This window comes from Chlamydotis macqueenii, chromosome 19, assembly GCF_036417535.1.
Source record: "Chlamydotis macqueenii isolate bChlMac1 chromosome 19, bChlMac1.mat, whole genome shotgun sequence".
Classification (NCBI taxonomy): Eukaryota; Metazoa; Chordata; class Aves; order Otidiformes; family Otididae; genus Chlamydotis; species Chlamydotis macqueenii.
In genome coordinates, this window is record NC_141574.1 from 6705099 (window position 1) to 6812336 (window position 107238).

The 107238-nt window shown below is 43.1% G+C and overlaps 4 protein-coding genes across 14 annotated transcripts; all 4 read right to left on the bottom strand.

Moving 5' to 3' along the window:
- Positions 1-269: 269 nt before the first annotated feature.
- TMEM248 (transmembrane protein 248) lies at positions 270-15034 on the bottom strand. 4 transcript variants are annotated; one of them, XM_086762962.1, is made up of 7 exons: positions 14798-15034; positions 5564-5738; positions 4576-4861; positions 3259-3409; positions 2278-2461; positions 1671-1814; positions 270-842 (listed from the first exon to the last, which is right to left on the bottom strand). In XM_086762962.1, the coding sequence occupies exons 2-7, from the start codon at positions 5720-5722 to the stop codon at positions 822-824; spliced, it is 945 nt and encodes a 314-aa protein (XP_086619088.1). In that variant the 5' UTR covers positions 5723-5738; positions 14798-15034; the 3' UTR covers positions 270-821. The 4 variants fall into 4 exon arrangements, with proteins under 4 accessions (XP_086619088.1, XP_086619086.1, XP_086619089.1 ...); XM_086762960.1 differs by having other exon boundaries at positions 14803-15033; XM_086762963.1 differs by lacking the exon at positions 14798-15034 and adding an exon at positions 11476-11733.
- Positions 15035-17327: 2293 nt separating this feature from the next.
- Positions 17328-39319, bottom strand: RABGEF1 (RAB guanine nucleotide exchange factor 1). Of its 4 annotated transcripts, none has more exons than XM_086762986.1 (10): positions 39227-39319; positions 30640-30825; positions 28571-28737; positions 27451-27570; positions 24229-24395; positions 22526-22607; positions 21605-21737; positions 21111-21202; positions 20487-20743; positions 17328-19506 (listed from the first exon to the last, which is right to left on the bottom strand). In XM_086762986.1, the coding sequence occupies exons 2-10, from the start codon at positions 30816-30818 to the stop codon at positions 19108-19110; spliced, it is 1596 nt and encodes a 531-aa protein (XP_086619112.1). In that variant the 5' UTR covers positions 30819-30825; positions 39227-39319; the 3' UTR covers positions 17328-19107. The 4 variants fall into 4 exon arrangements, with proteins under 4 accessions (XP_086619112.1, XP_086619111.1, XP_086619114.1 ...); XM_086762985.1 differs by having other exon boundaries at positions 24229-24398; XM_086762988.1 differs by lacking the exon at positions 27451-27570.
- A 4803-nt stretch (positions 39320-44122) lies between these two features.
- On the bottom strand, positions 44123-55236 carry KCTD7 (potassium channel tetramerization domain containing 7). The gene is made up of 6 exons (XM_086763051.1): positions 55062-55236; positions 53200-53318; positions 50685-50877; positions 49705-49874; positions 47863-48041; positions 44123-47347 (listed from the first exon to the last, which is right to left on the bottom strand). Exons 3-6 carry the CDS (start codon positions 50826-50828, stop codon positions 46971-46973), a joined length of 870 nt encoding a protein of 289 aa, XP_086619177.1. The 5' UTR covers positions 50829-50877; positions 53200-53318; positions 55062-55236; the 3' UTR covers positions 44123-46970.
- A 1120-nt stretch (positions 55237-56356) lies between these two features.
- Positions 56357-88181, bottom strand: TPST1 (tyrosylprotein sulfotransferase 1). Of its 5 annotated transcripts, none has more exons than XM_086763002.1 (7): positions 88008-88181; positions 78560-79503; positions 71698-71896; positions 61816-61866; positions 59390-59444; positions 58332-58379; positions 56357-56896 (listed from the first exon to the last, which is right to left on the bottom strand). In XM_086763002.1, the coding sequence occupies exons 2-5, from the start codon at positions 79402-79404 to the stop codon at positions 59400-59402; spliced, it is 1140 nt and encodes a 379-aa protein (XP_086619128.1). In that variant the 5' UTR covers positions 79405-79503; positions 88008-88181; the 3' UTR covers positions 56357-56896; positions 58332-58379; positions 59390-59399. The 5 variants fall into 5 exon arrangements, with proteins under 5 accessions (XP_086619128.1, XP_086619127.1, XP_086619125.1 ...); XM_086763001.1 differs by having other exon boundaries at positions 59374-59444; XM_086762999.1 differs by having other exon boundaries at positions 59369-59444.
- Positions 88182-107238: the final 19057 nt, after the last annotated feature.

Genomic DNA, 107238 nt, shown 5'->3' on the forward strand with positions numbered 1-107238 from the left:
GCTGCTCTGCAGCAGAGACGCACAATCCTGGTTTGAGGGCTGCGGATGGGAGGCCAGGTGGAAAGCTTTCCAGATAGTCTCTATGCTGACTGATTCTCTGGCATTCAGCAAGCCAAATGGAGGGGGGGGGAAAAATAATCAAACCTAGCACTTTTCAATAAGAAACATTTTAAAATGGGACTTCACTTCTTAATTTTTTTACTATGAATAAAAGCACAACTTTCTCCTAAATACAGCACTATTAAAATGTGAATATGTATTTCTTTAAAAAAAAAAAAATCTAAAATGTTGATATCTTTTCTTGCAAGCAAGGAGCAAATGGAAGAAAGTATTAGGCCACACAAATACACATTTAATTCATGTAGTAGATTGGTGGCTTTGGAAATGCAGTATTATATCAAAGGTGCATACTGTTTCAAACACACTGTACATATCATTGGGCAAAAAACAAAGATCTGTTGGTTTGTTTGAGACACTTGCAAAGGCATTTTAACCTGCCCAGATGCAGCTAGACAAAAATATCTTGCTCTGACTATATGGAGCCATATCACTAAACATATCTACACAAACATTCGGCTATGTCCACAGGTAAAGACTGAAAGTTTCCAGCCGCACTACAATGCAGAACAAGTGCATCATCTGACCTATTCTGAATATACTTTTATAAATATGTACAAATCAATTACAGGCACTTGAAATGTCTTTGGTTGGAATAAACCAACATTGCAAGATAATGTATTCACAGAGTGTTAAGACCCATTCTGGGTTCAGCAGGCAATGATTACGGTTCTCAGTCATTCTCAGTAAAAGGAGAGGATGGATTATGCTTCTGACAAAGCAACCTAAACAAAAGAAAAAGAAAATATTTAATTAAAGTCAAATTCTTAATCCCGTAACAGTGATATTACTTATCTCTGTGCAGCTGGCATGTCTGTCTCTCCCTTTTCGAAGAACCTTGAAAAGTCTAACTTGGGAAGGAGATCAAAGTAAGTCTGGAGATGTTTTGTACTTAGCATAATCAATTTAAGGGGAAAAAAAAAAAAAAAAACCAACCAAAAAAACCCAACAAACCCCACAACAAAAAAAGCCTCACAAAAAACAAGACCCAATACAGCTCATACTACAAAATACCATTAAGATCTAGAGGTACCATCATTAGCTTTCTAGTTCACAATTAGATACATTCATATTTAATCCTTCAAGCAAAGTGCAGGTCTCCGGTGCAGTGTTAAATAATGACTGTTTCAACAGCTTTGACAGTGTTTTCATTTAATTCTGACTAACGACAATTAGAATTACATATCATGTTTTATTCAAAGTTTTCAGTTTGCTGTGATAAAAGATAAATAGAACTACTCAGTGCCATCTATTCAATGCTTCATACAAAACGGTGCAATAAGAATTATGGCAGAAGAGCTGCATTACAGCACTTGCTGAACTGCAATAATCCACTTCTGTAGGAGAGAAATCTGACTCTGAGGATCTACAAAGCACATATCTGTATTTGGTAGCACATGTCCCTACTGTCCACAATGAAACACCCATGTCTCTTTGAAAGGGAATTAAATCTACATCTCCAGAGATAAGAAAAACCAGTCTGTACTATGTAAAAAAGGAGGTTTTCTGTGTTTTCTTATCAGAGTCAATATTTTGTTATTACACAGACTCACCTTTTCGGAGCAGAATTCTGTATTGCTTTGCCTCAGTTTGCTTGGTCTGCCTTTAATAACTGCATAGCAGAACATTGTAATCACCATCACAAAAAGAAAGTAACTGGTGTGCATGAGATGCAGGTTTATTAGAGAGCGATCATCCTGCACAGAGAATTAAAACCATTTACTGACAATGCACAAATAGTCGGCATTTTATATTAAAGCAATAATTATCAGATCAGCACAGAAATTACTTCATGAATCAAACTTCTCCCCTTTATGCAGCTGGCACAGTAATGAAAGTGATTCCTAATTGTGGCACATAAAGAGCCAAAACATTCCTCATGTTAAAAATCTGTACTAGAGATCCCTTCCCATGTACTGGCAGTGTCTTTTGTCAAATGATCTCAAAATAGAAATGTTAGTTATTAAAAGCTGTGAGCACATGGAGATTACAGGAAGACCATCGTGCCCACCACTGGTAAAGCATATCCAACTCTGTTTCAACCCACAATAACGAACCAGCACCGAAAATGAGTATTTTAGGACGTGAAGAGAACCACATTCCATTAAAACAGAGCCAAGCATTTATTCAACGTAACATATATAAAAAAATGGCACTTACATCTGGAACTATAACAGTTAGTTTGGGATTTAAAGCATGATACACTTTTCCAATTGCTCCTTTGTAACACCAAAAGGGGTTGTAATCTTGTGCATACTTCGTATTAGAGTCCCTTGCTGTGGTAAAGATCTTGTACCAAAGTGTGGCATTGCTGTATGTTTCAGGAACACAATGTGGTGGCTGACTGCAGAAAAACAGAAATAATTAGCACCTCAATTCCCATTCTCCATGTTCAGTAAGGCTAAATTTTAGAACAGAGTCAAGCCCAGTCTTCTCAACAGCAGCATAAAACACGGTTTTATTTTGGACATTCCAAAAACAACAGAAAACAAAGCTTAACTGCAAGAGCGTATAAAAACCATGTGATTTCTATACTAAGATTAGAATTTAACTGCATGTTGTTCCAGTAAGTCAACACCCCGTAGCTTAATTAGAAAAACACTGGTTTTCACAAAGGCGTTACACAGTCATGTGGTTCTCCAGGGTGTACTGAATACTGTCAGAGAGTCTAGAGAAGACAAAGGGAAACTATTTTGATGAAAGGTCTGTACCTGCTGGGGTATGGTAGCAAAGCAGCATTTGGCTTACGCTGACCTCTCAGCAGGGAAGAGGATAAGAACCTTAGTGTCAAGCCTTAGCTCTCATACAAAGTAATGAAACTACATTATAGGGTATCTTTCTTAAATATTCACAGATTATTTTGTTCCTAGTGAAGTTTAAATCACAGGTAGCATGTTGAAAGGCAGGCAGGGGCTATAGTTCAAAACATCCACAGAATCTAGTGTTAGCACTTCGCATCTAGCGTTGCTAAAAGCCAGCAAAAGTCTCAAGACAGGGTTTTTACTGTGGGGGAGGGAAGGCAGGTAGATAATTTCCACAGTCAACAATAATGCTCATCAGGTAGTAACAACCTCAGAGAACCAGCTGTGGAATTAATCACCCAGTAACAAGTCAATGAAGGAGTCTTTAAAATGCACTTACACTGTGACAGGAAATACATTGCTGGCTGCTGTCACGGTCATGCAGGTCGTGAACACAACCTGCTCGCAGTGGCCATGGAGAACGCAGTCATCTGAATTCCAAGCAGCCGGCAGGGTGAACGTAATATTTATCTCCTCATGGGATTCTCTGCCTTTGAGAAAGAGAGAAGGAAAGTTGGGTTTTGCTCACAAAAGTATCTGAGCAACAGTCGCTAGGATAAGGACAACACACAAACGACTAAGGCAGCAACCGTAACTCTGAACCTGTACCTCTGAAGTCATCCAGGATCTTCACTATCAACAGAGAGCAAAAAGAAAGTTAAAAACCAAAATAAAACCCAGCTGCTGGTCTTTCTAATCTCTCTTGCTTCCAGAAGTAGTGGGTTCATTAGGCTCCTTTCAGAAATGAAAAACTCACTGTTTATAAGGGAATTCATACTCCCAAAGACTTTGTTCCATATTTGCTTTTTCTGACGCTTACTTTTCAAATTGGAGGTACTCATGTAGACAAAAAGGTGCCAACAGATTCTGAACTGCAGATTAAGTAGTGCACGTTAACTCCATGTGGATGTTGTCATACTGAAAATAAATCCAGGCGACTGGAAATTGAACCTAAATTTGATAGCTATTAAAGCAGTAACATAACAACAACAACATAAAATACAGTAATACAAATTTACAGCCATGGTAAATGTCTCTTCACCTCTTCTCTGAGGTTCAAGACACCTTCAGGCATTATTATAAAATGCAACCCTGACTAAAAGCTAAAATTCAACAAGGTTCTATTATCAATTTCTACTAATTTTCTACAATCTCCTGTCAAAACTTACTGTCAGGGCAGCCACACAGCAGATCAATCTCTTCACACCACAGAAACTGTAACCATCTTAAAGCTTATTCATCTATGCATTTTAGATAAACTCAATTTTTTAGACAACGTGCTACTTGATCTGTAACATATATACATTAATGCCTCCAAAATGTGAGTTAGGGACTCAAAGACATATTGAGATAGAATGGAAGATGGTCACTGTGGAAGCTTTTGCTGCTTGGAATTTTGTTGGCTTAAAAATTACCTTCCATTGTCATTAGGTTAATCATTTAAAACTGCACAGCCTAATCTTGGCAAACCTGCAGGTTCTCTTCCATTCTGAATGCAGGGAAAAGTTTTTCTAGCCAACAAGTGAAGGGCTCTGTATCAGAACATACTCACCACAAATCTGGAAGCAAAAGATTTATCTCACCAATGATAAGAGGGAGAGTTTTTATTTGCTTATGCAGGTATCATTCATATTTATAAAGGTCAAGTCTTCCATACCTGAGAGTCCAATTTGGTGTCCAAAAATTGTGGAACTTAGATGTGTGACATTGCGAGAATATCCACCAAACGGTCGGAGCGGGTCCAGCGTCAACGTGATTGTAACAGAGATGTTTATCGGACCAGAGTCCTCAAGAGTTTGTGGAGACTGTGTAGAAGATCTTGCCTGTCCGCTAGTCACGGTACTTTCTGGAGTTGTGGTGTCATTTATGAGGTGCTTCAAGGTTTCATTCTCAGAAATACAGAAGTCCAAATCATTAAACCTCAGGAGGAAAGTATTCCAGTCCTTAAAACAAATGTGAAGATTTCAACCAAATTAGGTAATTAACTGCTGGCTGCCCCTTGTCCAGAGCAGTGCAGCCCTTGATATGCACCATCCCGTCCACAGTTCCAACCCATTTAACAGAAATTACGCGGCTCACAAAGCAAGCACAAATACCACCATGCCCATCTCAACAACAGGGCAAGTTGTTCACAGAAGCTGGACGTGTTCAATCGCAGCCACTGCCTGACCAACGCTCAGCACAGCAGCGGAATATCCTCCTTTAAACTACATAAGGAATATACTAGCTTGGTCTGTTCTCACCACGCTCAGGGCGCGAGTGGTTTCTAGCAGGGTTTCCCTCATTGCAGACTAGTACCGCTAGGTAAGATCTGAAGTTTCACAAACAAGCTAGCTGGCACAACAGAATAAGAAAAAGAAAGGCTCCTAGCCATAGCAGGGAAGAGCCACATCAGATGACTCGGCCTCATCCTCAAACTGAAAAACAAACAAACAAACAAACAAACAAAACTATTCAAAACATTAATACCAATAGCCCCTTCCCTTATGAAATTAGAGGCAAGTATAAAGGAAGACAATCTCCCATAATACTCTGCACACTGCCAAGAATCCTCTCTTGGAAGGGGAAAAGAGAACTCCTTAGCTTCATGCAAGTTTTTCAAATCACTATTCCCACTGTGTAGCTCAGGAACTTTTTGTACCTACCTCTGTCATTTCTGGTGACTTGATCTCCTTGATTTTGAAGAAATAACCCAGTGTCAGAAAAGCTATTGCCATAGCACTCACACTGATCATAAAGACCACGAGCGGAGGTCGGCTGCTGATGTAAACCTTCAGGTTCTCCAACAGGTTTATGTTGAACATTATTCTGATTGTTCACCTGAAAACAAAGAATATTAGAACAGAGTGACCGGGCTGTGTGTATTACAGGGTAGGGGCTGGTAGATCACACGAGAGAGAATTTTGACAACAAAAAATGGAATCATATACCAAAATGAGATTCAGTTATACAACTCTGTACTGTTTATTGAACACAGACTCAGGACGCCTTAAGTAAAGCACAAATCAAGACATGCTTCAGTTCACCTTCTCAGTGCCCGAAAGCGCCAGCTAGGAACAGATTTTAAGAAATGAGGACAATTTCTAGCACAGCCAACTATTGCTGGTAAGCAATAAAACCAGTTATTTTCTTTCCCCGCATACCTAGGCAGGCTTCTGCATCAAGAATCCTGTGGTCAGAAACACCGAACAACTGCATTAGGGTGGAGACTGGAAGACTCCTTTCTTTATTTGATTCTTCCAAGATCTAGAGAACTTTTGCTAGAGTATGTAAACAGAGAGGACTACACATGCTGAGGAAACTTACTGAATCTTTTTTTTTTTTTTTGTCCAAAATATCATATCTTGTCTTTCTCATTCCCCATCTGAATTTTATTTTCATTTGCAGAGCAGAAAGACCCAGGCTACGTTTACGTATCAGCTTCCCCACCTCCACTCACAAGGAAAAGCAAACAGCCCAGCGTTAAAGGGCAGCCTGGCGGCATCTACTTCACAAGCTCTGCGAGGAAGGAACGCCAAGCAAACCTCTTATCTTTGTCTTACCTGAATTCCTGGTTAAAAAGGCTTTTAGCTCCAACTAAGCTAGAAGTGCAGTAACTGTTCTTAGCCATGTGTTGCTTACCTCCAAAATTAACAGAAAAAGGCAAACTTCAAGAGCAGAATCTAAAGAATTCAGCACTGCAATGGTTAATGTTTGAGCATTCATACAGGTCTGATAACTTTTAATGAAGTCAGGGACCCTGCTCCCCACAGGTCTGAGTGATTCTCATCGATTCTTACTGGAAGTACACGTCATTTACAAGCCAGATGTGGCACAGCTGAAGCCAGGGTAGGTCGAAGGATGTGAGAGGGACAGGTTTTGAAAAAGAGGGCGAGGAAGGGACAGCGCAATCTTTGATCTGATCTCCTGATTTAAAAGAAAGCAACAGAAGGGAAATGGACAAGCTTTCAGACGAAGTCTTCTTCAGATCCCACAATGATCACAACTTTCCTGTGTATACTTGAGATTTCACTGGCAGAAATGCTTCTGTTATTCTTAACAGAAAGAATATTGACAAAACCTGTAAAAGTGCTCCAGAGAAGGGAAAATTCAACTCAGTAAGAACAGACCCCAAGCTCCTGTGGCAGTAACACAACACTGAGTTGTGCACGCTGACTGCCCCTGTCTCCTTTCCACACACCTACTTGCTCTCCTCGGTGAAATCTCCTGAAGTAGGGCTCACTGCAGAGCACAAGATCACATCCTGGGTTCGCTGTTTGCACCTTCAACCAATTTTCATCCACTCCGCAAAGGCCAGGAAAGCCAGCAACTTTTTATCAGCAAGAACGACTGGGTGCTGCAAACACCTCTGTACAAAACCACAGAGCGTGTCTGAGAGTGAAAAGCATGGTGCAGAGAAAGGATGGAGAGGAGAAGAGAGGAAAGAAAAGGTGCTGACAAATGTGCACCTTACCAGAACTTCTATCTTTGTCCAAGACCAGCTGTGCTACGGCCAAACAGGCCAGTCAAGGTGTCAGGAGAAGGCAGAAGTGAGAGGGAAAGGGAGAACTGGTGTGGGTAAGGCTCATGCTGGGTGAGGATCCGCACTCCTGTACGTTCTGCCTCCTATCTTGTCGCTGGCAGCAAATTTCTTAAATGAGCCCTAGTTAAAAACCCCAAACGCTCCATCTAGAAACATTGGAGACACATGTTCAGACGGGAAAAGATCAAAAGATAAACCAAAAGCAGAGTTGTATTCAGTGTTCCCTTCTGGATTTCCTTTTGAAAATAACACAGATGCAGGCTTTATTACAGCGTTTAATCAAAGCTGAACGTCACCCACAGCATACGCAGTGCTGTGATCCCATTTTAAGGGGGCTTCCAACAGCTCCATTAGCATGCTCATTTACCACAGGGTCTAAAATCAGCCATAAAACTGGATGTGCTGGAAAGCGTACATATAAAAATATTTGAGTTAATATTTTTATGTAAGAGATCATCAGCTTTTAACTGCCGGTTGCTTAATATGCTCCCATAACTCAACGGCTTTGAAAGCAATTAGAAAATGCTATAAGCTGCAATTTCCAAAGCGTAATACGCCTTTTGAGCATTTGTGAGAGAAAAGGGAACAACTGGGGATTTCAATACTACAGCCGACGTGAAAATAGCAATGGGACATGGTTACTGCAAACCCGAATGAAGGAGAATGTTTCCACACTGCTGCCTGAAGAACTGTTATTTTTGTAATGAAATAAAGTGAATAAATACCACTAATTATCAGTGTACATAAATGATAATATATATTCCTACTAGATTTTAGGGGTTCAGTTAACGGTCCACACACTTAAACTCCTCCTTTCTGTTAGGACCTGTTACAAACACAAAACAAATGCTTTTCTTTTACCAGCTCCAGCTGCAACTATCAGCTTCCTCTCTGTAAATAAATAACCTAAAGAACATAATTTAAATTTTTATTTCTTTTTCACACAGTTAAAAAAAGAAACCAAATGCTACAACCTCCCGGCAGGTCAGGAAAGCAAGATCAGATTTCACTTTTTAGCTAAATAAATAATTTAGAAAGTGGCTCTAATAACCGCTGCCCGCCTCTCTCCGCTCTGGCTAAACCTTTTAATACTCGTGCAATAAAAATCTCCACAGTCAGCCTTACAAGTAGCTCAAGCGCAACGGGAAGAATGAAAACTGCCAGCCTGGAACATTGGCCACCAACTCCAAAGTAATTGCTTGGCATTGAGGTGCACACGTCAAGTCAAGACAAAACGCGGCGTTCAGGCAGAGTTACAGCTGACCGTACTCACCGGGAAATGCTCGACAAGCGCTGCAGAGATATTGTGCTCTTAAATCAGGTCCTACAAACCCCAGAAATTCTGTTACACAGTTAAAAAGATAAAAATGGCAAAGGATGGAAATACGCAGCAGTTTACGTCAGAGTCCCAGGCAAACACAGCACTGGGTAACTGTCTAGAAAGCGAGGCAATAGCCGCTTATTCTACAGTTTAGGGGGGGTCTTCCTCCACAGTAGCTCAGGACTGACTACAGTAACCGCACAGAAGCAACATTTTAAATTCCTCCTTATTTGTATATGAAAGGGTACAGAAAAGGTAACTTCTGAAATAAACCTAGGAGTTTTTAAAGAACAAATTACAAATAAGGGAAATCTTGGAGATTATTGCAAAGGCCAAAAAGTAATGGAATGAGTCACAGCGGTAGTATTAAGTTCCCATTTCAGGGCTTAGTATCAAAGGAACTTAATTCCTAACAACAACAAAAATGCATGTTGTACTAAAGCAAGGATTAAAAAGTAAAATTGCAGTTGCCAAAAGGAAGAAAAAAATATTAATTTTAAAGATATCAAAGTAAACGTCTGACATAATTCCTACATGTTTCTTGCCATAACGTTGACTACTGTCTTTCCACCAGAAAGCTTAAAATAACAGAATTTCCTTACAAGTATTTCTCCTTCTTGTTGTGCATGTAAGACATCACAGTCCAGAGAAGAAAATCATTTGGGGGGAGAGAGTAAATAATAAAAAAAACCCACTGAAATACCGTAAGGAAGAAAATTGTGGGTGGAAGGGAAGGGCAGCAGGCCAGCACTAACCCATCCCAAGGGCTCTCCGTTAAACCTCACATGTTTTCTAAGCCTGACCCTCTTAGTGCACACAACAGCATTTAATCTTCACTGTGCCCTTCAGTTTATTTATAAATCAATTATGTTTTCAAAGATGGCCCATTACTAGGGGTACAATGGGGTTAGGAAATGGGTGACATCAGAGTTAACCGCTCTGAATGAAAATAATATTTCGTGCCAGAAAAACACTCATAAACACAAATCAACCCAACTGTGATTTTCCTAGCAAACCATCCATAAATAACATGCAAACAAAGAAACAGAGTTATCTCAAACTAGAGTGGCGAAGAGTAAACAGCAGCAGGTACCAAAAATACCTTTGATTTGTTTTCTTCTCTTCAAACTGAACTTGATATCTAACACCTAAAACACTAGAATAGCAAAGCAAAACAGATCACAGTTGTGGGAACTGTGAAGCTGCCTATTAAAGTTCAAAACACTCAAAATAGTCTGTCAAAGCTTTATAATTAACAAGAATGTCTGTATCTCTAATCTAATATCACCAGCGTATCGAACAGAACTAGCTAAAGTAATCTCACCTGAACTTACAACTGAAAATAAAGCCTCTGCTGCTTCTCAGAGCAGCAGCAATTATTATACCCCACCTCCTTTTTTAAAAAGAAATAAAACAGGATGAAAATTAAAATTCAGCAGAAGTAAACTCACCAGAAGGCTGTCCTCTTATCACTTAAAATGAACTATTAATTTCTTCTACATAAACTGTCAAGAGTTTTTACAGTCAGTTTCTTTCAGGAATTGGGGAAGTCTAATGAATATTTTTTTTTCTCTAAATCATCATTAGAATTTCAAAACATAATATTTTTATCATAAAATATGCAGTTGGGAGGAAAAGAGGGGTTTCCTCCTAATTTTACAGGAAAATTTATTGTACCATGCTGCTATCTATGGAAAAAAAAGGAGGCACCAGTATCTGCAGCTGTTTCAGTTCATCTTTTTAGGAAGCATATCACGACACTGCGGGATGAAATTGTACAGCCTAAAACCTCCGTCAGCAGCAGAAGCGCAGGCAGGGCTGACTCCCGGAGGAGGGAAGGGAGGAGAATCCTCCGGAGCAGAGCACTTTTTCTGTCCAGCTGAGCCTCTTCCCCTTCTCCTGTCCTTCAGTCTTAAAAAAATAAAACAAAGTAAACAGACTCATAGTAAGCGCCATCAGTCGTCTTCACAAAGTAGGGGAAGAGAAGCAATCAGGACTTGCAGGAGGAAGAAAGCTGATGAAAACATCACCTAGGGTCCTTCCATCCACTGCAACCAAAAGATCAGCAGCCAGATGTGCACAGATGTGCACAAACTCCCTGCTCCCTCAGGACTGTGCAAGGCGAAAGGACCCAAGTGGGAGGCAACAGTGAGTCAGATCAAACCTGTGCCTCATCACAGTTTTCTGAGCTATTTCAGCCTATAAACGTGTTTACTGATTAGGAAGAAAAAAAAGAAACAAAACATTTTCCCAGAGTCTGGAAGCAGAAAGCGTGGCAGGAAAATGGCCTGGCCCTTTGAACACGCAAAGAGCACAGACAGGAGACACCGTACAACACAGAAGGGGAGCGAGAGCATCACCTGTGGAAAAGGAGATGCTTTCCCCGCGTTATTCTGATAACAGAGTCGGTCAGGAAGCAGATTATTAGCGAAAGCTTTAGAGCCCGGGGACTTGCAAGAACAGAACAAAGCAAAATGCTTCATCCTTGTTTCTTTTCACCTCTCAAAACACTTTTCAAAGCATAATCAAGCATTTCAGCATCCCCAAGAGCTACATAAGCAGCAAACATTTCAGTTCTGCCCAAAAAACAAAGCCAAGGAAAGGGACTAATTTCATTAGATTTACAGTAAATTTTAAGGATCAAATACTGATACTGAATTTCAAACACCCAAGTTCCTGACTATAAAGACAGAAAAATAAGACAGAAAACTTACAATAACAAGGAGACGAGTTAAAAAAAAATAAAAAGGAAAATTTGTGGATCAGACGTTACTCAATCTGTGTACGCAAAGTTTCCAGATACGTAACAGCCCTTCCCAGCAAACGCGTGCTGTACTTCCAAATGTCTGAGGTGGATTTGACACAAGCACCTGAACAGCGTGTCAGCTGATGCTCCGGGGGCAGCAAGGTTGATTTCAGTTTAGCACTTAAAGAGAAATTTATGCAGAAACTGGCAAATGAAAACAGGTTCCAAATGTTTGGTTTTTTTTTTTTAAATGCTAAGAGTTTTTTAAAAATTGAAGAACCAGAAAAGGTAGAAAAGTTATAAACCAGATAATAGACATGATGCAAGGAAAGCCTTATTTCCCTGGTCCAATGAACCCCAAATTCTGACTTTTGTTAAAAGAGAAAAATAAATTTAAAATATACCCAGCTGGGAAATGAAAGTAGACATAACCTCTGGCTGAAAACAGACGTTTTGCTGCCAAACTTTAAAAAGACAGCCCTGTTTGCCAGGTGAGCCTGTGCCACGGGAAAGAGTACACTTGCACATACAAGAGTTCTGGCTTGGGCATTTTTAAACCCTTTCCATTTTTACAAGTCAGAGTCACGACTTACAACGTGATTTATCGCAGTCTACATCATCCAGACTACAGTAAAACATGCAATATTAGACTGAAGGGATTTGAAGATGTATTTTAAAAAATGCTGTTCTGTTACTGCTGATGAGCACGAGAACCTGGGAGAGGAAGGCAAAAGTAAAATGATTCAGTTTTATAGGATGTGTTGAAGCTCCATGAGAAATCAAGTTCTGCATGTACCTTACTGACGACAGCCACAGAAAGGCTTTACTCAAGAAGTATGAAAAGTCTCAGTAACAGTTTAATAAACAGAAATTGGTTTAGCGACCCATTTAAGAAGGTTAATCGTTGACTTCGTTAAGGCTACTCACTAAGGAATGCCAAACAGAATTCAGCAGTAGGTACAGAAAACTGCCAGAAAAAGGCTCTTTTGGATGTTTGTAACGAGAACGGTAAGGTGACGGGACGCAGACAGATACGCAGCTTGAATCACAAGCAGAAGCCGACTGACAAGTTGAGGAAATGGCAGCTTTAGAGAAAATGGCAAAGTAAGAGTTCTGGGTGTCGAAAGAAGGTACCACTGGCAGTGGGAGAGCAGTAGGAAAACAGCCAGTGGCTGCTGGTGAAGGAGAGAATGCAAACAGCAGCAAAAATGACTGAAGATTAGGCGATAGCCGAGTTATCAAGGATACGGCAATAATATCACCGTGTCTGGAGACTTCACCCCCGCTCGTCAAAAGAAACGGGATTTTAATTTTCTTAACCCAAACTCATGCAGGTAAATACAGTCTCCATTTTACAGACCGATAACTAACAAAACCCGACATGCCAGGGCATAGGCAAGTTTTCTACCAAAACAAAACGCCAGAGTTCCAAACCCTGGGAACCAGCTTTATTCACAGGTCAGAACGGTCTGCTCAAAAAAATGAAACACCCAACACAGACATGCGCTTGGCAAGGGGAGATTTGGGAAAAGCAACAAGATTCTGACACCAATGAGTTTCATTAACACTTAATTTAGGGCTCATTTGAAAAAAAAACAAAACCAGCTTAATTTCTAAAAAAAAAAATATGCTATTTAATAAAAAAATAAAGATGATGACAGCTGACAGATCTGCAGGAACGCTGTCAGGGAGTGTCCGAGAAGGGAGCCGCACTCCTGTGGTATGCCGTCCGTCCAGGGGCGATGGACGTGCCAAACTCCTGTCTCTTGCCGGATGCATCCAGCTCACACAAAGGACACGGAGCTTTGTTTGCTCGTGCCCTCAGATGCTCCTCTCCACTGCCAGAGCGCACTGTTTTGTATTTTCAGGCGGCATTTCAAGTTCTTGTCTTTCAAGTGGGAAAGAAGAATCGCATTCCACCGGCCCTGAGCCGCTCCTCAAATCACAGGAGATAACAAAGCTCCTAAGGTCTTAATCCTCTTGGACGGCACTACACCTAGTGTCAAAGAGCACTCAGTCTCACAGGCACAATTCAGTATTCTCTCTGCTCAGTCTGCCTGCAAAAGTCATCCCCTGTCCCGCGGACACCTGCTGACCAGAAATTGGACTGCAGCCATCGGCTTGTTCCCAGAGGGCAGAGGAAAAGCAGGTAGATGGAAGCGGCGGTAGCTCCCTAGATGAACCTAGAACCATTTTGTACGTCCAATCTAGAACCAAAAGGATTAGCTTGTCTTATTCCTATAACTCAACTGATAAAATAAAAACACATTAATTATTTACCACAAAAGACACGCTCAGCCACGACAAGCTTTCATCTCATGACATACTTCCAGTTGCCCAACTTCTCAGAAGTGCAATGAGGATGTGGAGAGCGATCCTTAATGAATTCTTATCTAGACTCAAGGTTTGTCTAACAGGGCAAATTTACTCATATAATTACAGCACTACAGCTAATCACGCAAACAGAGTTCCTCAGAGAAGATAAGCCCTTAAAAAGCAAACAAATGGAAAGGGGGAAAAGAAAAGCTGTGCTGTAATCTGTTCTTTCCCTTGTCAGGCAGAAATGCTTCCCGGGGTGCCCGTATCCGTGATTACGATAGACGGTTCAAATTTAACATTCGGTATCCAGCAGCCATGTTCTAGGCATGATGCACCAGAAATTTTATTGTTAAAAACATAACATCTTCAGACGTGTTAAATTGAAAAAGTAAAAGAGGGTAAAATATGGATTGTAATGAATAGAAAAAAATAACGAAGGAGTCAATTCGGGAGCTATTTTGAAGTGGAAATATTTTTAGTGCGACAAGAATTACTCTTTCTTACTATTCTTTCCTGGTACAATGCCACACGTAGGAAGTTCAAGCTAATAACCTTTAAAAAAAAAGATTAAGTAAATAACAAAGCAAAACTAACGCCGAAATCCACCTGCCAAGCCAGGCACACCCGTTTATTGCCGTGCGGATCTGAAAACAAACCACCTGGAAACACAGCCCGGGGGGCGGCGAGGGCTGGGCCCGGCTCCCCCGCTCTCCCCGGCCGCGGGGCCGCGGTGCCGGCAGCGGCTCGCACGGCGCTTCCAGCCGTTACCGGTGCAACCCACCGCCCCGCTCCCGCCCGCGGGATCTCGGCGCCGAGGCCCGGAGCCGCCCCCACCACACACCGCCCCGACACCCCCCAGCCCCGCCCCGGGGCGCACGAGGGTGGAGGCGACCCCGCATCCACCGCGCCCGGGCCCGGCAGGCCGGGACCCCCGCGGGCCCCGTCAGGCAGGGCCACCCCCCCGTTCCCACCTTACCGGCACCCGAAGCGGGGGGCGGAGGAAGAAGCCCCCGGGCCGGGCGGGTCGAGGCCCGGAGGCGGCGGCGGGGCTCAGAGGCGGCGGGGCTGCCGTGCGGGCGGGCTCTGCACCATCCTCCTGCCCTGCCGGGGGCTGCGGGGAGCGGAGGGGAGGCCGCTGCCCGGACACCCGCCTCCTCCGCCGCCGCTTCCCGCTGCTTCCGGGGACGCAGCCGTGACCTCTCACCCCGGCCGGCCGCGCGGACGGTGGCGCGGGGGGGACAAGATTGCTGCGGCGCCGGCAACGCGGGGCCCGGCCCCTCGCCGGCGGGCGGGCGGAGCCCCGGGGGTGGCGGAGCGGGGAGCGCCGCCTCGGCCCCGCGGGTCGGCCGGGCTCGGTGCCGCACCGGGAAACGGGGCTGGGAGGCGGCAGCTCCGGCTCTGCGCAGGGCTCGCGGGGTCTCAGGCAGCGGGGGGGTGGCTGCCCCAGCACCCGCTCCTGCTCCCCTTACAAAGGCGCTGCCTACATTTCCTACACCCCCCCCCCCGCCTTTTGCCACTAAAAAGTGTCCAGAACTTAAAAAAAAAAAAGAATTAAAAAAAGGCATTAAATACCTGAACGTGTTCGAGATTAAATCCTTAATGGAAGGAAGCAGAAGAATAATATTTTAATTATGGTGGAGTAGGGAGAATGGCGAATGTGAAGTCTTGCCCCGGCGGGGAATAACCCAGCAGAGCGAATCTAGCAAAGGGCGATGGCGACGATGGAGGGACGGCTGCCCTCAGCCGAGAGCAGGGATGGCTCGGCCTGGAGCAGAGGAGGCTCGGGGGAATTTTACCAATCTGTACATAAATGTACAGCAGCAGCCTGAGAAGCTGGAAGGAAAGTATCCGTAAGGATCTGCAAGAGTTGCGGTACTTCGGAAAGCAAAAAGTACAGTGTTTTTCTGAAGATCAGAAAGGTCAGAAATGACCCCGTCTTCGAAGATGTCCAAGGAGACTACCGAGTTACTCGCCTTAGTTAATGAGTCTTCTTGACAAAAAGAGAATAATACAAAAAAAATAATCATACACACTAGTTCTGTACACATCTCCAACAAAAGGATGGTGGCTGTGGATAAAGGAAAAGGACATGTTAATCTCCTACTGGATACCCAGATGAAATATCTAACTGTTTTGTCTTGTGCTGCAGCTACTCCAGCATAGGAGCCTCCAAGGTTCAGTTCTTTATCAGATGGAACACGGCTGCTTCTCCCCCAACCCTCTTAATTAACTCTTTTTTTTCCCAATGGCTTTTAAATAGCACTAGCTAAACCTGTCAGCATCTATCTTTGCGTCTCTCCCTTAAGCAGGCGATACCCAGCCACCAGAGAATACGCACCAGAGAATTTACAAACTTTGATGACAGCTGGGTAGAAGAATCAATTTAATTTCATAAATCAGTTATGTGAACGTTGTACAGTTTAATTGACCAGTACTTCCTGTAAAATATCTTCTTTACTACAGCAAAATAAATAGGGAGCTCACATGCAAAAAAAAAAAGCAGTTTACAACATCAAGTACAAATTCCTAGTAATGAGCTGCAGTCTTCATTTTCAGTAATACTGAACTAGCAGTGGGCTGTAGAAAAAAAAAACAACAAACAAGTAATTTCTGATACTGTGACTGTCACCACAGCACAGCAGCCTGTATTCAAATTCACTAAGATAGTGTTTGTTAAACCCTCTGGTTGGCAAGTAACTTGCCCATAGATACTATTTTAAAACTTTTTCCATCACTGGGGTCTCTCACTGGATCTTATCCCACGGCATCTCCATACCACGCAATGCCCAGTACCAAGCCCATCTGGTGCTGCTTACTAGCGGGTTCATCAGCTCATGCTGAGCCCAGAATTGCCACAGCATCTTCCCAGCTCAGCCAGCAGCACCTCACAGCGCCCTGCGCATGATGGTTTGCCCAGCCTGGAAAAACACTCTGCCCTAGTTATTGCCAGGGCGACTGAACCACCGAATTTTTAAAAGCAAGACAAAACTACTTACCTGTTTTACCTACAGGCAGGTGGTTTGCCTAATAAAATACTGACAAGGTCTTAAAGCAGTTTAGTTACTCAAACACTAGAATGTGAGTTCCTGTGAGCTGCTCCCAGCGTTGTTACTACACAGGCTATGCTACAGCTAGGAGCAAACCACTCCTGCTTGCAAACTTTTAGATGGAGTACGGAAATCCATCTTACCTGCCTCACCGGGCATTCAGAGGATTTGTTTGCTGAAAACACTCCCACTTTAGTGACTTGATAACAAGATGGCATATGACTAAGAGATACTTTAGTACAACTGCACCAGCAAATCGTTCTTAAGAACTTAATCACTACAATGATCTTCTGCAAAGAAAAAGACATTGTTACCTGGACTTGCACTTGAATGGCTAAGAATTGTCTCTCCCAAAACAGAGAATGCAGAAGCAGCCACAATTATATTCACATTAATAATTAACAGCGTAACAAAACCCAGTGACGAGATCTGTAGGAACTCATTAACAAGGCCGTAATGTACACATTTTTATTTAAACATGGCAATTCACACAATAGCTAGAAGTTTGCTCTTCCCCCCCCAGGTAAACCTGTGTACCTGGATATCAGAATTAGCACCTAGTGTTTACAAAGAAAATAAAGACTTTACAGTATTATTACTGCAAGCACTGGTCAGATCCTAAGCAATTTGGGCGCAGTGACACGTGGATACATTAACTAATATAATTCCTTGTGATCATCCCATTAGCTCATTGCTTCACCTCAGCAGTGGAGTTTGGGGTAACCGGTTATCTCAAACACTAGGAATGCATAGTTCGTAAGGCTAAATACATTTGACAGAAAGGGACAAATCACAGTTGTGGTCTGAAATTATTGCAGTGCAAATTTCAAAGAGCGGTGGTTTTAAAGCAGTGGAACAGAATAAAGAGGTAGGTACTCTCCTCCTTGATGGTAAGAATTTAACGTTGCTTAAGAGCAATTCAAGCCAAGTAGCTTCATGTTAGATATCTCAGGTACACAAACAAGTCATGACAGACTGGATTAACTGCAAGATATTTAAAATTACATACAAAATGTTTCACTGGCATAAAAAAGTTATATTGCAAGAGGTTACTTTTTGTTGAATGAGCTATTATTCTTAACTTGAAGTACACCAATTAAACTTTGTGACATAAAGCCTTATTTACCTTGCTGTGCAATCCTTTAGCAAGGGAACTCCCTTTGCTAAAGGCTGGGGTCACTAAAGATCAGAAGACTGCCATTTCATGAAAATAAAGTGCACTTCTCTGCTCATGCTTCTTCTAAAAAGCAGCCTCTAATTCTATGAACTTATTTATCTACCAGGATTGTCAAAAAAGCAATCAAGACCTAGCCCACCGGTGGAAATTACTAGGCAATGCCAGAAAAAGAAAGCCACTTTTGGTGCAACTCTTGCACTATCTCCTCCCCGCCCCCTTTTTGTTCCACATTATGCGTTTTTTAATAAAAATATTTCCTTCCTTTCTGAAGGTGGGTTCAACATTCTCTTCAAAAGTAGGAATATCAGCACTTCGTACACCACTGAAGGCTATCAGGTGTACTGACAAAGCGAGAGAACATTTACACGAAGAAATGTCGTATTTTAAATAAGCACTTTTTTTTTTAACAGAGCAGATTACGAGATGAGTGTCAAGTTTTCAAACCATTACAATATCCTCTCTGATATTCATCAGTTACACCATCGAGCTTACTGAAACATTAACAGTGTACTTGCCTTTATACTGCCATGGGATATAACTGAAAGGTGCTAAAATGAACACTTTTATATAATTTTCACTCATACACAAGATGTCATGCACAGTTGAGACATTAGATTTTCAATCTATTTACAATTTTACATATTTTACAATACATATTTCATCTTTACAGCTACAGAATAAATTCAGACTAACACTGGTACTTTTTGAGTTTCGGCTGGAACTCGAATTCTTTAAGATAAACTAATTATTAAAAACAAGTAAGTGCATGCCTAGAAGGAAGCTTTCAGGAAAGTCAATGGACTAGTGTTGCTTAAAAATTACACCGGTTTGTGTAGAAAAATTTAAATTCAGTTCAAAAATCCACAAAAGCCTAATAGAAATCTACTTGACTAAAATAAATACAGTTCGTTATACTCAACAACAAAAAAAAAAGTACCTTTAAAAAATGTACTGGATTTAAGCTCATCTGATTTTTAGCCTTAAATTTACTTCCTTTCCCAAGTAGCAGATAGTACTAGGTGAGGATAATGATGCTTTCCAAAGCTAACACTGACAATTATCCTGCATAAACCTGCGGCTGCAGTGGTGGGGGCAGCTTGTCATTCTCCACATTTTCAGAGTCAATAGCTGCTAAGGCTTGATTTTTTTGTTTTATTTCTAATGGATGTTTCTCAACAATATCTTGTACTTCCTTTGTAATTCCATCAGTCCAATCTATTAGGTCTTTCTCAGTCTTCTTGGCTTCACTGAGAATTCTGTCCTGTCTCTCATTCAACTGAGACAGCAGGTCTAAGTTTTTATACATTTGCTTAACACCCAGGCACACATCAGGTGAAAAACTGTCAGATTCTTGCTTCTTCGGGGATGTCTGACCAGTCATAAAACGATCAAAATCTTCTTGGCTTAGATTTAAAGACTGAGCATCCAGTTTTTCAATGAAGGCCACAGCACAACACTGCAAACAAAACAGAATGAGAATCACTGCAAGCTACAGATGGGAACTTACACATCCTATTTTTTAATCCTGCCGTTAGACCAGTAACTGATTCTTTTATTTAATGCCTCAGCAGATTGCTCCTAACTATATCAGAGGGTTCACATGCCTCTCTCCTCTCCCCGAAGTCTGATGAAGTAAAAAAACTCGAAGAATGATACAGGAAGACAGCATTTCAGCTGAACGGTACTGACTCACTGGATAATGTCACTGCCTTTTGGAGGTGAGAGACCAGAAAGAACAAGACAGGCAACTAGACAAGAGCACTGTATCAATATTTAATAATCTCATCAGCAGAGATCTGCTATGTTCTCTATTAATTTTCTGAAGGAAGGAATGACAAGTGCCCATCTTACCTTGTGGATGCTCTCCTCCTACTGAAAGGAATTTTTAACATTCTAAGTATTTCATTCGGCTACATATTTTCCCTTGAGAATTGCTTTACGATGAAATGCAGAGAAGCCAAGTTCATAATCATAATTCCTTCTCATATAAACAAGTACACCAATAAATGCCTCCTGCAGAAGCTTTAAAAAGCCTGTTTATCTCCATACATTAACGGCCTAGTTCCGCAGTCCCCTCAAGAGATAAACTCTCATGGCTTAAATGGGGAACATCTGCACAGTTCAAACTCAGGACTTCAGGAACAGGAAGTACTTAGCTCCTTACAGAATAAACTCAAGTCTTAGCATCAGACTGTTCAAGTAAAGAGTTTAATATTATAAAGAAAACAAACCACTGACCAGTTTGAAAAGTAAAGAAGGAAGAAAGAGGAGATAAAAAGCAAAAGAGCTTGCTGTACTCTAAGTAACCTCAACCACTATTTGAAGAGTAGTTTTAATTTTCCTTGTATGTTATGCTGTGTTTGCCTTTACTGGAAATTCCTACATCCAAATAAAATAAAATCTTGCATAAAACATCAACGCTATTCCTGCACTTACCAGATTGGTAAAATAGTAGCCGTCTTCTCCTGTCATTAACCTGCTTGGATTACAGAAGCGTGTTATATACTGGATGTTAGACTGCAGGCGGGGCGGGTTTCCCTTCAAAACAATGTAGATAAGTGTTGGAAGAAAGTCATCAGCAGAAGCTGGTTCATTTTTTGTGATTTTAATAGCATTAAATATATGCTTGCTGCACTTGGTGATGCAGGCTAATTTATCACGAGGGACACGCTTTGAATCCATTTCGATAATATCTGTAAGATAAAAAAGTTCTCAAATCATTAAATCATATTAATGAGACAACTGAATGAGTAAGGCACTTACTGGACAATACTAAAATGGCATCATTTTTATCGGTGGTGCTTCATGTTCCACAAAAGTATCTGTCTATTCAACCTCCTCTTGGTTCAGTCCAAGTATTTCAAACAGATCAGGTAACCCTGAACACTTCTGTGATGGAAAAATTATTCCTGCTTCACAGACTATATACTAGTCCAATACCACAAAGACTACTGCAAATCTAAAAGCCTGGCTCGCCTTCTGATGACAGCAGAAAATAGTCTCTAGGAATAAAAGATCTGAAATTTAAAGCTGTAAATGTAAACTTCATCATTCACAAACCTGTAATTGCTTTTACAACCATATCAGAGACTTCTGGAATTTCTTCATTGACAGGAACACAGAGCATTTGTGGAGTCACCCAGTGCAAAGCTCTATGACAAGAAAAAAAAAAAAAAAAGTTAAGCTGTTCTGTGCCAGTAACATTCAGGTGTTTGAAACAAGCTGCTTCTTGAATTCAATGCACAAGGAGTTCTTTGTGTTAACAAGGCACTGGTCCAGTTATAAGCTAGTTTATTCCACTGAAGTAATTTATTTCCAGAATTTTTTTTTTTTGGCCATAATTTAACAAAAGCACAACAATTAGTTTTCCTAGTGTAGTAGCTTTCATTATTAATTCTATTCATTCCTCCTGTTTCTCAAAAAAAGTGGTTTTAACTCTTTCTGGTTAAAAAGCTTGACATTTTTGTACGTACAGCAAGATTTTTAACGTGTGTGATTCAGAACTCATTCACAGGACTGTGCATTACTCAACTATTTTTCTTTCACAGACTTACCTGATTCTCTTTTGGACAGCAAGATCTTTCTTCTCATCATCAGTCGTTTCAGGGCAAAAGACATATTTATACTGTCGAGTCATAATATATTTTTCAATCTGATCCATGGCTTTCTCAACTTTTTCAGGGGGCACTGAAAGGTACAAATCCCACCCCAATACAGTAAATAAAGTATTCTCTGGCTGTTTTGAAGATTTCATACAGTTTGGTCCTAATATCACCAAGTCACTACTGACTTGAGCCAACCTAAGTTAATAAAGACTAAATATACTTGCAGTATTTTCACTCTCTACAGCAGAAGTAAAAATATAATGGTGAGAACCCACACTGATGTGCCAAAGTACGTACATGCATATGTTCACAATGAAGCGCGTTCATTTTGCGCATTCAACACACAAATTAGGTTCAGCTGCTTGTAGCTTACAAGAATATTTCTCAAAAATACAGTCTTTGAGAATAAATCCACTGAGGTCTTTCAAGTCCTCTGTTCCTGTTTATGTCTAAGCTGTGCCACTTACATACCAGGCACATAAAAGCAGTCTGCAACAGAAACGTTCGCCTCTTACTGGCTTCTTGTGCATATAGTGTAATGTAAGGCTCACAGCCTGTTAACTGCATTGAGGCCACACATTCAACTTCAGTTTTAAACAAATATTATTGAATTTAAAACAAGAAATGAAAACAACTGAACCACATTTAATTGAGAGTTTAAGAAAAACCTGTAAAAACAAATAATTTAGACTGCAAAACTTTACAGAACTGGTGCTGCTGGGAATAGTTCAAACTATGGTACTAGAATTTGTGAACAGCATTTCTGAAAGCTGGTTAGGAATGCTTCATTTTTACTTGAAAATGCAAAAGGCTTTATCCTCAAATCATTACTTTTTCAGAAGTGAGATGTGAGGAAGAGGAACGTGATACCTTTCCAACGTGTCTGTAATTTCTCTGCCACATTTTGATAGAAGTCCTGGGCACATTCAGATTGCTCCTCAATACTTAAGTCCTGCAACAGAAAACCAATTAAGCGTGCATGTGTGGAAGAAACTGCAGCAATGCCTCTGATGTTTTGTTTTTGTTTAAGGAAAGCGTCCAGCTGCCGTCACAGTCTGAGAATGCAAATATATCATCAGAGGTGTTTATGTTGGCTAAATTATATTCAAAAATATGAGAAACCAAGACATACTGGCTGTTTAACACGCAAAAGACTTACGTTTATTTGCTGAACAGATGTTTATTAGCAATGGAATTAGACATTTTCCCCAGACACATCCCTGAGTAACGGTGACAAAATAATGTAGACTACTAAGCAGAATGCTTGCTCCCAACTTTGTGTCTTTAACTTTTTAAAACACAATATAAAGTATACCAGGAAACCAAGAACATAAATCATATATTTGAAAGAACATCTATACAGTAAATACTTCTAATGATAAAGTTACTATGAAATATATTCACAATGTTATTTGCGAAACAACACTGTCTTTTGAGTATTAACCAACTGAGTTACTAAAGAACATAACGCAGAATCAAAGGGTTAATTTTAACTTTACCAATCAAGTAACTTTTCACCATTAAATGGTAACACAAAAATCATACATAAAAATAAATAGAGAGAGAACTTAGTCTCTGAATTCTCTAAAGTCAAAAACTAAACAGTTACCTTGACACAAATTCTCAGCTCTTGATGGGAGTGCTGCATTTTAAGCCTGGTTTACCTGTAGTAGCAAACTGTATGTTTTGAGAAACACTTCTCTTTGACTAGCACAAACTGTCATGGAACTAGGAAATGAGAGTACCTTCAGTGTTTACAATCAATAACACCACCACACTATTTTTACAAACTCTATGCTCAGAATGAACCTGTTTTCAACGGACAAAAAAAATAAAAAAATAAAATAAAAAAAGAAATATTTTCAAAGTGGAGGGTATGTAAGATTCCATCAGAACTCTTTAATTTCCAGCCCAATTTGAGGATAAGTTGAGTAACTATATACTAAATAGGAAAGATAGGGGAAGAAAAAAAAAAAAGTATGCTGAATACTGACTCATTTCAACCATAGGTGGCACTACAGACACATTAATATTTCAAGAACATGAATTTTTTTTTTTATGATGAATGAAGAGGTAACCTTTATTCCATATTTAAAGAAAAAAAAAAAAAAGGCACAGTCAAGTTCCCTTTCCCCAAAGAAAAGGAGACGTGTGGGTTGATACTGTATTATCTTTATAACTTTTTAGACTTAAGATATCTAAAAACTGATTATGTACTATATCGTAATTTCCACAAGTCATATTTGTCTGTAAAATTGTTTGTTCAACAGATCAATTTATGTGGGATTTATTCAGAACTAATTTATTTGGGATGCAAAGGAAAGGTCTCTCAAGATACCCAAGATACTGGGGTTGGAGGGTTTCTTTGGTCACATACCATACCAAAAAAATCAAGGCATTCAGAACTTAAGACTGCCACTAGATCTTCATTTGACTAAGCATATCAGCTGAAGACTCGTGTGTATATTTATTTATTTATTTATAAAAACCAAACTGCTGGAAGAAGTGCACCATTTTCTTCATCTCTCCCTTATTTTCCCATTTTATTTATGTAACAGGCACGCAAAACTTACCCTTTTATGATTCATTGTGTCCAAAAATAGTTTACATTGCTTATAGATATCTTGTCCAGGCTTATGATACGTCTTGAGAAATTCTATGAATTCCTTGGAGACTCGATCTGTCTCGATGCTAGCCTGCCTGTTTATAGAAGGGCTGGGAGCCTTGGCTTCTTGGATCTCTGCTGGGAAAATTTGGGCACACGAGATTAGCTTTTTCACATTGGTGGATGAATTCAAGGAAGCATTTAACATGTCCTAAAATTTCAGGTTGTTTTTTTCAACTTGCAGATGAATGAGCATTTGTTTCTCAAGCTTTACCAGTGAAATGCTGGGTATTATTAAACAGAACTCTAGGAAATTGAGTATTCCACTCAAGTGAAACACGTATAGCCACATACTCCTTTACACTAATGGCCTTTTTATGTTAGCAAATTACTGTTAACATGGGTTTGCTTTGGGGTTTCTTACATTTTCATTCCCAGGTAAGGTAGCTCCATATAAGATCGAGGCTTCCAGGTGGGATTCTGCAGCAGTTTAAGATAACTGAGTGGTTCCTTTTCCATTTTCCCCTCACCTTTACATTCCTGCTCCTTTGCTTACACCAACAAAAGCATTCATTCAACTAGCTCATGAACTAGGGCAGCCCTAGACAGAAATCAGTGTTTCTTACAGGGTTATTTTTCAGCTTGATCATCTCCCCAAACTGACTTTAGGTTACAGAAGCATCAGCAGCAGCAAAAGAGAAGGAATAGGAGCATGAGGTTGGTGCAAATGCGGCAGCCCTTTGGCTGCAGGTGCCACAGAATCAGAATCACACCTCCAGTGTAAATGAGAACTTGGCCATTTGTGTTTCAGCAAGAGCAGAAGCACCGCGCCTGTTCAAGGAGGAATCTGCTTGACGCTCAAGAAGGAGGCAGGAACACAGACTGCACACAGCACCTGATGCAAGTTTATGTACCTGCAACTACAGGGTTTTTCCACACAAACACGTCTGATTTTCCAAGATTTATGTTGCGAGTTAATTGTACTGATCAATACCTTCACTACGCAAGTTTAGTTCACCCACCTTTCAACTTGCCAGCCAACACTGTGCAAAATGAAGGATTGAATGGAGGTGATGTAAATGAACATGATGAAAAGCAAGCAGCAAAGAGACAGAAAACATGAAAATATTCATGGTCAACATGATACAAACATCTTTCAATCTGAAAACACTAACATGCACAACACAAAATCCTTGTTTCAATAAGCGTACAGGCAGAACTCTAAAATAAAAGGAAGTAAAGGGGATTAGTATATTTAAGTTGATATGTTTAATTTAGACTCGAGGTAGCCCAAGGAGGGTTTTTTTTTGTTTGTTGTTATTTGCTTTAAATAGGTGCAGCACTATAGTAAATTCAGAGCTGTATGATCCAGTGACTAACACCACTGGTCACTGAGCAAAGCACAATACTCTACACTTCAAATTGTTATCCAGAGAAGGTGCTGCTGGTCAGGTATCATTAGAACATTTATAGTTTTTAAGCGATAAGAATGGAAAAGGTTTTGCAAATATTTAAATTCCAGCTGCAGCAATTAAGATTGATTTGCACTTTCTATGTCCTTCCTAGTTACACAGGAATACTTTTTCCAGAGGGGACTTCCTCCCATCTTTATACTCAAGATCCAAAGTAGAACACTTGTACAGTATTCAAGCTGAACAGCACCCATTACTGTATGTAGATCTAGATTTGTCACATTTAATATTACATAACCAGGAAGGAGACAGCATAGCTTTGCAATAACAAGCAAAGCAAGCAGGTCCACTTTTGAAAAGGTAGAATTATAAGGTATTTTTTCCCACAATTAGTTACTGACTTCATTTCAAAGAACAGCCAAAGATCTATTTACTTATTTGAACACCGAGTTCACTGTATTAGTAAAATTATGAACCTTATTCTGCTATTTGACCTTAAGGAATATGACTTTTTTTTAGTCACAGATTTAAAATAGGTTGTGGTTTTTTTTAGTTATTAGAGAGATGTAGACAATTGAGGCAGATTACTGTTAACGCAGGCATTAAAAAATTTGAATGTTAGAATGAACTGTCTTTTTAATCAATCACACCAAGAACTACACGTAGTCGCTCAGAAATGTTGCGGCTTCATTAATCTCTGTGTTGAAATCTTGATTTAAGGAAAATGAACCTGTACAATATGCACTGATTACCAAGGACTGCAGGAATAAATGTACTTTCAGCAACAAAATATTTTCAGCTTTGTCATGTAATCGGGAAGAATTAAGTCTAACTAAAAAGAAGCTGATTACAGAAGAGAAATTCCGTTTGAACAAGTTAAAGAGAACCTAGTAGAGGAGATATGCCAAAGTGAAAATAAAAGAGTATGGGAAGAGTTAAGAAAGGATCACCTTTACAAAAAATAAAAACTATTAATATTAAAATTTTTCTCAAGACATTCTACAAAAATGCTACTTGTCACAGCAGAACATTAGCACTCCAGTGATTCACTATGGTTGTGCCATGGTCACGGATCGAGTCCAAGTAAAGAATATCAAAAACAGTGTTGTCATTAGCTCTACTACACACACCCACTCATCATCTTTATATAATTTGCAAAATAAAGAATGGTACATCTTCAGATTTCTTTAGTCAGCAGAAGATGTCAGAATTGCAAGCAAATAACATAGGACAAGATCCTAAAGCTGTTTGCATCAAGGCTTTTGGCATCCTTTTGGTCTAAATGAAACCAATATGTCTTCTCTTGATATGAAATTGTCTTCTTGATTAATGTAACAAACATCTGGAGATGTTTTGAGAATTCAAAAGTCCTTGGAGTGTGAACTGTTAAGGTGAAGTAGTTTCAATTTATAATCAGATTAATAATGGCAATCTGGATTTTTTTTTTTTAATAAAAATATGAAGCAGCACGAGATCTAGCTACTTCTTACACAATTGTTATTTTTTTTGAAACTGCACAATCCTTCAGATGTCAAGCTAAGGTAGATCTCCAAGAAGCTTCAGCTTTGTTCCTATATTCTCCCTACCAAAAAGCAAAGAATTGGGTTAGAGATTTGAGTTAACTTCAAGATGCTAGACTTGCCTTTTTTTTTGTCATCTGCATATTCAACAGCACGAGTTACAACTGGCACAACCCTAGTTTGTATTTTGCAAAGCCCAACTAAGAAGTAAGCTTACTAAAATCAAGCAGACAGCTTGCTCAAGCTGTGCTGCATTACCTTCAGTAGGGGAAGCCAGTTCCCAGGAGGGAGTAAAAATCTCCTTCAAATCCCTGAGAATGTTATCAGCATTTCGCTCCCTCCCAGGCTGTCCTTGCTTAACGATTTTCTCTTGAGCCACTGGAATAAATGCAAAAGCAAGCAAGACACCAAGAGCGGGAGCATGTCAGGAGAGACGGTGAAGGGGATTAAAAAAGAAAATATGGAAAGTGAAAAAAATGAACATAAAAAAAATTTTAATACATAGCTGAATGCCTCATTCAGCCAGCTGCTGCCCATGCACCAAGACAAATTCTAAGATGAAATCCAAACATATTTAGAACTTCTTATTAAGGTAATGCATCATTTATAAGGCTAAGATACATCAATGTTGCTTTTTCTTCTGGAATGCCTCCTCCACAGTCTAGCATTTTCCATTTTTTGTCCAAGTAAGCTACTGCTATGCAAAGGCATCAGTGCCATTAATCATTCTTACTTATAACACATGCTGTAGAATAAACATTCAGCCAACCACAAACTCGATATTCACAACCCACACGTGCATAAACACTACAAATTTCCTTTCCATTTATTTTCATTTAAAGGCACCCTGCTTACACATTCCAGTTTTCCTGTTCAAGTGATCTCTCATGGCAGTATCACCTGATATTTTGTATCTGCATTTCCATCATACAGACATACCAGTTTGTTTGAGATGACTAACAGTAACTTTTCTCCTGCTTTCTTCAGGAAGATTTCCCCTTCAAGTCCTAAACCACCGTATCACACTAGGGTTGACTCATGAATCTAGCAAGAATGTGTGTCATATAAACAAGATACTTCCACTCAGCTGTGCAGCAGTAGACCACCACCAGGAACACATTTACACTCTATTTTAGTGGAGGAACTCCTGTGTAACTAACACAAACATGGCCACACGTTCAGAAGCGTATTGTTCTAGTTAAAGACTGTTTGGCGTAACCCGAAAGCTCACATTTTTCTGTGTGCTCTCCAGTAGCATCATTATTCCAACTTTTTAAAGTCAAGTCACAGAGCACTACTCTGCCTGTTGCTACATCTGTCAAAAATACTTTAAGTTAATATGCTGTACAGAATCATTAAAAGCAAAGGAGAAAGTTACCCTTCTTAGCTCCTGTTCTGGAAGAAGCAGTGAAGAACTTCTTCACCGTAGTGACCTTTCGTGTTTTCTCATTGGTTTTCTTCTCTTCAAATTTTGAAAAGGTCAGTGACTGTGCCCCTTGGGTACTCTGACTACTGGCATACGCTTCTTCCTCCTCACGCTGAAGCCTGGAATTAGAAAAATGCAGGTCTAATTTAAATGCTTACAACCAGCACAAATAAGCTAATTTCCTGAGCAATAAATTAATTATTCACTTGACGTGCTATTTCTCTTATGTCCCTTTTAATTTCTTGCTTCCTACCACACCTCCTTTCAATACATCAAGTCCACTCTTTCCACGTTGCAATGGGGAAACGGAGGGAAAGCTTAAGGTGGCCATGGAGGATTAAATAGTAAGGTGAAAAGGGAGGAGGCTGAAGTATAACCATGGTCACCTTCCCCTTATGTCACAGCCCTGAACTCTACAAAGGTAGAGGAGAGAGGAAAGACTGTGGGAGTGCTTCCACTAATGGAATGGGTCGCGTTCCTCCCTGCATCCTGTTCAGAGTTTCACCACATACCACCACGGGCAATCCTTTACCAGCTTACTGAAGATAAAAAACCACAGCTCGCAGCTAAGCAAGTGAAATACCCTGCCACAATCTCAGAAATATTCTGGGAGACCTTATTGTTGACATAATTTGTTTTCAAAGGCTTGGTAATACATATGCTTGCTTGAATGAATGAGGCAAACCACTTCAACACTGGTGGGTGCTTTGCAAAGACCAAACCTCTCTTTTAATCTACATATACAAAGTAGGGGAGGGAAAACATGCTAATCCTTCAATGGCTATTTTTCTTCCTATGGAGGAGGATTAAAATAGGTTATATTATATTGCCCTTCAAGACGCTAAAAGATTGAGCAACTTTCTTTAAACGTTCATCCAGCTCAGAATGGACCATAAATGCTCTTGCATTTCTAATCTCCTGAGGCAAGGTTGTGTCTTATCTGTGCTGACAAGCTTGTCTGTTCACTACAGCAAACTATCACAGCTTATCTGTTCCTTTAGCATCTCCCTACTGAAGAGTTACTTATTAAAAAATTCCTTCAATGCCCCATTTTACTGTAAGTCAATGAGTGCACACATGCGTCTCAGTCACGTGCATTTTTTCCTAGAGCTGTGGTAAACACCACTAATACATTCAGGTAAGCGTAAGCAGAGAATCTGTGTCAATACAAACAAATGTCTCGGCCAGCTCAAGTCAATTGCCAATCAACTCTTAATATGCAGCTAGATGCTCCTCCATTCCAAGCATTCACAAACTCCTGAAACAGTCAATTCTGAGTGGATATCATCTAACTGACACCTGGAAGTGACACAAAGGACAGCTGTAGTAGAAAATAGAATGCTTTGCAGTTTTCTCAGGCAGTGGATAATGCTTTTGCTTTCCACCTAATCCAACAAAAAGTAGTTATAGCTGCTCTTATTTTTCTCACTCAAGCATAGATTTCCTCCAACACCCATCTTCAGCGTCAAGCATTTATCGCACTAGGAAAATTGGACTGTTCTGCAGAAAATATGTGCTTAGAAAAATTACCTAAATTATTAAAGCTAAACTTTCGATGTTTTTGGGCTTAACTCTGCAGTCTAAAAGAATGACTACAGACCAATTTTTTTTTAATCAGTAGCTGAAATGCAAGAACCATTGTGCTGGCTATATTCAAGACAATAACTGTGGTCTCCAGAGGCAGAGGTATTTTAAACAAAATTGTCACTTTCACCCTTCTAACTGCTAGTTAGAATTCCAGATTTCGGTATGCAAATTAGGTCAAAGTATTTGTTGAGAAGTTGGAGAGGTGTTTACATTTGTTACTTCACAGACTTGCCTTTGAAAGCTCTTAAATTAGAATGTCATAAATATTCATCTTTGCATCAAAAGAAGATTTTAATTTCTTCTAGAAAGGTCAAATTTGAGAACTTACGAAGCAACTGAGCCAGAGCTAACAGGACTAGAAACTGGGAGACAGGAATAGTATCTCGTGAAGTCACCATACTGCAAAAGAAGAAGGAATAAAGAGGGCTTTTTACCGCTCTGCCAGCTCCCAATCCTCTTGAATCTGTTTCTGCCTGGCCTTATGGTATTCCTCTCTCCAGCACTTGGAGCAAAATCCCTGCCAAGCAGGATTGCCATAGTAACCACATCCCTTCTTGCACAGTAGCTCCGACTGATCAACGTGAATTCCTCTGCGTTCAGATTTCAGGTTCATTTTCTTCCTGTTTAAAGAGAAAAGAGTAAAAGACAGAAACATGATTAACTGCCTGCTAGAAACAATTTCTTTTGAAGGCGTGCCTTTTAGAAAGAAGTCACCTGTTTTAATTATGGAATAGTTCCATAGAAACAAAATAAAGGCCACAGGAGGAAAGGCATGGTTATATAATTGTACAGCCCCGAAAGCCAACCGCAGCATTAGCATATGTTTGCATAGCTTTGACTTCCAACAGTACTGGAGAGCTGGCCTGGAAAGCAGGCCAGCACACCAGTCATACAGCTACGTACACGCGTGGAAAAAGGCCCAATTCTCCGATCTCACCAGCACATCGTTCTAACAGTCGCAGAGGCACAAAGCAACGGAGGAAAAAAGAAATGTAGAAAGTTATAATCACCAACGAAGGAAGTAAACTGAGTAAGAGACAAAATGTAAATAGGGTTGTATTCAGGCTGAGATCATCTGCAAAGAATCACGCTGGTGAGACTTTAGGTAACACATCTTTGGCCTCAAAGAATACGTCTTCACAGGAGAGCGAAGTATCACCGCTAACTCGGCAGGGTACGTTAACACGGATGAGGTGCATCTCCACTTCCTTCAGTACCCAAGCTCCTTCAGAGTTAAGCTGGGGATCTGTGTACAGCACAGCTCTATAGAATTTATATAGAGAGACTGCAACAAAAAGATTTATTCTCATGCCTACACCCTACAGAGCCTGTCTTCCAACGACCCGGCCCTCCCCTTTCTTTTCTTGCTTGACAGAAGCCATCCCACGTGCCAGCGGGCTCCTAAGGGCACTTCACCTTCTTTGTTCTAATTCTAAATGCTGGGTCCATTTTACGAGAAAAGCAGCACAGGATCTCCTGCCTTAACAAGTTTAAGGTCTGCATATTAAAATACTGACATTTGGATTGCAATATTGACACATACAGACACTAGAAACACCACAGCATGGCACTGGAAAGCAGGTCTTGGTCACCAAATCCAGCCCTTTTCCCTCCTGGGACCCTCAGCAGAGTGCTCCAGCAGTCTGAACTATCACCCAGGGAAATAACATCCTTGATCCTACCACCCACCACAACGAAGTCGTAACAGTTTCGCAGCTGCAGTCTGTAGGCCGGTTTCAGGAATTCAGCTGTCTGCAGCACCGGGTTTCAGACACTCAGGCTGCTGGAAAACTAGAGGAGCAGAACGAAACACATGAACTTGCTTCTATCCCACACCAACACCTTCCTTTCTGAAAGCTTCACAGCACACTGTTTCTATGCCAGTTGTGCACTTTCACTGCGTCTCCACAGACGCACAAATATTAGCTTTCTGTATCCACAGAGCTTTAACCGCATACCAGCGCCACAGTTACCTTTGGCATCCTGCTAGCCCTGTGTGTAGGTTAGAACTAAAAATAAGGGTCTGTTTAGCGTCAAAGCTCAGCGGCTTTCCCTGGAGTAAGCAGAGCAGGTCTCTCGACAGCAAGATTCAGCTGTTTCGCATTCTTTCAGGAGAGGTTTGTAAACAGCTGCGAAGCCAAGCCACCTTCCTCTCCTTCAAGTCTTTTCGACTGCAGTTACATCAGTTCCAGGCCCAGGGACAGAAGAGGTCACCCTGAATCAATATGAAGAAATCACATGCTGCACTTAAAGCAGAGGCTTTCTGCTTCTTTGAAGACATACGGCCATTGCAAAAAAAAAGTTTCACAGCCAATTTTTACAGGTCAAAAAAATTTTAATGAATGGAACAACTCAAGTTTTAATAAACTGAATAGGAAAAATCCATCTCAAGTCAACTTTCTGCAACTAAATCACTGTGCACTTTACAATCTTTCATTCCTAAAAACATTTTGTTTTAAGTTTTGAGCATTCAACATGCTTCTTTTTCCTTTCTTTCTTCCCTTCTCTCCCTCCCATCCAGCTAAGAGTACATCATTCTTTATTCAAAGATCAACTACTCAACATATTTGCACAGTCACACTTCTTATTGCATAGTCAGATCTTTTATTTTCACTCCTGCCCTGAACGCATGACCTGTTCAGAGCCCACATCTGAGTAACATAATCCAAAAGAAAGAACAAATTTATTGTTTTTCTGAAGTCAGAGAGGTAGGTAACTCTGAACAGCTTCCATACTGCCTGACCACTGAGAAGTCAGGAAAACAACTGTAAGGAAGGTAACAAACTTCTACAATGGGGTACAAAAAAAAAAAAAAAAAAAAGAAAAAAAAAGAAATCTTATCAAGAAGGATAATAAGATACCAGAAGATCATGAATAAAATTAACTAGTACAATTTGGAGAGGTGCACTGCATCACAGATCCTTTTCACATCTCCTGTGTCCCAATTAAAACACTTCTAAGCAACGCCAAGAAGCACCCCCTCTCCCTCTCAGGAGCAAATCCCTGTAATTTAAAGTACACTCACGTATCTCTTTGCTCAGTGCTTCAAATAGTTCTGCTGTGAATATCGTTAGGGAAAGCAGAAGTGACACCTTCTTACACAGTTCCTCACGATCTTTAAACTCCTCCTCACGCACCGTGTCTGTGGTTCCTTAGAGGATCACCACTAACATTGGCTGTCACACCACGGCTGCAAAAGGGGATTTATTCTGGATGATTACAACGCGGAAAGCCGCTCATTGCTGGCAATCAGCGTATCTGTACCACAGCTGACAGAGGACTAGACTGTATGGACACCAAAGAGCTCCTTGTCTTACTGCCACATGCATTCCCGGGCCGGTACCCGCCCAGCCTGACGGCACGCTAACTCCGAGCTACAGCGCCAGCTGCCCGTGGCTGCATCAAAGGTCTCTAGTGACGGAGCAGATCTCTTTCTGCAGCTTTTTCATAAGCATCTTAGAATACTTACGTATGTTACAAAAAACCCACTGTGGTTTAATTCAAAATTAGCTTCTTATTTGATTTAATGCAACTCACTCTGAAGCTCTCAAATACATCTTCCTATCAACACATTCTTCTTGTTGTACCTTGACTCATTTAAATTTTTTCTTTTTATTCAGTAGTATTTTGAGCACCTGTTTACTTAAAGCAACTACTTTTTAAGAAATGCAATACCAGCTCAGAGGTTTCTCACTCCTTGTTCACAGCCCTAGATTTTTCCTGTCAAGTTTGCCATCCAAGAAGAATATTCAATAAACCATAGCTCTTACTTCAGAAAATGGAAATTCACTTAGGGGTTTTTTTTAGGAAGGATAAACCAGCTGTCTGCCTAACAGTTCCTCTGTGACTCTGACAAAGCTGCAACTGAAAACGTCTGTGCAAGCAGTACAGGGTTTCAGTTACCACAGTCATGGAAGAAGGCAGCTCAGCCAAAACCAGAAAAACCAACTTTTTGCAAAATACTGCTGGCCTACTGCCACATCACTTTCCCCTGAGTCACACACTTCAATCTGTCTTTGAAGATTGACTGAAGAAAACACGGAAAGAGTTAAGACACATGAAACACGCATTTTGTTACAAGTATTGTCAAAGAAAAAGAATAAAAGCTTAAGGTCAGCTGAGGGGCAGGTTCAGGGGAGAGCAGAGGAAAGAGAAAAGGGTTTTTTTTTTACAAAATGTTTCCCATTGACCTGAAGTGCGCCAGATGCTTAATGAAACCCGTGTTCCAGTTTTCAAGGATTTTGAGTTTCAGACCTCGCAAGCCCAAGAAGCAATAAGGATACATCTAAATCTCTAAAGGGACTACATCAAAGCATTTAAACAACGCTTGCAGACTGCAAGCTGCAATCTTAATTCCCTGCACAGTGCTGGGAAACAGCTACAGACACCAGAACACGATCTACAGCAGTCACAAAAGCTCCGGTAGTAACACCTTGCTTAATGCCCGTATTCCTGTACAGCCAGTCCCAAGTACACCAGGCTGGACGTCCAACCCCTGGCTCCTTGACTGCTCATATAAAAAAAGACAGTGAAGTTCACCAACATCAATGCAGAACTAACCAGATTGCGCTGACGCAGACTTAAGCAACCAGAGACTAGTTTACCTTTTTTTTTGTCCTTTGGTGATCTTCCATTACATCCTCATGGGAGTAAAGATAAAACCATCACAACCAGTGCCATTTCACAACTAAAACTATGAGATAAGAACAGAGCTCAAAAGTTTGCCAACACCTGATGCTCATACGTGCTATCTCTAAATGCAGGCCAGACACATAAAGCACAAAATGGGCTCTGAGTTTCCAAAAGGCGCTCTCTCCTCCAATTACAAGTCCATAAATCCTGAGGCCATTTTTGTCAGTATCCTGTAATAGGACTGAAGTAGCAGCAATTGTTGCTCCAGGACATTGTACCTTTCATATCAGACCCAAAGCTCTCAACAACAGCAAAAGACTATATTCCAATTTTCACACAGACTAGATTACAAATTAGCTGGAAAAACTAATAGTAAACTTATTAAAGCAGGTTTCATAGTCACAGCAAAGAGCAAGCGAATTCTTAGCTTTTATGTGGTATGAAAAAGGGGCTCCTTTCATCCAAATACGATCTGTCACTAAGGGCTGATTTAACGCCCAGATGAAAGGCTAGACTTACATAACAGGTTCTTTTCATCAATAAACCTAAGATAATTTTCAGAACCCATTAGGGTTTCCAAAGACTGCAGACATAGCTTTGGCTTCAGGAAAAGCACTGTGTGTGAAATGAAGTTGAAGAAGTACAGATTTATCATTAATTCAGACACCACCAGCTTGTTTTTCTTGTTCCTCTCTAACGTGTACCTGCCTTACCTCCCAGGGACCGAGTACGCAAACGGATACCTTTATTGTCAATGCAGACTGCATCGCTGCCACAACGACAAGATATTGACTTTTTCATAAAGTATTTATTAGTCCTGGACTGTTTAGGTCACCTTTGAAGGAAGAGCTGGTTGAAAGAGCTCACATATCAAAGCTGAGTAGAAAGGGACTCATTTAATCAATCTACAGACACCTTTAGTAAGAGGTAATTGCAAGTCAATTTATAATTATGACAAGCAAACTTTGCCCACTAACTCTGTAAGTTGAAGCAGTGGCTCTGTAAGACTGTTCTGTAAAGGAGTTTCAATACTGGTACCAAAGTTTATTAAACATATGTAAAACCAGGGAAAGACTTCACCTAACAGACTGGAAATGGGCAGACTGACACAAAGGTATGAAACTGCCTTTGACTTCTGGGAAGCCTATTTCAGCCTTCTACACTTCTGATCATAAACAAAAAATACCAGTCTCCTGATGCCTGAATCCTTCCTTCCAGTTTTTGTTCGGGGTTGGTTTTGTTTTGTGGGTTTTTTTTTTCCCTCTCATCTATTTGCCTTATTCTACTTCCTGAAAGCAGCAGTCGTCTTGAAAAAATCTTGGCACAACTCTCAGCAACAACCTACACCAGGTCTTTTCACTGGACTGAAGTGAATGTGATTTGGCTCTTCAAGTTTAAATCTCCACAGCACTTCATGAGCAACTTGCATTAATTCTTATCATTATTAAATATCAAAGTGCTCCAATGAGTGCTTGCAATGTCTGATGCAGTATTACTCACTCCATCTGTCTGGTCATTAACGGCCATCCCCAGGCATGGGATTTCAGAGCAGGAAAAGAAGAAAAACTGGGGAAGTCTCCAAACGCACAATTCTTACAGTGACGGCTGCTGGTTTACATTTTACTGGTGCTTGAACAGTACACCATCCTCCACATCAGCTCAAGAGAGTAGCAATCCCACCTAAACCTGCATGCAAGTTCAGTTACTGAAAATAAATTTACAAGGTAAAATAGAAAGTGTACCAGAACTGGGGAGGTGGAAGGTTGGGATTGGGTTAAGGTCTCTAAAAACTACAGATTTTGTGTATGGAAAACCGTCTTTAAAATAGCACGTATGTATTCCAAAGAGCAATCACTGACCCAAATGCCACAAAATTATTAGGAGTCATGTAAGTGTTGAAACAGTCATGATTCATGTGTAACCCTAAACATTCAGGCCTGTAATTAGCAGAAGGGTAATTAAACATGAGTTAATTTCCTCTAGACGAAAGGGTGGGGCAATATAATCTGAGACACTCATGAACAGAAGATACAAAAGCCATTAGACAACTTCCAAATTAGGAAAGAAACACGGTTGCTGTCTTTGCAGAAGAGATCATACCAGTGTTCAGAGTTTTAATGCGCATCTTTCTAGCAATAAAGAAATTTCAGCTGTAGCCATTGTTGCCTGGTATAAACAGTACAGGTTGCTAACGAAAGATCCTGAGAAAAGAAACAGTCGTTAACTGTGATGACAGACAGTCATCGCAGTCTGATCAGCCACCTGAAAACCACCGCACTGTTTGGCTCTGTAATTTGGCAGGGGAAATGGCAGGCACTACTTAAAACCTCTGAAACCTCACGGCCATGAGGCTTCGACGCTCTACCCACAGAGCTCGTAACTCACTTCACCTTGAAGATGCGTCTTCCCCTACCCAACATCAGTACAGACCACAAGCTACGGTTTTGTTTGTCTGCATCAAATTCTTAACTACTGCCCGCAGCAATGACGGCTCAGCCTGGAGTAGCGTGTATTCATGAATTAACAGACTGTCTCACCATCTACATGTGACTCATAATTGCACTTTTAAATGAAATCACGAGAAACATCTAAAAACTGCTTTGTACTGTTTGACTGGGAAGTCAAATAGAAAATACGAAGAGGACTAGCTAAAACTTCTAAAATCTCCTCAGAAACAGCAGCGATGGGCTTCCACGTGCTCTGTGCTTTTTGCCAACGTGTCAACCACGCTCACCTGGATACAGCTTAAAACTAAGTTTGCTATCACCTCAGAGAAAAAACTTCAAAACATCTTAGGCATTTTGTACCTGATTTTTTACTGACACCATTTTAATAGCACTTTGCAAGCACGATTTTTAGGTCTAGTTTTAGGTCACAAGCAGTCCATCATCAGAAACAAAAAAAAACAAACCCAGCATAGTTGAGGATTATATAGCAAACATCAGGAGAGGAAGAAGGGAACTGAGAAAGACTGTTCTAGATTAGATAACACTGTGAAACAAAATTTAAAAAAACATTGACTAACTTCAAGCTTATAATCCTAGTTTGTTGTGTAAAGTGATGTTATGAATTGGTATAATTGGCTTTATATTCCTGTTCTTCCCTTCTATCGTGTGTTGGTTTGGGTTTCTGTCAGCAAAGCATTCCGTGGAGTTACAATTCTCTTCCTAATCCTCCCCCCTGCAGAACACTTGTGTAACCACGTCCAGAAGGCCAACCCATCCAATTCCTGGGTGAAGTGCTGTTCCTGGAAAACACTACAGCCTTGTCCTTCTACGGTGATCAGTCAGTAGCCTTAAAGCAATCTCAGGTAACTGGAAAACTCAGTACACATCCCAGAGTGCTGCCAATACAAAGCACCGCGTTCAAAATACTTTCATGACCATGAGGCCAAACAAGAAAAGTATGGCAAGCCATGTCATTAAAGGATTTAAATCACAACCTCCATAAAGCTGCTCGTTTTCCAGAAGTCCACAGTGCCACTAACTCCCAGCACTGGGCCAGATCAGAGCCCCAGTCAGGCCAAAAAACCTGATTTGCCTGTAATACCCCCCCCCCCTCAGGGGGGTCTGCCACAGACCAAGGCAGCTCAGACCAGCAGGATTTAATCCACGCCAAACCACTCCCTCGGAGAGGTGTTGTTTTTTTTTTTTTTTTGTTACTTCCAGTGCGTCATTCATCTTTCCAACACCTCACACCCTCTGTGAAAACACAGCCACTCCCTGCTTCAAGGGAACGACCTGCACACCACACAAAGTGCTCAGACAGCGGCAAACACCCACAAAAGCATCCAAAACGTGCTGCTCAGCATCTTAAATACACTCCAGGCTGCATCTGGCTGGAGTTGAGAGGACTTCGATGGCCGGTTTTATAAGGAGAAGGCACGCAGAAGGCAGGCAGTGGCAATACTTACAAGCCAAGAGTCAAAAGTCCCTTGATCCACAAGGAACTCGGCAGGAAAACAGGCTGCGGAGCCAGATTTGCAGAGTTACCAGTGACACACCTTCGCCTCGATCAACTATTGAAACGCACCCGTAGAATTTAAAAAAAATAATAATAAATAGTTATGTTACAAACAACCGGAGCTGGACATGGAGGAAACTGGCTTACGAAGTTTCTCCGTACCCCGGCGCCTTAGGCCCGGTGACAGCCTCCTCCCGGAGCCCGGCGAGCCCCCTCGGCAGGGCCCACACCACCCGGATTTACACCGAATTAGAACGCCCGGCGGCGGGGACGCCAGGGCAGCCGGACGCCGGCAACCACCGAACCGTCACCGCGCGGCTCCCGCCGCGAGCCCCTTCCCGCCGGCGGGCCCAGCCAGCACCGGTAGCCCCTAAGCGAGGCCGCTGACAGGGGCCGGGCCCGCGACGGCTCAAGGCTGCGACTCACCGCTTGCTCCGGGCGGCGGCGGCCGCTCCGCTCCGCTCCGCTCCTCCCGCGGCGCCTCTCCCCCTCCCGGCGGCCCGGCGCTCCCTGCCCTCCGCGGCGGCGGCGGCGGAAGGGCCGGCCCTCAGTTCCGGGGAGGGGCCTCTTCCCGGAAGGAAGCGCGGGGCCGCTGCCGGGGAGCAGCGGGGGGGGGTCGCGGTGGTCACCGTGAGCCGGGCTGGAGGGGAGAGCTGCCATGCCACGGCATCGTCAGGGCTGCTTCACATACAGGCTGGCGATGGGAACGGATCCGGACTTTCGGAGTATTTACGTGTCTTTTTATTCAGATTCGCGTTTTCTGCCCCTGCCAGCCCCCGAGCAGCGCCATCCCTTCTCTCTCTTCAGACACTACCCCAGCTCCCAGCAGCTGCTTGGTTTTTACCCCAAACCCAGGCCTCGTCCGGACCAAGCAGCTCACACAAGCGCTCAGGAACGTGCGTTTGCGCTGACCACAGCAGAAAAAGAAATAGCTATTGCAGTTTAAAACTTCTTCCTCTTTCCCTTCTCACTTGCACGGTGCTGTCGTGCTGGTTTTGGTGTCTTTATTTTTTTCCTTCCTCCCACAGCGGGGCTGAACACAGCCATCCAGTTGTGTAAGCAGGGATCACTCGAGCAAGGCAAATGGACAGCAAGGAAAATATTATTTTAGTTACTTCAGAAACACGGGGGAAATACTTCTGAACACAGCCAGCTAAGCTAAATCCAGCAACTTAACTTTCTTTTGGAGCATCGCTACAGACCTTCTCTGTGCTGGTTCACACGAACAGAGGGAAGGAAGTAGAACCGAGATGATCCGATACCCATCGTCTCCCCAAGAACTGCAGACACTGCGTAAGCGCCATCTGTTATGGAAACGATGAACAAGTTGCTGGTTGGTGCCGTTAACCGAAGCCTGGGATAGAGACTGGTGTCTTAATTTGTGTTTGCTGTCACGCAAAGCAAACTCGGATCACAGAGAATGTGAGAAGGTGGGCTGCAGACCAGATTAGCCAGATCCCAACAATTTTCAATACAATATATTTTTATTGCACAACAAGACTTTATATGCACATGTATTTTAAATTAAAAACAAAGACTAAATATTACCTGAACTGAAAAGTCAAACAGTAGGAAAAAATACACTACAGTACCCACAGTATTAAACGTAGCACATCAAGTTAAAAACAAAACACACTCGGAGATAATTCCAAACCCTGATCGTTAGCATCCAGGCTGGATTTTCAAAGGCATTACAGGTTACAATGCATAGACATAGACAATTTATAATTCAGCAAAACAAAATCCATTTATAAAAGTCACAGTGAAAGTGGAGGTAAACTTATACTACGCTCGTGTAAGTAAAATGCGAAGAACTGCTGTTCTGGAAAGCAATTTCCAGTTGGAGGACTATACACAAAAGACAGAACAGAATTACCCTCTGAAATCTAGCTTATTTGCAGAAAGACAGTCAAAGACTGGAGGTTTTTTTCTTTGTTAAATGAAATTATGTTTCCATAGCACAGCACTCAGAACTATCCTGAGTCCTCTCTTCTGTGCCTGAAGAACCCAAAAACATTTACAATTGTTTACCTACAAATAACCAAAGAGATCAATGCAACTCCAGGGTTCAGTAATACCAATTACTTAATGCCAGTGGGGCCTATAAATCATCCGGAGTAAAGTAGTTATTAAATGAAGAAAGTGAAACAAACATAATGTCCCAGGGATTTATGTTGAGTTAAGAGACATCTTTCTACATTCTGTGCTCTGCAGTCTTCTCTCACCTGTCAGGGAGTTGTGTCCCAAACTTGATTACTGTGCTTTGCCACGCAGAAAAGAAAGATCCAGTGCATAAGCTGTGGCACAGAGGTCCTCAGACCCCTAAGCAAGGATGCTGAAATTCAAATAGTGACCCCGCAGCCACCTCACCCATCACTGCTGTACTTCCCAGTGCAATCCACAGCCACTGGATTTTCCCACCCACTTAACTCCATACATCGCAATAGAATGAACTCACACAGAAAATGGATGAACACGGTCGAGGCTAGCCGGGCTTCCAGACGGACTGGATCCTCTGCCTGACCTCACGCAAATGGTGATGAATGTTCCTCCGCCTCACACAGCACAGGAGTTGAAATAAAATGGAAAGAACACGGCAATGCAAACAATCAGCTCTAACATGAGACTCTCCCTGTCAGCACTTCCATCATCTTCCTCATCACATCACCTGTCCCAGGTCATCTATAAACAAGAATGAGCAGCAAGAATAAAGCTGGGCAGGAAGGTTCCCAGGGCTTGCAAATGCCAAATGAAGCTAGAAAATCATGACCTTTAATTATATCAGGGGTGGGAGTGTGTTAATGAAAAAAGCAAACAGATGAGAGATCATGCACTTACCCTTGAGCTCACAGCAGGCAATAAACAAGGCCCTCAAACCCCAAAATACGGGTACTTAGTCTGAATACATGTTACTACAAAACAGATGTAAGCCCTTAAAAGAACTAAGAGTTTACATTTCTTAACAGTCTTTAGAAAAAAAATAAAGCAGAAGAGTGAAATTAAAGTGATTATGCTATAAATAAGGGGGGGGTTAATTTTTTTCAGATATTTTTGTCAGTAATAAGATTTTCACTGATTCTTTAGCAACTATCAGTCAGCATAATCTATTTAGATTAAAACAGACTAGGTATTCATCTTGCAAACAAATCTGATGGTGCAAAGTAAAACATTTCCTGCACACAGAACTGTACATCTTAAATGCTAGAGAAAGGGGCAAGGACCAAGGGGGAATCCAGTCAGAATCATTATCTCACTGTGACTCTTCAGGCGAGACACCTCATCTCCTCATGCCTCTTACACTTCATCTAATGGAGATGTGGGGGAGTGTGGATCAGGATCTCACCAGTCTTCCTTCAGAGCTGGTGAGGATTGTCTCCGGGGAAATACACTGCAGAACTAATTCCCTCTCACTTTCATTTCTGCAAAAAACCATCACATGCTCAATGCATTCAGTTCTGGGGGGCAGCGATTAGCAAACTCACTCGCCTTCAGATTTCACTAGGAAAACACAGACTTACCAAGAACCATAAAAAAAAGAAGTGGCCAAACTCTCTTGTCTTTCACAGCACACACATTGGAACAACCTGGCTCCAGACAGATTAGGGTTTAACAAAGCTATCGTTCGGAACACATTGAAATATCAACGCCCTTTCGGGTTTGGAGGAACTTTAACAATCACTTCAGTAAAGGCCAGATTATGTGCTTAGGCAAATCAGTACACTTCTCATGTGACTGGAGTCTTTGACTTTTGCTTTCAAGGACTTCTGCTAGCCAGACCCAACCTTGTGACTACGTTTTTTTCACTGGCTGAAGAGATAGGCATCTAAGTGGAGCAGAAGAATGGAGACTGCAATTGGATTAACAAGTACTGAGTCTCTTAATGGACTCCTTGTGAATCAAGGAAGAGTCTTGATTTTCCTGTAATAGCTGTTACTTTTTCATATGTCGAACACCTCTGGGATGAGTGATTATACAAAATGGGGGGAAGCAATATCTAAGGCATAAGCAGGCTTATCAGAAAACCAATGCTGATTTCAACCCTTAACTGTCATGCTAGTTTCAGGAAAGAGCATTACAAAATTGAACAACAAAATCTCAAAAATAATCACGTTAACAAGTTCAAGTATTTTTGCATATTACATGATGGAGGTGTCTCTCAGGTAGACTTCCTAAAACTTAAAAAAAAAAACCTCAAAAGGGGGGTACACAGAACTCCCTGCTGCAGTAACTCACTGCTTTTGCTATTCAGATAACTAAGACCTGAAAAACATCAAAATAAACCAAAGAAACCACACCCTCATCAGTGCAGAAACTGATCCCTCCTTATAGGTTCTGGGTAAAATCAGATTTAAAAAACAACCAAACAAAACCCAGCAGTCTCAGAAGAAAAGATGCACGACGAGGACAAAATGGAACCTGTTAATGGCTCAAAGGCTTCCCAGATCAAAGGTGTTAGCATCTTCACCTTCCTCCACAGAGCATGGCAGTTCTGCAATGAGTATTTCAGATTACTATGTAGAGTATTGTGGTAGTCAAGTTAAGAAGCCCACACCAAGCTGAAGAGTTATGTTATTTTAGTTTTTAAACTCTTGAAATCAACAGTCATTAAGTGGATGGTGCACATAGATATATTTTCACATCATTTTTGAGTGCTTTATAAAGATGAGTAGGTATCCTTCCTATTTTACAAGTGTAAAGCAGATGCAGAAGCATTTAATGTGCTGTGAAACTGGCCACATCACTTAACATGAGACCTGACAGTAAGATCTCTCTGCTCTCTGTTAAAAACTACTAGACAATGCATGTATAGAGAGGATGTTAAAAAGATGTCTTATGGTTTTGTTCAGACACACAGTAACCTGTGTTTTGACACATGCAATCTGTGCTTTGAAAATATTTTGAGACTTCTTATTTAGGTAAGAAAAAAAATAAAGTTCATTCTAAACAGACGTGTTCCTATATATCAATTTGGAATAAAAATGGCATGTATCTTGTCTCAGAACACAAACTAAAAACTGTCTTTCCTTCATATTAAATGAGCTGTAAATGGACTGACAGGCATTGTCCTTTTAATGGTCTGCAAACATGATATTCATAGCAACACTGTATTGATGACAAGAGACCGTTTATGGCCAGCCTGTCTATCCTGTCAGCCTGCAAATACTGGGTATTTGTGAGCGTGGGGGAGGAAAAGCAGCTACGGAAATGATGAAGTGGCAAAAAAAGCTAAGTAGAAGCACACAGAAATAGGTAAGTATGTTCTAACAAACCTCTGGCCTAATCAGTTATAAATAAAAGATCTAAAGGAAAAAAAAAACAGTATTACATAGGCATTTAGTTTAATTAGACAATTATAAAGCATTCATGATATACAAAACCATCAATAATCTTAAACATGGATTTAGTAGATCAGCTACTCACATTTTTGTTGCAAACGCAGAATTTAAAAAATTACGCTATATGCCAAGAAAAGGTAAGTCAATAACGTTATATAAACCAGTTATTAGATTCTACTCCCCTGCCATCCGCCTGCACAACTCTTCTGTTTCTGTCAAAAAACGAATACATATTAGGCAATATCATCTAAATCATTGTAAACAAAGACTGCTTAGAACAAGTGTAGTCAATAACAATATTGTTAACTTGCACAAATCACACCAGAGAATGTATGTGTTTAATGAGAGCATGTTGGCTCAAATCCATGTTTTCTTTTTCAATATTGCACTTAATGTTTGCTACCTTCTGGAGAATCTGAAGGATGAAAGCTTTAACTAAGATGCAACCGATACAGACCAAGATTTTCATTTTTATCTGTTTGGTTAGGTAGTCTTCCTTCCTTCCTTCAGCAATAAACAGGAAAAAGTTATAAAACATCACCGTGCACACATTAAGAAACAGCAAACATGATCGAAACAGGAATTTTGTCATCACAGCTTCTCTAGAATAACAGCAGAAAAATTCTCAAAGCCAAACAAAAAAAAACCCATACTGTTAAGTCTGACTATGTTCCATTTCTGTAAATAGTGCTGAGATGCAAACCACAGTTGTCTCGTGTAAATACACATATGGGAAGTTGCAAAAACCACCAAATAATCCAGTAAAACTGCAACTCTAAATAAACTGATACTGAAAACTCTGAACTTAAGTGTCTGAACTGTACAAGCACCCAAAACTTTGTAAGCCTCAGCTTTAAGATGTTATGTCATTTTATGAAAAAACGTGATTTGCAGTTTAAGATTCCTTGGGGGGAAAAAAAAAAACAAAACAACCCCCCCAAAAAAAACCTATGAAGCCAGCAGAGTAGTGAAGAAATCATGCAAGTTTCCTCTCATTTGAGCAAAAAAAAAAACCAACTTTACTAGTCTCAGTTTGACTTTTGAGTTGTCAAGCACAAGTACAACTCGTAACATGAAGGCCAATATTTAAGAAAACAATATATGAACTTAAAATAAGTTCCAAATGCACAGATTTTCCTCCTTCCCTCCATTTCAAAGTTTAAGCTCTGGATTTGAAACTCACCACTTGACAATGATCCTCTTTAAGTAAACATTTGAAAAGAGATATTAGAGCTATCTGCCCCCACCTCAGAGAGACAATTTACTAAAAATTCTTAAGTTAAATACATAAAAGTGTGAATGCAAACAATTCTCTTTTTCACAAGACAATTTAATCATAAAGTTCTTAGAATTATTCTAAAAATTACCTCAGGTAACTGAGAATTTCGGTCACTGTAATTAACACGTTTCTTGTGTGTTTTGGTCAAAAGTTTAATTAAGCAATATTCTTGGATTAACTAATCCAATGGAATGCAATACGCAAACATTTGCTTTCCCTCTCTCCGTAAGATTATTTTGCAGCCACTTCAAGTGGGGTCTTTTAGAAAAACACTTGAGTTTTCTGTACCTCACAAAGCAGTAGTATCTCCAGATGTTTAGATCTACTTTTCTGTTTTAGATATAAAGTAATTCAGCTTTGGGAGACGGCTAATAATATCAGAAGTGCAACAATGACCTTCTGAAAAGGGTATGATTCTGCAATGACTGCCTCTTTCCGTGTGGAAAGAAATTTACTACCCAGATATACTGGTTTATAATTGGAGAAATACTTGAATATGAAGGTTGATTTTTTTTTTTCCTCCCTAATATTTCACCAGGAAGGATCAACAAGAATGTTAAAAATGAGACTTAACTGTCTGAAGAAGGTGAGGTGAAGGAAGCACTTGTCTAGTATCATCACTTGACTCTAACTCTAGAACAAAAGTTTAATATCACAGAATGTAAAAAGAGTCAGTAATAAAATATACATTAAATATTCCTCTTACTTCTGCTAATAGGAACATACATACAGGGTTTTCTCATTTACCAAAAGCCTCTGTAAATGACCTGATTCTAAGAGCTTCTTTTTTTGTAGATACTGTAAACATTTAGAATTTCTAAGGCTAAAAACAGGCACAAGTCTTCCGTGAATAGTTATTATTCCTAAAAGCATTAAGGAATATATTCCGAATCCGCTATTCCTTTTTATAACAATGGAAACAATTGAAATATATTATCATCATTCACAATGGTGATTGTTAATTAAAAAGAAACATAGCTTAATCGTGACAACAATTAATAATATATAGGGAATACTCCTATATTTTTTTTAGTTATCTATTACATCAAACTTACATTTCCAGAATCTCTGTGCTGGGTGTTACTCAATGTTATAAAGTGGTAAGTTTAAGTAGTGACTAAAACATTTCTAAGTGGGTAAAATTCGACCATGTTACGTCAGCATTATTAGCACCCCGGCCTTATAATAATGCAGGTGAGATCTGCGATATCCATTTTGCAGACCATGATACCAAAGCCACACGGTAGGTGGCACCTTTCAAAAGATGTTAGACGCTCCTCTCCGTAATTTCCATGAGGTGATTTTGTTTTGTGCCTCGTTAAGGTACCTGAGCCAACAGTCTTGTTTCAGGCTGGTTTTTCAAGATTTCAGAAGTTTTTCAACCTCTGCGACAGGTTCCCTTTTGCTGAGCAGCTAAGCATTAGCCAACATTTCAGCAGACTGATTCCAATATATGTTAGCAGCAATGCGTTTCCAGAGACACGGTGCAAAAAGATTAAAAGCAATTGTCGTCTAGAAGTCCTTTTATCCTCTGCACTGTTCTGGGCAAAATAACTCACCACCAAGTAATCTTGAATTCATAGATAGGACGCTTGCAGTAATAGTGATTTATCAGGTGTTTATCACACACCCCAATACACTGATGATCCACGGTTATCCCTCTGTCAGACAGGTCCGTCACAATACAGTGCAGAAGATCATAGACATCAGCCACAGCCTCCCAGGGGCCAAAAGATACATCTACTTCGCAATGATGTTCAAAGAGCTTCGTCTCACTTTCACTCCTTTCAAAACGTAAAGAGTTGAAATGTGGGCACTCATAGGGAGTGATGGGCATCTCTTCTTTGAAGACACAGACCTTCAATTTTGCAAATCTTGCTTTTCTTTGCATAGCTCTAAGTTTTGCTATTTCGATTATCCGTTCCAAATGATCTAAAAAACAATAAAAAGTGGAAAATAACAATGAAGCACCTAGTAAAAGAAACCAAGTGCAACTACTTCATGTGAAACATATTACTTCAGTGATTAACAAGTTACTCAACATAATATCAGCAGCAATGCGAGGTTGCATGCAGCTAGATATATAGTAATTACATCAATCTCAGTTATCTTGTGAACTTGGTGTCTTTACTTTCTGCCCAAATGTTCAATTCAATTGCGGGTCCTACCAGAACAAATGCAGAGGCAGATTCTCATTTAATAATAAGCTCGGCATGTTATGGCCTAGATCTTGCTCCCTTGTAAAACAGCGTAAAAATCTACATCCTTGGATACAGCAGAACAAATCTGAGGTGGAGACCTCTCAGATCTAAAGAGCCGGAAAGATACATAAGAAACTTCTCAAATACGATGGAATTAGTTTGGAAGCTGAAGGCAGATCAGAAAGCACCATGTATACTACTTCAATTACACTGGAAGAAACAGTCAATGCTGCTTTGTTTATTTACCTTTGTAATACGGCATCAGGCCCAGGAAAGCTTGTCTAACTTTTTCTCCTTTAAGCGGCTGGAGATCCTCTAGATTGTCTAGCAATGGTCCTATGGAGTAATATTGTGCTTCCTTGTAAACCAACCTCACTCGCTCTCTTGGTGGCAGGTCACCAGATCGTAGAAAGTTAAGAATGTCTCTAAAAAAGGGGCAAAAAATATTGTTAAGTAACAAGTTTCTGCCAAAAGTGCTGCAGCTTGGAATGCTGAGGAAACATTGGATATTCATTGTTTCTTCTACTGAGCTAGAAATTCTTACGCTTAGACAGTAACTGAAGTAAGTGTGAGTCATATTTCCAACAGATGCTTTTTAAAGCATTTGCCATGTTCAAGTTTCCAAGTCATCATTTCACATTTTGACACTGTTAATGTCAAAACTCATTAAAAAAAAAAAAAACTGTCATATTTTAACAAAAAGTTCAAGGTGGAGTTACCACTTAAAATAGAAGATGGGACAGAATTTCATAGGGAAGAGATCGTAGTCAAATTTAGGTCTGTGACAAAATGATCTTTTCCTGGAGAATCACATGCATGGACATTTTATCCCACACAGAACCAGGATTCTGGGTGAATACACGGTGCATTTGCAAAGGAGATGTTATCTTCCCAGGACCAGGGCCACATACGCTTGTAGTATTATTATTATTAATAATAATAATAATAGAGAGAGAACATTTCCTTGTAGTTCTGAAACACTGTTAAGCAACAAGACTTTTAACCAGGAAATAAATCACTTCATAAGCATTAACCAATCAAACTATTATTGACCGTATCAAATAAAACAAGCATTACTGCAATCTTCATTAGAATGTCAACAAATACAGCAAGCGCTAACTTGTCTCTCTGTTCCAGCTATACTTTGAACTCAGATTGATAACATCACAAATTAATTGCTTTTCCAACAAAGCAGCACACACTTCCAAATGGTCAAATTTAAAGACACAATCATTTTCCAATAAATACAGTGGCTTAATCTACTTCTGTCCCAGATTATGGTACAATCCAAACGTGCTTTGAAAATAATTAAACCCTTCTCTGTTGAAGAGATTAAGGAAATATCTACGAAGGAGAAACAAGAAATATAAGTTAAATTGCAAAGTGTCCTTTGGGCAAAGACCTTAACCCATGAACACTGCTTACCTTTTCTAGCAACCTCACTCCAATTCGAACAGAATATTGGTAAGATCATGGTGAGTTTAATTTAAAATAAAACAAAAGCTAAACACGTAATCAGGAAACCTGAAGGTGAAGGAATCTAGCGCTATCGGCAAAAATAATTTTAAAAAATAATTCTTTGAGGCTTGTGCTTTTTTACTAGTTACATTATATCCTGTTTAAACACACAAAAAAAAAATCACACGTTCAGTTGCTTAAGAAACCTAGATGCACTCCTTCCATCCCCCCCTTATCACAAATACTGTAATATCAATTTAAAACCAATGTTGTACAAAAAAGCTTCCTATGAAAAGCAATACCAAATATATTCTTCTTTAAAACATGAAAATCACTTGATACCTTGAAAGGAGACGCTCTAGAGAAGACAATGCACAAATTCAAAACATCACTTGCTTTTCTTTTCCCATTGTAAAACTGAAGCCCTTCAGAATAAAAGAAATAGCTTTTTAACTGCAGAGTATTATTCTGTTGAGACGTTTTGAAGGTGCGGATGCCAGTCACATTTACCTACTACACAAATATGATTTAACTTGAAGGGAAAAAAAGAATATAAAACTTATTTTTCTTCAAAAATAATTTTCTTCAGTAACAACTTTTAAAGTATACTGCTGAGGACGCTGTACGTACCCAAAGTAGGTTCCGTCTCTGTCAATGAAGTATCTGCCTTCAGCATCTGTTGGAATATAGTGTCTTCCACTGAACATAGCCGCCAACATCGTGTCCTCATAACGTCTCAGCGTTGACAGTCTTGTTGTAAAATACATGCCTCCTACGTTTAGTGGAACAACTTCTGGAAACTGCAAAAGCAATCATATCATCAGAAATGAGCCTCTAGACCTTTGTGCAGACATGTTCAGGCCGAAAGGGTTACAACTTCTAGAAGACATAGCATACAATTTTTGCCACTGTGACATAACTTGGACCGACAAATGCTTCTTTCCTGGCCTGCTGCCACAAAACAGTGAGGTTCAAGGGTTAACACCTTGAATACTTTGCCTGGTTTCTGGGTGTAATCAGTGAATGTTTTAATTTTCGTTGGAAACCTGACAGAGCAGTAATCACTCAGCTTTAATACCCGATATTCGTGAAAAGCATGAATGCCTGCTCTTGGCTCTTTCAGGGAAAAAAAAAACCCCAAACCAAAAAATCCTTCTCACCTTTACACACAGAAACACACACACACAAACAAAACATAAGAAATCTCAGGCCAACCCTGGGACTTGCACTCAGTTGCTACTCTACTGGTTCCTTTATGCTACACTACACTACTATAGTACACACTGAAAAACCCCAGTGATTCTGTATTTATGTCAGGTTTACAGCAGGCCTGAAACCTTAACACGACACCTTAAGATGCGTCGTACCTTAAGGTACCAGAATAAACACTTAGTTGTACTCGTCAAGCCCAAACATGGACGGAAATTCTGAGTAATGCCGACAGGCTATTGAACTAAATTTCAAGCGACTTAGTTGTATTCAACAATTTAGCTACTAACGGAAACTGCACTGGATATCCATAAATACCCCAACAAAGAAATCCTGAATTCTTTGGCAGCTGAGCAGTACGTGCTGCAATAACCAGACCTTATCAGATGGAGAGCCCTTACCTGCTGAGGCAGCAGAGGCAGCGCTTGTCCCGCCTGGGTCGCAGTAGGAGTGGCCGGCTCTTGGAAATCATCCTCTGCATCCGAGCTCGACATGGCATCATCCGGGTTTCCGCTCACTTTGCTCTGCCCCGTAACTACCACCATCCCTCTGGCTCTGGCAAGCAGGGCTGCTGGGTAGGCGGCCGTGGCAGTGCTAAATGGGAAACAAGACCCAAATTCCTCAGGCGCGCTCCCCACCAGCTGCAGGTCGTGTGGCAGGCAAGGCAGGGCACTCCCCGGCTTCACAGCGGTAATTTACACTGGCATTGTGATTCCCGGGAAGTGAATCACGGCAGGGATGAGTGCTGCGCTGAGAAAGAAGCCGGGAGAGGGCTGTCTGTGCGGGAACGCGGTTTGCGGAGCGGTACCGAGGTCCCACCGTCACCGGCTGGGTAAGACACCCGCGTCCATTGGCTGCGCGGTGCGGTGCGTGATTGGCTCGGCCCCGCTTTTGCAGCAAAATGTCATTTGCTGGGCGAATGCCGGGGGGGCGGCTGTCCCACCCGCCCACGGCAATAGGCCCTCTGCAGCGGCACCTCCCGAAATGCGGGCTGGCATTGGCCCCGCGCCGTGCCACCCCGCGCTCCGGCTGCCGGCCCAGCTCCCGGGCATCACCTTCAGCTGCAAAAGCGGGATGGGAGCCTGCTGTGCACAACGCCCCGCACCGCAAAGGCGCTCCTCGGCTCTGGCATTTCCTGTGAAACGAGGAAACTGAACCAGACAGAGAACACAGACCTTTTCCGGCCACTGCATCGCGTGGTACTGCACGCAAACACACGCATCTGATTTGCAGGCGTTTAACTCCACGTAGTGTATCGTGCCTTTGCTGCTCGTTATCAGTTTCCTTTCCTGTACAGAAAAAAATGCACCCACAATGCTTTCACCGCCCCCCTTCAACCAGAGGGCGGGACGGACTAACAATAAGCTGCACTCTAACAAAAATAATTGAAAAAGCAGAGTAGGACAGACTACAAACCCTGCTGTTCTCCTTACACGGCACTCTTATGTAAAAAGTACCTCTGTTTACAAAATCCTGCTGTGTCTCCAGCGGCATCGCAACATCCTGACAAATACAATAAACTACGGGGGGTTTTACCCAGCTCTCTAACCCTGCAAGCTCCTTGTCTCAAATCACTATAAACTACAAAAAGAGAAGGAATATTTGCTCGAGCACGTGCGGTACATTTATTTATCGACTAAATAAATGCTTCATAAAGGTTGCTTCCAATCAAAATCAACGAGCAGAAATGACACAAAATTTTAACAGCCATGACTGATTATTCCACCTCCTAATCTGCTAACACAGTCACTATGCACATCGTCAGGCTGTCTGTAGATTTCAGCCCTTAAAGGAAAAGCTGCAAGTTCAAAATGAACCCACACAGAACTGGGATGCTCCTGGTCAAAACAGGAACTCTAGAGAGCTAATCAGATCAAAACCTCCACATTCTGGGGGAGTGTACACAGCCTTCTTTAACCAAAATTGGAAGGTGAATTCTAAGATCCTCTTTAACACCCTAATAAACCTAAATAAGTAGGTACCGTGAAGTTTCAAAACCTTCTTTTTAAACTGCAGCTTGTTAAGAGGTTTGTCTCAAGGTAGGTATTTAATTTCTCTTCTCTACAGTTCAAGAGACGGACCTTTACTTCGTAATAATTTTTCCACCAGAGTACAATGCACAAGCAGATAAATAAGGATGGAAGAGCTTCTCGATGTCCACACCCTGTTAACAATTTTAATATTTGTCCTGAAACAACATCTATTCTGACATCAATAATTATCCAAACAAGTCAACTATGCCTCACAGATAAAGAGCATATACCACATAAATTAAAGATTATTTTGGTATGGACTCCTTTACGGAGGTAAACAAATTATCAACAAGAAACAGCTCACAGAAGAATAATTTATCATGCATAGTCAGAATTGAGTGTGAGCCTGTGTTTACTGTGAATGTATTATTTACAATGCTGTTACTTGACACCAGTGCTTTGACTGCTCTATTTCCAGTTCTCACCAAAAATGTGATCTTTAACTGTCCACATTTTTCAAGAATGTCCCATAGATTTCATGTCAATGGAGCGTACTCTGAATAAACAAAATTCAGCTCCATTAAGTAGACTGGAGTCATGGACCACAGAATGTGTTTTGAGCAAATTAATCCATTTGGCACTGTACCAAAAAGGTCCTCTTTCCCAAGAGAAACAGAAGTTTAAGAACAAGGAATTCTTCTTCCTCTTTCATAACCCTCCTCCAACATGACACCAAGGTTTAGGAAAAGAAACATGTGACAGCTTAGGTTAATTATGTTATGCTCATGAGTAACAACCTTCTTTGCCATTGGAATGGTCACACAATGCCATCTCCTAAATAGCGAGGTTTAGCATACAAGATCTCAGCCTATAATTAGTCCAGCATTTCAAGAATAAGATTAGAGACAGTAAAAGGAAAAGACTGATCATTGACAAGCCTAACCTGTTTTTTGATGTTCATTAAAAGGGAGCTGAAGTTCCTCTCTAGGTTTGCTTCACTTCGTGTTCACCCGCAGACAGGGAGCAGTGAAACAGCAGTATGCTGACTGGAGCAGAGTCCTCCTAAAAGAAAAAGACAAGCTAATCAATGGCCACACAATCTTCTGCATTTTGTTTACGTGCATTTAATGAGAAATATGCATCCATCTGAATATCCTCTTCTTGTCACTTAAAGCATGTGCACTCATTATTATTAACTAGGCACAGAAATATTTCTCTGTTAAATACCTCATTAAAGTTACAGGGTTTGTTTTCTTTATTTAAACTAAGTAAATGCACCCATTTCATTTTCAAATATGTCTAGGGCCAGATCATCAGATAATTAATGAGAAAACATCACCAATAAACAAAATTATTTCTAAATCAAAGATTTAATTGAACCGTAGGTCAGCACCATCTAATACTACCAGAAATACCTCCTTTCCAGTTTACAACCTGCCTGTCATTTAAACGGTAGAGATTACTTCCCGGAGCTTTGTTATCATACTGTCTCACACCACAGGCACACAACAAAGGCAGCTTGCTAAATGAACTGGACCTGCAAGTTTTGCTTCATTCCCTAGGGAATGACAGCAACCCTAGAACTGCATTGAGCTGTACTTGATCCTTAGACATAAAAAAGCTCTTCAAGGCTCTTGCGTTCCCTTAGCTTTTCCACATCAGTTTAAACTTTGTCTTAAATACCTTCTGAGGTTATACTGGGGTTGGTAAAGTCACATACCCATAAAAAACGGTCAAAGTCTTTTTCATCAAGGTACTGATGTATGAATCCATGATAGGAGACCTACACGAACTGCTACTGAAAGCTAACTCATTGGAATGTGCATATTTTGGGGAGATATCAACCAGATTGTTAGAAAGGCTCTCCTTTTTTTCAAGAGAAACTAAATCCCTGTGAAGATGCAGAATGAGACATGACTTAGCAGTCTCTCCATTAGCACTCTTCTAGAGATTCTGATGATCAAAGGTTTGTGTGAACAAAGTGGGAAAAGGTATGACACCCAGTTAATTCTAATGAATCTGTGTCAGAATAGCAAAGAAACATTCTGAAAAAGGCCACGGATCCCTGAGCTGCAGTAAATTGTAGTATACGCTTGTCTGTAAAATTCTGGGCACGCTCAGCATCTCCAGTCATTAGCAAAAGACAACATAGAGTATGATGAAGGGATACTGTAACTTAATTTTGGCGTTGGAGAGTAAAGACACAGCGTGCGGGAGGGTGCGATGATCATCATTCAGTGATGATCATCATTCAGTGACCTCCTCGGGGAGGGACGGGACAGCGGGGAGGCCTTGCTGCAGGGTGCTGAGTGACCAGTGGACAAAGGCTACCCGAGCTGTACCGGCCGGCTGCAGCAGCTGCCGCCTCACACAGAATTTCAGGGCACAGACAAGCTTTTTGGAGCCTGGAGCAGCTTTACAGCTTCACCATCATGAGGTGCGGAGGCATCGACCCATTTCTGGACAGGCCGAGTCCCAGGCGAGCTCGGAAACTGAGCCAGCCGTGGGGGCAAGCCAAGCGCCCGGCAAATTAAGTATTAATTAGGCACTGAAATATTAACTATCACTTGGCGCCTTGCTAGGTCCTTCTGAACGGCCTAAACGCTACCGCAGCTCACCAGGCAGCGCCTGCCCAGGCGGGAGCTGACTTTCTCCGGTGTGGCCGGCCCAGGTCGAGCTTCCGCCGCCACCCCGCCCGGCGACGGCCCCAGGCGGGGCGGCAGCTCCCCGCTGCCCCCGCAAACCGCCGTCCTCCCTTCGGCGGGCCCCGGCCCGGGCAGCCCGCGGCGTTTTCCCGCCTCTCACCTGACCGGGTGCCGCCGCTCGGTTACCGGTGCCGCCGCCGCGCTCATGCCCCCTGCCGGGCCGCGCAGGAACCACCTGCCACCACCGCCGCGTTTTCCGCGCCCAGCCCGGCGCCGCGCCGGCCGCCCGCCGCCACATCTGCCGAGGGAAGGGGAAGGGCCGGCAGCGGGGCGGCGCCGCCTCTCCCCTGCCCGCCCCGGCGAGGAGCGGGCCCGCCCGCGGTAACGGCGGCTCCAGACGAGGCGGGGGCCGCCGCGCTCCCGCGTCACGTAGGGCTCATCCGGGTCCTGCGCGGGCGGGGCCGGGCACCGGGACCATCCTCGGTCCACGGGTGGGTTTTGTTTGGTTTTGGATTTTTTTTTTTTTCCCCCTCATTTCTGCTCATTTATGAAAGGAAACGTCCCATACCTCATCAGTTCATTACCGCTCCGTTAGAAAAACGCTTGTGCCGGCAGCTCGCTCTCGCTCCACGGGAACGGGAGGCACCGGGGTACCGGTCCCCGCCGCCCCGGGGGTGAGGAGCTGCCGGTGTCGGCGGCAGAGCGGCCGGTGTTCTCCAGGCGGAAAGCGAAGGGCAGCAGTCCCCTCTGCCGGCACTAGAGGAGGCTCCGGCCTCACTTTTGTAAACAATTTTTTTTTTTTTTTTCTTTTTGCATGTGGTGGGGAGTTGGTAAATCTGTACCAAACTGTCAAATTAACTTATTTCCTGAAGTTGTTCATTCACTGTTTTTCAAAATACATGTTAATGATCTCAAAATGGAGTTATAGCAACAAAAGAAACGAGAAAAACCAAACCTTTAAAGTCGTAATAGAACCTGTGGAAACACAAGGCTTTTGGGAAAAAAAAAAAAGTCTTCTCCTAAAATTGGTGGAGGAGCTGAGGCCACCTTCATTATTCCAAAACTGAAGGAACAGAAAATGAGACAGAAAAAACATCCCCAACACGCTCAGCTTTAGGACATACAGGGTTTTCCGAAGCAGTTCCGCTCCAGCAACACCTGCCTGAACACAATTGCTTTTGAGGAACAAATTCACTAGGCTAAAAATTGCCTACTTTTTCCTGCAGTAAACAAATCTCATGCTACTCTTTTATAACTCTCAGTAGGATACTCTAATTTACTTTTTCCTCCTCACTCAGCTATTAAAAGCAAACAAAATGCATTCGATTGCAAACCTTAAGAAGAGATCCAAACCCAGGACATTAGATCACCTCTTCCATCCGAGTAACACATCAATATCTTGAATTATTTAATTCTTAACTCTCAGGCAGACACATAAATTAAAAAAAATATAAATCACATTTAAAGCATTTATTTTGAAAAATAAAATACAAAAGATCATTGAATTGTAATTGTACATGTAATTTATCAACTTTGTTTTTTAAATAAAAGATATTTAACAATTTCCACATGTGAATAAAACAAACAACGGTTCCACCAAAAATCTTTTAGGACAAGCACAGACCACTCTTTTGAAAGCTGCATACATTTAAAACCAAACTGCTACAAGGAAAAAAAAAAATAAATCTCTGAAGATGGAGTTTTGTAATTAAGACACAATGGCAATTTCAGAGACAGGCATTGCTTTGCATTTTTTAAAACCTTAAAAAAATAGTTTTGCAAATGTAATACAGTTCTACATTAACATCAGTGTTGTTTTTTTTTTTTCCTTAAACAGGTTTACATGCGCTCACAACAACAAAATTTGGAACAAAAACAGTATGGAAGAAATGGGGGAGAAAATTCTGAAAAAAGCAGGCCATGAGCAGTACACCTCACTGATCTCAGCGGGACAGTCCTTGAAAGATCATTTCCATTGAAAAGGCAGCAGTCTTTCTTTCTTTCTAAAGAAGAAGAAAAATAAAGTTATGTTTGAGCTTTCAATGCAATATTCTGGTTTTACCCCGGCAGCATTTTGTAATTACAAATAATGCGTAATTATGAGTAATCACTGTTATCTCAGTAGGTGAAGTCACGGTCAAGAGTAACCGCAGCCACTAAAAACTTCCTTGTAAGGAATGTGGCTGCCTTTTCCAGCATTTATCATTAGATAAATTGAGCTTATTTAGATGTAAAAAAGTTATATCTATCTGAATCTGCACTGACATTCAAAATACTTGTGAATGTAGACTGCATATACATGCTGAAAGTCTCTCTTAGTTACCAGGTACCGGTGGTATTACTGCTAGGAAATTAACGATTGGGTTTCTCAAACTGGACAGCAGCTTTAGATAGAAATATTGTAGTTTTAAACACATCTGTCAAAGATGTAAGCAGCAACATGAAGCAGATACTTCAGTCATTTTAACATTCAGTACATGAAAAGATTATGGTTCCTCTATCGATTTCAGAATGGAGGTCTGCAATTCATCTTTGGAAAACGTCTATACCCATTATTTCTAATTGGTACGATGCTTTTGGCAGTATTTAGGGCTACAGAGCGAGCTGTATTTATGGCCACTACAAACACCTACGCCAGGTATACTTGTGTGGCATGTTGCTTTTGGCTGTATTTAAATTGGATGCATTTTGCCATCTTTTTTGTCAAGCTAGACCATTTGATAACACCGTTGACAAGTAAAAATAGTGGATTAATACAGTAAATTTTGCACTATTAATTTGTTAGCTAGTGTGGCGTTTACTGAGTTCCCTGCACAATCCTGCCATTTTTAATTCAACAACTAAAATACAGCTTACTGAAAATACCAGCTATGGGACATATTAAAAGCAAATTATACAAATCAGCTCATCTTTAGCAGTTTCCTCTATCTAGGAAAGGCAATTGATTTAAAGAGGAAAGATAAAGACAATTAAGAATAATCTTTAAAATTTCACTATTTCGTTAAAATTAGGACCTGAATCTGTTGTGCAAGTACGCCGTAGTACTGAAAGACACAGAGATACTGAAGTGAGCAAAAAACTCTGCTAAAGGATGCCTGGATGAGCAGTGGTATAGTTTTACATACTCCTTTCAATTTCGAGCTCTGAAATAGTGCTGACAATCCAATAGCACAGCAAATACTGCAAATAGTGATGAGCCACCTAGAACTGCGTGGTGATTCTTAAAGCACATGAACCACACTTTTGTAGCTCTTACCACTAGGACTTACCTCAACGTCATTTTTACAGACTCTGAATCAAGATCCTTATCTTCCTATTTTTCTTTTCCAGAATCTTACACTGAGTTATATAAAGTTTAAAAAAAAAAAAACAAAACACCTTAACTACATCAAGAGCAGCAAATAAGCAGGACTGCATGCTCTTTTATTACCTTCTGTGCAAGAAATATCCATCGTATCTTCTATTCCATGGGTTCAGTCTGTCAAGTAAATAACGACAATGAAGTTAGCTATTTTACATTAGAGGAAAAAATACAATTATCAGCACCAATGTTTGTACTCAAAAGCACCTAGCTGTTCAGTTGTATTATGTTAATTTTATCTTTAATATTATACAAAAGGAGAACACTATCAGAATCAATTTCAACTCCAGCGTCAGTTTTTATGGTTTAAGCAATATTCTCTTACTATTTCACCGAACTTATTTTTGCTTTTTAAGTGATCTTTCTTTGCTTTGGCTAGATCTCCTCAAAGTTTGGTAAATACTATAATCATACCAAGCTAATCATGCTAAATTTCAGTTTTTTGATATCTCCCTGTCATATGGCTAGTAATAGTGGACCAAGTTCTTTTGAGGTATCACAAGGTAACTGGAAAATACAAACAGCATATTTTAACTATCTGACACTGTTGACAGATCAAGGATCATTTATTTTGCTAGCACACTATCTATACTCAGTGTGCTAAATTTTAAAGATAGCTCATCTCCCTGAGTTTTCCAGAAATCCTTACCAGCAATATTTTATCTCCTTCTGTTCCACATCCTATGCTTACAGATAAAGCTGCAGCATATATGGCTGCAAGGCTGTAGATAACGTTGAAGTAACCACAATAATTGCATTTGACAGCATAAGAAATAACTACAGCACGCTTTCTCAGTACGATTTGCTGACAGTAACTTTTAAGCAGCACACATTTAAATAGTTGCCTTGCCGCTAAGCTGCGTAGACATTTTGGCCAGCGGTTGAGAGTGAACGATGCTGTGAGCAACAGCACATTTAGCTGCGTGGTGCCAGGTTCTTAATGGTTTTCTATTAGCTGAGCACAACTTGCAAAGCATGAGCACTAACTGTTCAAAGGGTGAGAGCAGGCAAACATCCAGTAAAAAAAAAAGCAAAGGCCACAGAGAGATTTATCAGAAAGATTTGGTGTCCACAGCATAGTTATGTTCTGAAAACATGAAACAGACACTACGGCTATTCGACTTTACTGATCCATGTTCATTTTATCTTGCCACGAGACTTCCTTTCTACTGTCTTCTTTGGCTGGAACAAAAGAAACCGATTTTCCTTTTAAACCAGGAATTAAATTTTCATTTGAATTAATGGAATATGTCAAAATGCTTTGTTTGCATGTGGTAGATTCTGATGTGTATTCTTCAACCTCCACATCTAACAAAAGTCATAATAAAAGAGTCTTTCCTTAATACTGGAGATCCAAAGTCAAGAAAAGCTTGTGCCTGGTAGGTTTTTTCTTCTTTTAAAAGTAAAGGCACTGCAAATTATTTTACTTTTGATAGGCTACTTACATTCTAAGTAAACTTCTGTACCATATGTATCATTAAGGACAGGAAATCAAGTAGAAATACAAAGTAATGCGAGCATTATAAATCACTTGCCTACTTCTAGCCATTTTACAGGCTTTTCAGAAACCGGGATAGAAGCATACAATCTCTTCCTCTTCTGCTTAAAGTATCAGCACATTTGGCTACAGTTATGCTGCAAGTTACCATTTCAGTGTACTGCTCTGCCTACTCACTCTCATCTTTAAAAAGCTAAAGTAGCCCCCCTTGAACAGCAGTACCCTGCAAGAAGATGAGCACATGTGGTCAAAGTGAACCCTGGTCAGTAAGGAGACACCCCCCTCCCACCCAAAAGAACAAACTGACTGAACAGAACAAAATATAAACCAAAAATGGTGGTGGCCTCTGGCCCTGGGAAAAGAAGAGCAAGGCCTTGCAGGAGGCTGAAGGAAGCTCTATGATTGGCATTTTTTGGAAAAAAAAAAAAAAAAAAAAAAAAAAAAAAAAAGAGATAAATTAGCAGCAACAACAACAAAAAAAATAATGGGTAACTGAAGGCTTGGCAACCCACAGCTCCTATTGAGGCTAACAGGAAACAAGAATGCCTCTTGCTCTTGTAGTTGCAGAGATACAAAATTCTAGAGGCAGAAAGCCCCTAAAATGCTTCCTCTCCCAATTCTGCAATGTGGTACTCCTGTATATGCAGGACAAAATGTAAAAAACCTAAGTATTTTTCTACCTAGCTTTACTTGAACACACAGAGACAGTAACAGTGATGAGCCACTTCCTGTTTTTTCTATCAAAGCCCAGTGTACAGCGCTTTATGTGGCATTTACACATTTACCATCAATTATACAGCCTACAAAACCTGGTATTTCTATGAGCCCAGTTGAGCAGCTCTTAACCAAGGAAACAAAACCAACTGCTACATGTTCTACTTGTTTCATAGAAAATATTTCATTTAAGCAATAAAATAAAAATATTTTATTATTTCTCTGATAAAGGCAAATTAAACAATTTGCTCTTTGTCTAGATCATTTGCTCTGATTTTTTATGGCTAGGTTAGCAGAGCTTAAATCTGCAAGGCTACAGGAGGGAGAATTAATTTCACTACACATGGGGGGGGGTAACCAAACAAAAACAAAAACCCAAACAAAAACAAACAAACAAACAAAAACCAACCAACCAACCAAAAACCTTACACACAGAGAAGCCCTTCAAGCTACTGAAACGGAGCACTCCAACAGGCAGCTCTATGGAACAAGTCCATCCTCTCTGTTCTGTCACCTTCAGGAGACACAGAAGAGCTGCCCAGCAGGAAGGGATGCCATCTTCCAAACCGAACTATGGGCCGTAAACGGGCTGGTGGTGACAGCCCAAAACCTTTCCATCATGTCTGCATGAGGAAAGGCCATGAGGCTGGAAGCATGCCTCCCACACATTCACATAGCTTGGGGGGAAGGTATGAAAAGATCCTGTGGTTTAAGAGAGCTCCATGATAAGGATTTTGCTTTTTCAACCACTATTGCAAAAGTTAGGTCTCTGGGGAAGGGGATGACAATAGCATTTGAAGGGTACCAGATTATGAATTCTCAGTAAAATCCGAAGTTCAATGGCTCGCTTATTAAATCAACACAGGATCATCATCCATGGCTGAACTGATCATTTGTTTTGCCTGATACAGTAGTATTTCTTTTTTAAAAATCTCTAATTTATCTCTGCTCTCTGTACTATACTTGCTTTAAATCTTTCTATGTAAGGCAACAAAATATAAAGCTTCTCTACAAATAAAAAACTTTGCAATTTGGACTACACAAAAGAGAGCCAAACTTTCCTCCAGTTTCACAGCAGTCTTCACTCAGCTCAGGTTTACAGGCACCACAGTTTTGACACCAGAGTTACACATGCACTCAAGAGAGGCTTGGGACTGTGGAGCCTAAGAGCAAGAGTGCTGGAGGTTCCATCTCATGGACAAGCTATTCTCTTGTAAGCTCTACTCACCTATTCTCTTACGATCAAACAGAAAAATCACATTTATGAAGTGGTTTATACAGACTAGCTGCATACTAACTTGCCACTACACCCACAAAAAGGAAAATAATCCAATACTGTACCTGTGGCACGTCTTTAAGGAAGTCAGGAAGCTGGAATTCACCTTTATATACCTGGAAAACAACAAAAAAAAACCCCAGTATATTACTCATTACTATCATTCACTAGTGTTTGAAATGCTAAAGAGCTTGTTAAGAAAAAAAAAAGAAATAATTTCTTCCGGGTTATTGGCATCCAGTAATGCTAATTCAGATCTAGCTAAACTGAACACAACTGTAAAAGTCTGAGGTAGTTCTACAGGTTTATGCTCAGCCTTAGCCTTGATCTGTGCTCAGCAATCTGGCTTTGTTTGCAGTAAAGTGATAAGACCATAAAAGTCGTATTATGTTTCAAGCTTGCTCAAATGAGGAATCATTCATGAATTAAATCCTGTATAATTAATTCGCTGTGCTTTTAGGAAAAGATTTTTTTAATAGGATGATTATATACGCTAGGATTGAGTTGCTACAACATTTTTAAAGTTCATATATAACAAATCTGTTGCTTTACATTTCAACACCTTCAATAGATCAAGTTCCCTTTGGGCTTAATTACAATTTACAATTAAAAGTGTCTCCATATGAAGCTTTCCGAAGGAGCTAGCTGCCACGATCTCATGGACTGTGTCAGAACTGATACACCAGCCAGGCAGCAAACAATCAGTTCTCAAACATTTCTGTTTTCCAGTTTAGAAACCTCAATGAATGTCACATATTACAACATTTTCTGATGTATCATAGTATTTGTCATGTACCAAACATATATCATTTGTGCAAACGTAAGTATCACATTTGAACAACTGATCAATCCCACCTTGCTATGCTGTCAAAGGAAAGGTCTGTTTGTTTTCATATAGTTTATGGAGACAATGCAACCACAAAGTCTGGAAATGCTAATAACTTCGCTTTCAATTTTGCTAAAATGGTCAACACTCAAGGAGAATCAGCATCTCCCTATTTTATGTATATCTATCTCTCTATTCCACATATCTAGCTGGTGTAATTTTCAGGTAACAAGAAAAGTCCAGATATTTGCTTAATCCTTAAATGTACTCAGATCCCATTACAACAGGTACAGATATATTACTAGCCATTTTCCCCAGGCACGCCACGTCAGACCCTGAGCCACTTCGCAAACAACTGGGTAAGCTCAGGCACTTTACTGCATCCCTGTAAGCACACATCTGGAAAACACAGGGCTGGATAAGGCTTACATTTTCCTTTATTATTTTCATATCATTTAGTCATTAATTTACCTTTCATGTACAGAAACGTAAAAAGAAAAATAAAATTAGTGGGATAATTCTTTCCTATACTGATAGACACACAGATTTAATAGCTTCACGTAGGGGTACAGAGGAGTTCCCCTTACTCGAGGGGCTGTCAGTTACAGTCAGCAATTCTTATGATTATGAATTTCTACCACAACTGTAGCCTCATTACCAGCCTGATTTCATGAGAGTTTGTAATTACCATAATTTCCAATCCTTTAGAGCTTAATATCACTTCAGAAACAGTGCTGTCTGGAGAAAGAACAAGCAATAAATATCCTCAAACATACCAACAGCCACAGCAAACAAGTGTTTCCACTGTCTGACCAGTTAGGAAATACATTGCCAACGTATTGTCTTCTCTCTAGGGGATATTTCCTAAAAGCTGTTTGCTTCCGAGATTAAACTGGAATACACTCCAACGAGGGGGGGAAGTATTCTTTTTTTTTTTTCTTTTTTTTTTTTTAATACTTATACTTGAAAGGAAGGGTTTTGCCATCCTTTCTACTGAACCAAAAAGACCGAACACCTCAGCGCAATGAGTTCTCCGTAGTCTTGTGTAGCTGTAATCATATAAAAACCAAAAGCCACAAACCTACTTAGAAAAATTCTATAAATCCATAAAATGGAAGTGGAGCTACTCAAGGTCGCACTCTCTGGTCTGCAAATTGCATCAAAGGAAGAAGATTCAGGAAGTCAAGGGATGCTTATTAACAATATTCATTTTCGCCGCTTTCCTATGAACAGATGACCGGAATACAAAGCTGTACTGATTTTGTCAATACAGGGCAGTGGCCTAGGACTGCAGCTGAGTCAGGGCAGAATTTCCCGTCCGTCAGACGCCTCACTCCACAACAGGCCTGCAGAATTAAACCGTGTGACTCATGTGGAGCAGACTTCAGAGCTGGCAGCTCTCACCACTCCTTACTGCTGGGCTAAACATATCCCAACAACATGGCTTCACTAAGCCCCAACATGAATTATACACATACACTGCAGAACTCCGCTCCTTCCGATATTCCGTGTTTTAGATAAATAGAAAGGCTGATTCAAAATGATAGGCACGGCTGTCATTTATATCCAGCCAGGGGGTACTGTCATTCCCATGGAAACCTTAACGAAAGCCACACTGGTCAACTATTCAGCATGTGGCTTACTGAAGCCTAGATATACTATAAATATTTATAAATGAAGGAGAGTATTTCCTATTTTCAGCTTTTAACCGAGACATTAAAATGCAGGCTGTGTCCTACAGAGCAGAAGTGGAAGTTACAAAACAGCAATATTATAATTTAAAAAATGCTACATAACAACCCAGGCAAGGTTCACAGAAAAAAAAAACAAACAACCAACCCAGCATCTTTTATTAGACTAGCGCTGATGCTGGAAGAAACAGACCTCTTCACATTTTCTGGAAAACCACTACAGTCATTAATCACTGATTAACTCCCAGATAATCAGTTAATTTTAAAAAATAAGTTAATACTGATGATGATGGTACATTGTGACTGATGCAGAAGCAGAGGGATTAAAACCATGTTTGTCTCTCTGGAAGCCTCTTTCCTTCTCCTGCACTTACAACCTGGTCTTATTTTTATATTATATATCCATATGAATGTCTGCTCTAAAAGTTTACCATTGTAAGGCCCTTTGTAGGAACAGCACTTACCCCTAATAAGCTGCTGACAGTGGACAGTCAAGGGTATTCATCCATCAGCAATAGTAAGAAAAACAACAACACTAATGTAATAGCCTGGAAAGATAAGAAAATGTTCCAGGGGCATTCGATAGCATAGTCACATGAAATATCACCATTTACACACCACGATTTACAATGGCAAATCTAACCAGGGACAACTCCAAGAAAATTAGGTTAAACACACATTAATTTTGCCTAGTTTTGGTTCAGAACTGACATTACCTAGAATGCAGCTTTTGTCGAGATTGAGACTGCATAGAAACTGGTTTAAAGTAGTTCCAAAAACAGTGAGTGGTTTCTTATGAATCGAAACCAAAGGATCAGCTGCAATCCAGAAAGTCTACAAAACAATGACTCCGTGCGCAGCCAAAGAAATTAAGAGGTTTCAGATTCAAAATTCTTTTCTGACCAATTTCTAAGTCTAAAGCCCATTATTCAGAGAGTGGCAGCAGAGAGGCAGAAGCAGGACATTGGAATGATTTCCAGTCTAAGCAAGAATTTAGTAAAACTGAGCAGAAATGGTGTTTACCATTTCTAAGGGAATTATTTTGCAAGTCCACATGGGAGATCTGAAGTATACGTCAGTTTGTTGTTCAGTGTTGGCAGTATTCAGGCTGTTCTATTAAAAAAAAACAAACCAAAACACATTCTTACAGCCAAACTAAATGCATATAATTCTCAAAAAGAGATCAGAAAACAAGTTTCACATCCAGTTGTCTGAGAAAACTCTTATAAATACACAAGGAGGAAAACGACAGAAGTGTAGCTCAGAAGTGTAACCTGTAACTCATCTTTATAGAGGATTAAAGCCCTTCTTTTCACACACTTTCAAGACTCGTTTAGAAAGAGTCAAATTATATTTGGTCAGTTCTGGTACACAGAGGTAATGGGTCTTTTTGTAAGTTACTCTGCAAGTAAGCATACTTGGGCTTGCTACATTTTTCAAAACATCAAAGTTGCAGAGCTATATAGATAGCTGCAAAGCTATCAACGTTTAATTGACATCTGAGATGTAAATATTTACCCAGTAGGAACAACACAAAGAGCAAGATTCTAGGCAGGCCTATGAATGTCTGCCAAAAGGCAGCTTGCAGCCCTACCTAATTTTGTATTTTGTTTGGTAATAACTCTGTACACCTCACTAATCATATATATGCATAGTGGGTTATAAAAAAAAAAATAAAATAAAATAAAAAAGAAGAAGAATAAGAAGAAGATACCAGCACCCTCTGGAGAAAAACAATGCAGTTGGGAATCCACATCTTGGAAGAAACACCTGCTAAAGAGGGTATTAAACAAATTTAAAGGACTTTGAGAAAATCTGTGCTGTTGGTGCTCAAAATACAGATGAAATAAACCCCTCATTTTTGTTTTATATATCAGAGAAAACACCCATAAAGCCAAATGCCTTTAGGTTTAACTTAACCGGCGTAAATAGAGATGCATGGCCTCGAGCAGCCTGTCATTACAGCATACCTCTGCAATTACACGTTACCAGCACAAGTAATTATTCTCATGCATTAGTATAAATATGCTTTACAGCCTTTATCATAGATTGTATTTGGGATTTTAAAGACAGAAACAAAGTCTTGAAATCAAGATTGTCATGGACATCTCGAGTCTCAACAGCAGGAGACATTTCCTCACAATTTAAAACACGCAAGAAACAGGAGTTAATAGAACTCCTTTTTCTTCTAGATATTACTGCAGAAAATACTATCAACAGAACATAAACCAGAGACAGATAACAGCTTTCAGATGTGATCAGAAGGCACACATATTAAACAGTTATGATGAAAACCATAGCTTTTTCTATAGAGTTCCGTACACTTCCATCTCTCGATCTCTCCAGGGCAAGGAACGTAACTTCATGAAGAAGTCAGAAGAAATGACTGGAATATGTATTCCAAGCATATAAATTCATTTAGTGGGAAGTACGTGCCAAAGAAAATCTGATTAATGTGTTACAGATGTGAGAGGAAACCGCTTCGCCAATCATAACGTAACAATAAGCCGGTTTCTAGCGGGCACAAGTCGGAGTCTTGCAGTTAGGAGCTGTTCTTCACTTGCGGTATATTCTGTTAAACTGCTGACATACACTTTTACACAAACTCACAATATTGCTATGGACATACCAGACACTCCTCTAACATGGAGTGATTCTACTTTTGTAATTCATCATTCGGCTACCAGTTCAGACAGCTTAACTGTTTGCATTTTCTGCATCACTTGCAGATGAAAACTCCTTTTAGTTAGAGGATGCTATTTTCCTTTATGTTCAAGATGTAGAATTTGTTAAAAAGATAAAACACAGAAGTGGTTTTTACAGAAAAAAACACAAGACAGCACAATCCTGCAGTCACTGAGTAACTAAAGGTTGCCTCTCCAGGAGGTCACACGCAGAGATCTGCTGAGTAGTGCAACACTACTCAGATCTTGTTCTGTGCTCTGCGTTCCGTAACTGAGACAAGATAAAGTGCCATAAAAGATAATATTGTCAGGTCTAACATAAAACAGAAACAAAAAGTAAAGGGCTTTGTTACTGAAAACATCAGAAAAATCTGTTATACTCGTGTTAGATTTGTACTCCACCAGTGCAGCTGCTGTCAGAGATGTCTCGTTTCGTAACACCACGTACCACTTGGAGCCCATCCGAAGAAGAGATGAAGTTAGCTTCATGCTCTGTTACTTCCCAAAGCAAAACCAGAACTAAGATAATAAAGTACAAATGCTGGTTGCATCTTATTATTTTTGTGCTGTATTACAGGAGCATGGAAAACCAACCTGACCATCATTAAAGTGAAAAAAATCCAAATTTAGCAGAGAGCATCGTTTTCCTTGCATTACCTACAAGCACATAGAAATTCCAATTCAAGCACTGTACTTTAGCTAGTGAGAATCATCGTTTTGTTTCCAGACTGCAGGAAAAAAAAAATATTTACCCTGTACAGATGCAAGTCACCAGCAGGGGGACAGAAAAGGAGAAAAGAGGAAAAAGAAAAACAAGAACAGGACTTAACTGTTCAGAAAGCTTAGGAGAAGCTAATATTTTGTACCACACTAGCCATTCCTTTCTATTTTTTAGTACTAGCCCTTGTTTTAGGCACTCTGACACTGTTGGTTCTTAACTTCGGGACCAACAGCAGCAGCTTTGAAATTGCTGAACAGTATTTTCACTGCTGAGTCTGTTTGTAGTGTTTTCCAAGAAGTGATGGATTTTGCTCAGTGCAGTTAGTGCAGTGTAGTGTAAGTGCAGTTCTACAAACAGGATCTAAACATGTTTTAAACAAAGACATTGTGCAGTTTAGCGTTTGGAATCTTTTAAAATTATCTTCTACAGCCCCGACTTCTAGCCATAAAATACTAACTACAGAATGCTGACTACAGAATACTGTCTGTATTCAAAAGAGGCTTTTAGCTACGAGTATTTTTGCGTACTGAGCATTTTTCATATTTTTATACCACTCACCTTTACGATTTTGTATGCACAGTATAAAATGCTTTTAATCCTACAAAATAAGAACACTCTGTAACAACAAGAACTGATTTGTTTGTTGTCTGATAGCAATAAACTGGATGACACAGTGTTGTTCCATCCTTAGGTGGAGCCAGAATCTCCCCTGACAGTAATTTCAGCGGTGTTGGGCTTCCACCCTGTTGTTGCAACTTCCACAATCCATTTAAGCCAGCATTATGTAACCCCCACAAAACTTAAAAACTCCTCCCCTCAAAACCACACCAAGAAAAAAAAAGAAAAAAGAAAAAAAAAAAAAATCAGTCCTTCCCCCTTATTATGGCTTTCTGTCTGCCAGACTGGGGCAACTTCCTTCATCTGAAGTGGTAGCTCACACCGTTTTAAATGGACTAAGAAAGGACAACGGTATAGGAGTAGTAAGTGTCAGATAATTCAACTTTATTTCAAGTTAGTATAGTAACCTCAGAGTGATTAACACAATACAGTTCCGCTTCAGAAGTCTAAATTTTATCTGTTTTCAATGAATAAAATTCAAGTCCTATATTCAGTTTAAAGTCCTCAGAGGCCATAAATAGAAGTGTAATAGAACAGCTTCTAAACACGAAGTGAAGCAATAAACAGTTACTTGCAAAATTTTTATATATTCTTGTAATGTACTGAAGAGTAACTTTGGAAAGGTTTTATTTGGACTGCTTCATCCCCAACAATATATCCAATGCAAAACTCTGAAAGACTATCCCAGGTGAGGAAATCGAAAAAGGGAGCAAGAACAAGAGTGGTGCTACAGTAATTTACAAATTCACCAGCTAAGAGTATGCAGTAACACACTGAACTTGCCAAGTGTCAGCTCCTAAATGCCAGAAAAATCTAGATCAATACATTTATTTATTTATTTCAATAAATGCCCTCTTCTCCAAGCTGCAGCAGCAAGAAATAAATTAGGACAGGTTCACAGAAGAGAAGGGGAAACCCCTGGGCAGTATATGCTATCCCTGATGGGACATCGCAGTTCCATCTCCCTCCTTTCTTCCAGCCCCTACTTCTCCCAGACACCTTAAAGTGTTTTGAAATACCTATCCCCAAATAAAACAAAAATAAAGCTGTGGGGAAAACAAAACAAAACAAAGTATTTTTCAGAAGTGAGCAGCTCCCACCGATGACCAACCAGAACATTAGATATTTCAAAACTTACTTGGTTCAGGGCCAAGCTCAGCGGCCAGCATTTTGGCAATTTGCTCCGCAAGACGCACGACTGCCAGGAAGCCTGGCACTTCTGGAGAGGGCGATGAGCCTGCTGCCCTGAGAACTGGGTAACCTAAGCAGCAAACTGGTCTGGGAGTTAGGAAGCCTTAAATCTTGAAACCCTAGGAAGTCAGGGCATCAACATGTCCATGGTCACAGAGAAAGGACCCAATGGTCCAAGTAGGGATTTACTGGGAACCAGCTGGGAGGAAACAAAGCAAAGTGAGTGGGGAGGAAATTCAAGCTGTCCAAATGAAAACTGGAACACTGGCGTGAGCCATCGTTTTAAATGGCTCCTTGGGGTACAGGACATTTTGAAAGCCTCATGTTTCTCCATTTTCAAATGCAGTATTGTAAGTTTTGAAGATCAGCCATCTTTAATCCTTTCACTTGTTTGTATTTTAGTCTTGATTCAGGACATCTCCCTCATTTTATCTCTACAAACCATATAGGCAAAAGTAATTTTGTTAAAGAACAAGTGACTAGGAAAGTACATACTGCATACTACAATAATTAAAATGCTATCTTGGCCTGTAAGTAAAGCTGTTAAATTAAAATAGCAGTCAAAATAGTAACAAATGTTCCATATGCTGGGGATATTTAGATCAGCTATTATAACAGTAACCTCCAGTTTTTCATGGCTGTTTTTAACATTAGTAAACTATGCTTCAAAGCAAATGTGTGAAAAAGCCTCAACACACTTCAGCCTTTTAAATTAGGCTTTAATTTTTTTAAAGGTATGCTCGTGGCTTTGTGTATTACCTGAATCTCTCTTGCATTTTGGACTGAAATAGATTTCAAGAAGCCACCCAACAGTAAGCAACTGAAATCCATACACTTTTTTACAACTCAGACCGAGCTTGCCACGCACAGGTAGAGGCCTCAGAAAGTTCATCATACTGTAAAAACTTATTTAAATTGTATCATTAAGAGATAACCAGCCTTAAATTATTGCACTACAATACAAATTTGTGTCTGAGTCACTGTTTTATAGTATATATGGTAGGTGCATGAGGATTTTGTTGTCAAGGCTCGGAAGTAGTATTGAACACTTTTTTTTTTTTAAAGGGGTGAATTGAGCGCAGAACAGTTCGTTTGTGAGCCTTTAAAAACAGTAAGCCCCAGGAAACCTGTAACAAGCTAACCACCAACCCTACCAGAAAAGGTGGGTTACCTTTTCCAGGCCGAGCTAACAACTGTCAAAATAATCAATCTGCCTTCCCTTAATACATTGATCCACTGTTTAATGAAAGTTTCCCAGGGAGGGCTTCTAAAAAGAAATAATTCAAAAATGGCTAGACACTTCACAAAAGGTAATTTTTTTTCATTAGTATCTAGGCCATCAGCATGCCAACCATTTTTTTTCTTGTTTTTTTTTTTTCCTTTTTTTTTTTTCCCTAAATCAGGAGGACGGTGGAAGATAGTCCTTTTAAATTATTTAATTCAATTTTTCCAAGGATTACTTTGCTGCAGCAGCAAAAGTCACCTTCTTTTAATAAAGTATACATTCTCAAAAGAACAAGAGTTAATTATTCTCATTTCAAACAATGGTAATGAGCTTTTCAATGGATACCTCCAGGGATAAACAGCTGTATAGCCTAACTGCTCGAATTCCAACAACATTAAATTCAGACTAAAATCCTTAAGTTTAGGTTAATCAGCACCAGACCTTTCTCCATCTTTTGTTTGTTCTACAAAAGACAGCACAGAACTGGAAAAATCTAACATTTTTATCATCTTCGGCCATTTTTATCATCTTCGGTCACTTTTCAAATTCTACCAAGTATTTGGGGTTTAATTTTGTGACAGAGGTTCTGCCAACCCTCATGTATAAAAAGCTGAACTCGATTGATTGAGTTAGATGCCCAGACGAGAAAGCTAACTTTTTCCCCACTGCTAACTAGTTCCCCAATTATTTAGATTATTCTCAAGAGGTTCAGCTACATTCACCAAAAAACACAACTCAAGGCTGGGTCCAAACCCAAAGGAAGATGAAACAAACTGAAGACAAACAGCAGGAGATTCTGTTTGTGGGACCTTGAGCACTGAAAGTCTTTCTTCCTTTCCCCCATGGCAAGGAAAAATATATTGCTAAGTATCAAAAGTATTAGAACAGACTTTAAGAAAACAAACAAAACAGAGCAGACTGCCCTACAGAGCAGACTGCCTTACAGCTCACATCCATTTGGTCAACAATTAAATACACAAAAATGCCTTACCCTCCTTGTGTTTTCCACAACTTTTTGATCTGGCTTTCCATAATTTGGTGGATTAGCATATGGATCATAGCCCAGTTTTGCCAGCATGGGTGCAATCACGGGCATATCTTGCAGAACATCAGCAGGTATCTTCCCAACCCACTTTGACAGTGCTTCCACATTGACTGGCTTGATTACTTGGTCAGTAGATCTTTCAACTCTGTGAGGGGAGAAAGAAAGTTATATTTTGCATTCCAACCCATACTTGCTTCTTCACTAGCATTAAGACCTTTACCTTGTTTTGTTTGGTTTGGGTGGGGCTTTTTTCCCCCTTCCTCTCCTTTCCCTCTCAAAATTTCATGTTTCTACAGAGTGCTGGGAAGTGAAGTTTTACTATGTAAAGTTAAAATGAGGATAACTAGCACAACATTCATGCATGCTTGCTGGTTTAGGCTTTCACAGAGAATGCACTCAAGCAAGTTCTTTACATAAAGACAGCAGTGAAAGCCAGAGAGCTGCTACGTGAAAAGTACAAACACACCTACATACAAAGCTGTTTTCCCACTGGCATATTCCCACATTTGCTGTTTCATTGTCTTAAATGCTCTTGAAAGCTGTATTATAAATTAAAAATCCATGTGCCATTTATTCCTCTCTAATACTGTGACTAAATCCTTTGTTTTTATTAATGAAAGAGACACCTATGGAACCTATGGACTGCAATAATATTTGTCATAACCATTCCTTTTACTGATTGAGCGTTTGGTCATTATACAGTTCTTAAAGGCAGGTGCATAACCGTAGCAGCCTCATGTACTGTATTTAGAAAATAGCTGATTTGTTGCTCATTTAATCAACAGTCCTAAAGTCACTTTCATTCTTGCATCCTAGTTTTGTTGTTTGTTTTTGTTGTTTTGTTGTTTTTTTTTCCAAGGGAAGAAATCTGGCATCACTTTGTTTTCCCATATTCCTTGCTTTAGATTAGAAAACGTACAACTTCCTTACTGTGTTTATTTCTGAAACAGGCCAGCAGGACTCAGAACAGGCTGAGTAATTTAAAACTCTCCGAGCTGTTACTCTGAGTGATTTAAAACTTTAAATCAATAACAAAAGCCATCCCACTCAGATGCACGCTGTACTGTGCAATGAAAGCCTTACTATGCACGCATGTCTGCCAGTCATTAACTCTATTTGATCTTATCACCAGTCTTTACCTTGTTACTCATTTTTCCTTGCCATCATAGCTAAAATTCTTCCAGGACAGAGGAAGGAAGCAGTCATACAATGCTGGAAGGTCAGTAATGCAAGTATTTTAAACACAGTCAACAAAGAACAAACCAGACAGGGAAATAGTGACCCATGGGGAAACTGTCTTGGCAAGCTTGGCCTTCAGGGATTGCTGCAAAAGGTGTTGAATGGAAGCTGATGAGTAAGCACTTGACAAACAGAAAAAAAAAAAAAAAACAAAACCCAAAACAAAAAACCAACCAAAACCACAAAGACAACCCCCAAAGTTTTCATCCTTACTCTCTTCAACCATTTTCAGTAGCTCAAATCAAAGGCAGGAACTCAGAATGGGATTTTGGGACCAGGGAGTTGCAACCAAATTTCAGCCTTCCTGAAGGCTATTGGCCTGAGATCATAAGTCTACATAGCAAACTAAAAAGTCTGGGCATTGCCTTTTTGATCCTTCTAATTTGATGATAAGCATCTGACTTCATGTCACATTAGCAAGAAAATAGCTGTTAAGAGCTGAGTTTCACAAGTTCAAAGTGGCAAGGTAGAGGACAACGCACTACTACATTCAGGAGTCCATAGAACCGTGCTGTCTGGGACCCTCAAGAAAAAATTAGCACTAGGTGTTTGAAAAGTGTAAGATATTCAGTCTTCTCCCTCTCAGACAAGCCCAAAATCCCTTCACCAAAACTGTGGATCGATTCGACCATTTAAAATAAGGGTGTAGAATCACAGAATGGTTTAGGTTGGAAGGGACCTTTGAAGCCCACCCAGCCCAACCCCCTGCAAGGAGCAGGGACATCTCCAACCACATCAGGTTGCTCAGAGCCCCGGCCAACCTGGCCTTGAATGTTCCCAGCGATGGGGCATCCACTACCTCTCTGGGCAACCTGGGACAGCGTGCCACCACCCTCAGCATTAAAAAAAAAAAATTTCCTAATATCTGATCTGAATCTACCTCCCTCTATTTTAAAATACCCTTACCTGTTATTTTAGTCTTTGGTAACAACAAGCTCAGCAGGAAACATTTCCTGGTGATTAACAGCTGGCAGGAGATAAGCAAGGAACTACATTTAGCTGCTCTTAAGCATCAAATCAAAAATATACTGTACCAGATTTTGTCTTCTGTTTAAATCCCTTTCTGTCCTTCAGTTAAAGTGGGAAGAAGAGTAAAACACAGTTAGTGGGAAAGATTCTCCAGACCAAAGAACATCTGAGGAGTATGAGGGAAGGCAGATTAGGAATAGCAGGAAAGAAACACACACAAAAAAAAACCCAAACAGAGCAAAACAAGGAAATATACCAAATCTCAGCAAATTTGATTATGTGTGCATATGGCAAATGCTGCCTGGTCAGTGCTTCCAGCCTCAACTGCAAAACTGCGGGAAGAGTTTCAGCTTTGAAAGCAGCTGGTGGCGTGGAACACAGGACTAACCCCAAACACTTCTGTACTAGAATCAAACGAAAGGTATGTATTAAAAATAGTATATTCTGAAGTAATTTTGCCTAGACAGCTATTTTCATAATAAGCCTAATAAAAACAGCTATTAAAGAGTTGACATTGCTTTACATCAGTGGTCACCGCAGCTGTTTTCAGTTAGGAGGGAAGTGCCAGTCCTGTATTAACAGTATAGTTATAGCATGTAGTGCAGCCGTAACACATTCCTTCAACAGCCACGCTGGCAATTACTTCAAACCACAGAAGGTTTCCCGCTACTACAAATGCTGCGGCGCACATCCTTAAAACCCTTGCAGTGTTTCTCCTTGTAGCTGGATAAAAACCAAAATAAGGGGTGAAAAGACAAAGTAAAATAGAACACCAGTGAGGCGAGGGCTGCACGAGCAACAGAAAAAGCAGGGAATACTAAACAAATGCAAGGGAAGAGTCTAAGGCAGCCAACAGCGTCCTCAAATCAAGCAGCCAGCAGAGCAGACGGAGTCAGAATCTTAAATACAGACTGTCTAGTATCTAATATTGCTATTAACGGACTATTGCATAAGCGTTTCTGAGTCTGGAATAAGAGAAAAATGGAATCAGCTCGCTGTCTGAAGAATTCTGCAAGCTATTGTGTGGCTGGCTCATCTCTGGAAGAGAAAGAGCCTGCACGCACAATTTAACTCTATATACAACTGAAAATAAAACACCTTACACTGACCTAGAGCCTCATTCATCTGAGACAGATTTAATTTGATGTAGTTATTTCAGATGAGTTAAAAGATATGTTCTTAAACATTCTCCTTCTGTTATCAGGTAATAACATAATTGTAAAGATCTTTCAGCAATACTGCAATCTCTTTCTCAAAGTGGTTTTAAGTATTTCAAGACAACAAACTCTTGCCAGATTTCTTTTAAAAAATCCTCCAACAGTTAAAACACATCCAGGCATCTTATGTTGGACCTGACCTGAGCAGGCATCATGGCTCTGAAGTGGATGCTGAGCCTGTCTGAAAGATCTGAAAGTCTTGACGGTGAGTGGAAGATGACTGAGACTGGTTTCTCTGCACATTTACTTGTCTTTACACAGTATCACAGACTTTGCAGATTACAACAGTAGCTCAGTCTTTGACTTCAGAGGTTTTCTACCCTACCTAGTACCTTGTAGACAAATGGGGAAATAATTTTATTGAGATCTTCATGCTCTCCCTACTATGCTACAGAGGCTAGGCCTACATGTTGGTAACTTTTTAATGCACATCACATTTCAATACAGATTATTTGGTACTTGTGATCTCCTCCTCCTGGCAGTAAAAACTGTAATATAATTTGAGTGCTCTGATTTTAATATACTATTATGAAACAGCCTAAAGCGCTTGGTAGCAGGCATGTGGTAAATTAAAGCTCTGTGAGAAGGCAGAGTTGCAGTAGACAGCAGAGTTTTGAATTTCCTTCGATTATCTCTGAAGGGATCTTCAGCAGTGCTCTTTGGAAAGTCAGGTGGGAGAAAGCTGCTGATCAGAATATGGAGCTCCACTGCTCGACTCTTATTTCAGCCGAAAGAAGATTGTACTCACACTGTGCAGTAAAGAGCACACTCCAGTGAGCCCAAAGAGAAATTCTAAGTCATAAGAGGTTAGTTAGAACCTGACCCAGAACCTAACAGCCATGCACACCCAAGGCCATAAAGAATTTTGCTGCAACTGAGAATGAACCAAATGCAACTTGATAGAAGGCAAATCAAGTCTACTCAAGGTGTATTTTGTTCAGCTGTCAAAATTTGATGAGCTGCCTGTGTCAGACTCTAAGAGTTCTCAGTAAACTTTCTAGCAAGCATCTTTTTTCAGAGAGTCATTTTCCTGAGCAGTTACCCCTGCTCTGGGCGAGGACCCCCGAGCCAGGCAGCCAGCCCTGTCCACAGCACTCTGCTGCACACGAGAGGGCACTGAGGAGCTGGGGATGCCAAGAGCAGGAGGTTTTAACTGGTACAAGGAAATTAAATCGGGGAATCTCAAGCTCCCCCTGCGCGATTTCAATTAGTATCCTGTGATTACACAAACCAGACATCTAAGAATTTCATAGTCATCTCTTTTTTTTTTTTTGCAGCCCTTGAAAGACTGAGTCACTGAAATCATTACCAAATTATAAGGGTCTCTTGCAACTGAAAAACAAATCTCACCACCTATTTCAAGGGTATTTGATTAGATAAAAATACACAACAGACATAACACTAATAACCCATTCTTTTTCCATTATTACCAAGGCCTTTTGAAATAAACTACTTTTACGTATCATCTCATGAGAGATAATAAAAGCATAAATAATTTTATTAACAGAGAGAACTGAGGGTCGCAAGAATACTTCCATACTAGTTTGTATTAAATTTCAAAGTTTGATTCAAAAATAAACATGACACCACATTTTTGTGTCAACAATCCATTTTCTGAATTTTTAGAGACATGAACAAGTACTCTCAACTCCTCACAAGCCATTCTACCAGATTTAGCAAGAAATACTACTTCAAACTGTATGAATTCAGTAAGGCTACTGAGTTTTATGGGATAGAGTTGCATTAATTTTTTAAAATACTAATCTGGAAGCTGTAAGGCAGTAATATTTCACTAGAAATGGCATTATGCATTGTTATTTTTACAGGACACTTAATAGAACTTAGCAACCACCCATGCACATCAGTAAAAGTGAGTTAACTCCCCCCTCAGCTGCCACTGTGAAGCAGTAACACGACACGTGTAACGGAAGAGAGGTTCCCATGCAGATCCATCTTGCAGAGACGTACAACAGTACGCTGCTTCAGGTTAAGATTACCAGAAAGCTTCAATCTGCTAACGAACAACACAGAAAAAAAAAAACATAGGGTTGAGATGTCATCTTGATAGCTCTGGGAACACAGTGGTGGTGGTTGTGTTTTCTTCAGTGGGAATGGTGAAGTGAAACCTCCAGATTGTAAATCTAAAACATTCTCTGAGTTTAAAGTCCTCTTTGTAGCCATTGACTAATCATTCTATGATCTGCTTTAAATCGTATTCTCCTACAACATATTAAAAAAATCCGCAGAGTCACTTCTCTAGGCATTAAATAAACAAAATCCGCAAATTCTTATTCCTCAAAACTGTAGTTTTTAAAAAATTTAATCACTGTACAGTTCGACATGTCTTTACCCAGCCCGCACTGCTTGCTGTGCAAAGTGTCTCTGTTAGGCAAAAGCACTTGGCCAGCGATGAATATTCAAAAAATAGAAGCCAAGGGATTTAAGCGGGCATGCCTTGCTGCTAGAACAGGACTTTTGAATCAGTATTTTTAGAAACTTAAGACAATCTGGTAGATGTATCTGCTACAGCAATAATAGGGAGGGAGATTCAAACATTCACACCTTTCCTCCCCAACGTAAAGACTAGCCAGCTTCCATATTTCAGTTGTTCAGCTGTAAATAGTGACAAAGAAACCAGAGTAGTTTAACTGGAGAAGTAACTAACTTTTTTTTTGCTGTTGTTCTTTTCACAGTACTTATCTAGGTTTTCTAAGCAGAGCTGGATTTGGGTTTCTGAAAGCAGCTAAATCAGGTGCACAGATGGCACGACAGAATACCGAGAGATTTGCTTACAACAAGGTTAATTTTGTTCAAAATGCTTGTCCTTTTAGGAGCTCACGCCAACAGAAAAAAGCATGCCAATTCTGCTTTCTATTTTGTTGGAACGGTTTCTCAAGTTTCCTGGAAGAGTATGTTCTTGGCAAACATAACTCAAAGGCCATTCTTGCATTGACAACAAGACTGAAGTTCCTGAGATCAAATGGGTGAGCTTGCCAAGAGGAATAACACCAGTCTAGATAAAGCAGTTCAGCTTTATTTTGGGGCAGGGAGGAAAAAAAAAAAAAAAAAAAAAACACCCTATATTGCACATAAGGCTGATAGAAGACATCCAAATTCAAGTTAGACTGATCATTAATTAAAAGTTCGTTCGTATGTGCCATACACATATGTTAGCAGGACAGTTGTTTACTGGGAGCAATCTAAGATTGCAAATTTAGTTAACAATTTCTTATTTTCCAGATAACACGCATCATAAGTCAGCTTCCCAAGACATTATTAGCTACTTAAAACTGAAACCAAGTTATGACTAGTCTTTTATATGCAAAATGTACTATTTCACCTCTTCGAACACCACAAGGTAAAGGCAGAACGCTCATACTCACTTGGAAAGAGAAACACCCCCTGCTTTTCCAATCATTTCTTCATGGTGCAGCACTGCTTGGTTCCATGGGATGCGGAGAAACTTTAAGAGAGTTCTCATCCATCTTTCAGGATGCAATACGAGTTGTTCATAATGTACCAGCATACATCTTTCAAAACCAACCTCCATACACTGGTTATACATAGTTTCTATAGCACGATTCCACTTGGTCAAGCAGTCCCTGTAGCTGTTAAGGTCAAATCCAGCTATTGTGACCTTTCTAGATATCATGGAATGCACAGATGCACGACCATCCCGTACCATTAGAAGAAATTTGGCATTGGGGAAAATTCTAGCAAGATAAGTTAAGGATTTTAAAGCAAAGGGATCTTTGTTACACAAATACGGAGCAGGCTCCCCATGTTTCACAATGATTTCCAATAAAAATGCTTGCATGGCCGAGTCCAGAACCTCATCTGTGACTCCAGCTTCATCCAGTCGGATCTTCTCTTTACTTGATCTAGCCCACATCTGCTTAACTGCCAGAATTCGCGGGATTACCCTTGTCTCTTCTCCGCATCGAATATCCGGATGGGCGTCGAGCATGGCACGCATTAAGGTAGTGCCACTTCGAGGTACTCCTCCAATAAATATTAAAGGCATGTCTTTGTTGTAAGCAAAGGTCTTGTTTGCATTGCCATCGGAAGCAGTTCTTACCGTGCTTCTCACGCTTTCCATCCTTACGGGCTGGCTGCGTTCTTCTATTCGATGGTGACACTCCATGGCGTGTTGTCCCAAATAAAACACCGTCACTGAACTGATCACCAGACATGCCAACAGCAAGTTCTGTTTGAGTTTCCCAACCATTTTGATAAAGACTGTCGCTTCAAAATAAAGAGACCTTCTATTTCAAATTATCTTCTGGCTCGCACGCCATGGGAATCCTAATCCAAAATAAATTAAGGTCTGGTAAGGGAGGAAAAAAAATAAATTAGAACTTTGTTAAGAACTACTAAAATAAATCAACAACAGAAATACCTGACAGCATTCAGTAAAACTGTTCTCTCCTGGTGTTGTGTTAAGACCAGTAAATGCAAAGTCTAAACATGATCATCCCATAATAAAAAGCCTTTTTGTTTATCCATAGCAGCGATACAAAACAAGATTCGTGACTACAATTACTATTTACATAGAAGTTCTCAGTACATTTTAACAACATATTTGAAAGAATTCTACCACTGGATAGCTACTGGTAAGCAAAGACATCATTTATATCGGACTCTACACATTAAAAAAGTAATTATTAAGAATCCAGTCTTCTTTAGTTGACGTTTTACAGAAAAACAAACAAACAAAAAAAAACCACAAAAAAACCCACCCCAAACTCATCTGAGCCACAGTGCCCTAGATAAAACAAATGAACAAGATGCCCCCACATAAATTGTGTTAGAAATCACGGAAAAGTTTAAGTATTAGAATAACTCTGGTTTGCTGAATGGACGGTAGCAGTATCCTGCTCACTGTCACATTTGCACATAACTGCATTATCTCCTGTTTCGCTTGTAACGCTCTATTTCCTTCACAGGATAGGAGATGACAGTAAAAGATGTTTCACAGCTACATATCAGCACTGACAGCATCCAATTTTTGATCAAGGCCTTTAAGCAATGAAGAAAAACAGTTTGCAGCAAGTAAGGGAAACTTCAATTCTACTTCAAGGGAAGCTTTGATTAAAGAATTATATAGTCGCTAAAAACTACAAACACAATCCAAGATTAAAGTTGACTAAGATCAAAACTAAGATCAGTCTCGATTTAAATTAGAACAATAATGAAAAAAGAATCAACCCATGCCAACTTAAAAAAATTTCATCCATCCCAGCATCCAGATAGCGCAAATCAGGATATATAAAAGAAAACTAATTATTTCATCCCAACTTCCTTCTTTATTGTTTTCTTTAACTAAAATTTGGCCCTTAGAGATATTTCTCTCATGAACATCCGCCCCAAACCCAACATAACCACAGTTATTAATTGTTCCACTAATTAAAAACCACAGAAAACCCACCAACCTGCCCCCCACGCCTTATGCAATGTTTTGAACTCCAGCCAAATGTTATCTGAAATACCAAAAAATTGAATACGTTAGGAAGAAAGAAAAATAGATGCTGTTCTCGATCAGCACCCCGAGGAAAAGAGTTAAAGTCTGGCAAAATTTTAAGTCATGTAATAAAGCACTGCCAGGATAAAGTACATCCTGCATTCTACCTGCAAATAAGAAGGTTTGGCTTCCTTTTAAGCAAAAAAAAAAACCCAAACTTATGTCATAGTATAATCTTCCTTCTGGTTCTACAATATCACTTAAATTATTCAGTCCATTTTAAACTCTTATAACTATTACAAAAGAAAAAAAAAAAAAAAAAAAAAAAAAGAGTCAAGAACAACCACTCATCTGTTTTGTCATTCTGCTTTCTACTCTGCAATTTAAGCAGCGATGATTACTCTGTGACAGAACAATTTTTCAGAATGACTATTGTTTGAAGAAAGTCAATCTTACCACACCACTTTTCTCCTGGAAGTTTTTTTTTTGTTTTGTTTTTTTACAAACAGGTATGGTAGTATTTTCTACAATGATAGTATTATTCAGTGTTTGAAAACAAACTAAACACGTATTACAATGAAGGGTTTGCACAGCTTAACACATCTATCACTAAATATTTTATATACACCTTATTTTTTAGTCTTAAAGTTACTTCTCCAAGTTGTAATGAGAAGATAAGAAGTCTGAAACCCTAAGACACACGTTATTTTAATTTAGGATTCTTAAAATTGCATTATTTAAAATCAATCTTAATTTTTACAGATGAGAAGAAAACCAAAGACGATATTGATGACTTCTGGACATGCGAGTCTGAAGAGATCAGTTAGATTTTTAAAGTCTTTTCTTTCTGTCTACCTGCCGTATTCCAATGTAGACACTTACAAGAAGGACTGAGAATATGCCAAGTCTTACAGTGAATATCAGCGGGTTATACCCAACACAGTCTTAGACAAATCTGCTGCTCTGCTGCCAGATGACTTGATCTGTTCATGCCAACCTGCACACTGTATCTTCATTTTTTTCTGTTCCTAACAGTTAACGTATAGAGAGTTGTTTTACCTGTATTCTGGAGTTCAACAGCTTTGGATTTTCAGATAAGGTAGGGTGAAAACTGACTCCTCCTCTCAAAATTCAAATGAAATGAGTACTCCAATTGAAATTTTAAGTAAGAGCTTGCTTTTCAGAGCTAAAATAACTCACTGAACAGTATGAAATCACAGATGCTTTTAATTGTGAGGACTTCTGAGTACTGAGGTACCGCCAACATTTTAAATGACTGGCTTCCTCAGAGCTTTTCCATCTCTGTCAGCAGTGCACGACACATCCCTGAACGAAGAACATGCTTATGTCTACACTCTACGCCCTCTCCAGAACATTATCCACTTAATCTTTTCCTCCACACAAACCCAGTCACCAACTCAGAAATTCTCAAGTCACCACCTCAGAAATTCTCAAGTCACCACCCAAGCAAGACTCTCCGGACCTGCCCCTCACCAGACCGCTGGCCTTCACAAACTGGTCACCAGTAGCAGGCAGGCTGCCTTGCAGATGCTGCTGCAACTCTCAGCAGGCAAGCAAGTGCCTTGCACTTCGTGGTCCCTGTTTTATGAGGCTGTGCACCCAACAGCAGTGGACAGAATTCCCACGTAGCGCCGTAGCAGTGCAGGGGCAGGAGGGAGGAAGGGAATTTCTCACACAGCCATCTGTCACAGCGGTATTTTTCTCTTGCAGTGCATCCAAGAGAGCCAGCCGCCAAGCTGCAAGAGAACATCTTGCCTCCTTCACACTAACAAAGCTTATCCCAATCAACACCTGTCACAATACTGCACTAAAAGTTCATCGCGTTAGTCTTTGTTACCAAAATTAAACTGCAACCATAACTTAAGGATTCTTTGTATATGAAGTGGCCAAGGAGCTCTCCCACACTCTCTTGCTAGAACATCACTCTTGCAATCAATTCATCCTCTGTAACAAGTTTCATTCTACTTACATATCTCTCCTTGCTGAAGAGCTGGCTTTAACTGCACCTTAAATATCTGGACATTAAAGAAAAAGTCACAGAAATTTAAATGGAGGTCATCTGAACAGTGCTCAAAAAGGAAGAAAGAAAGAAAAATAGACCAGTCAATACTCCCATAGCACCAAAAAAAAAAAAAAAATCAGAAAGTCTCTCTCATAAATAGATTCAGCACGCACACCTAACTTCCAGTTAGGGAAGGGGAAACTGTTCTGCCTAAAACTAGGAAACAGCACATAGAATCTCTTTAAATGTTTTACATACAGTAAATATTTAGTTAAAAGTCAGTACTCATTTGAGAGAAGAGTTAACACAACAGAAATAGTATTTTGCCACAGAGCACACAAGAGCTGCAAATATTTAGGCTTCATACAATCCCTGACATTATTCAGTTTCAGTAAATTCCATAAAACTCATTTTCTCAAGAAAAAAAAAAACAACCAACAAACAAACCAACCTACAAAAGAGAAAACAAACCCTCCTTAAAAATCTTCATCTTCCAAATGAAAAACTACTTGAAGACCCTACTGTTCCCCAAACGTACAAGTTGGGTAGCGGATCACTACAGAAAAACTTATGTAGCCTGAGTGCATTAACTGTTTTACTCCGATGATTTTGATTAGGATATCACTTTAAAAAAGAAAACCCACACCAAACCCACAGCACCAGCTTTCAGAAACAAACTGAAGAACAAGCAGGATCAGAGGAAAGCCTGTTGAGTGAAGGCTGAAATCCTCAATCCGCAGGCTGGGTAAGGCAGAAGGGTGACTCACTCAGCACAATCCCAGCTGTGACCGCAGACACACACCGCGTCTGGGAGCAGGTTTCCTCAGTCGCTCCAAGTATTGACCACTCGCGTACCAGAGCAAAAATCCATCCATGTGACAAAAGACCCCACACCAATCAACCACAGGTACTTTCATTTGATGCAATATCTTTTTTTTGCTACGTTCAAAGATGCCAAAGGCTCCAAGACCATAACGAGCCAGTACTGAGCTGTCCTATGTCCTATTCAGTACTAACTGCCTTGAAGCAACACCCGGAACACGCAACTGCCATCAGCTGTGGCAACACCAGGGCCGTGTACGTCAGGAAAGAGAAGCACCTTTCAAACTGATCAGTTCCACAAGCCAGCCAACCCCCTTCTGTGCCTGGAGTTACATCTAAAGCTCTTTGGGAGAAGTACAACATGTGGAAGTTGCTGCCCTTCTAGCAGCTTGCTAACAAACCCCACCTTCTCCCTCCTCTCCATGAGTAAGCAATCTGGATCACATCTGTCAACCTGAAGGATTATGACATGTCACTAATGTTCTGCTGTTAGCAGTAACTAAATTGGCAGCATTTAAAAATCACAGGAAGGCAATCAGCAATCCCTCCCTTGTCAGCATTTACGTAGCGCTTTGAAAAACTGTGGCATTTTTACCCACTGTGATCTGAGAAGAGCAAAGTGCGGCTCCACCCAAAAGCACACACAACTCCTAATAAAAATACCCCAAACCAAAACAAACAAACAAACAAAACCAAACAAAAAAACCACAACCACAACAAGACAGAGTTAGGATCTACAAGTTTCAGTGCAAGAAAGCGCAGCTAAGCAGAAGTGCATGTAACTGAATTTTATTCCCAGAAAAGTAAGGCCTATGAGTCAGCCACAAGATGATGTTAGCAAAGCAAAAATGAGTGCTTTGTTTCCTTCTTCTGCACACGCTAATTCTCTCTCCCTCCTCCCTCCCCCTACATGCAGCAGGTCAAGACCTTTTTCCTCAAGTTCATCCAAAAAATGCTGAAGATTTTTAGTTTAGTCCAGAGGCAAGTCATTCATTTGTATTCTATGTTAGAGCAGTCTGGGTTTTGTTGTTTAAAGCACTCCCTGCCAGGGGAAAAAAGCTGATCCGTTACCACTCAGTAATAAGCAATCCTCATAAGCTCTGGAGCTCAAAGTTTCACTTTGGAGGCTGGAAGGAGCGATGACCACCACCCTGCTCGTGTTCAACCAAGTAGCTTTTCCTGAGGCTAAATTAACAGTACACCAACGCCGTCATTATCCATCTCAAAAGAACCCCACATATATAAAACATTTTTCAACTATTAGCTTGTCCTCTGTTTCCATCTCTTGAGCTTCCATCTCAGATTCCAATAACCAGATGTCTTTTCAGAAAGAGCAAGCACAGCAGTACTGCTTAGGTTTTTGTGGAATCTATCCTGTTCCTGCATCCGCCCAAGTGTTCATCGCAGTATTTGACCTCAATGCTTCTGGAGAACTTTGCTGAGAGGAAAGATCACGCACACTCAGCTCTGTCAACAGGCCATCATTTTCTTTTCCCACTTAGGAGGTCTAATTAATCCCTTAGTTTCTGGGGATATGACCCTCTCTTAAGGCTTTATGCAGCAGACTCCAAAATACAGACTCTGGAAATAGAAGATTCTTGCAGTTCAGAGATGTTGTCTTTCAGATGCACAATCACAGTCTGACTACAACACCCAAAGCTTGTGGTATAAATCTGCAGAGGAAATTCATTTTACAGCAGCAAGGCACCTAGGCTGAATAGAAAAAAAAATAAATCCTAAATGGTTGTTATCCATTGTCACTCTCTTCTCTGCTCTTGACTGTAGAAGGAGAAATGAAAATGCTGCTAGGACTTAAAGCAGCAAATGTCAACCGTGTCAGTACCTTCCTTGCACTTTCACTTTTCCTCTGTAAACTTAAATACTGGAAAGGCAGCAGATACTGAGAATTCTCAAGAATCACCTTCAAAACAATATACATTTAGAAAACACAAAACAATGTATTTCTTAGAGAAAGTTCTGCGTTAAGCTCATCAAATAGGCCAAGTAAGAAGCCCCCTGCATACAATGTTAGTCTTTCAGCATTCCTAAATGAAAGTTAAAGAAAGGAATTCCATAAAGCCTTTCCTTCAATGAACTGGTTTGTTTCTGGTCATTCCTGTTTGCTCACCACAAAGAAGATTGCATAGGAAAGCCGACAGTTACACGATAATGGTATGGCACAGCACTGAGGAACACGACCGAAGTATTCACACTATACCACTTCAAGAAGCTATCCAAACTGTCATGGGCTCATTTAGAAGCTCGTTCCAAATATCAGTTAAGTGTTTGGGAAGCATTTTTATGCCTTCAAAGTGGTATTTGCACAACCACCTCAATGATTTCCCCAGCGATCAGATTATCGTGTATTCCTACCAGTCAGGTAACACAACCTGAGAGGAACGTCAAAGTACAGCACAAACCAGCAAACCCCGAGCAAAATACTCAGCAAAGCTAGAAGTAAAAATCAAGAAGGCTTGAGTAGCAAGTCCGTCTTTAGCTTTTTGAGTAATCATGGCTCTCAAGCCCTGCAGCTGTTTTCTCTAGATTTCTGCCCCCCATTAGTTATACAGTAAAAAAAAAAAAAAAAGATAATAAAATTGAATGAGCAGTTTTTATTCACCTCCACAAAGAAATAAGCAGTAAGCGACCTGGTGAAAAGCATCTGGGATGAAAGACAGCCAACTGAACCCAGGGAAGCCTAGCCTCCTGCAGAGCAGTTTGACAAGTGGAACGACGGGGCAAAGTCAGACAAAATTACTGGAAGGGAACGCAGATGTGTGAACAACGTTCCCTTAGAGTTCACTGTAGTTCACAGAACTACAGCAATGCTGTTCACACATTTGCATTCCCTTGAACCTACATTTTTTGTTTGGGTTTTTTTTTGTTGGGTGTTTGGTTTTTGTTTTTCTTTTTTTTTTTTTCAATCTAAAGCTCTGAAAAATTGTAAAGGCCAAATGAACCTTCACTGGCCACGGACCCCTGCTGAATCTGAAGTTTCCATTTTGGGGAAGACTGCATACAACTATGTAACAATTCTACAATTTCTAATACAATGACATTACAAGGAGTGTAAAAAAAGATGTACTCACGTTTATTCAATTTCCTCATGTAACGTGTAAAAGATGAAGCAAGCTGTACCCTTTCCTTTTACCAGTTAACACCCTATCCTCCCAAAACCCCCAGCTTTCTTCATAGTCCTCCACTACACTAGACAGACAGATACACATCTATCCACAAGAAAAAAAAAAAAACCAAACATACCACACCCCAAACAGCCAAAGGTTAGCCAAAGGACTCAGAACTGAACACTTTTAGGTTTATCGCCATTTAATACCTCTAAAATGAGTACAGCTAATTAAAATGTTCTGCTTCAAATGAAAACAAATAACTCTGTATGTTCTGCTCTCTCTACACATATAATACACACATCAAGTTATCTGTATTTGCACAGTGAATGGTCAAAAAAGAGTTACCAGCACGCTCCCAGTTATGCAAGAACACGCAGTATTTGCTAAGTACTACAGTTACTGCTGGAGAACAATTTAACAAAAGGAATTTTATTGGCAACCCACATAGGCTCCTAGCTCTTTAAAGTTATGTTAAAAAAAAAAGGAAGAAAAAAACCTCAGTAGTAGACAGATGAGCCACTGTTCTGTGCACTTTTAGGTGGACTGTGCCTCCTAAGAGCAATTTCAGCTCTCCACTGCACAGTAAGGTACTTCCAGGACTCAAACTGCTTAAAAACAGTAAAAAGAGATAGACTTACAAAAAAAAAAAAAAAAAAATCACGGATCACGTTCACAATAACACAGGCAAATGGCTTCTTCCAGCAACACCACCACCAGCACAACCGCTTCCAGCTCGGAGGTGCGTTGGTCTCCCGCTGTAACCCGCTGCCAAGCGCTAACGCGTGCCGACAGCACCGCACGGACAGAAACGCAGCGCTGTGAAACCCCGTGTGCCCCCCCCGCCCGTCCCCCCGCATCTCAGCCGCCGAACAAAGGCACCCGAGGCGCTGGCAGCTCCTTCAGCCCGTCCGGAAACTTTGTCATTTACCCGGCTCGGATCCGCCTCGCACCCCGCCACGGGCACCGGCGGGAAGCAGCGAGCCGGTCCCCGCCGCCCCCGCCGCGCATCCTCGGGCGCTTTCGGCTGCAGCTACGGGACCTGCGACGGTGCCCGCACAGCCGCGTGTCCCGGCCGGCCCGGCTCCCCCGACCGGCTGCGGCTCCCGAGGGGCGCGGGCACCGCACGGCCGCAGCGCCGACCTCGCTCCCAGCCGCCGCCGCCGCCGCCTCAGGCCGCGGCCGCCCGCTGGCCCTGCCCGGCAACGGCTCTGGCAGCACCGCAGCCGCCTCAGCGCCGACCGGGCGGGCGGGGCAGGGCAGGGCGGAGCACGGCGGCCGCCGTCGGGGCTGCGCGGGCGGTGAGGGGCGGGAGAGAGCGGGGAACGGCGGCACCCGAGGCCCGTTCCGCCCCGCCGCGCCTCCCGCCTCAAGGTGCGCGGCGGGCAGCGGCTCCTCACCTGCGCTGCTGCCGCTCCCGCCGCCCCCGCGCCGCGGCGGCCGCTGCCAGGGCCGGGCTGGAGCCGCGCAGCGGCAGCACTGCTGCCCGTCCTCCGCCGCGGGCCCCCTCAGGCACCATCGCAGTGGGCAGGGACCGGGACCGGGACCGGGACCGGGACCGGGACCGGGACCGGGACCGGCTGCGCCGCCGCCGCCGCCTCCTCCTCTCAGCCGCGCGGCTGCGGCTGCCATGGAAATCACAACCACGCCCTGATTGGTCGCGGGCCTCGATGTGTCGCGGGACGCGGTTGGGCCGGTAATGATGATTGACAGCTGAGGGGGCGGAGCCGTTAACCCCTGCGGGGGCGGCTTGGGAACATCTGGCGAGCACAGCTGGAGCGGGCGGGGGGCGCGCATCTGGGGCGGTGGTGCCACGTGAGCATCTCCGGATGAGCCCATGTGCACCCACGTCCTGACAGCTGTGCCAGACAGATGTTCGTGGCTGGGAACAGCTGGATTTGATCACGGCTCGCGCTGCCGGACCGCGCCGCCGCTGCCGCTAGAAAGGAAAGGTGAAGGCTGGAGCTGTGAGAACTGTCCTGTAAATCGCAAAAAGCTGCTGTTAAACATTTTAATCACCGTGATGCACCGGCAGCACAGGACGGCGGGAGGCACCGCCCGGCTCCGAGGTCAGACATCCACCGGCCTCACACACCGGCTTTGCGGCGGTGGGGAGGCACAAGCCATGTGCTCATCGCGTGTGCAGCTGTGGAAACATCTGGAACAGCATCAGGCTGGAGCCCAAGCTGGAGCCTGAGCTGGCTGCTGACACATCTCACAACTCCCCTGAGCCACAGCCAGATGAAGCGGCCAGGCGAGGAGCGGGGACGAGTCCGCAGCACTGTGTCCACGGAGTTGTGGCTATAGGAAGAGACTCACCCCTATAGATAAACTCACCTCTCACACAGACTGGCCTTAGGCCATCCTAACCGCTTCCTTCTCACGGCTCGCTGCAGAAAGGCAGCTTGTAAAGAGCAGGGAAACTGCTTGAGGTTGACTTGTCAACATCAGCACAGTGATTTGTGAAAACTGAATCAGACTGGAAACGTATTTCTTCTTTACGCACAGGAGCTCTGGCCCAGCTGCCATCACTGGCTGCAGACAAACACCCCGCGGAAACGTCAGTGCTGTTGCAGGTTCGTTTTGAAGGGAACGATCCCATGGACATTCCCCAAATTCGTGCTGCTTGCCAAAAAAAAAAAAACAACCCAGCTAAAGGGATTTAACGTGATGCCAGCCCAAAATTCAGCCTGGGAAAAGCCACCTCTGTGACGGGCGGTGGTAATCTGCCCTCATCCCTGCTCATCCCTGATGGATGTTTGTGCCCTCAGCCCTCTGCCTCCCCAACCCTCCTGTGGCTGGGGCGTCCCCTTCGTTGTCACAGCAGCGGGGCAGCGCAGCGCGGGGCAGGCAGCCAACGACAGCCACCGCTGATGTGGTCCCACTGGGGTCGGTGGAGGGCTCGGCTGGCCGGGGACACCGCGGCTGGGAGATGGCATCAGCAGCGAGACCTTGCTATAAAGAGGATGGGAACCACCACGTGGGAGAACATCGCCTTTTAATCCCCAAAGCCCTAAAATCAGGCCTGACTCACTGTCCTGACTCCTGGAGAGCTGGTACAAATCCCGGGGAGATAACCAGCTGGGCTTTGCCGTCATCCCGGCCTCACGAGATGCGGAGCGACGGTGCCTGAGCTGACAGCGATACGGTCAGGATGAAAGAATTAATCACGGCCCATTACCTCATTTCTCATGGCCCTTGCAAACCTCCTGTCATAAAACTTTCACCAGCCAGTCAGGACGTGGTTTCCACCGATAGCGACGAGCCCACGCTCGCAGCCGGCGCTGCTCGCAGAGCCGACGTGGACGAGCCCTTATTCCGCCTCCTGCTTCTGCACGGTGACAGAGGAGCATCGCTACCGAGCGGGGCGAAGCTGCTGCGGCTCACGCGTGGTTTATTTGCTAAGAAAATAAAGCGACGGCAGCCGTGTGAGCAGGCAGCCACATGCGGGACAAGTATTTTCCCGTCGGGAAAGGCTCTGCCCTGGAAGAGCCGAGTTTTACGAGTACCTGAGGTCCGTAAGGCTTTCAGACTGCTCAGGGAGCTGCAGGGAGCATAGAGAAACCAGCAACTCCTTCTAGGTGGTAGAATTCCTTTCAAATTTCTTTTCCCTGACAGCTGTTGGTGAGGGATAAATGTCATTTGCTCCCAAATGCAGCTGGATTTGAACTAACGATTTAAAGATGAAACAGCCTGTATCCTGTTTCCAGTAAGTTTGCCTCGATCCATTAAAGAGCGCTTTTCGGATTGCTTTATTGGTTTTTCTTTTATGGCTTTCACTGTGACTCACGCAGATCTTCCCTTTTAAAGGCTTCCAATCCGTGGCAATCAAACAGTGCCTCCGGGGGGGAAAAACACCCGTTCTCCAAGGGGAAGGGGAAAAGCACAAGGCTGCTGCGGGAAGCAGACGGAGCTACCGTGCGTAGCGGGTGCCCCACGCTGGGCCCTCCTTTAATCAATGCTCGTTTGAGAGCCGCGGATCAAATAACCCATCAAATATCGCGCCACACAAAGCCTGGGTGCAGGCAGAGTGTAACTGGGCCGTGAAGCTGCTGTTGCGAGGGGATAAACGTTACCAGAAGCGTTTAATTGCTCGTTATTTGACAGTTGCATCGGCTGTTCCTTGTTGGCCTGCTCCTGTTTTGTTCCTTAAAGCTGGGAAATAATTCCTCCCTGCCGCGCGTGGGATGAAGGATGAGCCCGGGGTGGAAGGCGCAGCTCTGGGGGGAGCGGGGCTGGTGCTGTGGGACCACGGCCCGGGGTTTGCTGGGCTCCAAGGGAAACAGGAGCAGGATCTGGTGGCCATGCCTGCTTTGTGCCCGGTTTTCCCTCGGCGGTGGCACAGCTTATGGTTGTTCCCAGGCTTTAAGTTCCAGCAGTGCCACACGGCGCTGGCGGGAGGAGGAGGAAGGAAGAGCAGCCCGAGGTCCCAAAAGCTGGTGCTACTTAGGAGCCTACATTAACCTTTTTTTTTTATCATGTTATTTCCAAAGGAGAGCCACGACATGAGACACAACACAAACCAAACTTTTCTTCCAAACCGCTGCTATGGCAGAGAGCGAGCTGGGCATCATTGCCCGGAGGGACCGAGCCCGGCGGCTGCTTCCGTGCTCCCTCCACACATCAGGTGTGGGGCACACCGGGGGTCCGGGGCACGCGGAGGAGCCAGAAACCGTCCTGCGCAGCCGCAGGCGAGGCGGGTTGTCACAGCTCAGCAGCGGTGACACACTGTGCCGCTTTGCACCCGCACCAAGGCCCGTCCGGTGAGCGGCATCTCTCCTACCACATCACACAAGTTGCTGGGCCAGCGTGCGAGCGAGCGCAGTCCCCAGCGCGCTGCCCTGACCTCTGCTAGCTGGAGGTCTGGCACATTCAGAGACAAAAATGGTGGTTTTTTTGGTTTTTTTCCCTCCCTGGACTTCCAATACAATGCTTTTCCTGACACCAACTCCACTCCACAAGTATTCCTGAATACAATTCGAGTGTGATGTTTAAAAGCAAGACAAAGTTTGCTAGTCCAGATACCCTGGCCCTCATCCAGGAGTATTTTACCTTAATTCCACCTTCCCAATCCTAAGAACGTAAAGAATTTCCCTCTGGCTCTGCACAGCTCATTCTCCAGCCCAGAGCAAGGAGAGCTGTGCTTGCTGGCTCAGGCACGTTCTTGCCAGAACTGTTAAATATTATTCTTTTTCCTCGAATGCCTCAGCAGCGATTGCACAACCCAGCTTTTCGCTGGCTGTCTCACGCGGGGAGGATCTCTCCTTCACTGAGAGGCAGATGGAGGAGAGTTGCTTGCTGCTCAGCTGTTGCTTCTGCCTCAAAAAAAAATCTCTATTACCTCCATTATAGAAGATTATACATAGATAAATCCATTATAGAAGGAACTGAGGGAGCAGAGGAATTTGAGATACCGATATGATAAAGCACAAAGAAGCTGGGTTGGATTTCAGCCTGTTCTGTGCATCTGGGAAATTCATTTGGCCTTTAGGTAGAAGGAATTCAGAAATCCCAAGCCTCGCGTGTGCCTGTGCTGTGTCCCAGCCCAGAGCGCGGCCGGGCATCCTTCCTCCCCCGAGCAACCCTGCTTGAGTGCTGAGTTGGCTCAGTGTCAGCAACACAGATTGCTTAAGTCAATCCTGCCAGCTCTGCCTTTATGAACAGGAACAAACTGCCCTCTGGATAGGGGAAAAGGACGGGCTTAGCACCTTACTGACAAACCAGCTGCCGCAGTTAAACCAGCACAGCCCTCGGCTGGTCCCTCGGTCAGGGAGGACCATGGGGCAGCATCCCTCTCCACATCCCAGCCTCTGAGATGCCCTAAAATTATCTGGGGCTGGGGGTTATCCCAGATCCCAGAAGCAGGGGACAGGAATACCCCGCTCCTGGCTGCACATCATGGCAGGACAGGGAGCACGTGGATCGTAGCGATGTCTGTAAGTGCAAACTGACCAAAAAAAAAAAAAACCCAGGCTGGATGTTCAGGGAAGACTTACGATCCCCAGCAGACGAGAACATCCAAGGACTGTGCTCACCAGCCTCTGAGTTTTGGGAAAAGAGGCCCCACAAGGCATTAAGCTGATGACATTCCTCTGCATCCCCTCGCAGCAGGAGAATAAGACGTTCCTGCCGAATAGATGCTCCTGCATCCGGATTCACGCCCTGCCCTGAGCGCAGTCTGTCTCACGAGCAGAGCAAACCTGTCAGCTGCGAACCCTGCGAGGAAGGATGCGGATGTCTCTCTCTGCATTTCCCAGAGGCACGCTCGTTTTTATTGCTTTTCTCTGCTACCGATATTATTTTTCTGGCCCGGCTGCCTCGCCTGTCGATCACGTCAGCGGTGCGAGGTTTGCCCAGGGGATGCGGGAGCAGATGTGGTGCACGCACCCACGGGCTGGGCACCTCCGATAGCCACACAATTTGTATTTCACAGCCAAAGCCAGCAAAACCAAGCCCTGGGAGTCACTGTGGGACGAGAAATACCCCATTCTCAGTGTTTGCTTGCAAAAAGCCTCAGCTGCCAGCACAGGGATCCGCTGCAGCCCTGCGGAACCCACCTCCCCGCCAGCCCCAGCTTTGACCCCTTATTTCCCTAAAATCCCGGCAGGGCCACGCTCTGTCACCAAGCAGAGCTGGCTTTTCTGCTGCAAGCACCACTTCAGGAGGATTTAAACTGAGATTATCCAAGTCAGGAGAACACAGACTTTTCTTTAGGTGGCTGCAACCCCACCTTAACCCACTTGCAGCTCAGGGAGGCACGAGGCGGTTTCTGGTCTGGCCCCGTAAAGCAGCTCTTTGTGATAAATCGCTCCGTGGTCCCGTCTTTGTCTGATCTCGTGTCTGCTGCTTTCTAAATATGACAGCTGAGGACTGATATTTCCACGTGCCTGGAGAAATAATTATGGGGCTTGGAATATCTGTGTGCAGTCCTCGTCCCTGTTCTGGTAGCTGAGGCGTTTTGGGCACCAGATGTATTTGTTTCACAGGGAGGATTTTTTTCCCCAGCTGTAGGAACCTCTGGAGGTGCAGAGTCCTCTCTGGTCGCGGTTTTTCCAGCCAGTAGGCAGTCCTAGCCATCCAATAAATATAGAAGGAGCTGTTTTTCCAGTCAGAAAGCAGGAGTGAATGCTCTCCTCTTTTACATTTATAGGCATCTTCCCGTGTTCTTGGCTTGCAGACAGCTGCCGATGTGGCACGACGGACGTGTGCAGGCAGAGCGCTTGTCTCCGGCACAGGAACATCCAAGAACAAGCCATTGCCTAATTCCTTCCCTTCCTTTAGGTTTCCCTAAAAAAAAAAAAATTAAACACTTTTAAAAAATCCAATAGCGCAGAGACTGGCTAAGTTGGTTAAGCCTTGTGCAACCACTACCACGCTGCTGGAAGCGTTTGCTCCAAGGGATGCGTGATGCTCTCGGCTGCTTTCACTGAGCGGCCCGGCGTCGCTGGTCATGGAGGCAGGGAGGGAAGCACCGGGCTTTCATCCGTCAGCAAGGAGCGATGCTCCTCAGAGTCCCGCTGCACCCGCGCAGCCCGTCCTCAGCACGTTTGTCCATCACATCCATGCACATCTGCCTGGGAAAGCACTGCCGGCCGCACGCTGACCCTTGACAGAAGGGGGATAAGCTGTTTCTTGCAGAACTTGTCCCGTGAAGTTTAAATGGCTGAAAATGCCCAGTGGTTTGCAGGATTATGTCCTGAGTTTGTAAAGCAGTAGCACGTGTGGTGCCCACTTAATGAGCTAAATATCCATTAGCTTATTTATAATGCCAGTGACACAAGAAATGATCTAATTTGTGTCTGGAAAACAGTGCAAGGAGTTGAAGGAGAAGCTCTCAAACTCCAGCACCTAAAAAAATTTAAAAAAAAACACCCCAAAACTCTCTGCCAAAGACACAGAGCTCTGCTTGCGTTGGGTCAAAGACTTCCACACCTTCTGGTTGTGATGGTGGCAGCGAGACATCAGCGAAATCGTCTCGGCCGCAGTTGGCTGCGGTCTGTGCGATGAATTACTCCGGAGCAGGATGGCCAGCGTGGCTGGGCTTGCAGGAGTTGGCTCTGGCAGCTGCAGCTGTTCTGAAAACAAAGATATCCCGTCGTCTAAATGTGTCAGCATCTCCATCACACACAAGGCGGGGGCATTTTGAAAGCCATGATCGTACAGCCAGTGCGCGGCCAGTCCGTCCCTCGTCCCTTCGTTAGCTGGCCAGCTTGCAAGGAGCTATAGAAGTGTAAATGATTTTTAAATTGCACGGAGCTCTGAAGGAACACCATTAATGCTGCTGATGAAATCACACAAGGTGCAGCCCTTTTCTTTGGGTTTCTTACAAGTGGTGTTAACATTCACACTATTAAAGATGAGAGAAGACAGAATTTAAATCCCGTCCCCACCATGGTTTCTTGCTCCAGACTTGCAATATGTTCATCATCCCCTGCCTCCTTTAAGGCTGAGCTTGATTTTTCTCAGCTAAAAGAAAGTGAATTAAATCCCAATTCTCCCCCCACGGGGGCTGCCGTGCGGTCCCGCTGCTGTCAGGCTCATCACCAGCGAGTGTCAGGTCAGTGATCGCAGTTTGGCACCTTACCTGGAGGGAGAGAAGGGTAATGGGATGCCCTAAAAAAGTTACAAATAAAATCCCATTGCTTTTGGGGACAGGCTCATTTGCTGGATCCAGCACCCTGGCAGTGGTTTTCCCTGCTTGCAGTGGCTGAACAGCCCAGGATGTTGCTTGAAGACTCCTTGTTTAGACCCATTTTTAATTCCCAAGGCCGTATCTTCAGGTCTTGAGTGAGGCGTGTTGTGAAACGGGAGAAGCCTGAACCTCCGGGCCAAAGTCTGGGAGAAGGGTAAATAGGGGAGCGATACCTTCTGCAGGGCTCCCTCTTCTTGTTTGGCTTCCATCAATCATTTATTTTCACAGCAGCCTTTGGAAATGGGAGCGCGGCATTTAACGCTTTCTCTGAGCTCGCCGAGACGCTGCTGGGAGAGGAAACAGCCCTCACCGAAAATGGAGGAGGCACCTTCGGCGGAGAGATGATGGGAGCGGTGAGACCCAACTGAGAACCTGAGGGCGTGAAGACGTCTGAAACCTGCACCCGCCAAAAACCAGCCGATATGAAACTAGACACTGATGGTAAACAAGCTACGAAAGCCAGACCTCCTCTCTCCCCGTCCCCAGCGCTAACCGGTGGATAACAGCCCCCTCAGCCATAAAACAGATGGGAAATTTCAAAAGCAGCACAGAAGGGAATAAAACGCACCAAAGAAATGATCTACCAAACTTCTGCGCCTTTATGTGAAAAAGAAATACTCTATTTTTTTTTCTTAAGAAAACCAAAATTGCACTGGCAGAGGCAAATAACGAACCCAGCTTCCCCCAACAGTACTTTTAAATCAATAAAAGAGAGCGGCCATCAATACACCAATTTTCCAGGCTGCGATGGAGAGAGAGGGACCAGAAATGGCACAACCAGGCCTGGCTGAGCCCATCCTGCACCCAACACCCCCCGCACAGCTCCCCTGTTATTTCCAAATACACACACGTACGCGGACGATCTGCAGCGAGTGCCGAACACCGATCGACCTATCGCCGTAGGAACCAGCTGAATTTTCTGGAGGTGCCTTCCCCAATATTCACTTCTGCACGTTCTCCCACATTCAGTCCTACAGGAATATTCTATTTCTCGCTTTCTGAAGGAAAAATGAGACTTCCTCTGCCAGAAGTGGAGCAGAAAGGGCAGAACTCCCCAGCCAACGCGCTGCTGACACTTGTAAAACGAAATAAGAAGCTTTCTTCACTCGTGTGGCCTGGAAGCTTTTACCCTTAGATCAGGGCTTTCGATTCCAAATACTTTGGGTTCCTTCGGGCAGAAATCCCTGCCTTGCTCTGCAGACAGCCTCTGACTAACCTGAGATGGATGGAAAACAGTTGTTTTGGGTTGGTTTTGTTTGTTTTTTTTTTTTCCGTGGGCACATCCACATCCAGAGCCAGCACGGCTGATGGTAGCAAACCATCGGGGACCCCAGATCTGCAACGTCCCACCTCGAATCAGCCGTGCCCCTATGAATGACCTCCCCACGCCGGCCTGGCGCGAGAGGCAGCTCTCTCCTCCTCCCCGCAAAGCGCTGACCTGCAGCCCCCGACCCCAGCGAGATGCAGTCCCATTTATCTGCACAGAGTCCTCGTGCCCTGGAAACTCATCCTGCTTTGCCTAAAATGCATTTTTGTATCTGTAATGCACGCACACACCCCGCAACAGGCTCCTCAGGGAAGCGGTGATGGCACCAAGCCTGTCAGAGTTCAAGGAGCATCCGGATGATGCTCTGTCATCTGGTTTAGTTTTAGGCAGTCCTGCGAGGAGCAGGGAGTTGGACACGATGATCCCTCCAGTACCTAAAACGGGGCTACAGGAAAGATGGGGAAAAACTCTTCAGCAGGGCCTGTTGTGACGGGACAAGGGGCAATGGTTTCAAAATAGAGGGAGGTAGATTTAGATTAGGTATTAGGAAAAAAAAATTACAATGAGGGTGATAGAACACTGTCCCAGGTTGCCCAGAGAGGCGGTGGATGCCCCATCCCTGGAAACATTCCAGGCCAGGTTGGACGGGGCTCTGAGCAACCTGATCTGGTTGGAGATGTCCCTGCTCCTTGCAGGGGGGGTTGGACTGGGTGGGCTTTAACGGTCCCTTCCCACCCAAACCAGTCTGTGATTCTATGATTCTATCCTTATGGGTCCCTTCCAACTTGAGACAGTCTATCATTCTATACACACACACACACATACACGAATTTCTGGCCCAATCCGTGGTTTTGGTGGGGTGGCCTTGGCTGGCTGCCGCCCTCTCAATCCCCTCCTCAACAGGATGGGGAAGAATATGAGATTAAAAAAAGAAAGCTCATGGGTCAAGATAAAGACAGGAGACGCTCCATGGCCATGGCCACCAAACCATGACTTCGGTGGCTGGAGGAGCGCCCAGCCATGGCGCAGGGGGACGCAGCCCCTCCACCACCTGCATTGCCCCACAATTTAAATTTCCAAAAATCATCAGACAAGAGCCTTTTACTGGCACAGCGTCGATGTAAACCGGCCGCGACGCAAGCGCGGCAGCGCTGCTGTTTCTCCTCCAGTGACTAAGAAAATGTGACTATGCGATCAGCCCTCGCGAATGCGGCTGGGGAAGCCTGCCAGTGCCTGCATCTGATTTCTTGCCTAAACTCCAGCCAGCTTAACGTAACATCAGCTTGGAAGCCGTAAAACATGAGACAAACAATGTAAATCAATGCAACCAGCAAAATTTAACAGGAAACAGGCTGCGCTCTTCATTTTCTGGATCAGAGAGCAGCTGGCCGCCACAGCCACCGTTACCTCTGGAAGTCCTTCACCCATTTGCTCGTTTGCAAGCAGGGAAAAGGGAGATAAAAGTTGATTTTGTGTAATGTGGGGTTTGGTGTAAATCAACCATATATGACTTTAAAATGGACAAAAGGCAGAAGTCACACAAAGAGATTAAATAATATTAAACTAAAAGACTGGAGGAAAAGCAAGTAGCAGGATGAAACTGATGCCTGGAGATGCTGGGATTTACTGCTTATCTCAGGCCTGGCAGCAAGGGCAGGGGCGTGCGTGGCCGCAGGAGTCAATGTCTGTGCCGCGGAGCTACAAATAACTGCACTGAACGGCGCTGTGGGGTATCCCGCAGCAGGGAGCAGGGCTGGCAGACGGCTCGGTGTCACCCCTCCCTCCAGCAGACACATCCTCACCCCAGCCGCGGTCGGTTCTACGCTGGAGGGTCCCAGCTGCACCCACCAACGGCGCCCCGTGCATCCGTCCCGCAGGGCTGCGGACGATAATGGGGACCAAGCCGAAACCCGCTGGTGGGAAAGCTGGGAGCCAAGCGCCGAGCTCGCAGGAGGACGGGACTTGAGACAGCTGTCAGGGTCAGCTCACGAAGCGCTCAGCTGATGTATTCCCTCTCACAGGCCGATCGAAGTCCACTAAAATCCATTTCCATTCCTTTTTTCCCCCCTTCTATCCCCTTATAGAGCTGCTGCAAAGCCCTGGCAGCAGCGCCTGCTCGGTGCTGCGCGTCCCTGTGGGATAACGCCGCGCTAACGCCACTAACACCGTCACGTTTCCGAAACCGCAACCCAAACGGCGTTTCACCAAAACCAGCCACTGCCCTGCGTCCGACCTGCCTCGTAGAAGAGCATCCTGCTCACCCCCGACCCGAGCGACACAACCCCCAGCGCGCGGCACTGCTGAATTTCACCTTTTTGGACTTAAATAGGCCATCCTGGTCCCCATCAGCAGCGCCGCGTGGCAGCGAGACCCCCTCCTTCCCACCACAGCCGCTGACCGCCGAAGGGATCACCGATATTTGAAGAAGGGCTCAGCGCGGAGCTGGAGCCTGATCGCGGGGCGGCTCAGGGCGCGCGGCCGGTCTTTGGTGAGCTCTTCCCACCAGCCGCCGTTTCGTCCCCACCCGCTTTTATCGGAGCCTGGTCGCTCCCACAGGCTCGGGGCACGCTTATAGCGACTGCTCTGACCCGTGTAAACTGCGTTGAATCATTTCTCAGTCCATTGTCCTGCAGAGATTAGCCACATATAAGCATATTTTAATGATTAACTACTGGGCCCTGCCGAGGCCTCGGAAAAACCGCAGAATCGGCCGCCTCCCTCCGCCTCTCCCTCCCCTCCTGCCAGCTCGCCGCTTCAGCACCAGTCTTGCGATATTTACGGTTTTCCTCGGAGTCTCCGCTCCTGGCCTGATCCATCCGGCTCAGCTGGCACCGGAGGGAAGGCTCCAGCTCCCGCAGCTGCGGAAAGGCTGGGAAAAGCTCAAAACCCAGAGTCCGAAGAGGAAGAAGCAACATTTGCAGGTTAAATCATGAGGCCGAGCGGGATAAACTGTATTTCACCAGAATAATACTGGACACCCCTACATCGCTCATTGCCGCACGGGGACAAGTTACGGCGTTGGCATGGGGTTGGGGGGAACATCCCTGCCCCCAGCTTGTGCCGGTGGCGGCAGCTCAGAGACCCATCACGAGCCAAGCCCGTGGTCATCCCAAGCGGAAGCCCTCGTGGCCGCCCTCCACCAGATTTTTGGAGCACGAGGAGCATTTTGGGACCATTTCCAGTGCGTTTTCCACCTTCTCCAGTTACTTCAGCCGCTGGGGTCTCACCTGCGGCGGTGACACACGGGTTGGGGGGGTCCCGTCCCTCTCGGTGCAGCCCCACGGGGCTGGGAAAGAGACAACCTTCCGCTGAGCCCACGCCCCGGGGGCAGGACGTTGCACAGGAAAAGGGAAAATGTTTAAATTGGCCTGAAGCGGCCCGTTTCCACCCCCGGCCTGCTCACGGGTGCTGTAGCGTGGGCAGCTGGAGCAGCAGCGTTTCATAGAATCATAGAATGGTTAGGGTTGGAAGGGACCTTCAAAGGTCATCTAGTCCAACTTGTAGGGTTTTGCTGGGCAGTGAGGGACCAAACCTGCCGGGAGGAGGCGGTTGAACCCCGTTCAGTTTGGAGTGGGTGTTTTTTGGCGCTTCCTTTTCGCTCCCGCACGGTCGCCCTGCAGCTGCTGCGTCACGAGGAACCCTTCAGCCCTCCCTTGGCACAGTGTTTTCTAAGAAAAGCCATGAATAATATAAAACAGCGGAAAAAAAAAAATCTCCTTTGTGGTTGAATTTGAAGAGTATTAAAAAAAAAAAAAAAGCAATCGTTTCTTGAAATGATATGCAACGGCTTCACGTTTTCTGCTGCTGCCGGTGGGGCCGGGAAGGAGCTGGTCCAGAATCGACCTGGGATGGGGACCAGGGCCCAGCCAAGTGCTCGGGATGGGACCCCCCTTGCAGTGGCACCGACCGCTTTCCCCATGGGACACCAGGTGCCCAACGCATCGGGATGGGGACCGGGATGCCACCTCCAGAGGCACCGAGGTGCTTGTCCTGCATGTTTCCCCCAAACCCCACCTGCCTTCTGTCCACCCACGGCATTTCAGAGCTCACGAGAAGCGCTGCTCCATAACGCTCAGATAACTGAACACATCTAATTAGCAAAATGCAGGAATCTGACCCAGACGACGAGCCCTTTCAGCCCAGTGAAAAGCAGACTCTTGAACCACAGCTGCTGATAAAACACCCTGAGCTCCTCCCAGCTGATGCCCTCCCTCCTTGATGAGCAGCACGGGGAGCAGTAAACTTGAAGTTCCTTTTAGAGCTGGCAAAAATCTCCAGTCCAACAGAATTGGGTTTTTTTTTAAGCCTTTAGCACGTCCCAGGGGTTAAGTTTCACTATATATAAATATATGCATATATAAAGTGTGGAAAGAGCTGGGAGAGCTCTCCACATCCCCACACCTCCCCCCCGCTCCATGCTGAGCTGGATAATTTCAACAGCTCAGACTTTCTATTTTTGGATGCCTTTTTCTCGACGGCGTCTGGTCTGTAACAAAAGCGATTTGCTCTCCCCAACCGACGTCCCGCAACGGAGGAGCCCCAGGGAACGACGCGGGGCGAGATGGGAGGTCGGAGAGCCAGGCTGGCTCCGCCACCCCGGTTTTGGAGCGGAGCAGCCAAGGGCGAGCGGTTGGAGCGGTTTATCCCGAGGGTGGCACAGGGGTTGCAGATGGGCAGAGCCCTCCTGGGCCGGAGCACAGCTCACCCCTGGGGCAGTGGGTTTAATCTCGGGCTTAACAGCCCCTTCTCTGTCCCCGCCACTCTGCAGACCCCGCTGCCCATGCCAGGGGAACAGGTGGGGTTAACGGAGGCATCACCCGCTCCTCCGCCGGCTCCTGCGCCACGGGCGCGTGGCAGAGCAAAGGCTCCGGAGGAGCCACGTGAAACAGCCCGAGCTTCAGGGGCAGCACTCGACGCGTGTTTTAATTCCGTGGCTTTCAGAGGAAAGAGCCAGCCAGCGCGTAAAGAGCAAATCTGGCGGGAGGAACGGCCCTGCTGCAGAAACGCAAACGTACCGGGTCCCTGACGCGCTGCAGCAGCCCGACGCCAACGGGAGCAGTGGCGAAGACGCCCGGTTACTCATTTCCAGCTGGGACCCCTGGTGTGAGCGCATCCCCGTCCCCGCTGCGCCGATAGCCCAGGTGGAAGCCCCGTTCCACGGCCTCGCTGCTGCCCCAGCTTGCGTTAGACATCACCGTCCTGCAGCTGCATCTGGCCTGGAAGCAACAGGGCATCCGCGACCACGATGTCCTCCTGCCCCCAGAGAGACCGACGGCGGGGATTTTTGGGGGTGAGAGGTGGAGGACTTTGCAAAACAGCTGGGTTTGGTGGGGTTTTTTTTTCTTTTTCTTCTTTTTTTTTTTTTTCCCCCCAAAGTTTCTGCCTGGCCCCATAAAACAAAAGGGCCGAGTGATTCCCGCCAGCTTTTCTCCCGCAGCTCGGAGGGCACCGAGCGGGAGCCTGGTGGGGCCAAGCGCTAACTGCACGCAGCGGGTCGGGCAGCGAAGCTGCACGTTGGAGGGGCGAGGGGTGGGACGCACAAACAGGGGCTTTAAACCACAGCGGCACAGCGAGCCTTCGCGCTCAGCGCCAAAGCCCCTCTACCGTGACCAAAGACACCGGTGCCACCACCGTCACCCTCCTGCGTCCAGGCACCAGCTCGCCTCAGCCCCGGTTCAGGGGAAGAGGAAAAGGCGAAAATAAACCAGATTATCCAACAGGTCTGCAAAAGCTGCAAGGCCTGGACATGGGGTGAGGCAGAGCCCTGCGTGGCTGCTTAAAAACGCACCATCGGCATCGCTTTGCAGGTGGCCGTGAGAAAAAGCCCCTACGGCAGATTTGGCTGCGGGAAAAAGTGGATCTTGGACAGGGATCTCTGTGCTGGGCACCTCTGGCGCTAGGAAGCCTCTTCCCCAGCTGCCTCAGGCTGGATGTGGCAGAGATGCTGGCGAGAGCTGCTCGGAGGATGCTCCTCATTCCCCGTGCGCCAGCCAGCGCAGCTGCAGCTCCCGTCAGCGCTCGGCACCGGCAGAACTGTTTGCAGCACCCCGCAGCCCTCCCTGCAGCTCCCTTCCCAGCTTTGCTGTTTGCATCAAGTCCTTCTTGATGAATTTTTTTTAGCTTTCCCATCTCTTTTCAGGTGTTCTTTCACCCTGTTTGATTCACAGGCCGGCTTTATTTTAATTATCTTTACAGTTTAACAGCATCACAGCTACCTTTGATGGTTGTTTTTATAAACACTAAAGTTAATACAATAAAAACCTTAATGAAGAGGGAAATTAATTTAAGCAACACATGCAGGGAGACCCTTGCTTGTGGCAAGCAAAGGTTTTCAGGACTTAAGGAACGTTTCCTAATCGCTTGCTGCATTTTAGTTGTGCTTTGGCGGAAGCTCTGATTTTTTCAGCACAAGCATTTCTTTTTGCTCAATAAAAAACTTTGCAGCAGGATTTCTTTCTGTGGGAACAGAAAATATTTTCTCTGTCAACGTCTTTGTCAGCTCCAACCTAAACAACGCTGCCATCGACTCCCTCCAGGACACTGGCTGGATCCCAAGCCGCGCCTCCAGAGCAGCCCTTTGGAAAGGGGGCTAACATGAGCTTCCTCTCTCCGGGAACGCTACAACACATCACTTGTGGTTTTAAAGGGTGATTTGGGCTTCTTTAGAGAAGTCCCTGGGCTCATCAGGGGGTGTGTGGGGGGGCTGGATGCATCCAAGCTGCTGTTGGAATATTTTAAAGAGCTTTAAGATCCCAAGGACAAACAGTTCCCTGCCTGCCTTGACCCAAACCTCCTCCCCTTGTACAGGATCCCACCCAGGAACGGGGGTCCCAATCCCCGACCCCACAGCCCGGCATCAGGAGCTGGTCATCAGGTCATCAAGCTGGTGGTGAGGAAGCAGTGTGCTTAGGGCAGGATCTCACCTCCCAAAGACATTGCTCTCACACACAAGGACAAGATGAGAGAGAACATTCCAGGCCAGGTCGGACGGGGCTCTGAGCAACCTGATCCGGTTGGAGATGTCCCTGCCCCTTGCAGGGGGGTTGGAATGGGTGGGCTTTAAAGGTCCCTTCCCACCCAAACCGTTCTGTGATTCTATTATTTTGGTACTCACTGTTCATTCATCTCTTGGTGGCTTCCCAGCTGCCTGCTCCCTGTCGCACTCATCCTCACCCATGTCCCCAGCATCAGCTCTACTGCAGCGCTCACTTTTGGGACTCAAACTGGGATCTTCCCTCCTGACACCTCGCTGATGCAGAAAGCCCAGTTTGGGTGTCCCCAAGTCACCCTTCGCAAACTCTCCGGCTGGGATGACGCCAAGCACTGCTCTCCCCACGTTTTCCCTGAGTCACAGGATGCTCCCACACACGCTGCTGCCGTGCCACCGAGGTGGGGAGAGCAACGTCTGTGCACGCCAGCTCAGGATCTGCTCCCACAATTGCGCTTTAAACACAAGAAGAACCTGTGGTTTAGGTTTCCCGTATAAACATGACCCTCCGATTGCCATTACATAAATTAAACGAACTTTCCCCCGCTGAAGGGGATGTGGCCATGGCCCCATGGCGCGCAGCAGCCCACCTGCGAGGGAATGCTGCCCTTCGCCTTCACGGCTCAGCCCCACCCTCAGACTTGATCTTCTGCCCAACTCGAGAGCACGGATGTTTTCATTAGAAAGCCATTCCATCACACGGTTCAGCTCCCCGTTACCTCTGCTACAAGCAACGTGAAAAATGAGCCGCGCACGCAGGACGTGCCTTCGCGGGGGGGTAAGTCCCAGGGCCGCGAGGCTGTGAAGTCTGGCATCCTCGCTGTATGAAATTCCAAACCCAGCTCCCCGTAACGAACAACCCTCCAAGGGTTCAGCCTGGCAGCGAGTCACGGACATCCCCATGCAGATCTCAACGCACGGGGAAAGCTGAGCGCCGTGGCCTCGCCGTCAGCTCCGTAGCCGTTAGTACGAAAGGCGCCCTTACCTGTCGGGATGCACGGAAATCTCAAACACGCCCTTGGGCAGCGCTGCCGGTGACAGTCCAGCCTGTGCCCCACCGATCGCTCACCTTGGGGTCCTGGGGACTCTGGGGAAAAAATAATGGCCTTTGGCCAAAGAAATCAAGGCTGAGAGAAGAGAAACAACTTACTGAAGGCCACAGGCTGGTGGCGGAGTTGGCGTTTGCTGATGGAGTCCGGTTCCAAAGCCACCGTGTAACTCTCCTCTCCTTTCGCTGGCCGGGTGGTGTTGGAGACCCAACGGAAAGCTCTTGAGGTGCCAACTCGACCTCGCGATGCGGTCCCCTCTCCCCCTGCACCTCGCTACGCAGCGCAGCTCCACACACCCGTCCCACGGGCATCTCCCACTGCCGGGACAGACACCACCCATCCCGCCACGCCGGCTCCCGGCTCTGCATCTTCCACCCCCGCGCTGCTCATCTGCCAGGAAAGAAATGAATCTCCAGCCCTAAGGACAAAGAACTGACCTCCTGGAATGGCAGAAGCTGAGTTTTAGTTCATGCCTGGTCACCATCTCCTCCTAAAAGGACAACGGCTATTGCTCAGATTTAAATGCAAGGCTTTTATTTTTGTGGCTCAGACTGTGAAGAGGCAGCTGCTGCTGCCTGCCGGGTGGTTCACTTCGCCTGCCTGCGCTGGAGAGGAGTCAGCTGAGATACTTCCATGAATCCATCTCAATTACCAGGAACATTTCATAAGCACAGATGTTCTTATCAGTGAGGGAAGGCTCACGGGGTGAGACGCTACCTGTTATTGAGACCAACTGGTACAATTGCAGAAAAACAGACGAGTTTTTAGGCATGAAAGATCCATCTTCATGCTCCTTCTGCAGTGTGTCTCTGAAACAGCCTGGCGTCCCCTTCGCTCTGGGAGCCGGTGGCCAGAACGGGCTGGAAAAGGCTGGTTATGGAGAGCGGATGGAAAACGAAGGAAGAAAAGTGCAAAAAGCCCCATCTCAGCCAAGCCGAGGTGCACACAGGCTCCTCCAATTCCCCTTCCCCTTACCAAAGCCCAAAGCCTTTCAAAAGTCACTCGAACACCAGTAGCCCCCAGCAGAGACCGAGGCTTTCAAAGCCTGTGTCTGCACACAGGGAAGAGAATTTCATGCCCAGGAGGTGAAGCATTTTCTGGGATACAGAACGTGCTGCTCGCACGTTACCATGGCAAAGAGCTGCCACCCCAGGGAGGCAGAGGCAATAAAAAGTTTAGAAAATGCAATACAGAAAAATGTGTGGGTTTCAAAACCAGGATTCGGAACAATCCCAGTCTGAGTTGGGTTAATTCACCCGTGGCTTGACTCGGAGGGGCTGAGCACAGCCAGCGTGAACGAGCGAATAGTTCTGTATTCCGGGCCAACTCTACAGCAGTGGAGAGGCACCATGGATTAATTTTGCCTGTGGAGAAAACCATGATTAAGATGACACTGAAACACCATCTTACCCCGGCAGCATCCTGGGACACGTCCTTCATGCCAGAGGAGCCTCTTTTGGAAAAGATTCAACTCATTGTCATAGCTGCAACATGCAGAAGGACATGCTGCTAACACAGAGCAGCTCCACAAACTCCAACGACAGGCTCCAGCAGCCGACAAAACAGCAGGCACGATGCAAAACCCCACTGCAATCCTCGCAAGACTGTCCTCTTCTCTATTTGTCAGCATCCTAGAAATAAAGCGCTTGCACTGTGCCCCAAGCACCCACCCGCAAAGGTCCCACGTATGGAAAAGGGGAGAAGGTAGAAGCCCCCAGTCCGCTGCGTCTCAGCTCTTAACGAGAGCAGCCTTTGCCTCTGCGCTGAGCCAGTGAACGAAAACATCCTGAGTCCATACGAGGAGGAAGGGAAAGCAGAGTGACAGAAGCATCAAAGCCGGATGGGAGCCTGGAGATGACCTAGTCCAAGCCTCCTGCTCAAGCAGGGTCAACCAGGTCTTCCCCCTTCAACTACCAGTTGGGACAAACACCTATTTCCAACGGGACGAGGAGCAAAGTGTGAGCTGGGCAGCCTGCAGCTCGCCCCACTTGCTCTAAGCAGCCTCTACGGCAGCTCTGGGACAGCAGGAATTTGCTCCAGGGCACACGCCGACTTCAGTCTGCACCAACTCAGCTGTGTTCCAGTTCAATTTCTCTACTTTATTTCTTCTTTGAAACTTGACAGTTTCAAAAATACGTCCGGTTGGATTCTTCAAGTGTCAAGGGTCTGCTAGGATTACAGCAGCTGCAGACACCCGCCCCTGACGCCGTGTTGTGATGTGACCGGTTAATTATTTTAGGGCACAATTCTCAACCAGTGTACATCAGCCTCGTCTGGCTGGCTGCAAAAGCAAGAGCTTGTCTGACCAGTGGAGATTTTAGGAAGTGAAAAGTTGTGTACAGAACTGTTAATGACAGCTTTTTAAAAAAAATTGTATAAACATTTTTAAACTTCCTGACACCCTGTAGATGTTATTTAACCCTTCCACCACACCAACAGCTTGAATGCCATTTCCATGTGCTACTTCCATGATGTTTAAAGACGCACTCCAGAAGAAAACTTGCCTAAAAGAAAAGAAAACCTGCTTCAAAAGAAAACCAAAACTCTACACTTCTGGAGTTTCTGGCTCGCTTTTTCTAACTAAGACTACACACCTACCTCTAGTAAATACACCACACAAATACAGACAAACAAA

Coding starts and splice junctions, on each gene's coding strand:
- TPST1 (XM_086763002.1), bottom strand. CDS start 79,404: ATGGTTGGGAAACTCAAACAGAACTTGCTGTTGGCATGTCTGGTGATC. Junction 71,897..78,559: donor GGGGGTGTTTCTCTTTCCAA/GTGAGTATGAGC, acceptor CTCCCCTCACAG/AGTTGAAAGATCTACTGACC. Junction 59,445..61,815: donor TCCTTAAAGACGTGCCACAG/GTACAGTATTGG, acceptor CTTTTGTTCCAG/CCAAAGAAGACAGTAGAAAG.
- KCTD7 (XM_086763051.1), bottom strand. CDS start 50,828: ATGGTGGTAGTTACGGGGCAGAGCAAAGTGAGCGGAAACCCGGATGAT. Junction 49,875..50,684: donor TGCCTCTGCTGCCTCAGCAG/GTAAGGGCTCTC, acceptor TTGCTTTTGCAG/TTTCCAGAAGTTGTTCCACT. Junction 47,348..47,862: donor CCTGATGCCGTATTACAAAG/GTAAATAAACAA, acceptor ATTGTTTTTTAG/ATCATTTGGAACGGATAATC.
- TMEM248 (XM_086762962.1), bottom strand. CDS start 5,722: ATGTTCAACATAAACCTGTTGGAGAACCTGAAGGTTTACATCAGCAGC. Junction 3,410..4,575: donor ACACCAAATTGGACTCTCAG/GTATGGAAGACT, acceptor TCTTTCTCAAAG/GCAGAGAATCCCATGAGGAG. Junction 843..1,670: donor CAGAATTCTGCTCCGAAAAG/GTGAGTCTGTGT, acceptor TCTTTTGTTTAG/GTTGCTTTGTCAGAAGCATA.
- RABGEF1 (XM_086762985.1), bottom strand. CDS start 30,818: ATGAACCTGAAATCTGAACGCAGAGGAATTCACGTTGATCAGTCGGAG. Junction 21,738..22,525: donor ATTACAGACACGTTGGAAAG/GTATCACGTTCC, acceptor TGTACCTTTCAG/TGCCCCCTGAAAAAGTTGAG. Junction 21,203..21,604: donor GCTGTCCAAAAGAGAATCAG/GTAAGTCTGTGA, acceptor TTCTTGTCATAG/AGCTTTGCACTGGGTGACTC.